General features: G+C 37.2%; 2 protein-coding genes across 4 annotated transcripts; both read right to left on the reverse strand.

Annotated features, from left to right (window-relative positions):
- Window positions 1-7434: 7434 nt before the first annotated feature.
- Window positions 7435-69441, reverse strand: mindy3 (MINDY lysine 48 deubiquitinase 3). 3 transcript variants are annotated; one of them, XM_053488272.1, is made up of 16 exons: window positions 69297-69441; window positions 68717-69188; window positions 66886-66965; window positions 64742-64802; window positions 63812-64018; window positions 61301-61352; window positions 60698-60812; window positions 58314-58387; window positions 57083-57162; window positions 56846-56916; window positions 51716-51796; window positions 30904-30976; window positions 25253-25325; window positions 21870-21957; window positions 19498-19569; window positions 7435-8278 (listed from the first exon to the last, which is right to left on the reverse strand). In XM_053488272.1, exons 2-16 carry the CDS (start codon window positions 68811-68813, stop codon window positions 8129-8131), a joined length of 1374 nt encoding a protein of 457 aa, XP_053344247.1. In that variant the 5' UTR covers window positions 68814-69188; window positions 69297-69441; the 3' UTR covers window positions 7435-8128. The 3 variants fall into 3 exon arrangements, with proteins under 3 accessions (XP_053344247.1, XP_053344249.1, XP_053344250.1); XM_053488274.1 differs by having other exon boundaries at window positions 68717-68872; window positions 69142-69441; XM_053488275.1 differs by lacking the exon at window positions 69297-69441 and having other exon boundaries at window positions 66918-66965; window positions 68717-68752.
- A 45532-nt stretch (window positions 69442-114973) lies between these two features.
- LOC128513848 (uncharacterized) lies at window positions 114974-126045 on the reverse strand. The gene is made up of 10 exons (XM_053487393.1): window positions 126006-126045; window positions 124931-125049; window positions 124402-124821; window positions 124096-124312; window positions 123765-123920; window positions 122846-123060; window positions 122602-122755; window positions 122411-122520; window positions 121601-121893; window positions 114974-115205 (listed from the first exon to the last, which is right to left on the reverse strand). The coding sequence occupies exons 1-10, from the start codon at window positions 126043-126045 to the stop codon at window positions 114974-114976; spliced, it is 1956 nt and encodes a 651-aa protein (XP_053343368.1).
- Window positions 126046-144179: the final 18134 nt, after the last annotated feature.

Genomic DNA, 144179 nt, shown 5'->3' on the forward strand with positions numbered 1-144179 from the left:
CACTATTACTCCTGGGGCTAATTGTTTAAGTCTCCACATCCAAAGCGTTTCCAGAAAAATGGAACAATTAGTTGGCCGTAAAGTGCATACACAACATTCCTTGATTTAAGAAGGAAAATGCTGCTTTGAAATAAAGTTTCTTATTTACTAGCAAAGCCGACAAAAGGTTCCACAGGATGTCTGATTGAGACTATGAACTTATACAGTAAGGACTTATCATAAGTACAGTGCTGTAAAGGATCAGGAGTTAAATGAAGTAAACACACACACACACACACACACACACACACACACACACACACACACACACACACACACACAAATAAACAGGAGACTAAAGTTTCTCAGTGATTAAATTTATGGAGTTAATAAAATTTTGTCCAATACGCCAAATAAGTTTTTTTTTTACGAAATGCCAAAACTGTGAAAATCCAACCCTCTTTAAAGGATTTGAACATTATCCCATCTGTTAATAGTTTCCCATCCCTGGATGGCACAAAACCTGAGATGTTTTGTTGAGTCTTTTTGGTTTGTTGCCACTGAAGGATTCAGATTTCTTTGCACTGCCAAAACACACACACATACATATTCTTTTAGAAAGGCTTTATGGTTTAGGTATGTTTTGTGTATGAAAGGAATCTGAGGAAAGAGTGAGTACCAGGAGCTGGAGAATGCTCTTAAAATCCTCCTCACAGATCAAAACCCAAAGACAAGAGCATGTGAGCACATCTGTACTCAACCCAACATCAAGGGAGCCATTCATATGTAACTACATTGTAATAAACCCATTATTAATTCTAACTCTGTTATGCAGTTAGAAACAGCGCTCTGTTCTTCTTGCCCAAATATGTACGCTAATAAAATTATGATCTCAGTCATTAGCACATAAACATAAAACGAGACCCAAATATTTTCTCGTTTTAAAAATAGCTCTTACTTCTTCTCCAACTGGAACAGGTTGACTCTGGTCCAAATTTAATTTCTCTCTTCATTTATAACTAGAACGCTAAATAGAGCTTGTGACGAGGTTTAAACACCACTCTTTCCTGGAAAGACATTATTATTGTGGTCATTCCTAACCTGAGTCCATATGTCAAACATTAGTCCTCTTTAGTGAGTCATTACAGTGTTTACACTCGTCAGAGCCTGGCTGGAACGAAACCTCTTCGAAAATGATACGAGGAGGGCAAACTGTTTACTGGACGTAGAAACCTTGTTTTGACTGGGTGCACAGACAATTTGGATATAATTTAGTTTCAGTTTGAGAGTGTAAACTGAATAGCTAAAGTAGAATTTAAGTCATAATTGAGTTTGAAACTTTGTTCTAAAACCTAAAAATAAACGGAAGCTTTCAGTTAAATACCCTAAAATGTTGTTGTTAGTCTTTCGGCTGCTCCCGGCACGGCAGAATATCCAGTCCGCACAACAACTTGGCCCAGGTTTTACGCCGGATGGCCTTCCTGACACAACCCTCCCATTTAATACAGGCTTGGGACCGGCACTGCATCCAGTGGCTGGGGGGTTTGGGCACTGGCTGGGGATCGAACCCAGGCCTTCTACATGGCAGGCAAAACACCTACCAATATCGCAATAGCAGTCAGGAATCTCGTGCCCGTCTTCTATACATGATCTTCACGAAGCAATTGACAAGGCATGGATTAAGCAAGACACACCAGAGTACTGCAAACGTTTTTGCGATTCTATGCCCACAGCTGGATCCAGCAGTTTTTTTTTTAAAAATAAAAAACTTCATAACTAATATTGTTGTTGTTTTTTTTAATCGGACACAAAGGTCAGCTGTTCTGGAATAGTTCATGTCATTCAATAGTTTGTGCATTTGCAAAACCCATCAAGCACAGATAAAACAGGCTCTTATAAAGATCATCCCAGGAAAGCAAGACCAAGACTTACCTCTGCTGCAAAGGAAAAGTTCATTTAAAGTAAATTACATCACCTCCGTTATGAAGGCCGATTGGCAGACACCTCTCATTATAAACTGTTCAAAGGAGATTATTGTTTATTTTGGATGCCTTCAGCATTGCTTTACAGCGTAGAAAGAATTAAAAATGAGAAAATTTAAAGACATTTCCAAACTTTTGGGATATACAGTACACTGATGTGTGTACTGTGTCGATCCTAAACATGACATCCACTAGATGGCACATAAGAGCAAAAACATCTGTTTGTCTGATTTTCAAGTTAAAGTGTAATGTCTAGCTATTAAAAGCATAGCGACATAAAACACAAGCTCTGTTTCTTAAAATGTTCTGCCGTCATTGTGATTACAGTTATGAGCTGTGTTTCAAATAATAATAATAATAAAAAAGAATGACTTAAATTTAACAGTTTTTAGTAAGCTGGCAAGTCTATTAGACAAATACTCAAAACAGAGATTTTGGTAGGTTTAAAGATTACATGAGAGATTTTGGTAGAAAAGTTACATTAAGGTCAATACAATAATGGATTAAAGTAGAACATAAGTTGTAGTTAGGGTTGCCCCAGTGGTTTATGCCAGATACCCTTCCTGACAGCTGGTATTCCTGGACAGCTGGACAGATACCCTTCCTGACAGCTGGACTGCATCCAGTGGGTTCGATTCCCACCTTGGGTCTTTGTGCACATAGTTTACATGTTCTCCCCATGCTTGGTGGGTTTCCTTCCACAGTCCAAAGACATGCAGATTAGATTAATTAGCATTCCCAAAATGCCCGTAGTGTATGAGTGAGCGTGTGTATGTGTGTGCCCTGCAATGGATTAGCAGGTATTAGAAGGTGCTTCTACTACTTGAGCTGTAGTAGACTCAGAGGTGGGGCCTTCATTGATTGAACTGGCTTGACCAGCGCATTTCATGGATAATTGATCGGATTTAATTCAATTTTATTTGTATAGTGCTTTTAACAATTAACATTGTTGCAAAGCAGCTATACACAATCAAAATAATTTTGTATGAAATGTGAATGTGTAAAAATCAAAATGATAAGATTGTCCCTGATGAGCAAGCCCTGAGATGGCAGTAGGATAAAACCTTGAGAGGAACCAGACTCAAAAGAGAACCCATCCTCATTTGGGTGAAAACGGATGGCAGGGATTGATCTGCATCATACTGTGTGTTAGCAGACTGGAAGACCAGTATAACAAGAGATGTGTTTAAGTTAATATGGATTCCAGTCTGTTATTAGAAGCTTAGGTAGACTGCAGGAAATTCCAGTCCTGAACTATTGAGCAACTGTAGTCACAAGTTCTCAGAGAATAGCTGTCTGCATCAACCAGGAGGACAGGACCGTCTTTGTGGAAAAGTGGAACAGTCCCAAGTCACCAAACTCATTCCAAGCAGACCACATGGGTCATCTATGTGACGAGATCTCCAACCAGAAGTGGGGCACCAGGAATCAGACAGGTCCAGAGGGGTCTGAATCACTGGCAGCTCAGGAGCAACATGCCAGAAAGACAGGTAGAGGGAAGGAGAGAGAGAAGAGGAGAGAACAGAAAAGTAGGAAAGATTACAGTTAGGTATGGTCACAGTATAAAGTGAATGTACAGTATATTTAGCGCAGAGTGCAAGCAGGGACTCCGGCAGGACTAACTATGACAGCATAACTAAAAGGGAGAGCCAGAAGGAAACACAAACATGAGCGCTTCCTGAAATGTAAAGCAACCAATCATCTCACCGTCAGCAAACCTGAGTGATCAATGAGAGTGAGGAAGACAGCATCCAAACATACCAGTTCACCATAATACTCTACGTCCATGAGTCCCCCAGATCTGCTCCTTTACCTAAGGCAAAACTATTTACAAAAATGCTTGGCTAAATAAATAAGTTTTTAGCCTTGACTTAAACACTAAAACGGTGTCTGAGACCCAAACATTAATTGGAAGGCTATTACATAACTTTGGGGCTTTGTAAGAAAAAGCTCCATTCCCTGCTGTAATTTTCATAACACGTGGTACTGACAAGCAGCCTGCATCCTTTGATCCGAAATAGGCGTGGAGGATCGTAAGACACTAGCAGTTCACTCAGATACCATTTAATGCTTTATACATCAAAAGTAGTATTTTAAAATCGATGTGGAACTTAACAGGGAGCCAATGCAGTGTGGGTAAGATAGGGGTGATGTGCTCGTATCTTCTGGTTCTAATCAGGACTCTTGCTGGTGCATTCTGGAATAACTTAAGCCTGTTTATGCACATAGTTGAACAACCTAGAGATGATAAAAGCATAAACAAGCTTTTCAGTATACTTGTGACAGTATATTTCTCATCTTGGCAATATTTCTGCAGTGAAAGAAGCTATCTTGGTAATATAACAGTATCTACATGAGCTTCAAATTAAAGACTGGAATCTACACTACTCTCAATAAGTTAGGGATATTGTTATTTACATGAGTGCTTATCCTATTTGGTCTAAATTTGAATGAAATAAGTAAACGTTCCTTTTGATATAACTAATAATGTATGAGAAGAAACACCATTTTCATTAGTTTAAAATTTATTACCCCAAAAATTTAGACAATAACAGGGATAGCTCCAAATAACAAAAATTGACAATGTCAGTAGCGGGTGTTTCCACCATTTGCCGCAATGACAGCTTGACAGCGACGTCTCATGCTCCTCACTAGCCTCATGATGTTGTTCTGAGGCAATGCGTTCCACTCTTCCACAAGTGCTACATGCAGTTCTGCCAGGTCACGTGGGGGTGAGGTACGATCATCTAGTCTCTGCTTCAACTGGTCCCAAACGTGCTCTATGGGGTTCAGGTCAGGGTACATTGATGGCCATACCATATGAGACACTCCAACTTCCTGAGGTCGAGCTGTGACAATTCTTCCACGATGTTGTGAAGCATTATCATCCATAAACAGAAAGTTGGGGGTGTGCTGGCGGAATTGGGGGATGATGATGGGTTCTATGACGTCTCTGAGGTAAGAACGTGCAGTGACCAAATCTGTTTTGCGCTGACTGATGATGCCTGCCCAGACTGCTGCACTTCCTCCACCAAAGCAAACCCTGGGGACCATGTTGACCTCAGCGTATTGCTCACCTTGCCTTCTCCAGCAAGGTGACCCGACACTCATCAGTAAACAGGATGGTAGACCACTGCTGCATTGTCCAGGTCACATGGTCTTGTGCCCACTGCAAACGTTCACAAGAGGGCTTAGTGTCAGTGGAGTCACCTGTAATGGTCGTCTGGGATTCAAACCAAAGCAGTATAGTCGGTTGCGAATGGTTTATCTGGAAACCCTAGTACCGCTCGCATCTCGTAAACAGGCCTGCAGCTGTATGGCAGTTGCTTAACGATGTCTAAGTGCATACTGTAGGTCCTTAGTTACTGGTCATCGTTGCGGTCTGTCACTCATGGGGCTCCACTCCTGGGTCTGTCATGAACTCTGCCAGTAGTTCTGTATCTGCTGATAACACCTTGAGACACACCAGGTTCACGAGCAACATCTGACTGCCTGCCACCGACCCGAAGGCTCGCCATGGCCAGGTGGCTCTGCTCGCCCGTTAAGTGACATCGTGTGTTCATGGCTGTTTGAATTATGAACTTGGAATGATTTACTGACAATACCAGCTTTTTATACCCACAGAATGTTGAAATTGATGCCACATTATAAAAGGTTGTCTTTTGGGATCGGCCCCAATATAAGGCACACCTGTACACAACGAGACATTACATGGAAAACACAAAATGAGGTGTCTATCACCCCAATACAATTGCCTCCCTATTCTATGACATTTACCAAGTCTCTCACAATATCCCTAACTTATTGTGAGTAGTGTATAATCACACTGAGGTTTTTTACTGGATTGAGATCTGTGTAGTTCGGAAGCTGGATCAACAACTTTGAACTCTTTGCTAAGCCTTATAATCAGCAGGTAGTGATGCACTGAGTGTTCTGATACCTTTCTACCGTACTGTACATTGACTTTTTTTTCTTTGGCCTTTCTGTAGGATCAGGCCTTTGGTTCCTAAATTAATAGATGAGCCTTGGGTGCCTATGATGTAGTATATAATTGATAATCAATGTTATTTAATTTGTGTGGCTGATAAGGGTAAATGGTTTTAGAAACATTACATTAAACAAAAAAAAATTTAAGCTTACCTGAAATCTCCACAGATTCCGACACTTACTGTACAGCTTACACCAACCGCACAAGTGCAACAGAGACATTATGCCTTTTATAATCTGGCCTATAAATTCATTTTACACTAAACATGAGTCAAATCTTGTGTTTGATGCGATGCCAGAATGTCCTTTATATGAGAGCTTGATGAAAACTCTGCGTTTTATATCTTTGACATAATTACCCTGTCTTTTTAGTTCTTTGGGGGGGTGGGGGGATGGGGGTGGCTCTGGTGCATAAGGGATCTGTTCCATATGTCACACATGTAGCTCATGGGAGAAAACACTTTAATGATCAGAGTGAACCTTATGGAACAGGCTAAGGCTTGTGCAGCTGATATAATGATCTAGAGAAATTGAAATCCTAGCAGTGACTTCTTGTGTCTTCAGAAGGAAACGATTTAAGAACGAACTACTTTGCTCAAAATATCATGATCTATAAAATATATAGGTTTAGCATTAAATTAGCATAAGTAATGCCCATAAACACCATACAGTATAAGGGCAGATGAGCCATCAGGTGCTAGAAATGGAGAGGTGACAGATAAGTATCGTTATTACAGGTAAACTAAAAAAGCAGCAATGGCGAATGATTTGTGATTCTGTGAATCACATGGTGGATAGTGGTTTTCATAATTATGCGTTTCGGAGGCTTATGGAAATTTGAAACAGCTCAGCATCCATTCATCCATTCTAACAAACACTACTCTCTCAATGGCCAAAGCATCTACCAGCAGTCTGTAAGCCATTCAAGAAACAGAAAGCAAGCAAGCATTCAAGGGGTTAGTTTTAATTGGGATCAATTGATAAATAGTATCCCTTTACAAATTAAATGACTCAATCATAGTAATTCTTATAAAACAATAAAAAAAATCTAAATTCGATCATCTGACACTTTGGTTTTCAGTTTTAAAACTATGCATCGGACAATTTTTTTTCTAATCTTGGTAAGAGTGATTTTAACCATTTCTTTTAGCAAAGAAAAGAAAAAATGAGAATGGGTACAAACAAAATAATAAAAATTATGCATATGACCAAAAATAAACTAAATTTGCTAGTATATCGGTTCTTACATGAGACACATTTTCTGGTTCATGATAACTACGAATAAGAAATCAGGAAGTTTTAAAAGACGTGCTGCTAATAAAAAATCATATGTAAAATGTCACATTTTATTCTTAATCAATAATTACAATAATTGTATGCTAATTACTTATCTATAATTATTACATACAGATACTGGTGCTTTTCCAGGAATTTCAAATAAAATTAGAAAAAGAAACACAACAAAGAGACACTACTCCAGGCAAGAAGACATAAAAAGTTTATTTTGGTGAATCATCGAGATCAGAGTAAATAATATATGCACATGGATGTTTGTCCCTTCACTTCAGGGACAATGAACAATAAATAGGTGTTACTGCTGTGGTGGAAAAAAATAAAAAACTACCAAATCCAAGTTCAAAATCCCAATACTGTCTCGCCGTCCCCCTTCTAATCAGTCTCCTTATCCTCCTCCTCCTCTGTCTTCCTGTGCCCCGTTTTAGGTTGTAGTGCATTTCTTTATAGACCAGTTGAAACTGAGCTTTCGTTTATCCAAGTTACGTAAACGCTGCAGAATGTAGCCTGAAGCACCAGGAGGCTTTGGTCAGATTAATACTTGGACCCAGTTACCACCATCAAATCTACATTTGTACAGAAATCTAGCCACAGACCCATTAATGATTATTTGGTCAGCTCAGTTGGTCTGCTTCACTCACTTGTCATCTGTTAGCCTTGTAAACAAATTAACCTGTAAAAAATCTGCAAACTAAAAAAAAATAACACCACCTTTTTGGAAAAAAAACCCTACAAGCTGGATGAATTATTAAAGATTAGAGCAAGCGTGCCGATGCGAATCAGGCAGCATCGTTTGTCTTGGGGATTAAGTCCAGGCACTATGCCAGTCTTGTTAAATTCCTGGTTTGGAGAACGTGCAATTGAGAGGTAAGGTGTTGGCGAAAGGGTTAATTGAGGGACGGAGGTCTCTCTATGTTCCACAGAAGTTCTATATATGGCCACTTCGTCTGGAGGCAGCGCTTGATCGGCGTGTCATCTGTACGCACCATGGGATTCTCGTAGCCAAGAACTAAAGCGGTGCCCTCAACATAGCTTACCTATAACCAAGGAGACATAGAAGAACAGAAGATTAATATTAATGATAATAATAATAATGCAGTCGAATTGTAAAAAGTTTGGCAATTTAATTCTATATGTAGTTCATTTTGTTATTCTTTGTTGCAGAATATTTTGTGTTTCTATAACATCAGCTCTAACAAAGGCCAAACTGAAGACAAATCACAGGCTTGTATTTATCTGCTTATTCTAAAGCGTTACCTATAAAATGTATACCATATACATTGTATAGATAGTATTTATGCTATATAAAGTATAGTTTGTATGTCTGTCCAAGCAGATTTTGTAACAGCATCACGCAAAACTGGTGGAACAGAAATCAATTAAACTTTGCCAGCCCCGTCACGCGGTTCGGAGGAAACACTTGATAGTCCTCGGCCCTCCCGGCTGAATGATAGTAGTAGCCCTAATGTGGAAGCCCCTTAGTGACGGGGAGGAATTGGCCACGACTAAATTAGGGAGAAAAATCGGGAAAAAATACCCAAAAAATAAAATAAAAATTGCTAGCCCTTCGGTATCTGCTTAAAGTTAAACCTGCGATATACTGTAAATGAAATTTAAATGTTGAGTAAAAGGAAAGCGCTTCTAACACTTGAATGTGGGAATTAACATTAGTTAATTAGTTAGAGTTAATTTAGTTAGGCTGTTAGTTAGGCTGAATTAGTGCTTTAACCTTTAATACACAGACATGACAGCGCGTCTCTTCATGGCTTACTATATAAAAAAAAAACAAAAAAAAAAACTGAACGTAGCGCCATAAATTAAATAAAAATATTGAGTAAAATGAAAGTTATCAGCAGTTGGTACCAGATGCTGAATAGCTCATTTTTTAGCTTTAACCTTTTCACTATTTCTATAAACTCTTTACCCGGGTACGCTGTTTTACTCGCATTGTTTTTATATTACTTACACAGTGACTTGTATGACAGACAGTCCACAAAGTACCAGGCAGATAATGGTCTGATAAAAAAAAAAAAAACTTTATCTCAGTAAATATATAAAATGATGAAGCTGGGAAGTATGCAGTTATGTATTTAACATTTATAAAAGGAGTCTCTAGTGAACATTACAAACATTGACAGTAACTTTAGAACAGTCAATGCACTGTGGTTTTCCAGTTAAATGTTAAACTGATTTGTTAACATTCCATAAAATTTAATAAAATTATCTAGGGAAGAAAATTATGATGTGCCCATTTTTAATTGACCTAAAATGTCATTGTATACCAATAGCTGCAGTATATGAGAAATAGAACAATTGGGAAATGGAAAATAAATATATAAATAATTATATAAATAAATCAGGACTATGATGGACTATGATTATATCTCTATTTCTATAACAGCATGTCCTGTCATGTTTTATTCCTTATAACAATACTTTAACTAACTTTAAACAAAGCACACTGAAACAGATACAATATTCAGTCAGGATATTATTATTATTATTATTATTATTATTATTAATGTTATTTTTATTCTACCCACATAACATAGACATGACATGGCCAGGAAATACCTGGATTACTATAAGCATACTCGTACATAACATAAGCTTGGGCAATACAAAGCCAAATGTCTAGCCAGTGAAGCATGACAAGACATAGATTTAGACCAATTAAAAGAAAGTGACTGCTTTGATTAAACAGACCTTAAAATGCCAGTAAAGCTTGCTCAAATAATTGAGAGTTGACTGACGATGAATGAATAAGAGATCACCAGAGAGTTAAATATCTCAAGGATTAATGGCAAAAATATTTTTTTAGTATCAAGTTGATTTTCTCCTTCAATGCAATGATTGTTCTGGGCTGATTCTGATAGACTACCAATGCGCTACCTGCATACCTACAGTACAGTACTTCCGCGTTCTTTTCAATAGGGCTTAGTAAGTTCTGGTTTAGCAATGGCTACGTTCTATACCCGCTGTCTCCAGGATCTCCCACGGATTAACGTCACTGACGTGCATCGTATTTGCAAAACAACCATATTATATAAGATATACATATAATATACATTATATACTATATAAGAACTTATTAAAGTCAAAGTCAACTTTATTGTCAATTCTGCCACATGTACAGGACATATAGAGAATTGAAATTGCGTTACTCTCAGACCCTTGGTGGATAACAGATAACATTAAATACAATAAGTGGAATTTAAAAAATACAAGGAAAAATATAAATTAATACAATTATACATGGGTCAATGACGTGTGGCCCCCTTCTTCTGTCCGGGTTAACTTTATTTTGCAGAAAATACTAAAAAATACATTTAATAAATTTCTTATCTACTTGTTATACCTTCTTTACCTACTAAACTAAATAAGTTTTTCATCATTTTTCTGCTATCCGAAGTGCCAAAACATTATATGGGGCGACCGTCCGGCCTTGACTTTAGTTAGGACAACTGGTTTAAAAACACTTTAAATCAACTTAAATATATCCCTTTTCCTAGTTGGCATAATTTTAAACATGTTTTACATCCATTGACAAAACTATAAAGCATTTGCTCATATATTTCTATTATGATATACAAACGAATGTTGTCCGAATTATGTTGATTCTATCCATTTCATCCGGGGCGACCATCAACAAACCACAATTTTGGGACTTTATTTTAAAAAACATCTCAAGGATGGGATACTTCATCCGCCAGACACAAGTGAACAGACACCCTCTGGAAACAACTGTATAGTAAATCAGTCTCTCTCATATAGTAAGAAAAAGCTGTTTTTTAATGGCTGTGATGTCGTAGTCACTTTTGGTCATCATGTGGGGCGACCACCCCAAAACTGTGAATTAATTTTTTTCCACAAATCTATATTTTGATGATAAATTTGATAGTGCTTTGTCACTAGAAGAAGCTAGTTTGGTTTCTGAGGCTAACTGTTAGCCTGTTATACTTGAGTAAACTTGAAAACATCATATGGGGCGACCGAGTATCATGTGGGGCGACCACTGCTAAATGTTTTAAATGATAGATATATGTCCTATATTTGTAGTTTTCATATTCTATACATCAATTATATACATAGAGTTAATTGTTTAAGTATAATTATTTGTATATTTTATCTTTTTTTTTCTAAATTCAGCCATTTTCCATTCCTTTTATAGGGATAAACATTTATTTTAACTGGATAATGAAGGAGACCATGATATTATAGAATAAACTTGTGAAATAATGGTTTTCATAAAATGAAAGGGCACTAAAGTTTATCTTTCTTTATCAGTTTATCTACTACTAGATAAACTGACTATCAACTTGTCTTAATGATACATAAAAATGTGAATTCTGAGATATATTACGGTCGCCCCAGATGACTTTTTTAAGGCTATGTTTTATTAACTTAAGTGTAAAAACACTAAAATGACAATTTTTTTTTACTTTTCTTTATAAAGGCATGTGTACACTACATTCCAAATGTTTGGAAAATGGCCAAACATATCCATATTTTTGGTATTTTAAAATTGGCCTATTAAAAAGTCTTATCCGTCAATGACCCACATATAATATAAAAAAAACAAATACAATATACAGATAAGGGCACATGGCATAGAGTGCAAACCAGACAGTAGTGCAAATGCAGACATACAAATAGTGCAAATAGAGCTTGTAATTATGATAAAGTGATAGAGAGCAGCCCTCTCTATCTTATGAGGTAGACTAAGATTAGCATATATAGTTAACACATTGTAAATACTACCCTGTACTGTGTTCTGTAAATGTACAGTCACGCTGAACATGTAGCTCTTGTAGCTGTTTTTTTTTTTAGCTCCTCCACTTCATTAGAAAGTTCTTCTATTTTAGCACATGCCAGGTCTAATAATAAAGGCTCAGGAATGCTACAGTAATCATGATCCATTGTTACATCCATGGGTATAAGTCCGATGGATACCACTCACTGGACCGCGATGCTTTAATGACGTAATCATTCCTGTCAAAAAGCACTGGTACAGCGCCAGTTACCAACTTTTTTCGTGCCTTGGGTGTTTGCGGTTCAATAATCTAATCATTGCTAAAATGTTTAAAGTTAAAGTTCCGTTGAACTTCGCAGAAGATGTACACAGCGGAACAGAACGGTGTACGTTATATACCTTCTGCTGTCTCTGAAATCTATAAACACACTTTTTTCTTAACATTTTCTCCAAACTCCAAAACAATGGCCGACAAACCGGAACTCAGCGAGCCCTATTACTTCAAAGCGGAAGTACGTAACGAGTCTACGTGCAAGTAGCGCATTTCAGACAAAAAATGAAAGTGGTGTTAAGTCTGGTTCAATGTGATCTATTATTAGTTGTGAAGCTATTTTAAATAAATAAATAAATTTCATATAAAGAAAAATGCCTATGAAAGCGGACTTTTGGGCCAGCCTGTATACGAACCCAATAATCACTTGTGTTTAGCAGATTACACGACCAGCAGATTGCTGTAAGGAAGATATGGAAGGCCATGGTTAGAAGACTGACTAGTCTGTAAGTCTGCCTTTCATTAGAGACCTGGCCTCCTGTAATGACATCATGAGACCTAAGGTGCTCGATGGCTTCCATATGGAGATGAGAGCCTCTCATTGCCAGTGTAGATTCCAACCTACACTATATACCATGGTGACCGTGTGTGCAATGCTGCCTGTGATAACTGAAAACCATTACTAAGGTGTGTAATTTACAATGATTGTATTACAAACATATGAGGATATTTTGTGTGCATTAGTAAGTGCACATGCTTAAAATGCCTTACATACAACACCACAAGGAGCACATGTGTGAATAACAAGTGCTGAGCCATGGCGAGTGAATTGCTTCATGTCACGGCCAGCGCGTGAACATCGGTGAAATAATTGATTCTGTGACCAGATAAGACCAAAATCTGAGATACGGCTGCAATCTTGAATTGTGCTATTTACACAAGTCCTTCCACTAATCTGTCAAGGACCCGTCTGGACCATACTCAACTGGGAACAATTTCAGTTCTGTTGCATTTTGACCTGCGTAATTTCTCAGTACATCTATATACTAAAAATATAATTGTGAACACACTGAGGGGAAAAACATGTTGCGTTTGGTGCTTTGTAGGTAAAACATGCACACACTACAGTACATCAGTGGATTGAACTACCACTCATGGAGCATCTATGTTTGTTTTTTTTCCTTCTCTTCATTTCTGCAGCTTTGGGCTGAACAGTGAGGGGCAAAGAAATAACTTAAAACTTATAACTTAAAAGCCACAGATTAATACAACTGACGTGCAAGTTCAATTCCCTTGACTGAAGATGGGGATGAAAATCATACCTTTCAAGTGACAAAATGTATATAAAACTGAATGCTAAACACACCTGCACACACATCTGAAATTAGGAGCTTTCAACTGTTTTTGTAACCAGGGACAGTTTAATTGTGAAATAAACTCTCTTTGAAATCTATTTAAACAGTTTTTTTTTTTTACTTCATTTATTACAGCCACAGAGGTTTCTATTGCAAAACTGAATATATTAGCTCCAAGCTGACATAATTTGCAACCTACTTGATTTTGAACTATTTAGCTTTGGATAAAACCCATTTAATTCACCTGACCAAGAAGGAGAATAACTATAAGAACTGTGATAAATGTCCCCTTTTAAAAGTCTTCATAGGAAAACATGTATGGCCTGCCCACTAAACGCTACAATTTTTAAAGCTGTACAGGAAAAAAATTATGTTATTAGAAAATTAAATAGCTAATGCACATCTATGCTTTCTAATAAAGAGTGTTATATAGATTATACAAGGTTTGGGCGAATTCCCATGAATGCTTTCAGAGGAGATAGGAAAAAAAAGTTTGAGAACGATGGCTAGTAATCTCTATGTGTTGTGTATGTTTTTCAGGCAGGCGACACAATATTGGACTGTGATTTCACACTGTAACTAAATTAAAATATGAATTGTCCGTCTCTAAGTAAGTAAATGCAATAACTCCCAGACAAGTTCCTGTATTGTGCAAGTGGTGTCCATGACTGATTGTGTGTACAGTTCTGACAGACAGATGTGGCTCTTATGACAAGTTATTCAATGATTTTAAAGACATTACACTTGCTGAGTGCTCACGAGAATAACTCAACCTTGCTCATGATAGTCCGGCACAGATATGCAAACTTCTTTAATACGTGAACACCCGTTATATTTATACAAATCAGTAAAAGTGAGTCAATAAATTCAGTGCAAGTCAGTCATTTAATCGATATTTCAAGTGCAAGTATGATAGAAATTATGTAACTCAAACATGCAGTCAGTTCGTCAATCAGTCTATTATGTAATCCTTGTAGACATGAATAATAAAAAAAGTATTGCTGTTCAGGAAAATGCAACTGCTATTCAGAAAAATTTCATGTTTTTTCATTTACATACAAATTTAGCTGTTGAGGGTTTTCGCTTTCAAAAAAGAAAACACAACTGGGTCAGTTATCTAATATTCTAAATATTCTCCATGCCCCCATAACCTTTACTAGACCCATCCTTCCAAGAACAACAACAAGAAAAAAAGAAATCGATTGAATTGGCCATTGGTTCAAAGCATCTTCATTTGCTTCCTTTGCATTCGAAGTGTGCTTATTAACTCCACATGGAAAACTACGAGTTGGAGAATCTCCCTCCTGGACAGAACGTGTAAACACCTGCTATAAGGACTAAAGAATGTCAGAATTGGGTTGCAGACGAATGGAAAAACAGGGAGGTGTAAGAATGACATCATAATATTCCCTGCTTTATTTGGGAAAGTGTCTAAAGCTCTCCAGATTATTCTTACAAGCCATAACAAATTAAAGCTCATGATTCCTGAAAGATAAAGCTGGCTTGTTTTCTTTCTCTCCGGTCCAAAAATTTAGTCAGCTTTGACCTCAATTTATATGTATCGTTATACAAAAAGGTTGTATGTAGTTGCCACTAGCAACAGTCCCTTTCTTGTAGCCAGGTAAAAAAGTTTGTAAGGAAAATGACTGGTTTTCAGATAGCTGAGGATATACAGTACATGAACGTAGTGCTACAGAGGATCAGTATAAAATTAGCAACTAAATAATAAATAAGTCATGATGATAAAAAAAATGGATGAATTACAATTTTTGCAGAAAGTGTATATAAATACATTTTTATCTATATAAATACACTGGCCTTGAAGTAGTTATGACTGCAGTCCTCATGACTTATTATTGTGTGGATTATAAAACTATTTCACTGGGGCTTAAGCACCACTCATGAGTAATATGATGAAGTTGTGACTAACAATAATGAATCTTTCCTCATTGAGTCTGCACAAATATGTGATTGGAGATTAGAAAATCTAGCATTTTTTTTTCAGTTACCCATGAGAAAATAGGAATGCGAAAAAAAAAACCCTTATGAAAAAAAGTTGTACCGCTTAAAAATAATAAAATAAATAATGCAATAATGGATAATAAAAATTATGAAAAAAAATATAGAAAAGCATGCTCTTATTTGGAGCAGTCATGGTTTGGAATCTTCATGGTATGATAATCTCTTCTAAAAATATCAGGGTTTCATTGTATCACAGTAATAAATGATTTTAGAAACAGTCAATCCAGCCAATACGTATATCCAGTGAGCCTTGTTCATGCCAGAGGTTATAGAAGACTGGTCAGAGCTGATAGAAAGGCAAAAAACAAACAAAAAAAAAAACAATCTCATAACAACTAAGGTATGCTAAAGAGCATATTCGAACACACAACATGCCGAAGCTTGAAGCAGATGGGTACAGCAGCAGACTACCACACTGGATGCCACTTCCGTCAGCTAAGAACAGAAAACTAAGTCAAGAAATTCTTGGTATTACCAAAATTTAACAATAGAAGATTAGGAAATGTTGCCTGTTCTGATTAATCTAGATTTATGCTGCAACACTCTGATGATAATGTTGGAATTTGGCATAAACAACATAAAGGCATGAATCCATCCTGCCTTGTATCAACGGTTCAGGCAGGTGTAATGGTGTGGGGGATATTTTCTCACACATTGCTCACCAAATTAGCATCTTTTAAATACCACAGTTTTGTTACTATGTTCATCCATTTACATATCTTAATCCAATAGAGCACATTTGCGATAGGATGAGTTGGAGATTCACATCATAAATGTGCACATGACAAATCTGCAGCGATGGCATAATGCCATCATGTCAATATGGAATTTTTCCAGTACCTTGTTGAATCTTTGTGGTTCTACATAAACAATTGTATTTCATAATCGATTGAATACCCTGATTGCATTTCCATTCATATTTTTGAAAATCTCTAATGTTGTCAGTAAAACTAGTAAAAGTTAAAAGCATATACTTGTTTTAATTATTCCAATGACAAATTCTGTTCATGTTGTGTATAATATAAAGAAAAGGCTAAAAAATTAATAATAAATCAATATTTTTGGGGGGAATTACACCCTAAAACAAAAGTAATGAGAACCATTAGCACAGATATGCTGATCATGCTGCATTACATGGAAGGAAAGCACACTTCAAGGAAAGCTTAATTATTCATGAGTTTATAAAATACAAGATTGATGGAAGAGAAAGAGGACGCAACTTCTAACCATTCTTTCATGTTTGCCCCATGTGGGAGTAACATTAGGTGATGTATCGAATTTTGTTATAACGTATTTGATCAGTTTTGCTATTGAAGAATGATTTGAAAGCACAAAATAATCTGTATATACAGTATATATACATTTTCCCCCTCTTTAATTTATAATGTGCTATAGATGTAGATGGAAATCCAAGCTAATAAGAAGGCTTATTTTAACATGTGTAGCACAAACTCAAGAAGCCAAAAAAACAGGATACATTAACAGACCATGGACACAATGAGGCCCCACTCTCTTTGTCCTAAATGGCTTCTCCAGAAAAGTGATCCATGTTCTGTGGGTTCGTTTATAGTGTGGTCCCCTTGGAAACCAGTAAAACAGCAAATGCCTTTATAAGATCATCAACTTCACAGTAAAAATCTATCCTGAAAATAGACCGTCCACCTCTTCTAATGCACTTGCCACAGAAACTAAGGTCCCTGTGTACACGCGTGTACACACATTTCCTTACACACGATTGACGACCCTTCATCTAGAATAAGAACGGGCAGCCTTCAATCTCTCATACTTCCTCTGGGGGTCAAAGGTTGCTTCTTTATGCACGCACACACAAACGCGCGCGCACACACACACAAAAGAGAGAGATAACTTGATATACGAGGAAAGCGGTGCATGTGTGTGCGCTTCTCCCACTCTTGGGATGGTGTGTTAATGCCATCAAGCTCTTTATAGGTAAGTGTGTGGAAAATGGGAAATGGCCTTCTGTGCATGGATGGAGGGAAACACTTAGCTACTGGTCACAGTAAAAGAGATGAGGATCCCAGCCCATGGAATCTTTTTCATGTTCTCTCTCTATCTCACACACACACAAATGACTATGAAGACAACTCCCACATTTTAGTTAATCTACACATTACAGGCCAACGTGATTTTACAGTGGTTTGAAGTTGGTTGTTCTCCCACTCATAATTAAAGACTTAAATATATTAAATGTTCTGCAAGCAGTGTGAAGGAGTTGCTTACTAACAAGGCTATGCGTTTCCTCTGAGACACGTGGCGTGAGCTGTCTGCACTAGCGTCACCATGATTGATGTTAAAATGCTAGAATGCCACCCATCTCTCCACTCTGAGAGAGCTTGTCCAATCAGCTTCCTCTAGGCCTTCCAGGTGCAAGAAGCTACAGGATCACCTGCGATTCAAACTTGCCTCTCTGGATAATGGAGAGCTTGTTGCTGCCGTGCCGAAATATAGAGTGTCTTACATTGAAACTACATAAACATGATTGAGCAAAAATAAATAAATAATAAAAAAAAGAAAGAAAGAAAAATCACAGAGACAAAAAAATACCACACACATGATCCTCTTTTATGGTTGTTTTAGGTGATTTCTATGAAAAGACCAGCAGGACTTAAATATAAGAAGTGTTCAATACCTTTTTAAATAAATTTTTTTAATATCAATGCTTTGTTTCCGCATGGATCCGTTCAGCTGGAGCGTTTAAGGTTAAAATAGAATGGTAGTTGTGTGCACACGAATGTATTTAATAGCATTGAGAAGTCAAGTGAGCATGTGAAATCATCAGTTCAGCGACCATTGAACCTTTCTCAACTAGATTTTACTTTATTTTCTACTTTTTGCATGCTCACAATTCATGGCACCTTGGACTCAGCATTAATGAGCTCCCTTGCTGATCGGTTAATCTGTCTTGTTCAGACTGACACCACACCTCAAACTAAAGACCCTTTTTTTTTTTTTTTTTTTTTTTTTTTTAAATGCAACGCATTGACTTGTACCTTGACGCGAAGCTTAAATAGTAGAAAAAAAGATGTAGTTTGTGTAAAAGCCACCTTCTTTTCACAATCTCATCCTTAATCCGTGCAATTCATTGCACAACGTGAGCTATCCCTTCCAGCATACAGCACAGAATCCTTCCGTGTCTCTGGTTGTAATTATAGTCATGTCTCCACCTTGTCACTGGTTTATTGCTCTAGTCTGTCACTATTGTACTCGACTCATTTCTGTAAACGTTTGATTAGTTTATCTATTTAAACCAGTTTGTTTCTATATTCCATTGTAAAGACCTTCTGTGATTTCCTGTCCCTTTAAGTTACAAGTGTTTTTAGTTTGCAGTTCTGTGTTTGTGATTCTGGTCTTTTCCTGGATTTTGATCTGTGCCTGTGCCTCATCTATAAATAAAGATATGCCTTTGTTAACGCTGTCTGCCCGTTTTCTGACCTCACCTATATATGTTTCGACAATGATGTTTGGAGTGCCCTCAGTACAAGCCAAGCATGATCTCATGAAAGCCAAATTAGGGCTAAAAATCCTCTAGTATTCATGTGGCATAACCATCATAACTTATTTAAACATAATGAATGTGTCTGTTGCCAGTGTCTTCAAAGGCAGTCAACTTTTCAAGCCAGAAACAGCAAACTAACCATAAGGAGATCAGTAGTGTGGCGAGTGGGCTGCTGAAACGGGTTCGAGGGTAGAAGCCTAAACATCGTCTCAATAATTACATTTAGACTTCACTCAGAGCATTAGACAGGATCAAAAGCTCCAAATAGTGATAATGTCCATTGGTGTGTCTATATTGTGCATGGCCTTGATATGGGTGAGGTTGTGAGTGCGTGTTACCTTCTCATTGTGGTTGGACTGCTTGAGGCCGTTGTAGTGGTACACAGGAAATGAGTCTGGAATTCCTGAGCCCTGCAACAGCAAGAGGATACGTTCACAAGTGTGCACAATCGAGTGGAAGACCACCTTTATGATAACCACATGCAGTCGTTTGTAGAAGATTAACAGATATGATTGTTCAAGTCTTTCATAATTCAATCAGGTAGGTAGAACAAGTACATGTAATGAAATGTGCAGTAGACTCCTAATTTTAAGACTCCAAGCCATTAAATAAAAGCATCAATCAAACTGACAGACTTAATCTCGCTTTACAGTGTTTCTGCCAAAGAAATTCTAAATGATCTCTGTCCAGCACAAACTAATCAAAATGAACAAAATCATGCTACACGTGCAACATGAAAAGTTATAAATTAAAGCATTTTTTTTTCTGGACATACAACAAAATGGCCAGATCAAACACTCAGAACCTGATAAAATAAAATAACAGCGAATGCCCAGCAAGCCAAAAAAGTCCCGGAGCCCAGCTCTTTGCCTCACTGAGACCCGAACACACAACTGTATAAGGAGCCAAATAACACAGTCTAGCCGTGTACCGCTGGCACAACTACAGCAGCATGTGCGCATGTGTTTGTGTCTGAAATGGGGTTTGAATGTTTGATTGGTCATTCTGAGGCTTTTTGCCAGTACTAGATGTATCCCTAACCCCCTAATTTATTTAACACACAGCCAACAGTAAGAGCAGGCCAACAGTATGCCAAGTCTAAAAGACATTCTCTCTTTCACACTAAATGCAGAAGACAAGAGAACAAGAGAAGTACTAAGAAGTCATATTACAGCACCATAGTTGCCAATTTTTGCTAACATGAAAACCTTAGCAGGGAGAGGAAAACCAGAATTTCACCACAAAAACCTTACTGCATGTTAGTGGTCATGAGGGCTATGTTTTGTACATGTACATTATTTAACACAATACAGTAAAACCTTGGATTACGATTAATGCAGTTTGCGAGTGTTCCGCAAGACGAGCAAAGTTTTTCAATAAATTTTGACTTGGAAAACGAACAAGTCTTGGTTTACGAGTAACGAGTATCATGGATCACGTACACACGTCTTGTTTTGACGCTGAGCGTCACATGATCACAACTGAGCCAGTGGTTTTTCTCTCTCTTGCCCTGCGGAATCATGGGTAATCGTCTCCCTTGCTGGGTTTTAGTGTGCATCTCTCACTGGTATAATCAACATTCGTGCACGCGTGTACTGTTTACCATGACACTGTGACCACGTGTGTGTGCCTAAAACATATTTTATTTTGTGTCTGTATGCGTGTGTGTACAGCGCATGTTCTGTAAAGCAAAAGCAAGTCTCATTAGAGAGGCTCTGCTCGAGCCTGCTCACGTGTCATTGGACACTGTGCCACACACACAGACCCCTCCTACTTTCCTGCTCTACACAGAAACACTGCTCTGTTGTGATTCTTTTCAAAGGTAAAGTGCAGGGTAATTTGTTTTACTTTTACTTTACAGCAGTGATAACGTTAGTGTGTCGCTCAATCAAGTGTCATTATAAAAAAAATAAACAAGAGAGATTTCTTGTTTATTTTTTAGATAAAAGTGTTTCCGTTGTGTGCGTGCATGTGTAAGGCCAAAAGAGTGGTGAAAGGGTAACTGCTTACTTTAAATTCTCTCACACACACACACACACACACACACACACACACACACACACACACACACACACACTTATCTGTCGGGATTTACTTGTACTTTTTTTTTTTAAGGTAAATGCAGGTTAATTTGCTTTATTTTTACTTAATATTTTGTGTTTAATTATTTTCATGTATTTATTTTTTGGGCTGTGGAACAAATAATTTGAGTCATCCATTATTTCTTATGGGGAAATTAGCTTTGGTTTACGAGTGTTTTGAAATATGAGCCCACTTCTGGAATAAATTATGCTCATTATCCAAGGTTCCACTGTATATTAATACACTTGATTACTTCAGTCATAAAAATATGCTCAAATATTGCTAGTGTTGTCAACAATCAATAAGATTGCCAAAAGGAATACATGATGTACCCGTACAATTGCTCTTTATAAGGGTGACATGTTGGATGAACATGATCACAATATCAACAATATGAATAGAATACAAAAACATAAGGAATAAGTCAGAGCACATCCAAGTGGCTGTAAACAGACAGAAGAATGCTGGCCTTAAAAATAATCACCAAACAAATGAGGTACAACAGAGCCGAGCAGCGTAAACGCCAAATGGTGCCTGTCGGGCAGTATTGGAATTTTAACTCACAATCTTCACTGACCAATAAGAACAACAGGAGTGACTTGGCACAAGAGAGAATGTGGTGCGCTACCTGATCAGGGAAGAACTCGAGCAGGAACGGAGCCAACAGAATGATTCCTAAGCCCTCTGGATCCAACTTGGTCTTCATGAGATTGACACTGTTTTAAAAAAAGACAAGACATTGTACAGTATGTGTAAGCAAGAGAAAAAGAGAGAGAAAAAAAAAACTTGAGAACTTGTAGAGTTGCCACTATGCATGATTGCTTCATGTGCATCGCTTTATTTGCTTCGCTTCTTACCCTGATGCTGCCATCGCTCAAGAGTAGTGTCCATCTAGATTCATTAGACCACATGACTTTTTTTATTGTTTGTTTGTATTAGGGTTTATTGCCATATCAGCTACACAGGCTATTTCATGGCGGATGTATACTGTATTAAACATTTACCTAATTTATACAAACCAATATAATATCAAGTTATAGCTATAATGTAAGGGATTTAAAAAGTAGTTAAAAAAATAATGTGTTGGACAGTTCTAAACCCAGATCCAGTAATTTAAAATGTCCTTAATTGTTTTCGGTACTTGATGCAGGCAAATAATTTGACCCTTCTGGAGGTGATGACTTTTTTTTGGCCGGATAGTGTACATCAGTGTTGAAATACCGGTCTGCAATGAGCTATGATGCCCAGGAATAGAAGGTTTAGAAGTTATATATAGCCATGAGTAATGTCTGGCATCTGGGCTGTAACACAAGTATGCCAATTTTTTAAAATGAACAGACTTTTCCTTTTTAAGGAAGCTTGTTCTGCAAAACGTCTGTGATCTGCTCACCCACCATCAAACGCTTACACTCAAGAAATAAGGATACATACAGAGGTCATGCTCATTGGAATTATTTGTACAGTGTAATTCTCAATTATGATTGGTCTAAGGGTGGTGTTTCATTTTCTACTACAGCAGCTCGAACAGCTCCCAATCCCTAGTTCACATTAATGCACTTGTTGTAATACTCTACTGCTTTTTTTTACTATAAACACATTCTGTCGAAATGTAAATAAATTTGTAAAAAAAAAAAAAAAAAAAAAGTTCTCGCCTTTACACCCCACCTCGGCTTTACACACACACACACACACACGCACAGAGAGCTCTATCGCGATTCTTTTTAAAAGGTAAAGTGCAGGTTTATTTGTTTTTGTTTTACTTTACAGCAGTGATTCTGTTAGTATGTTCTTACGCGAATGTCATTAGCAATGATCCTTGCAAATTTTTCAGACAAAATGGTCTTTTCGTTAATGTGTGTTTGTGTGAATTTCAAATAAAGAGAGGAGAAAGGTTTACTGTGTAAGATGAGAAGGGAGAGACTGAGTCCTCCTCTTACTTGTAATCCAAGGTTCCCCTGTATAGCGCTGTGGTTACCATTAACAATTAACATTATAGTGAGATAAATTGTTTTTATGTTTATAGCTATTCAAAATTACTTTTTAAACCACTCTACAGAAGGTTTTAGCTAGGTTTAAATTTATCTTTACTTTTAAACACAAATTTATCAGGCCATTGTGTCTTAGAATTCCCAAACACAGATTTCAGCTTAATCTTTCTAAAGAACTGAAATAAACCTCTGTACACTGTACATGTGGGTACAAAGCTTAAATTCTTCGATAAAGCTGAGAGTTGTATAGTCTACAGTATCTATTGAATCAAAGTTTATGTTGGAAAAACTACTCATCCTTAAACAGAATTGATAGCAAGTTGAAAGGATGTAAATTGTCCTATGGCGGGTCATTTTAAAAACTGTTTACATTCTCTTTCATCGCTTAGATTTCAAGTTATAGAACAGGTTACTCTTCACAGATGGGTTGATGTGGACAAAAAACTGCGTCAGGGACAGCTCCTTACTTCACGAACAATGACACCATTGGGTTTAAAGAAGGAAATTATGAGTGTTTAGCTATAAAATCTTTATTTTTACACTGCATAGTCTTTTTTCGTTAACTTTGGATAATTTCTTCCGTTATTCCTGTTGTTTTTATTGTACTTCTTTACTGTTGTGTCTATAGACACCGTATCTTTAATTTGTATAAACTACTACTAAACTATATTGAACCCGAAAACTACATCTCCCTGCAAATATCAGGCTGCATGTGTTTAACTGATTGACACACGTGTTTCACATTGAGGAAAATAATTGTGTTTGTTTATGCCTTAAAGGTGGTCTCTGACCGAATGCTTGCATGTTATAAAGATATTTGCATGGACTGAATGTTTTCAGTTCTGTATTTGTTTTTTGGGGGTTTCCCATCATAAATAAACTAATGAATTTTGTAATGCTTACATTTTTTGCTCATCTTGAAGGAGAGTTATTAACAAAAGTTAATAAGGTAAAGATTTTTAATGAGTTTTTTTGTAATTAAACATTTATGGAAGGAATCTCCAGTCTGAGGTCTTTGTAATTGTCAGTAGGTTTTCTTCCACAGGAGTATCGTCAAAACAGAGGACTCTGCTATCTAGGTTCTTAGTAAGTGTGGACAATATGACTAAAATCAATCAGTCAATTCAGTAATCAATCATATCATGCATCATAAGGTACAGGTATACAAAACTGCCAGCTCTACAGTAGTACTGGATAAAAAAAAAGGCCTGTTTAATGATGAAAATTTAGGAAGAAATAAGGTCTGCCTCACGTACCCTCAACGAGTGTTATTTAGAGGGTGGTACGGAGACAGATTTCCCTTGCCAATACGTTCAGGAACATAGAGCACTGTTTCGATGTGTCTGGCATAAAACAAGGATAAATTCCAGCATTGCATTTAAATGCAATCGATTACACATACATCAAGGTATGTAGCGTATGTTTTGGGGTCAGATTGCTTCATCATAGAGAAAGTTATTACAGAATATTCAGGGCCTCTTTCCAGTGAATAACTAAGCCATTGCTGACCTGAAAGGGACTGCTACTGAATTTATATGTTCAATCTAATTCACTCACATATATTATTTATGTTATGACGTATGTGATGACTGACATGGCACAGATCTTTCACATCTAGTAATTATGTACAACAATATACCAATATGTGCAGTTTCATAATGAGATCTCTTGCTTAGAAACGACTCCACGGTATCTTGCCTATTAAAGATAGGGCTGGAAATGAGATGTTCATGAGGTAAGAGTTTCAAAAGGTTTTCAAAAAGAGCTCAGATAAAAGAGCGAGATTGTTTTCCTCCATTTCTGTCTTTCCTTTGCTTTTCATCCTGTAGGCTGACCCAAGAATATGTGAACCAAGTGAAGAAAAGTAAAGTCAGCTGGTAACCTGAGGAGGGAATGCAGGTGCTTCTTTGTACGCACAAACGGATACATGCATACACCCTTTCTCTCAGGATACCAATATACACAAAAACATCCGACTACTGTTATCACTGAAAACATTACATTCACTCATGCACAAACTTACTACTCAGGCTCCGAGACCAGATCCAAAGCCTTCATAACGTCCTCGAGCAATGTGTCAGGAATGAACCCGTTATCTAAAGGAAAAAGTAGATAAGAGAAAACATATGGTTAGACCTACTGCTAGGGTAAAAAAAAAAAGAATGAGGTATAAAGGAACTTAAGTCTTAATATTTTTCTAAAGCCAAGTAAAATGAGATGACACAAACAAAACCAGTCAACCATAGAACAGGATTTATGCTTAATAGCAGCTCATCTTAGTGTTTGTCGTATAGCTATTACTTTTAACCCCCTCTCTTTTCCATTGTGCATCTGAGTTTTTTAACATGTATTTCAGTGCATGCGCTGGCTTTCTTAGCACAATTTCCTTTCCTTACACTCTCTATACATAATAATTATTGGTTAAACAGTAAACTGTGAGTTTTATTACTGGGAGAAACAGCGCTGAAAAAATATTTGTATAAGTATGAAAAACTTAAACACAATGTTGGCAAACCTCTATTAAAAAATAAAGAAATAAATAAAATGAGGAAACTGTTTTAATTACATAATTAAGCTCACAGTGAAACATTCATTAACTCACTTTGTAACATCAGTAAAGTTTCTGCAAATAAAACTGGAACCATTTTCAAGGGCTAACTTTGTAGGCAAGAACAAATCATAAACTGATCAGCTAGCAGAAAAAATCTGCAATTTGCTGCTTATTCCTATGCTCTGGTCATATGAAGGCTGACGAGGCTAAAAGGTGCTAGTTAAGTGAATCAAGACTAGAGCTGTGAATCATAAAATGTAAGTAAGAAAAAAGAAGAAGAAGTGGAAGGCCCAGCTTTCATCACGGATTCTCACTATTTTCTACAGAGGGAGTATCGAGAGCGTACTGAGCAGCTGCATCACCGTCTGGTTTAGGAATTGTGCCATCTCGGACCGCAAGACTCTAAAGTGGATAGTGATGACAGCCGAGAAGATCACTGGGGTCTCTCTTCCCTTTATCGAAGACATCTACACCACACGCTGCATCCGCAAAGAAACCAGCAATGTGGATGATCATACACACCCCTCACACACACACACACTTCACCCTCCTGCCATCTGGAATAATGTACCGAAGAATTCGGGCCCCTCACATCCACACTGTATAACAGTTTCTTCTCACAAGCCACCCGACTGCTTGATACTGTGGAACTGGACTGATGCACACAGACACACACAGACGAACGCGATCACTTGGGACTAGACTGACAAATGCACACACAATTTTTCCCTAAAAAAAATAAATAAATGTTTTTTTCTCTAAAACATAGAGAGTCTATGGCCACTTCCTGTGGTACTGATTCTGAAAAGATTCTTTATCACCTGTGAACTTTACACCAAAGTCACACCTCAGCTAATGTGAATAGTGCAACATGTGATGGGTCAGAATAAGTACCTGCAGTTACAGGATTGTAAAGCTTCAAACCAATTCTGAGTGCCTAAACAAACGCCAGAGGAACATTTTTGTCTTGAAAAAGTCAATAAGCTCTTTGAGGTTATTTAGGGTATATTTATTTCACTATTATGGCTGTTGGCCATTACAATTTTACATCAGTCCCTAATGTAAATTATAAACTATGAACGAGAAGGTAAGATTGAGGACAAAAAATGTATACACAAAAGTTTTCCATACAATATATGCATTCATGAGCTCTGGCATGTGTGGCAGTGTGTTTGACTTGTACAAAGAGTGGAACTTGTGCTACGTGGGTCCATGTAAAAAAAAAAAAAGGGAGGGGGGGGGGGGGGGGGGGGAAGAAAATAATTTTTTTTCCTGCGGCTGAATTCTGAGTTTACCTACACAAATATGAAAAATGACTGTTCCGTTCTAAAGAAAAGTATTGTTCTTGTTGCTATCCAAGCATCTCATTTAACCTGCATGAAACTTCAGGGCAAGTTCAAAATGGACAATTAGGAAATGTGTGGAAGTGTTTCATGTTCTGTGAGGCAACAGAGCAAAAAATTACGTGATGCAAAAATGAAGAAACAAAGAATATGCCTTTCTATTTTATGATGCATGCATGATGATACACAATCATTTCCTTTTGCCATCATCTAGTCATTGTGATTAAATTATTTATTTTTATTGCTGGGGAAATATATTGTGTATTCAGTGTTACATTATACAGCTAAAGTACTGTGTCATGACCTGACTAATTTCCTTATTTATTCAATGGTGTAAAGACTGCTTTGGTGTTCGTAAATAGAGAGAGAAATGAATAGCCTGGTTAAAAAGAGATGTAATTAGCCCAGGAAATGAGCCTGCCTAGTTAAAATCTGAACAAAGTCTCTATCAAAAAGTTTATTTACAAATAAAACTAACATTAGGAGAAAATAGTTTCCTACAGTACTTATTATTTTGGAGTAGGATCAAAAGATAAACCACCCACTTTTAAATGGTGTGACCCAAGAAAGTGCAATTTTGAAAACTTTAAAGTCATGTGTCTTACTCTGAGATCAGGATTGGTCAATAATACAGAAGGGATATTCAATACTTGCATTACTTATTCCACTATGGCTATTTGTAGTTTTTTAGGTGAAAACAGCAAAAAAAATAACAAATATAATTCCCCTAAAATGTGGACAGTAACCCAACACTACATACCACAACAAATCAATCTATTCGTTTCTAATTTTAAATCTGGTCAGGAACAGCACAGAGACCATTTCTCTCCACCTTACAAAAACACACTGTAAAGAATTCAATCAGACTTTAGATAACATTTAAGCTCAGGAGTTTACTTACACAAAGGAAAGGAAAAATGTTCAGTTCTGAAAGACAAGTATGCCATTTGGTTTAGAGCAGAAGCTTAGGAACAGGCCAAAATTAAATGGGGCTGTGTACTGTGAAAGCTATGTACTGCGAAAGAAAATACATTTTTTTTCCATTTTATTATACAAACTGGTTCAACAGCCAGTTCAAAACATCTATCCAGATTTTGTCTTCTTTTTTGACAGTAGTTACAGCCAGAAGGTCTTCCTGATGCAATCTTCCCTAATTTATCACCTTGGAACATATGCACTAGGAACGTCCCGTCTAATGCAACAGCTTAATGCGCGATAACTGAACCTGGGCTGCTGCCGCATACCAACAGTGCAGCAAGAAAACTCTACTGTAAATATTAGTGTTTGCATCCCTATGCAATGGTAATAATGTGTATTCAGTTCTCTATTGCTGTGCTGGTTTACATACACTGGTTAAAAAAATAAAAATAAAAAAGGAGGCAAACATGATATTTGTGAGATGTAATGCATTGAATTACATCCAGTCATGGGGAAAAACATGAATGAATTACCATTTCATTTTTATGTCTAATCCAAATGCACACACAACGTTTGGGTAAATTCATTGTGTTGCCTTTGCATTATGTTGTCTTAACATCCTTAAAAAGAATGATTGTCCTGGCTTATGCATGCTTAAAAAGCCAGATGAATTACTTTTTAGTTAAGCCTAAGGTCTCTTAACATTTTTCCCCCCTCTATCCACCTCCTCTGTATACCTGCCGATCCCTCAGGAAGCTTTGGCACCATAGCTTCCATACTGTGAGCAATAAATAATAGAGAACTACAGAAAATGCTTTATCTTACACAAACGACAAAAACAGATATCTACAATACACAAACACACATGACAAGTATACAGCAGCAAGATAATAATCTACACTAAACTGCACACCAGCTGAGATTACTATTAACTGACCACAGTTAAGTGCACATTAGTTTGACTTTTGCTTTTTACAAGCATATCTCCAAGACAGAAACACACGAAATGACACGAAAATAACCAGACTGGACAAATTATAAATTCATTAAGCTAGACCTCCAGGCAAGTGGAAGCTCTAACGTCTTCCCCAGTCCTATGTTTTGGTTGCTTGAAGCATTAAATGTCTAGAATAGTGGGGATCATACTCATACTATTTTGTGAGCTATCAGTATACTACGCTTTAAAAGAAGAATATTAGAATAAATTGCATTTAATTGCAAGCATTACTATTTCACAATTGTGTGTTAGACTATGTGATAAGCAAATCAAAATCAAAATCTGCTGTTAATAAATGGTGTTCGTAGAAATTTTATTGTGCCGAATAGGCTAGCAGTGATAGGCACCAGGGTGTAGCCAGAGTGCTAAAGTCACAATAGTACAACCTTGGGTGTGATATTGCTTTTTATAACAGTTCCATGAACATTCAACATCAACAAATTATGATTTGTTTGTTTATTTTATTTAGCATTTTGCTCTGTCAACTCATATCCTACTACGACTGGCAGAGCTGGTGACTGGCAGTGCATTTAACAGGGGTGAAAGCATTTTTTCTATTCCTATTGGTACTATGTACGTAGCCAAAAGACTTGGAAAATAAACCCCTAAATCCCTTGTTCCACATTAATTCCAGCTGTACAGGGGTAAATTTTTTGCAACTTGTCTGTTAACATTATACCAAGCCAAAAGTTATGGATAATTGGGTGAATGAGCAAGCTCAGTTTAGCTCAGTTGAGGGGTCAAACAGCTAGCTGTCAGATATGCATCACTTTAGATAACTAGCTAACAGGAATTTTTGCAGTTTAACTTGACACAAGTAACAGTGACACTGGATGATGTTTTGGGTACAGGCAAAGTTCAATCAAACACAGAGGACAGTTTGCATATAGATTAACGTGAGCTTAACTAAACCTAAGGTAGATGAGTTGTGATAACTGAAGTATGTAGGCATGTTCTCATTAACACACAGGCTCCATTAGTGCCATCCATTTACATTTAGGATTCAAAACCACTTTACAGAAAACCTATGGGTGACGCCATTGAGGGCTTGTCCAATTATTTGACTATGAGTATATATCAATGACTATTATAGACTATGAATGCATCTTCTACACTAGGAACATTTAGGATAATTAATCTGAATTGTGAAGACTTTTAGATTGTATTGTACCATATTATATTTCCAATGCAGTAGCAGCAGCAGTAATAATTATAATAATAATGTTTAAGAAGTCTATAAGCTTCTATAAAAACACCAGGATTTAGACGGAAATTAAGCATTGAGGACATCACCGCAAAAGGCTACACTGTGGAAAGAAAATAATGAAAGAACATAATGGCTGTGGGGCAGAAAATGGGAATGGTGGATTTATTATTATTGTTAATGTACTTTTTCCCCCCACTGACTCTTTAAGAATTTATTCGATGAATATTACTCCATGTAAACATACTTCTGGTTTATCATGGTTGGGATACTCAGTGGCTGTGAGGTCTTTAATTCTTTCCGGACATAAACTTTATAAAAAAAAAAACCAACAACACTCAGGCTCTCTTTTGTCAGCTGGCTGTCCATCCATTCTCCTTGGAACAAGAAAATAAACACTGATGTTGGTTTTTCCTTACTCTGACAGACAGTGAGACACATCAACCCCAAGAGGTGCTTTTTTTTTTTTCTATTTAGATCCATCTTTATGCTGTTAAAGCATCCCACTCTGTATATCTATCTTTACCTGTCTCTCTTATTATAATTAAATTTTCTCCAACTGCTCTCTAGAGACTGTGTGTTTAAAAACTGTGTTCATCCTTCTTCGTGAATGCAAATGATGAGTTGTTATATTATGCATCCTCTGTTGGGATTGTTTTACCTTCCGGATCGAAGGTCTGAAAGACTCTTCTGGCCTGTTCTGATGGTGACTCGGGGGCCACCAGAGACATCTCCTGCAGGGAGAGAAAGGGAAAAAAAGAGAGGTAGGAGGTGGCTTGTTAACAGTTCTCAAATAAGCACTATTGATATAATTAGTGACAAAAAAATTTAATGGCAGTTTTAAATAAAAATAAGTTGGGTTTGTTTTGACCATTTTTGGAATGAACCCTGAAAAGTCTAATTCTGCAGTATGACATAACGCACACGCAGACCGTGAACAGCTGTAGTGTTTTACAGTGGAGTGGAAACTGACTAATCACTGATTTGGAACTGATCCCTTTTAACATCTTAACTGTAACAGCACTCTGGCTTCAGACAGCGAGGAGTGACAAATCACACAGATTGAAATAAAAAACATTCACACCATCTGCAATTTGAGGTTACAGCGTTATCAACTGCTATTTAATTGTATAAACAAAAAAATTAAATTCATAAGCTGAGCTGAACACCACAAGTCTCATACAGTAGAATCATTTATTTTTAGTGATGATGACAGACATAGGTAACATGGTAATGGCTTTAATTCAAAGTATTTTCCATTCTAGTATGCTGGCCAAAACATGTCGAGAAATTTGCTGCCTAGTAAAGGTTTAAAGTGATCTTGCTGCTTCCTTGCTGGTGCAAGTTGACAATAAAAAAAAACCATCTAAAATAATCTAGAATTAAAAGGCTGTAATAAAAGCAAACAAGCATTTCCACGATTTCAGATTTGATAAGAGTATGGTGAGGCATAATAATATTACCAACTAGTCAGGAACTGTTTTTTGTCAGTGGCAATCATAAAAGCTCAGCTGTAGTTAGGGGTACAAACCCATGATCATGTCAGTTAGCTCATATCCTATTATATTGCTGAGAAAAAAAAAAATGCTCCTTTTGCTTAATTTGAAAGTTATAACTAATCCAATGTGGAATTCTTACAGCAGCTGCATGATTTTTGACAAAAAAGAATTCATTTTCATTCATTTTTTTCATCTGATTTATAATCTGAGAAAACATCACTGGATATCTTTTACTACCATGAAGAGGATTAGATTGCCCAAGTCTAAGCATACTCAATCATCATATTCATTCCATCATAGTAAATTAGAAAACCCTGAACCACAACGTCTAAGTATATTGGAAAAATTCAGTATATTGTATTTATTCTGTATATTAGACTACGTTCACATTACCACTATAAATCGCCTTTTCCGATTTTTTTTTTTTCACCCATGTGACACAGATCTGATTTTTTTAGGGCTGTTTTTTCAGACACAAATCAAATGTTTTCAGATTTGATCTGAGTCACTTTCATATGTGGTCCTACTATGAAAACTGCTACTAGCAATAGCTCCTGAACAAAATCATAGGAATATTTTTGCAAAAATCCATCGATTCTTTGAAATGAATGAGTTTTAACCCAGATAGTGCAGGGAAAAGATGTATCGACGTGTGCGTGCATGCTGTTTTAGATGACTGACGCTTAAAATTATAGTCACTTGTATTCATGAATGTGAACTGTCATGACACGCAAATCCGTTCTGAAAAATATTGCAATTGCAAGAATGAAGCAGTTTGCATCTTTTGATTCTAAAAAAATATTTGCTGAGAGGAAAAACAGTGGTCTAATTTCTGCGATACACAAATAACCACCAAACACACCTTTCAGAAACATGCATTTCTACTTGCCTCTCAATCAGGCATGTATCTTAATTGTAAGGTAATGCACTAGCAGTTGGTTGTAGGTATAGAACAGAGTTGTTTTTACTAAACATTGTAGATTTTGAGCTGGTGATTGAACATTTATGAACCATATATTTCTTGCTTAGAATATATAATTAGCATGACTGACTGGCGACATAGTGACTTAACTAACAGTGATGAGTTTATAGCTATAAATAGGACCATATGAAGTGGTTATATATTGTTCCATCAAACAACTTCACATTGCCACTTTTGATTAGCTCCATTGATGCTGAACAGATGAGACATCAGTTCTGAATTTAATGTTGGGAGAATAAAAGCATACTTCTCTCTTCGTTCATCTTTAAACATAGTTTCCGTTGTTGAGTGTCTTTTTTTTAACAAGCCATGTCTTCACTTCACTATTCAGACCACGGAAAGTAAATAAAACAAATTAAAACACTATGAAAGTCTATAAAAAACCTTCCACTTTCTGATATCTAGACGGCAACTATTTCCTGATCCAATAAACTGCCTTTCAACTAAGCAATCTACATAAGTGCATGTGCTTGGAGGGAACCAAAAATAGAGATCTATGACGGAAGCCGAGCTTGTTCATGTGGAGAAAGCAAACGATCTGCAAGGCCTAGACAGTAGGGATGGGAATACACAATTTTCCACACAACAGAATCGCAATATTACTGAATCGATCCTACTATACAGCAGGAATGTGTTTCGCTATTATGAAGTCACCAACACCTTAGAGAAGACAATATGAACATGATAGTGACCCCCGATCCCGCGTTTAGGAAGCATGTGAGAGTTTATGCGTGCATAGCGTGTAAAATTCATGAATCACGAGATGAGCCCACTGAAACCGATGCATAGCAGGAGTGTTTCTAATCTGGCTTACATTCGACAATGTAGACAGCTCGATAGTTCTTCTTTCACATCTGACTGAACTTAAACAGACTTATGGTGAACATCCATGAGTTTCTCTGCTCAAGTGAGACATTTTTTCAATTTCATTGGTGATTTTTGGACAAGAACTGCAGCACTAATCTCAACAAATGTTATAATGTGAAGGAGATATTTTCTATAACTTCAGCTGTCCAATTCATGTCAGGACACAATGCAGCATCAGGTGTCGGCTTCTGCAGTTATATCCCATTCTTCCCAGTGTGCAATATGCTGTGTGCACCAAAATGCTTTTCTGCCCTCCACAGTTGTAAATACTAATTTTCTATGTTACCAAAAACCACACCATGGAAACATTCACTGAGATCACATCCTTTTCCACAGTATGATGTTTGATGTGTTAACTCTTGACCTCTAAATACGTGATTCTATGCACTGTGTTTCTGCCACATAATTGTCCGAGGAGGTGTACCTGCACCTAATAAAGAAGTCCATAAGTATACATAACCGTGTGTGCATGACGACCCCATGTCTGAGCATGCACGGACAGCGATACAAGTTTGGTAATTTTACATCTGCCCCTACCCAGACTTAAAAGTTACTGGACAATTGAACAATTATAAAGATAATTTTTTAATACCTGTATGCAAATCCTTTGCTGTTGGTGACTGCCTGAAGTCTGGAACCCACGGCTATCACTGAATTTTGAGATTCCTTGCTTGAGATGCTTAGCCTGACCTTTTTACTGCAGCTGCCTCCAGCTGCTGCATGCTTTCTGGCTCTTTCTGCCTTCACATGTGTCTTCAGTAAGTGAAAAGCAAGCTTAATTGAGCTGATGTCCGGTGTCTGACTTAGCCATTGAAGCACAATTTATTTCTTTGCTTTAAAGAAGCTCTTTCGTTGCTTTTGTGATACATTTTCGTTCATTATTTATCTGTACTGTGAAGTGCTCTCCTATAAGTTTCTCAGCATTTGACATATTCTCAGCAGAACGTATAGCTCTATACTGTACACTTTGGGATATATCCTGCTACTTATATCAGCAGTCACTTCATCAATAAACACCAGTGCTCCAGTTCCACAGGGAGCCATACATACACGCTCCTGCCATAACACTGTTTTAACAAGTTTGACAGATGAAGTGGTATGCTTTGGAACATGAGCCCTTCCTTCTTTTCTTCTAAGTTAATCTTGTATAAGATCAAGGTAGGATATTAAATTAGTTTTTAGGGTTTTTTCTCACCTTTCTGTTCTTTAGTGTTACCAGTGGTTTGCATATTGAGGTAAACGCTCTGTATTTACATATATGAAGACGTCTCTTGATCATAGACTTCGACAATGATGCAGTTTCATCCCAACATTCAGAATGATAGCAACTTGGTTAGATGTAGTAAAGAGGCTTTTTTTCGCCAAGGAAAGAATTCTTCGTCATTCCACTTTAGTTGCTCTCTCATGGTCTTTTGGTATTTCTGAGCTTACCAGTACATTAATTTTTTTATTAAGAATGCTTTTACAGGATGGGCTCTGTACAACATTAGCACTCAGACAATAACTGTTCATAAAGACAATATCTGACACTAAGGAGATTGAAGAGATAGGAGGAGGCAAAAAGGGTAGAGAACAGAAGAGAGAAAAAAGGAGCAGGTGAGAGTAGAAGAACAAAAGAGAAGAACAGATAGGCTGGAAGATGCTCCCTGTCCATGTACACACACATTTGGAAAATAAAGGAAATGAATGCCTGAGGCCAGCTGGAAAAATTAACCCTTAGCCTTTAAGTAATAAAAAGATTTTTACCTTCCATCCAAATGAAGTTGTGCGCGTACAGAGACAGTAGAAAGAAAACAGCAATGTGAAATGTTTAAATGTCCATCTTACTGAATATTTTTTTTTAATGCTTTCTAAGCACAGAGTCTGGTAAACTATTTAGCCATGATATGATCGTTACTAAAGATGAAACAAACAGGTATTCGACCAGGATAAAAAGAAAAAAAATAAATTATATGCTTGCAGGAGTGCACTTTTTGCAGTCGAACAGAGTGACTTCTAAAAGCAAAACATACGCATGATGTGTCTCAGTTTAGCGGTGGAAAAGTGCTTGTAACATTTTTATCTTATTTACGCTACCGCTGCGAAACAACACCATCGGGTCTGTAATCATCCCTGCAGAGTCAGCATTAGCACATGAATTACAGTCCGCTCTAGACAAGTTTAACAAACGGGCCTTAGGCAGGACATCCAAGTAGTGTAGTAATGTATAATGAACTGCAAATGCTGTGGATATTTACCTCTAAACATCACATAATAATATATTTTAGACTTTAACTATGTCTTATTTATTAAAGATTGTAGAACTGACAAATACCTGTTAAATGCCAATAAACAAGTAAAATCTATCGTGTCTATCACAGGCCTGCTAATAAAAAAAAAAAAAGTTTTACAAAAAACAAATCAATAAGCTTGGCCAAGCAGAAATAGTTTCAAGTTAAAAAAAGCAGGAAAAAAATGTTGCAAAACAAATATTTTCATTTGCTCTGTAGCTGTGTTTCAACAAAAGAAGCTTCACAACTATATGCTTTAATAACTATAATGCATGATGCAAGGAATGGAACAAGCCAATAATTTAGATTGGTGTATTAATTTAAAAAGGCAACAATTAAAATATATCGATGCTACTTTTCAAAAACTGTAATTTGGTTACAGAAAAAAACAGGATAAACAAACAAGCAAGTAAAAATAAATAAAAATTAATGCCAGATTGTGTTCATGTGGAAGCCAGAATGCTGCTTTTTCTCAATCTCACAACATCCGGCACTATACATACTGGCTTGATGGTATAATCATTTTAACTTGGATTACTCACACAGATAGGTAAAGCAGAAATCAGATTCATGTAAATCGTCATAAGCGTCCTACAGTATCTATGTATGATGCAAGAGCAGAATCACTCACCTTTTTACTGTTTATTGTACAGAAACTATGTGCTACATGATCGCATCCATGCTAATTTACCTTTATTTGCATGGTGGGTTAATCTAGTAAATTATTTGCATGGTGGCTCAGTCTAGTAAATCTATGAACCTTACTTCATGTAACAAAATTTGTGATGGCCAACAAAACGAATTAAATTAAGACTTTGAGAGGCAATCCACGTTGGTGCTTCCTTTGCTAGAGTCATTGTCTTTGTTAAAGGAATGTGAATAATGTAAAATACATACATTTATACCATTTTTACAATTAACTGACTAATCTTTTTTTGTTGTTGTAAGATTCTTGCCTATCTGTGCTACAAAATTTATCTTACTGATACGCTGAGAGAACGTTAATGCAATTGTTTGGACAACAGACGAACCAAAAAAAAAAAAAAAAAAAAAGTTATTTACTACTACTACTGCTTTTTATTGCAGAAAAATATTAACTGTCCTGGTTATACAGCTGAACACTGTAATGAACACCTTTTTGATATTTACCTTAAAATGTCTGAATACTGTATGTGGATGGATAATTAGTGCTTGGTGTGTTGGAGTTTGAGAATTGGGAAAATAGTTCTATAGTTTACACTAAACACTATTAACAATAAAAAAATTATTATAAAATATGGATTATAATCACACATTGTAGCTTTGCCTGATCACTTCAGCTCAGGAAACTTCTGAATGCAACAGAGCTGATGGTATACTGTTTCTTCCCTGTTAATAACAGTGGCAATGGCCAACCATGATTATCTGTGCGCTAATGTATGTAGAAGAGAGATGATAGCTCTTTCCTTAGGCCCTGTTCACATCTGGCAGTACTGTGTTCGGAGTAATTGGACCACAAGGGTCAGCGCTAAGTACGGGTGTAAACAGGGTCGAAAGCGTCCGTCTCAAAGACAGGATGATCATGAACCACATTTAAAGGTGGTCTGGGACACATGACATTTGTATGTCCTGATGCATCTTACACCCACAGAATGACCATCTAATCACCTGCATTATAGCTGTAGCTGGAAAACCTGATTACATGATCGTTTGGAATTCATGCTGAATGGGATGGCTTTTAACTGTTGAGCGAATAAATTAAGGTGATGTTATATAGGTTTGGGTAGCGAAACCGAGTGCTAATATGGTACCGGTACGTACTAGAACCGAATTAGAAATCATTTCAGTGCCTTAGTTTGGTGCAGCTTAAATGCTTGCATGACTGATTTTAATATTTGTCCTCTGGTTCTCTGAAACAGACGTAAGACCCCTCACCCTCTCATTGCACGCAAAATAAATTCCCGACTGAGTAAGTGCAAGTCAGACAGTTCTTATAATACAAATACAACTTATGTTAGTAGTAAAGCGAGTGTTCATATTTTCATATTTCGAAATATAAAGTCATAAAAGAGACTATCTGCATAAATGCAACATGTGAATGCAGTAATTACAGTTGCTCTGATGACAGCAGCTAGCGTTAGTAAGCCAAGCTAAACATACTTAAATTAAAATGCTTAAAGCTAAACATTCTCACAACAAAGGATTCCGACACTGTTAACATGCAGCAAATGTCTTTCAACAATTGTGTGTAAAAGGGGAATGTCAAACCTAATGAAACATTTGAGGACACACAGGATAAAGTTAAAAGCAGCAGGATGTGCCGTGTGTAACAGCTTGTGAACATTAGCTGGCAGTGTGTATGTCTCAGACCCCAGTCAGACCAACACAAAAAACAAAGTCAGGAGTGGTGTCGTCGTATTTTACCTGATGAGGTAAATATGGACATATTTGTGCAAAAGAATGCTGGTTTGTAGCATACCGAGAATACCAACTACTTTGCTGCTATTAGTTGTTAAGTTATTGTAGTTGTGTTGGGTAGTAAGTAAATTGTTTACTTGTATTTTTTAAATAAAATTTCATTCTTTAATGGTATCCAGCATTTTTCGGCTGTTTGCTGCATGTTTACAGTGTTGGAATCCTTTGTTGTGAGAATGTTTAGCTTTAAGCATTTTAATTTAAGTATGTTTAGCTTGGCTTACTAACGCTAGCTGCTGTCATCAGCGCAACTGTAATTACTGCATTCACATGTTGCATTTATGCAGATAGTCTCTTTTATGACTTCATATTTCGAAACACTGTGTGAATGAAAGATGTAAAGTGGCCCTGAAAGATACACGAGACAGAATTCTGCCTTCACATAAATGCAGCAAAAAAAACTTATCCAATTTGCAAATTAGACACTAAAATTGGTCTCCAGTTATTTAAAAACAAAACAACTTTCTTCTCCAGTTTTGTGATTTTTCGATTTTCGACAGAAGGAAGATAGCTAAAAACTAGTTTAGAGATACACTGAAAGGAATCCAAAAATATACTGGTACTGTTTAAAACCTAGACATATCAAATAGCCATTGTTTAAACACAAAACACGGTGTTGGAACAGCTAGCCTCTTATTATTTAGACATTTTATTTTGTTTTTCAAAAAAAGGCAGCCGTTAGGACACCCCATCTGCATTACTGTATTTTGTTAAAAGCTTTTTACTGTAAAAGCAACTCACATGTGCATTAGATAAAAGCAAGCTCCATCGTGTAATCCGATTTATATTAGGGAACAATAAAGAGGAGGTTAATGACCTTAGTCTGACTCGGATTACACATAATAACCAGATGATGAAGTCATGTAAAGTGCTTAATGCTTCTTTTTGGTTACAAAGTCTCGAACATTCTGGCCTGGCTGTGATGGAATTGATGTGTGGTTATGAACATGTTGCTTGTCTGCGTTTACCAAGTTTTATTTTCAGCATTGTATTGAAAAGGAATCAGAGGTTCAGGAATCACGTGGCTGGATTTTATTACTTTGCCGAGCCTTACACACATACACACTTACTTTTGAGACTGTAGTAAGAAAACCAAAAGACCATAGAAGGAGATCAGAGAGAGGCAGGTTTTGTTTTGTGCAGGAGCGTGTACGGCCAACACAAGCTGCTGACTGAGCCTCAGAAATATTCCACACACACACGCTACTAAATTCACTTCTTCTTCTTTGTCTTTCGGCTGTTCCCTTTCAGGGGTCGCCACAGCGAATCATCTGCCTCCATCTAACCCTATCCTCTGCATCCTCTTCTCTCAGACCAACTAACTTCATGTCCTCTCTCACTGCATCCATAAATCTCCTCTTTGGTCTTCCTCTAGACCTCCTGCCTGGCAGTTCCAACCTCAGCATCCTTCTACCGATATATTCACAATCTCTCCTCTGAACATGCCCAAACCACCTCAATCTGGCCTCTCTGACTTTATCTCCAAAACATCTAACGTAGGTTGTCCCTCTGATAAACTCATTCTTAATCCTATCCATCCTTGTCACTCCCAAGGAGAACCTCAACATCTTCAGCTCTGCTACCTCCAACTCTGCCTCCTGTCTTTTCTTCAGCGCCACTGTCTCTAAGCCGTAGAGCATCGCTGGTCTCACCACTGTCCTGTACACCTTTCCTTTCATTCTCGCTGATACTCTTTTATCGCACAACACACCTGACACTTTTCTCCACCCATTCCAACCTGCCTGTACCCGCCTCTTCACCTCCTTTCCACACTCACCATTGCTCTGGAACGTTGACCCCAAGTACTTAAAATCCTGCACCTTCTTTACCTCTGCTCCCTGTAGCCTCACTGATCCTCCTGGGTCCCTCTCATTTACACACATGTATTCCGTCTTGCTGCGGCTAACCTTCATTCCTCTGCTTTCCAGAGCATACCTCCACCTCTCCAAATTTTCCTCCACCTGTTCCCTGCTCTCGCTACAAAGCACAATGTCATCTGCAAACATCATAGTCCACGGGGACTCCTGTCTTACCTCATCTGTCATCCTGTCCATTACCAAAGCAAACAAAAAGGAACTTAGAGCCGATCCTTGATGCAGACCCACCTCCACCTTAAACTCTTCTGTCACACCTACAGCACATCTTACCACTGTCTTACAGCTCTCATACATGTCCTGCACCACTCTAACATACTTCTCTGCCACTCCAGACTTGCTCATACAATACCACAGCTCCTCTCTTGGCACCCTGTCATATGCTTTCTCTAAATCTAAAAAGACACGATGCAACTCCCTGTTACCTTCTCTGTACTTCTCCGCCAGCATCCTCAAAGCAAATACTGCATCTGATGTACTCTTTCTAGGCATAAAACCATATTGCTGCTCACAAATGCTTACCTCTGCCCTTAACCTAGCTTCCACTACTCTTTCCCACAGCTTCATTGTCTGGCTCATTAGCTTTATACCTCTATAATTGCCACAGCTTTGCACATCTCCCTTGTTCTTAAAAATTGGCACCAATACACTTCTCCTCCATTCCTCTGGAATCCTCTCACTCTCCAAGATCTTGTTAAACAAGTCCTCATATGCTCTTTGTTTGGCCTTTGCCACCTCTACCTTCACCTTACTCTGCATCTCCCTGTACTCCTGTCTACTCTCTTCAGTCCTCTCAGTGTCCCACTTCTTCTTAGCTAGCCTCTTTCCCTGTATACACTCCTGGACTTCCTCATTCCACCACCAAGTCTCCTTGTCCACTTTCCCCTTACCTGATGATACACCAAGTACCTTCCTACCTTCATACACTACTAAATTCACTGTTATCCCACAAATATCGGAAATAGATCTGGATGGTCTACAAGTATGGAATAACGGCATGAATGACAGACTCTTAGACTCTCATTCCTTTCTACCTGTTCTTAATTTAAACAGCAATATGTAACAAATTTAGTTTGCAATTGGGTAAAATTGGGCAATATTTTATACTGCAAAAGAGTAGGAGCAAGGTAAGCACTTCCACCACAATATACTGTACTGAACTACGTTAGCATGGACCTCCCACAGACCAAAGACATGCAAAGTAGTTTGATTGGTGTTTCCAAATCGCTTATAGTGTGTCTATACTGTATGTGCTTGTGATCTATGATGAGTTTGAGAAAATTATATAAAATGATAAGATATAAAAAAGTGCAGGTTTAGCAACACTTTCTTGATGCAGAGTATACAGTATGCATATAACCAGCTAAAGCATAAATACAAGAAACCATTTATCCATACACTAAAAATGGTCCTTAGGTGTAAACAAGTGCAAATTGTGTGTGTGCGCTTCTGTATGTATGCATGGTGCCTTGTGATTTTACACCGTTGTTTTAGGGGAGAAAGGTTAACAGAAAAATACAAAAATAAACCAATGGGGAAAGCAAAACATGTCTGGCTTTTAAGTAGTGTTCTTTACTTAAACCTTCAATCCTGGCCTCCCAACAATAAATTGAAAAAAGAAAAACCCAAAATGGATTAAAAAAAGGATCAGTTACATTTCTTCATACATTCTTTGAATATAAAGCTCTGGGGACCAAAACAGAGAAAAGCTTGCCAAGGTTTTCTACAGAAGAACAGAGCAACTCCAGGAGTTGCACTTCAACAAAAAAGCAGCATCTTGATGGAAGACTTTAGCCTTAAAAGGTAACATAAAATATTACACGAGCGAGGTTGTGTGTGACAGAATGTACATTCGACAAACTTTTGTCATCTGGACAAACTCTACATCAGCATGACATAACCCAGAACATTTTTGTTTCCACGTAAGTAAATTGTCTGAACGTCTAAGAATGTAGCCAGTACAAATTATAAGGACCTCGGTTTCATTCTGGTAATAACAGAGCTATGATCTCATTTGTAGTAGCCTTTCATTAGTGCCGTCAGTCAGAATTCTAGCTGTCGTCAAACGACCAACTACTTCCTGTTGGCATTGTGTACAGGGATGGCTGATTTTAAAATGTTGCGACAGGAACAACAGGACACTGTGAGTCACAAAACTGAACAAGACAGCCTTGCCTGCTTAAGTTATCCAGTCTTTGCTGACACATTCCTGATTTCCCCTGAGCTTTGATTTATGTTCAAAGGTTTGCTTCACACTGCATTTACAATCACAGTGTCTGGCAGATGTCCTTATGCAGAGGGACTTGCTTTATCTTGTTACACATGTGAGCAGTAAATGGAGCCTCCTGCTGGTGCTGGGATTTGGTCCCCTCAACCTCCAGTAGTCCAACGACCAAAGTCTTAACTCCTGAGCTACCCATGCTCCCACTACCCACTAATGTGTATAGCTGGCTTGATTTTCATACTGAATTGTTCACCATCGTGGCACAATGCAGTCAAATGAGTACTATTAAGTCTATTGAATTGCCAGGAAGAAGCATGATTTGTCACTCCAGAGAACACGTCTCCACTATTTTAAAGTCCAGTGGTGGCATACTTTACAGCACTGCATCCGCATCGCAATGCTTTGCATTGCATTGTTTGGTGTAGCTGCTCGGCCTTGGAAATCAATTTCACGAAGCTCACGAAGATTTGTTTTTGAGCAAATCTGAAGGCCACATGAAGTTTGGAGGACTGTAGCGATTGACTGCAGAAAGTTGCCGACATCTGTGCACTATGTATGTCAGCATTCGCTGACCCCTTTCTTTGATTTGACGTGGCCTACACTTCATGGCTGAGTTCCTGTCATTCCCAATTGCTTCCACTTTGTTATAATACCACTAACATTTGACTGTGGAATATTTAGTAGCGAGGAAACTCGACTGGACAAGTGGCATCCTACAGTATCACTGTACTACGCTGGAATTCACTAAGCGCCTAAGGGTGACCCATTCTTTCACAAATGTTTTAGGAGTGGTCTGCATGTCAAGGTGTTTGATTTTATACACCTGTAACTATGGAAGTGATTGGAAGACCTGAATTCAATGATTTAATTAATTATAAACAGGTCAGCAGGACAATTTTTTCCTGAACAAAAGTATTAACTAACCAGTTACAAGAAAAATGAAAAAAATAAAAATAAATTCTCACTCCATGTAATAACGGGTCTATTTTACTACAAATCGGTCATAAAAAAAAAAATAAAAAAAAAAATATATATATATATATATATATATACACACACACACACTAGTTAAGTGGAAACATCTTGTACTAGGTGAAAAGGCAATCATCAGTAGAAGAGATGCACTGATTACAATTTTATAATAAAAAAATCCAATAAAACTCCAATAAAACATGCAATTAAACACAATTAAATGGCTTTTTATAAAGAAATTACATTTTCCTTATAACTGCACAAAGTTACAGAACTTTTACTCACCGAAACAAACCTCTCTCGCTCAAAAAAAAAACCCCACAGTGTTCCAGATACAGTACAGTACTAGATACAGTAAAACCTATTTATTTACAAATCAAGTCTAATTTAGGCTTTTAGAGCTAAAAGGGTTACTGGGGAGTAAGATCTCACTGATTATTTTGACTCCGAAACACGTGATGCCAGTATCTTTACGAACTGCCCAAACATTGTTAGAGGGTGGGAAGAAAGCACTATCTGTGTGAAATGGTTAGTGTTGTTGTCTGCGAGGGTGCAAATATGCCCCCCTCCTCCTTGAAAGCACATCTAATCTACTTTCTGGGCTCCTGGCTTTGGATGGCTGCAGCGGGATTCTAACTTGCTGGCACTTCTTTGTGGAACCAGCTATATGTGAGGTTGATTTTCAGTCACCAGCCAATCGATCGATACATATCTTTGATAGTTTTAATAGATTCGATAGGGTAAGCACTTCTACCACAATATACTGTATTGAACTACGAATGGTGCAAGGGCAGCTTGCTGGCAAACTGGTTAACATTGTCACTTCCCACAGACCAAAGACATGCAAAGTGGGTTGATTGGTGGATTAAACTTAGATTAAAGGAAATATGAGTCTCTTTTCATGAAACTCAACGGGTAACATTCCTGCAAGTCGGTTAGCCTCTAAAAGTAAAAAGGGAGAAAGTTTTATTTAAATACTCCACTCTGGATGCAGCACAGAAGTATTACAGACATTTGAATAGCTGAAATCTGATTACAAACTGACTAGATTATGTTAATGTCGGTCACGCATGACAACTTGATCAACGTCCAACATTAAAGTTATTCATATGTAAAAAATTTTTTTTTTTTTTTTTTAAATCTACAAATATTTTTGCCAGTAGTTAGCCACATCTGCTGTTTTTTCCCAGGCCACCACAGAAATCAATTCATGGCTATTCTAAGAACCCACTTTTACTGTGTAAAAAGCAGTGGCACTGTTTCGTTAGGCATCAAAATAATCAGTGAGATCTTACTCCCCAGTAACCCTTTTAGCTCTAAAAGGAGCTTTTAGCAAGCCAACCTGTAGCAGGAAACTTAAGCACCATTAGCAAGGGAACGCTTTAAAACCTGATACAACATGGTTGACAACATGAAAAAGCCTTGCCCTTTTGCTTACTTCACCTACTTACCTCTACAGCTAGACTTACTTGTTAACATTATCTCTTTCTCCATCACATGTCACATTCTTTATTCGCTATATCTGGCTTTTTATTACATACTTTTATTAGCATTATCCAATCATACACAAAGGTGCTTTTGAGAAGCTGCTGTAGAGGCTATTATTTGCTCTTAAGAGGCAATATCCGGCTTTTACGTGTCAATAGACCCATGGGTCCGAGATAAATGCACGTTTTTTTGTGTCAATAAATATCAAATTACTACTAAGAGACTCCACTCCATGTATAAAAGAATTTGAGCAAAAGCCCACTTATGTGTATCTGATCAGCTACAAGCAGAGATATGATTAATGAAATGTCAGTCAGTGCAGTGCCTTCAGGGGCCCTAGTGCATGTGTGATGAAGAACCTGAAAAATGCCACACACACACACACACCGAGAACTGTGATAATTTTATGGTTCCTAAGTCATCCTTTCAGTTTTGGATGCGTTCCTGATCTCGACATCTCTTCTCTGTAGATTTGTAAGCAGGTGCTGACTGATTATGATGGTCATGGTAACTGAAATGAGAGCTGTGATAATTTACAGCGCAAAATTCTCACACAACGTACAAGAGGTTGCAAGATGTGCAAGCGTGTGGCCAGATGCGCCACAGGAGCTCTCAAGGCCAAATCAGCACGATCAAGACCCATCATATATCACACCATTTCACCACCAGTTTGTCTCCTTTGCTGTTCCTCCTGTTAAATACGCCACAGACACTACAGCTGATTGTAGGCATGCACATAAATTCTGGGCCTGTCAGAAAGAACAGAACTGTCCAGAACAAGATAGGATCTACATTTTTCTGAGATAACTTAATTTTATTATTTTAATGATAACATAAACCCAGACTAAAAATAGCTGATCTAATGTTTCGTACATTTTAAATAAGATAAAGACTGAATATTCTTCTTCATCATGCAATGTGTGTGTCATATAAGCAACCCCTCAGTAATCTGTATTCATTAGAGGAAAGCAAAAATCTAGGCAAAGTATGCCATTAGTACTGTATAGAAATATTAATATCTATAGTTAAGTATTATTTCATCACATCTGTGTTTGGGCAAACTCGCACAGCTTCCATCCCAAAGTGAACCTGTTTTTAACTGCTCTTTGTAATACACACACACAAAAAAAGATGAGCTTTAGATGAGCAAAAATCTGTCTTGCTTTTTCCGATGTACTGTATCAAAACCTCAGATACTGATTTAACTTTCTTAATCTCCATTTGTGGCAATATACTCCGAAAAATATGGAAACAAGTAGATTTTTTAAATGATTGGATTTATGTTAAAATCCCTCCAATACACAATAAAACCCTAGGAGTGCTGAACTGTCGACTGTAAAACGTGGTCCAAAAAAATCCAAATGGAGATGACTTTAACACTATGTGCTGACAGGAGAAATCTCACGGGATTGGGACTGGACAGGTGTGCGGCCATAAGGAAACTAGTTTTTAGTGAGACTAATCAGGCGAGAAAAAAAAGATTCTATTTGCTAGGGAGTATAATGACTGGACTTTAAAGCAAAGGAGAAAGGCCTTGTGGCCCGATGAATGCAGACTGACCCAATTACAGAGCGATGGGCAGGTCAGGGTAAGAAGGGAAGCATATGAAGCGATGAAGCCACCATGCATAGTGGCCACTGTACAAGTCTCTGGAGCAGTGTTATGATCTGGTGTTGTTTTATTTGGTCAGGTCTAGACTCAGCAATGTTATGTGGGAATAAAAGAAAGTCTTATGATCTGATTATAATGACTGACCAGGATATCACATCAAGGGATTTTTGTTCTTTCTTGGCATGGGCATATTTTAGGACCCAAATTCTGAGAGTGGTTCTAAGAGCATAAGCAAGCATTTCCACATATAAACTGACGACCACATATCTAAGAGCATTTTTTTTGCTAGGCAGTGTATGTACAGTGTACACCATTGTTGTAAAAGTGTGCTATAAAGTGACTATAAGATAGGAAGTGAGTGGATGTGAAAGACAAAGAAATGAAATTAAGCAGAAAGATTGAATTCAAACCATGAAAAACTACCATGTAAGGTAGAAGGAAAAGAAATGAAAGGGAATAGAGGGACGGGAGCGCTCTTCCGAAACGAGATAGCATAAAACCTCAGGAGGGGAGAAATGGATGCCAACTGTGGCAGAGCAAATATGAGAGAACAACGAGAGCCAGCACGAGAGAAACATGAGAGAACAACATTCTCTACATCACAGTGTCAATTTATGTGTGTGTGTGTGTGTGTGTGTGTGTGTGTGTGTGAGGTCAGATCTGGAGTTTGGTATAAACAGGCGACCTCTGGTTTGAGCTTCAAGACACACCGATCACATTACTCTTCATTATACACGGCTATTTATAACCTTGCTGGTGTGTTAAAAATACCAATTTCACTGCAAACTGTGATTTGTGTGTGTACCCAATGGGAATGGTTTCATCATTTTTCAGCGCAGATCATTCCACGTTTTTGTGTGTGTGTGTTTGTGCGTGCGTGCGTGCGTGTGTGTGTTTGTGCGTGCGTGCGTGCGTGTGTGTGTGTGTGTTTTTGCCTCCCTGTGGCCCTCGTGGGATCCTTCCGAGAGGTCAGGTGTGTATTGTGCGTTGCTTTTGTGTTCGTAAATCAGATAAGAATGGAACACAAACCCTATTAGAGGCTAAAAGCTAAGGCATAAAATCAGAAACATGAGCTCCTGTCCACAGGGAGACAGGAATAAAACCCTGCATGGCCATTAAAAGGCACCTCTCTCACCCACTCACACACACACCTTTGGCACTACAACCCCATGAGCAGTGAAACCAAACATCCATCAGCATTAGTGTACAAAGAGCATTAGGAGGCAGCTCTCTGAACCTGGCGAGGCACTCAACACAAGAAAGGCCATTAACAGCGATCTCAGAGCTACACCTTAACCCAGAATATCAGGAAATAGGAGCGAAAATATAATTCACCAAATATAACAATTACTGAAACCCCATTTAATCTCCAGCTGTGAGGACTACACATTTAATACGCACTACATACTTTTGCAGCAGTTAACGCTGATGGTATGTGTGTCTGCTTTACTTTATGTCAATTATGTCCAGCAAATAATATCCACTTTCAGTAAATTATTTGTATTCAATTACTGTAATGTTTCATGGTAATACAAATTCATACATAGACCACTAGATAAAGCATTAACAGTTCGGCTCAATGACACTTTATTACCTTGACCAAAAGGTGCCTAAACTAAAACGGTTTGAAAACTGTAAGTCTGTTTAAGTTGTAGCCTCAAATACCAGTTTTTGACTGATTGGACTTGAACCTAATTTGGTCATCTGCTGTTGTAGCTCATCTGCCTCAAGATTGTGTAATCTATGATGCTGCTCACTGATATAAAGATTATTTGTGTTCCTGTAGCCATCCTGTACATGTATGTATAGACTGTAGAGACGGCTGTGCATAAAAATCCAATCAGATTGGAAGTTTGTGAAATATTTAATCCTGTCTAGCGCCAACAATCATTCCATGTTTCAAATCTTAAGGATCATATCCTTACCCCTATTTTAGTATAATGTGAACACTGCTTAGCTAGTTAGCAATCATAAATATGCAGTTAAAATAAATAAGTAAAAAGTTGTGTTTTAGTTATATAGTTAGTATCCAAGGCCAAAAGGCAAGAGAGATCCTTTAATGTTCACATCTGGATGTAAGTAGTGTTTAAACTAATTAGCCTAATTGGGAGGGTGGGGGATGAGAGCGAGGGCTAACGGCTCTGTTTGGGGCAAGACTGAGAGCATTTCCGTGTCTCGCTAAGATCAGCCAAGTGACCCTGAAAGTGTCTCTGGGGATAAAATAGGCCAGATGGCCATGAAGTTACAAGGCACTGGGGGAAAACAGCTCAGCCTTCCTAATGCACAAACCCTAACATAGCTTGCACAAGGGGAGTTTTAGCTTAGTGTGCTCAAGTTCAGATTTCTCCCCATCAACACTTAGGGCATCATTTTATAAGGTGAACCGATACTCTCACAAGAAGTGCTGAAAAGTTTCATGGACTTTGATAGACTGGGAGGACAGAATACATCAGTCATCGCAGTTTGTAGGCCAATGATGAAAAGATAATGTTGTTAATTTAATGGGCCATACGAGTTTAATGCCAGTCCATTAAAGTGATCTGATGCTCTTTCACTAGTGTGTACAAAAGAAATAAAAACGTAAACCAAAGTCCTGTTGGGATACTTATAGCAACACCCACATTACAAAAAGATGTAAACTACCTAGGGACAAGGTGCTTGAGGTTTGTTTCTGGTGGGTGCACCACGCAGGGAAACTGTAGTCCCTTCTGTGCATACACTATTCAGCAATTTTCTGCCCTTGCTTGTGTGAACACAAGTTTACTTGCAAGACCTGATGCAAGATCCGCATACATAAAAAAACAGGAAAAACATAATTCTTCATATTGATTTTGCTGGTACTTTAGTGTTTGTTAGAAGCTGAACATAAACACATGATAGAGAAGCTTTACTCATTAATTTTTTAAGCCATCATCTAAAAAGTCTTTTTGCTGAGCAGGAGACAAACTGTTACTCCTCTCTCACACACACACACACACCGGAAGAAGTTAATGCACTGACAGTAAAAGGCTCTGAGTACTAGACATTGAGATTAATGCTGGTTTCTTGCGTTCAACCATGCTGCAGAAACCATAATAAGGATGGTGAGAGAAGCAAAAAAAAAAAAAAACAGTTAACCTTTAAATAAAAAGCACATAACTCAAAAAGTCTGTTGTGTGCTCAACCGATGATGACTCTTATTCACAGTCAGCTCACACTAAACATCCTAATTATTACTGTAGAAGAGGAAAGATTTACAACTATCTGGTATGAGTGACCGTTTCCTTTTAAGCCTAAAGGTATCTTCTGCATGTTGTCTGAGGTTTTCCTTGCCTCCCTCACCTCTGGTTCGATCATTAGGGAAGCTAAATCTATCTACATCTTATGACAACATCTATTTTTAAAAGGCTTAAAACTGAACTGAAATAAAAAGAAACAACATAGCTCTGCTATTTTCTGGGTGCTATTTTTAAGAGCAAATAAAACCTAATAAACTGCTCATTGCTTTTTCAGTACTTGGTATTTGTTTAAATTCATATAGCACTGTGCAGAACCCCTCATTTAATTTTTTTTATTAAATTAAAGATTAATTGAAATTAATGAAATGGGATCAAATGTTTTACTGTGTGTTACAGGTTACAAACAAAAACATTACTCTGAAACTGGCCAGGTACAGGGGCTGGAATAAAAACGAGAGCAAAAGACCTGCCAAAAAACGAGATTCAAAAAAGTCCTTCAGGAAGCATGGAGAGTTATTCCTCAAGACTACATTAAAAATACAAAAAGTTCTGGTTCTTTCGAAGCAAAACATGAAGGTATGAGGGCTGGCTCAATATTTTTGCATAGTACTGTAAATTGAAATATTTAGGGTGTCAAAACAAACGCAGATTGGCTACGAAAAGTACTTTCTTAAAGGGACAATCGGACATAGGTAATTTAAATCCAACAAACACTAAAACAGTGTGTTTGGAAAAGGAGTGCAACAGGAAAAATATCAGGCAGCCAGAATGCAGAATCCAAGCTCTATCTCAATTGGAAAATTTAAAAACATTCTGGATATATCTAATATTTATTTTAAAGAAATATAAATATGCAACCCTAAACCAATGCTATTTTAGAACTGTGCTTATGGATGATTTTAATTGCTGTCTACAACATTTACACTGGATGTCTTCTTATTAAAAGACTGGACTTCACTAAAAAATCTGTTTAAAAAAAAAAAAAAGCTTTGCAACAGTTGAGCCAGACACACAACCACTAACTTATCATGGAAGTAAAAAAAATCAGCACCAACCAACAAATTTGCACCAGAATTCATAAACATACACCACAAATATAAACATATTCAATGTGTTAAGTGTGGAATTTTCCATTTAGTTCCAACCCAAGTATGTGTGAGAAGCAGCTCGTATAATGGCTCACTCCGTTCTCACATTCCCTCCAGTTTATTCATTTAGATGGATCCTGTACATCCTACACGAGATGCTCATGGCACAAATCTCTCAAAAGATTGGACATGGACATGTCTTAGAGCTGAACTCCATTAAAAACCAATTAAAAAGTTTGCACACCAATAATTGTGCGTCGGTTCTGTTACAAAAACTAAACTTTGACGCTGAAGTGATAAGGATTAGTGAGACATGGCACTGTTACAGTAAACAAGACGGACATTGCTATACAAGAGACCTGCTCCCACATCCGTCAACAGGCCCTTTTCACCTAACGCACGGGTATTACTAAATTTCACACACTCTGGCTTTCTTCATTGCACACACTTAATAAATCTGTTCACTGTGTGCGCTAGGTGTGCCAAACCCTACGGCACGCTGCGAGGCCGGCAGCCAGAACACACCACACTGGATGCCTTATAAGTCCAAAAGCTTTCTCGATCTTATTTGGTCCATAATCCCACCCTTATCTTTTCCCCTTTTTTCTCTCTTAAAAAATGTCTACAGCATTAAATCAATTAGAGAGCACATTCTTGTGTTTTTGAGGTTTTATTGTGTAAAAGGAATAAAAGAGAGAGAGGACATCTGACTTAGAAAGAGAGAACATGATATAAAAACAAACAAGTAATAAAAAAGAATTACAGAATGGTTAATGCATGAGTATGTTGTCTTTTATTACATCTCATGTTTGTATGTGCACTACTCCAGTAAGCGGGTGATAATCATCTATTTTTCTGAACTTTTAAAAGACTATTAAAAATATTAAATGACATGAGAGTTCAAGTGGAAGTTTCCAGAAACTCACCTTGGTGAAAAAAACAGAGAGATGGGTCTCACTACCAAGGATCCATATAGGGAACTTTGGAGATTTAAGAAATGATCCCACCTGAAAGAAAAAGCCGAGGGGAGAAAAAAAAAGGGGAATTATATGACTGCCAAAAAAGCTTCTTTTTTTTTAATGTGTGCACTAGACTTCAATAAATCTTAGTGACATAATGGGAAAACAATCAATATCAGAAATCACACATTTTCCTGACAATGCTGGCATTCCTAATATTTTTTTATTCATCCAGGAGTTTGAAGAGCGTAGTAAGAGGGTTGAATGAAAAAAGTTTGAATAATAATAATAATAATAAAAACAGTCTAAACCCAAACCCAATGATATACAGATGTTTGCAGATACATAAAATGACGCTTTAAAACACATACGAAAACAGCTTTAAACGGAAAAATGTCCAGTTTATGCAGGTATAATTATGCATTTAGCAGCCACTTTGATCCAAATGGTGCATTTGTCATTTTAAGCCATTAACACACACACACTATGCTGAGCGACACAGAACTTTACGCGTTTAATATGTAGAAAAAGAACCTTGTAAAAAACTTTTAAACTTATTGAGCGTCTGAAGATCTAAGGATGCTACGTAGATTTAACAAAATAGAAAAAAACATCACAACACACACTACTAAACTAAATTATTTCCCCTTCCCCCAGCGGAAAGTTCATAATTGGCCTAGGCACTCATACTAAACTCGTCTAAGCTACAGTTCCCAACAAGCCCTAAAATGTAGGAAATGACTGCATTAGCGGTCTGATCGAGCAACAACAGGAAACATACCCAGCATCTGGTGATATCAATGAGTCATAATAACTGGCTTTTGTTTATAATGTGCAGATCTACTTCACACAAAATTAATTAAATCCGGTTGCAGAACAACCATACAGTATGTGTGCACACTAAACAAATATCCTGTCACACGCATGCTACAGGTAATCCAGACCAAACGTACATACAGTTAATTACACATGAGTAAACATTAAAAGTTATTGTAGAGCTTCAGTAACCATGGTTGTGCCATAAAAGCAAAAAAACAAACAAAAAGGTTTTCATTTATTTACCAAGTATTCCTAATCATTTTAGCACACGTTTGAAAGAAAAAATACCTTTATTTAAACACACATTTTTTTATTAAAAGATAGCTTCGCCTATTGTTTGGCAGAAACTTTTAATTATAATATGTAAGCAATTTCACAAGAAAGGGAGTGCTGTTGTATCGAATATCAGCAGAGCTATGATGCAGCTAAAGAAAAATTTTTCCCCACTTAAGAACATCAGTTAACCTCTGGGTTTCTGGGGTTAAATTCCAAATAGCGTAAAACGTAAAGCTACCTTGATGAGGGGTTGGAGAGGGATTTGGGATTCGGTGTTGTGTTAAGACACTAGTTAGCATTGTAGCTCATGTTAGCCACGAACAAAACAACGCAGACAGGTCTAAGGTACTAAGCGGCTTAGAAGCAATTACCAAGGAGACAAAGTGTTATTTAAGATGACATAACGCTATTATGTTTTCTTGTTCCAAACTGTGACTGGTTTGGAATCTGTTCTCCCCTCTTTCAAGTATCACAGACCATACCGACTTACTTTCACCCATGCTGGCAACTGCAAGTTAGTGTAATTAACTATTGTTAGAACTATAATGTGGTGATGCATATATATCCCGGTTCTGTTTTCAATCAATATTCACAGAATGCCTATCATCCAATCAGGACTAAGTGTTGTAGAACGTCTGTTATATACAATAAATTCGTTTAATTTTATACAGGGTGCCCATAAATTTGATTATTTAATTGATTATAGGCAGTGTGTAAATTCTGACATAGAATTGAAAGTAGAAGAACCGAGCATTGGCACACAGAAGAAATATTACATTTCATATTTAAATAAACTGCATGAAACATTTAGATTTTTTGCGAATGTAATGTTAATTAATTGAAGTATTGTCTCTGCAACAGTTAAATGTTCAAATGCACTATTTTACACACAAACAGTTTTTGTCTACATAAATCTAATCCTAGCTTTTTTCTTCTTCTTCAATGGAGTCAGCAGTTTGAGAGATGATATATGAGACATGTATGCTCTGCTGAATAATTATGTTTATGGTAGGTTTTCTGAATTTCTCAGGCTGGAATCCAGCCGTGTGTTCAAACATTACGCTGCTGATGGACTTCCTTCATCAATCCTCAGGTAGACTGTTACCCCAGGTTAGGTTATGTGTATTCTTCAGAAACACTGCATCACGGGCTAATGAATATTTTAACGATAGGCTCAGATGCTTCTAAATATGAGGCGACACATTCCTGCCGACTTCTACTCCAAACACAGCGAGAGTGTATCCTGAAGCACTGCTCAGTTAGGTGCCATTACAAATAAACCAACTCCTTAATTACCGCTTTGCTTTCAGCTTTGTACTTCTCTTCTCAGGTTAAAACAATACACTGCGCTGAATTTGAACCCTACTAAATGTTTTCCATGAGGGATTTGAGTAGGACATGTTAAAAAACACAGATGCTGCTCTAAAAGGTGTTGAGAGTGTCTGTGTGCATCTACTGCAGATTATTATATAGTTTATTAAAAGGGACGTCTTTTTTTTTTGTATGTGCGTATTTTATTTGGCTGTTGTAGTAAATCTGAGGTCTTAAGCTCTGATTGTGTGTCTCAAATTACAGTATATGGCCATCCCACCCATATGTGCATTTTGAATCTCCTATTGCATATTTAGTCCTCTACTATAGTGTTCTCAAATCTTGTATTAGATTTTAGAGCCTGGCTGTGGGGATTTATTTATTAAGCCACAAGAACATTAATCAAGTCAGGCCCTAGTGGTCTGTGGTGCAGTCGGTGTTCAAGTTAGGGTCAGGTGGGCTTTGCAGGCCACATGAGTTCTTGAGTTCAAACCATATCTTCATGGACCTTGCTCTGGGGACAGGTTCAGGCAATGTAGCTCCAACCAAGGAAAATGGTAATGCAAGAGCACAGGACATCCTATAAAACTATGTTCCTAACTTGATGAGAACTTGGTGCCCACAAACTTTCACAATATTGTGGACTGCTAGTAATATTCTAGTTGTTGGGTTAAAACTTCGAAGATGAATGGACAGATTAATATAGGTTTATTCTTCCTGCAGGAAGTTTAAAAGCAGTTTGTCTCATACTGTATGTTCCAAAACCGTGACGATATTAAAAAGCAGTAATGCGAAGCAAACATTTCTGCAGCAGTCATTTAATTTTGTATTCCTGCACTTAAGTTATTCAAGATAACACTATTATTGTCATAATACCAGTGACAATGAAAATTACAGTTTATTTCTGAGTGTCTACTGGAATGAACACTGGTAGAGCTTTTCCAAGAAATGTATTACAGATGCAGGCAATTTCATTTTTGAGCAGCCGATGGTTAAGGGCCTTGCTTAAGGGCCCAAGAGTCATGGCGGCAACATGGTGGTACTGGAACTCTAACTTTCCAACCAGAAGCACCAATCTGCCGAGCCAACATATTTTTAAACACTGGACTTTACTTGTAAGTGATTCCGATATCCTTTTTCTTCAATGAAGCAACTTTGCTTGACAGATGGACACAAGGAATGTTTATTATACTTTATGGAGTTTCTGCCAATCCCTTTCCAAAAGCTTTTCCATCAATGAAATGTTATACATGTTGACTTTTCATGCTTCTAACTGCAATTTGATCACCTTGCTAACCACTCTTATTCTCAAGAGAGTCATTTCTAACATCTAAAAGCCAACACTATAAAAGAGTTTTATAGCAGAGAGTCTACTGTGCTAGAAAAATACCATAAAAAAAGTTATACATTTTTTATTTATTTATTTTCCCATGATTTGGTATAAAACTAGTAATTTGAATACTGTGTGAAACAATTTGTTAAATTCAGTCATTTCTGCCCTCTGTCCAGTTGAATTGTTTCATTGTTTTTACCAATATTTTGAAGATATTTCTATAAATGTTTGTTAAAAGCACTGACAGATTGGTGTGTGCGAGTCTCGTACATCCAGTGTGGTCACGGAAGTGCATTACTTTGCTGTGGATGGGAGTTACTGCATTTGGCGGAGGTTTCAATGTTTCACGACTACAGCAGAGTGCTCAAGAAGCAGGGAAAAGGTGCAACCACTACAAACTGTCAACATGTTGAATGAAGATACTTTTACAAAGTACATGTTAAATGGTAGTAGTTTAAAGGTCACCAAGACTGATGGTATTTTAGGTTCAGTTCGGTTCAGGTTAACACCGTAAAAAATCATAAGCTATACTCAGATCACAGAAGATTAAATCTCCCTTTTAGCGTTGGATTTTTGTACTTTTTTTGCTCAACACTAGTGAAAGCCATTGACTTGTTTTAAAGGTACATTTATAATCAAAATGAGTTAATGTTTACATTATTAACTGATTTTCAATAGACTAAAGTCTCAATTTAAATTATGCATACTTAGTAATTGCACTATTCTCCAAAGGGCTGTGCTGGATCCAGAATCTACCCTGAGAACATTGGGCGTAAGGCAAGAATACTCCCTGAATGTGGCACCAATTTATTGCAGGCCACCATGCACACACATTCATATATATTTAATTTTTTTTTTCATTTTGGGATGTCAGCGGAATCCCTCATGGGGACATGGGGAACTTATTAACCTCCCAACAGACAGTATACAATCTCAAGATTGAACCAGGGCCTGTGGAGCTGTGAGAAATGCTACAAAATAAATCTTAAACATGTTTCTAATATGTTCATAAGTTCCCGCCAAAATAAATTATAAAAAAAAAAAAAAAAAAAAAAACACTTAAAGCCTGATATGCCTTTTTAACTCCTCTTGAAAATGTGACTATGGATTGTAACCTGCAAATAGTTCTAATAATCAAATTATTTTGCATTTTTGCTTTCCATCATGCCTGCAAAACTTTTTTTTTAAATCGTACACGTGTCCAGCATTTCATAATTTCTTTATTGGTTCCAACTATGGGCTGAATATAGATGTTGTACATTAAAATGTCAGCACATTAGACCTTATGAGCCAGGCACTAAGATACAAAACACTCACTACACCATACACTCAAATCAAGCACGTTTGTGTGTGCATACCTTGCAGTATCGCAGTGATTCCATTAGTGTAAGAAAGCCAACAGTAGTCTGATCATGGATCCCATGAAGCTCTGTAAGCAAAGAAAGAAAACAAGTCTAAAAATGCAGGAAGAAATTAAGTGATTAAAAGCGCTCGAGACTAAATCTTACATAATTCCAATGCAACACTACCACCTAGTGGAAAATTGCTAAAACATTAGCAATGAAACGGATTTGAAAAAGAAAAAGATATCTTACTCATTCCAGAGCATTCCCTATCCCCATCCCAAACGTTTGACACTGCATGTCCTGTCACCAGCAGGTTAATCAGGCTTTGACTATAGAAAAGGAGACAAAGAAAAGAGGATCAATGCTTTATTCCTAGCAGGCACCTTAAAAAAAAGGTAAAAAAAAAAAAATTCTATTTAATATTGGTTACTCTCTGATTAGTAGCAGAGAGAAAATTTATGTCTCTGCACTGCAGTATGAATGAAGAATGAGGATCATCATAAATTGGGCTTTCCATTGTTTTTTTGAACTGATTTGGGGGCGGAATGATTGTACAACAATACAAAAATTATATTAAAGCACTCCTAATATTTGTCTGAATGTCTCTCAGGTTTTATATGCATCAGTTGCTTTTGGTAGCCATCGACAATCTTCCTGTTGTGCATTTGACCACTTAGCTTATTAACAGAATTCACTCACTCACTCACTATACCGCTTAATCCTGTATTCAGGGTCACAGGGACCTGGAGCCTATCCCAGGAGGCTTAGGGCAAGAGGCAGGGTACACCCTGGACAGGGCGCACACACACACACACACACAAGGGCAATGTGGGAACGCCAATTAGCCTAACCTGCATATCCGGAAGAAACCCACCAAGCACAGGGAGAACATGCAAACTCCATGCACACAGAGAAGGGAATCGAGCCTGGCCAGAAATCGAACCCGGACCCTGGCGGTGCAAGGTGACAGTGCTAACCACTAACAGAATTCAATTAAATGTTAATAATAATACTAATCAAAATGTAGACAACAGGGTTCCAGTTTTGTTGAGTCTCTGCACTGCACTGAAGCATTAGATACATGTTCTTGGCTGACAAAAAGGAAGCCCATGAGGTATTCTGCTTCTTACTCCTCCTGAATATTAAAATGCTGTCCTTTCTTGATGCTTTACTGCTCACCACAGTTGTAAAGAATAGCTATTTGAATTGCTATAGCCTTTTCACTAAGCCAGCTATGCCCATTTGCCTTGACCTCTCTTATCATTGAGGCATTTTGTCCTAGTCTATGATTCATCTTTCCCAACGAAAAATCTGTAAAGTCTAAAAACTGTTATCTAATATCTAACCCTAGTAACACTGTATTAGTGATTTAGAAGCCGGATGTAGGTAGTAAACCATTGCTTTTTCTGCATTTTTTATACAGTCACTCGAAACCTAATTTTTCACTTTATGCTGCAAATTTTTGTGGAAATCATCATACCTGCCATGGCCATATACAGGGTCAATAAGTGGCTCTGAAGTATCCTCTATCTCATTCTTTATGTTCTCAATACCCTGTGGATTAAAAGGGAAATCTCTCATATAAGTACATACAAACACAGACATTAGTAATGGGAGAAGGTAAGCATTCCATTTGGTTCAAATAAACCAAGGGAAGAATAACCGGTTTAGCTGCACAATACAACTGCTTCTTGCCCTCCTTGTGTTGCCCAAAAAAATCAATCCCAGCAGCAGTCACCCTTACTGCACCCAGACTACATTAAACATACATATATCAACTAGGATTACTTGCATAAGCATCTGTTAACATTTTGAAGTTGCAAATACAATGCAGCTGTTGAAGCAGAAGTACATCATCATTGTAGGCCAACTACTGTAGTATTTACTAGGGATGGGAAACACCAGGGACCTATGGAGTTTTTCTGTGTAATCATTAAACATTTAAATGTAATATGAAAATTGGCAATGTAACGATTAATTTGAATTTAGCAGAGTGTCAAGGTTTAATTAGCAGAGTAAGAACAAAGTTTTGCTTAGTTATTGCAAGCACACAACATTATGGGTGACATCAGAGTTCAAAAGAGGACAAATTGTTGGTGTGCGTCTCACTGGCGCATCTGTGACCAAGACAGCAAGTCTTTGTGATGTATCAAGAGCCACAGTATCCAGGGTAATGTCACTGTACAACAAAGAAGGACGAACCACATTCAACAGGAGTAACTGTGGATGCAAGAGGAAGCTGTCTGAAAGAGATGTCCGGGAGCTAACCCAGACTGTATCCATAAAACATAAAACCACAGCTGCCCAACTCATTGCAGAATTAAATGTGCACCTCAACTCTCCTGTTTCTACCAAACCTGTTAGTCGGGAGCTCCACGGAGTCAATGTACATGGCTGGGGTGCCATAGCCAAACCTTTGGTCACTCGTGCCAATGCCAAATGTCAGTTTAATGATGCCAGCAGCAAAAATCTTGGGCTATGGACAAAGTTAAACATGTATTGTTCTCTGATGAGTCCACCTTCACCGACTTTCCCACCCCCGGGAGAGTTATGGTGTGGAGAAGCCCCAAAGAAGCGGACCACCCAGACTGTTGCATGCCCAAAGTGAAGCATGGGGGTGGATCAGTGATGGTTTAGGCTACAATATTATGGCATTCCCCAGCCACAATACTTGTGCTAGATGGGCAGGTCACTGCCATAGACTACTGAACCATTCTGGGGGACCATTTGCACCTAATGGTTCAAATATCGTATCCTGAAGGTGGTGGCGTGTATCAGGATGATAATGCACCAATACACACAGCTGGACTGGTGACAGAGTGGTTTTGCTGAACATGAAAGTGAAGTTAAACATCTCCCATGGCCTGCACAGCCACCAGATCTAAATATTATTAAGCCACCTTGGGGTGTTTTGGAGGAGCAAGTCAAGAAAAGTTTTCCTCCACCATCATCACGTAGTGACCTGACCATACTGCATGAAGAATGACTCAGAACCCCTCTGGCCGTCTGCAGGACTTGTATCTGTCATTCCCAAAATGAAAATGAGGCCCTACACCATACTGATTGTGGTCTAAAACCAGGCACTTGTTTCATTATCCAACCCCTGTTTATATAAATATTAATATATACATTAATCATTGAATCAAATTGAATAATGATGAGTAATTGAATCGTGTGAGCATTTGCTCTTATAGCATTATAAATTAAAATGTTCCTTAGACCTTATGCGTGTTTCTGCTACAAAAAAAGCAACATTATGTGTTTGAGGAATTGTTAAATGATTCAAATCATTTATGATTAAGTTCACCAAAATGGGCATTGTTTAAAATTAATCACTTGAAATGGACTGGAAATTGACTGATCATTGACTATAATTGATAATCTTCCCATCAATAACAGACACACAAACTGGTAACATATGACAATGTAAACAACAGAATCATAGTCAAGTAAAACTTCACAAGCTGTGAACCATAGGCGAAATTAATTAGATTAGAACATAATTAGATTCAATATTACTTATGTACGTCTGATTTGTCTCAAGCAGCTCCAGTTTCTTAAAGGATTTAAAGTATTAAATACTCATTTAACATATTTATGATGACATAACAGACATAATATTTAAATACTGCACAACACAAGATATGTTTCCCGTCAATATTCTGCTCGACATATCGGCTCAGTAGGTGGCGGTATTGAACCAACCGCACTTAAGCTTTATTGAAGATGCAGTACTCTTGCAAAATTACTCGAGTAATTGCAATTTGGGATTTTGATTAAAAGTTGGAATCAGTTCTGAATTGGAAACCAAGAATAACGCATAGATGTGCAGCGACATTACAAACTGAGTAAGTTTAGCCCTACCTTTGTAAGTATTACTGAATACAGGAAGAGCAAGACACCAAATTTATTCCTCCACGTGTCATACAGTGATAGTATGGTCTCCTTTAGCTCAGCAATAGTTTTAAGTGTCCTTTTGCTATAAACAAAGAAAGAAAGAATAGACAAGAATAATAAAAAATATATAAAAATAACATACACATCTAATGGTTATGATGTTCTTTAGAAAAATCTACCATTGATTAGGAAATATAAACAAACACAGAAATTCTGAAAATGAAGCATATTTTTGCTCCATGTTTGAACTACTGCTTTAAGCAGTCAGCAATAAAACATGTAGTTGTACTTTAAAGGAGCATTGCTCAACAAAGTTAATAGGTTTTGTATAACATAAATGACAGAAATTGCTATATTCCTGTTACACCATAGCAACTTACAACAATATCTAATTATTTATTAATTAAAGGTTGCATTTAAAAGTATGGAATGTCTATGAAATAAGTTGGACACTGTTTAAAGAGTGTGTGTTAATTATATTAAAAGATTATTATGCATGTGGTTCAATGGTGGATTGAAGTACACAACATTTACAGTATGTCTTTAATAGAGTTAACAGTGTGCACTTACAGTACCATGCTGTGGAACCGCTCAAAGCCAAGCTCCTCATCAGCCAAAGCAGCTACGTACATGAACACAGCAAAATCACAAACACATTCAACATATAAAGATAACACTGAACTGGCAGACAAGTGCACAGAACTTAAACCAAGATTAAAGGTGTCAGACCAAGGTTATTCTACTTGGTTTTAAATGAGACACACGAGTTTATTATTCGCATATGAAACACACAATTTATTTATTAATTTTTTATATATGCACCACGTGCACACACACACACACATATATATATATATCATATATATATATACACATATATATACACACATATACACATATATATATATATATATATATATATATATATATATATATATACACACATATACACATATACATACACATTATATATATATATATATATATATATATATACATATACACAGTGGTGTGAAAAACTATTTGCCCCCTTCCTGATTTCTTATTCTTTTGCATGTTTGTCACACTTAAATGTTTCTGATCATCAAACACATTTAACTATTAGTCAAAGATAACACAAGTAAACACAAAATGCTGTTTTTAAATGATGGTTTTTATTATTTAGGGAGAAAAAAAATCCAAACCTACATGGCCCTGTGTGAAAAAGTAATTGCCCCCTGAACCTAATAACTGGTTGGGCCACCCTTAGCAGCAATAACTGCAATCAAGCGTTTGCGATAACTTGCAACGAGTCTTTTACAGAGCTCTGGAGGAATTTTGGCCCACTCATCTTTGCAGAATTGTTGTAATTCAGCTTTATTTGAGGGTTTTCTAGCATGAACCGCCTTTTTAAGGTCATGCCACAACATCTCAATAGGATTCAGGTCAGGACTTTGACTGGGCCACTCCAAAGTCTTCATTTTGTTTTTCTTCAGCCATTCAGAGGTGGATTTGCTGGTGTGTTTTGGGTCATTGTCCTGCTGCAGCACCCAAGATCGCTTCAGCTTGAGTTGACGAACAGATGGCCGGACATTCTCCTTCAGGATTTTTTGGTAGACAGTAGAATTCATGGTTCCATCTATCACAGCAAGCCTTCCAGGTCCTGAAGCAGCAAAACAACCCCAGACCATCACACTACCACCCCCATATTTTACTGTTGGTATGGTGTTCTTTTTTTCTGAAATGCTGTGTTACTTTTACGCCAGATGTAACGGGACACGCACCTTCCAAAAAGTTCAACTTTTGTCTCGTCGGTCCACAAGGTATTTTCCCAAAAGTCTTGGCAATCATTGAGATGTTTTTTAGCAAAATTGAGACGAGCCTTAATGTTCTTTTTGCTTAAGTGGTTTGCGCCTTGGAAATCTGCCATGCAGGCCGTTTTTGCCCAGTCTCTTTCTTTTGGTGGAGTCGTGAACACTGACCTTAATTGAGGCAAGTGAGGCCTGCAGTTCTTTAGATGTTGTCCTGGGGTCTTTTGTGGCCTCTCGGATGAGTTGTCTCTGCGCTCTTGGGGTAATTTTGGTCGGCCGGCCACTCCTGGGAAGGTTCACCACTGTTCCATGTTTTTGCCATTTGTGGATAATGGCTCTCACTGTGGTTCGCTGGAGTCCCAAAGCTTTGGAAATGGCTTTATAACCTTTACCAGACTGATAGATCTCCAATTACTTTTGTTCTCATTTTTTTCTGAATTTCTTTGGATCTTGGCATAATGTCTAGCTTTTGAGGTGCTTTTGGTCTACTTCTCTGTGTCAGGTAGCTCCTATTTAAGTGATTTTTTGATTGAAACAGGTGTGGCAGTAATCAGGCCTGGGGGTGACTACAGAAATTGAACTTTTAACTGTGATAAACCACAGTTAAGTTATTTTTTAACAAGGGGGCAATTACTTTTTCACACAGGGCCATGTAGATTTGGAGTTTTTTTTCTTTCTTAATAACATAATCTTCATTTAAAAACTGCATTTTGTGTTCAATTATGTTATCTTTGACTAATAGTTAACGGTTTTTGATGAGCAGAAACATTTAAGTGTGACAAACATGCAAAAGAGTAAGAAATCAGGAAGGGGGCAAATAGTTTTTCACACCACTGTATATATATATATATATATATATATATATATAAATAAACGGAAACACTTATCTGTCAGGATTTATTTTTACTTTTTTTAAAGGTAAAGTGCAGGTAATTTGTTTTATTTTTACTTTATATTTTGTATTAATTCTTTTTACGTATTTATAATACATGAGGGGAAATTCTGCAAACAGTTCCTCTAAACTCTCAAGTAAATGATACTAAAATCCTCTGTGGCTTCCTATTTCAAAAGGAAGTTTCGCATGTTAACATTGGAAATTAAATCACAGCTCTCAGGACATGTATTTTCTTATTTTCTGCCAAGTAGTACAAAATGTAACAATGATTTTTAGTGACAAAAGAATAACATGACAGATTTCTGATGATTCTATAAACAGTTCGTACAAAAAGACTAAAAATATTTGTAATACACAACCCAATATTAAATTCATCCAAAAGACTTATTCTCTTACTGGACGGCTGCTGTTGCTGCTGCTGCTGTTGGGTGTGCATATTTTGACTGGATTCTGGTTCTGTGTGGTCTTCGGGGATGTCCCTGCTCTCTTCCGTGGATTTGGAGGGAGCCCACGTGGCAAGACAGAAGTTGTGGGTTTTGCCAGTGCAGGCTGACACCAGAATCTCAGAGAGAGTAGAGCACATGGCCAAGCGTTGCTCCTCATCTAAACGGAGAAATCATTTCGATAGACGTGCCAGTTTAACTCCAAGTAAAGCTGAGCAACACAATTATGTTATAATGTTAAGTTATTTGTATAGTGCTTATAATATTAGGCATGGTCACATAGAAGCTGTAAAACCCCAGATTTAGGACTAGATTAGGGCCAGATATCCAGTTAAATCAATCCAGTTTAAGACATGATTTCTAAAGAAGTATTTATGAAATAAATAAAAAAAACAATATAATACAGCAGTTAGACAGAAGCTTAAAAGTGCATTTATTATTTATATTAGAACGTCTACTGTTTTTTATTCCCCTCCTTTTCCGTTTTTTCAGGTTTAAAACATGTTTGCTATTTTAATGATTTACGTTCAGGCTTTATTTATCATAAATACATTACTGCACAGTGAAATTCTTTATTCTTCACATATCCCAGCTTCTTGTTAGTGGACTTTTTTCCTGTTCTGATCTGTTCTCCTAAATTTTTTTCAGGTTTTTTCAAAACTTTTCAATATGCAATGACACGCAAGGACAAGTTCTAATATTACATATATTCTTTAAAGGGTTAAGATACATTTTAAAATGCTAATAGGTTTAATACACTAGTAGATTTTGTCTTGTTTTCAGAGCCAGGATTATAAACCCACACATTACATAATTTCACCAAAATAGATGGACATCTGGAAATAATTCAGTAAACTGCTACAATCGATTCCATTGTACATACCTGAGATATTTCTCCAGTTCACGATCTCCATGTTGAACAGGATGTTCTTTAACAGGAATGCCTAAAAGTAAAGCACAAGTTCATATTTAAGTATGCTATCATAAAAGACAAAGCAATTGCTTTGAAAATATTACATAATGTTCCACAAACTAATAGTAAGCAAGCAAACATCACAGGAAAATATGACTGGTTCACCACTCAGGCATGTAAACTGATGTGAGATCAAAAGCAGGTTGCAAGGTCACATAAAGTTTATTAGACAGATGCTGTTTCAAGAACAAAATGCTTTTCTTATTACTTACAGTTGCTAAAAGTTAAATATTCTACTTTATTCTACTCTATTATGAAGCTGGGGCTGTAGAATGTTTCCCTTCCTGTACACTTATATTTATTTCTGATTAGTATAGAAATACAATATTTTGATGTTTAGCAATGGTCCTTTTGTCTTAGAAGGAGTTTTGTGTCTTAGAAGAACTGGGGCCGTGCTCACCCAAGTAGCACTATGAGACCTTTTTACAAAAATTCTTTTACACATTTTTACAGCCATAAAATTAAAGAAATTAACATTATAAACACCAAGGTTTTGGGGTCCCCTTTACCCTATACGCTCCAGGGCTGCTGTATCCTGGATGACCCTGCACTCTGACACTTTCCCTCTAACTGGAGTATGTGAAGGTTTTTTTTTTTTTTTATTGTGCTGTAAATTCCATTCGACACACAGCTGATTCTTAATCTCAATATTACTTTAATGGCTGATTGGTGTATTGGCCTTGGCATCTAATTAGATAATCTATGACAAAAATAAATGACACATTTATTGAGCCTTGTACTTCTCACCAATGAAACTGATCAAATGAAACCAGATGACTGAATTGGGTATTTGGAAAATGTCAGTCTCCTTTTTTGAAACACATGACAGTCTCTAAGCTTCTTACAAATCACATTCAGTGAGATGCAGTTGTGCAGGTGAAGGTCCCTTTTTGATGGGAGATGTCAGAGGAAAATGGACTGTGCAGGACGACTTTCACATGCACAAACACACATACAGTACTAGGAGAATCACTGCTAGGGTCTTTAACAAGGAACCCCTCTAATGACACTTGCTTTGCCTACTTTTGAGGATTTTGTGTAAATGTGATGTTGCATTGTTATTAAACAGATTAATCTCCCGCACTGCTACAGCCTTTTTAATTGTTTTAATTAAGGCATGGTGGCTTCATGGTGGCTGCTGTCACTAAAGAACAGTCACTACACATGAGCACGGGGGCGATTACCCACAATCCCACAGCGCAAGAGAGAAAAACCATAGGCTTAGTTGTAATCATGTGACGCTTGGTAGACATAGCGCATGTGTACTACTCGTATATCTAGATCTCGTTTATTTATTAAGTTAAAATTGTATTTTAAAATTTTGCTCATTCTGCAAAATGCCCGTAAACCAAGTTACTCACAATCCAGTGTTCCACTGTATGTCTCTAAAAACATATTTTGTTCATATTTTTAGGTTGTTAGTCAGAATTCAGCCATAGCAATGCCCATTAGGTTGTTGAACACTGCCATGCATTTATTGAACTATATTACTTTAAAAAATCTACCATTTTCCTCAAAGTTCTAAAGTCACCTACTGTAACACTTCCATTGATTAAGATACAGAATGAACCATTTTTTCACCCCTTAGGATATGGTTGTACCTCCATGCTCTAGCCTAGCTTCCCTTCCCACCCATTAACCATTATTCCCCAGGTCAACTTCCCATGGCCACAAAAAAAAAAAAAAAAACATCTTGACACATTTTCAGCTGGATGAGGCATCATATTTAACACTTAATTATAAGCAATTTTTTTTTTAATAATTGGAACGGTCATAAAATTGGTGCATTAAAAAGTAGTTTATTTTACATTATGTATTATTTTAATACTTTCGCCATTTTTTTGCCTTACACAACCCCCCATCGGCAGTCCGCGCAACCCAGGCGAGTGCTCAGCACACATTGGGAAGCCTGGCTCTAAAGAATACCAAATTCATTTTGTGATTTAATGTGTGATAGTCTGTGTGATCTTATTTTACACATATATACAAACACTTTACAGAATGAGAAAAAAATTCCACTCTTAAATATGGTTAAACCATCTATTAATTATAACCTGCACTGGTACAATCACAGCGCATGGTCCACCTTCAAACTGCTCCAGTGCACTGTGCTCTGTCTCGCTGAAGACAAAACCTGTGGAAAATATAGAAAAAATTTATTATAAATACAACTCACACAGAAATCTTGCCGTTCAATCCAACACACAGGCTTAACCATTAGGTCAGCAATTTACACTGCCGTTCCATTTCCAGATCATAAAACCGTAACCAGGCTTGCATGCAACAGCATGCAAAAGAAAAAGACTTTATGAGTACTGTGGCATGGAGGAAGAAACTGTTTACATGATTAAGATGATTTATAATCATTAAACTAGTGATACATTTTACCATGTTGTCACAAACATGTTGGGCATTTTATTAGGAACACATCACTAATATGGGGTTAAAACATATTTATATAATACATGGTGCACTGGAAAATGTTTTTTCCACTTTTGTGAGCGTGCTCAAAAAGAATCTTAGTCCAAACAGGTGTTCCATATATGCACCCGCTTATTATTCATCCCCAACTACAGGATTTATTTTAATGATTTTTTTTTCGGTTTGTGTTTTATCGCACATTTTATTTCATTTCCATGGTTAATTTCGACTAGAGGTTTGATGGTTTTCAGTCGACTAGTGGCTTGATGGATAACGTTAAATCAGCATATCAAAAATTTCTAAAAGTGATAAAGATTTATATTCTGATAATGCTGAAAGTATCACAAAGTGCTATCAGTATGTCAGGAAATGTTATCTCTGATATTTCTGCATTTAAAACTACTACTAGGTACGATATACTGTAGTAAGAAAGTAGCATAGTAGACGTTGCTATAAATTTCTGCTACTGGTAGGACCTTCTGAAAAAAAATTGATTCAGTTATACACTTACAAACTTCTGTTTGTTTATAATTATACAGGTGGTACACTCTAAACTATTCACACATTTTTATAGCGTGTGGTTGGAGTAAATTATTTGCTAAGTTTGTTTATAAATAATAAATTTGACGGACAGACATTTCTCAGTTAAATTAAACAGTGCATTAAACCTACACAGTAAACTCTTGTATTTAAAGTTGGGTTGTATTGTTTAAATTCTTTCCTTGTTTTTTAAGTAAGAAAACTAATGTCATAAGAAATGGGCTACATTTATCATTTCAAAAGGTTTAAAATTGTAAGAATAAATAAATGGGGGGGGGGGGATATAATAAGGAACCAGAATATTTTTTAAATCATGAAACTTATTGAAACGCAATTTAATTGAAAAAGTGATAATCGTATCATGATAATATCATATCGGGAGGTGACTGGTGATTTCAGTAGGGTCATTCATACATACATATGTTCTGATACACAGCCTAGTTTAAATATTTACCTACAAAAAGAAATGTAAATTAATAAGTTGTCATTGGTAAAATAATATCTCAGTAAAACCTTTCAGTGTATATGTATTCTTCTCCAACATTTGCTGCGATTTATAGAAAAAACTATGTATGGAACTAAGTATGGATTCCTACTGATCAGAGAGTTTACAGTTTAAGCCCCAGTTTATGGTTTGGCCCTTGAGCAAGGCCCTGAACCCTATCTGATCAATAAAGGCTACAATTGCCTGTCCCTGCACTCTGACCCCACTGCTGCCACATGATTTTCTGACTAGATAAATAGATAAATGAGAAGATTAATAGATGTTCCTCATTCCTTATTCCTATTCCTTATAAACCGACCAGTAGTACGTTTGTCCAGTGGGGCACGTGATTACCTCCTGCACGTGACCTGAAATATATACACAACGCGTGTTGCATGGATACAATGACAAGACACTTGTTACAGAGCGAAAGTGATTACCTTGAGTCCACCTGCGGAACAGAGACGCTGAGACACCGCTGCTGCTCGCCTGTTTCCCCCAAACAAGCTCCACAACTTCTCTGTTTAAATCCGACATGCTGACGATCCTTTCCTTTCTTTTCGCAGCTTAGAAACCGCGCGTGAGCTCTGCTCGCGCTTTGAGCTAGTTCGGTTAGTTTACAGTTGACACAATGCATTCATTTAATTATTAAATATTAGCTGTTCCTAGCTAACGGCTAGCTCTCGCCTTAGGTACAGATAGGTAGATAATAATTCAATATTATTACGAGTATTTGTACCATTAATGTCACAACACAAAGACTATGTTTGTTACTCAACAATCCGTCTTGCTAAACAGAATACCTATAACTGTAAGACGCTGTGATGTTACCTCGTGTTATTGTGGAAAGCAGGCTAACGCTTACCGAGACGAGGATTACGTTCAGAATAGTAGTAAGGTATGAAGTATTCCCTGCAAAGTTATTAAAGGAATAAATGAAACATCAAGCAGACAGCTAGCTTCATGCTAACCTAGTCATTCATAGTTAAAGTCACTAAAACATACAGCACAAGTACATACAAACGAATATACGGTTGCTGGAGACAAAGAAATCGTTTTAAGAAAAAAAAAATCTGACGTAAATATAAGCGATATAGTCAAAGGTTTTGGTCATAAATACTGCAAGTGGTTGTGTCAGTCATTCTCAGCTGCTACGTCCATTCTGGTTTATTTACTACATGACTTGATGACGTCACTATTTGAATGATTGGTTTAAATCCAGAAGGTTCCAACGACGTGGCGTGCACGCGCGTTCATTGGTCTATTCAAATACGCGTTCAGAGTTGGGAGCTCAGAGTTGCCATGTTGAGAGAAACACCTTAGTAAAAAAATTGCTTTTATGCAGTCTCTCTCTCTCTCCCTCCCTCTCCTACTACTACATATCCTGTACAGCAGGGGTAGTGTATTAAAATTCAAGAATTCTGGTCAATAAAATTTGTTTCGAGCAGTGGTCCGAATTTCATATTTGTCTTAGGATTCAGGTCTCTTTATGTAGAGTCATTGTAAGGTCATAAAAAAAATCAATTTAAAATTTCCATAGCCTTTTACTCACTCTTACTCAGGCTATACAGGCCTGGAGCCTATCACAGGAGGACACAAGTCAGGTAACACCCTGGAATTAACTGGAAAAACCCACTTAGCATGTAAAGAACATGCCATCTCTATGCACACAGACCCAGAGGCGGGAATTGAACCTGGAACCTGGAGGTGCAAGGCGACAGTGCTAGCCACTTAGTCCACCATGCTTGCTCATAGCACTTTAACAATATTTATTGTGAATTCTCAGTAACTATGTTAAACATGGGAACTATGATAACATATATATTTCCCTCTATTTGTATTGAATACAAACAATAATCTTTAATCACTCTTTGATCTTAATTAGCATGATGCTCTGCTGTAAAATAATCCGAAAGGACTCTGTTACACTGGGCCTTCAGTACAGGTTATTTTATAAATTTTATGTGCCATCACCTTATACCACTGCAGATATGCTTGCTTAAACGACCTGTGTTTTTGTGTCTCATAGTGGTGCTTTACATTACTGCTTTTTATTATCACCACTGTTTTGGAATGTACAAGATAAACATATATTTATCTGTTCATTCTTTTTTGAAGATTCAGTTTTTATAGTGTACTTTTTTTTTTCTTGGAGTAAGAAAAAAAGCATCAGGGTCCGGATAGAACTGTCATTCGATCCAACACCATTTAGTGATGCCTTTTGTAAAGGGTCGCTGGGGTCTGGAGCCTATCCCAGGGGACTCAGGAAACTTAGGGTGCCATTCTATCACTTGGCACACTTACACACTATGATAATTTAGCCAGTGGGATTAACCTGTGCTGAGTGGAAACCAACTAAATACAGCAAGAACATGCAAACTCCACTCACATAGACCTGAGGCGGGAATTGACCCCTCAACCCTGGATGTGGGACTCAAGGCTGCTGTGATAGGAAAAAGTGCATTCAAGAATGAAAAAAGAAACAACATATTAGAAATTAATAGCTAAACTGTATCTTTGTTAGGTGCTGGGGGAAATTGTGGCTGTGCGGTTAAAATCTGAGGCTACTGATTACAAGTATTTGTGTTTATGCCCTAGGACCACCAAGTCATTGGCAAGCGTATATCCAAGCTTTCTTGCAAGCTGAGAACTTACTCTAGTGCTTATGTACACAATAAAGCAAAAAAGTATGTGGGCACCTGATCATCAAACCTATATATGGATTTTACCCAAACTATTTCACAAAAAAGTTGTGAAAAGTTTGAACAGTTGGATTTATTTTTTATATTCTAGTACAGTACCAAATTTATTTAAACTATGAAATAAAACATACGGCAATAGGTAATTAAGTAACAACAAGCAGAACAACAACAGTCATTGTTGTTTTTTTAAGACAGGAAGGCCAGCTGTTCTGGAATAGTTCTTGCAACAGCAGTATTGTCAAATGCATTTGCAAAACCCATTAAGCACCATGATAAAACTGTCTCTCATGAAGACCATCCTGGGAAATCAAGACTAAAACATACCTCTGTTAATTTAGAGTTACCAGCCTCAACAATCACCAATTAACAGCACCTTAGATGAGAGCCGTTATAAAGGCTTTACAGAGCATAAGTACCACACAGGTTCTGTTTGTCATATTCCAGTGAACTTGTGTATATGTGTGTGTATGTGTATGTATATATGTATGTATGTATGTATGTATACATAAGTGAGTGCGAGTGTGTTTGTATTAATGCGTATTGTCACATACAGTACAGTGCATTAAACCTACACATGATTTTACATTAGGTTTTTTCGCAATGTAGATGTACATAAGATGTTCTAGTGCATTTCTTTAAAACAACGATTTTAGTGTCTGAAGCTTTCTTAGAGCGATACCTTTAAGTAAGGTTTTTAATTGTGGTCCTGGATGAAGCTACGTGCTTTCTGCAGGCACTGTCTGTGATATATATCCTGACGGTCGCTGAGAAAACTGCATCCAGGATATATGTGTGTGTCAAGGAACATTCAAGAAACAGGCAATGCACACTTGTCTGACTGTCAATACAAAGAGACGTTTTCTAAAAGATTGCCCTACTATACCTTCCTCCTAGGGGGTCTTCCCCTACATTCCATTTGAGCCCTGTCACTAAACCAGAAAGAAGCTACATCGCCTTATTCCCTCCACTGTCTTGTCTCGTCTTGTACCTCCCCACATCAGATTAACTTACTTACACACCCACATTCAAAGCGAAAAACATAAAAATGCCCACCTACCTGAAGGCACTTATCAAACCTTGCTCTACAAGCAGTTCCTTTTCAAGCTACTAGCACAGCTCAACCTGTCCACTATCTCTTGAGATGTACCAGGAAGGCATACAGTGAGGCCTACCTCTTCAACTTGCATTTAAATCTCCATTAATTGAACTTGTGACAACATGATTTTAACTTAATAGTATTCCTAAGGCCAGTTTTATTCCTTAGACTTCATTAGTTTCTTTCTTTAGACCCTGATCTATCTGTGCCATAATACACATCTGCGTTTGAGCATATGTAAATATTATGGGGACCTCACCAACTTAGTGAAATTACTAAGAGAAAGTCTATTTTCGAAATTCACCACACAGGAACACACTTGAAAAACTCCGGGGTGTGAAGTACACAAAAATACACAAAATGTACAATAGTACTTAAGTTGGAAAAACAGTGTTGGCCAAATTGATAGAAATGTGTGAAAATTAAAAATTTTTATTCCTGAATCCAAGGGAAAAATCTAAGGATTAACAAAAAAAAAACCCTTTTTGTTTAAACATGTTTGTTATATGAAATGAAATGTTGTGATAAGCTACATAGTGAAACAAAAATAAAAAGTGTTCATTTTCACAAATTTCTATTCATTTTGTCATCACTGTCCATTTCTTTCCAAAGAAAACCATAGGCACTCAAAAAGATTTTTTTTATTGTTTTGTCGAAAACAAAATAGTAGCAGTCTGATCGCTGTAAGAAATGTAATGACTGGTATACAGGTGAACTCGAAAAATTTGAATATCGTGCAAAAGTTCATTTATTTCAGTAATGCAACTTAAAAGGTAAAACTAATATATAAGATAGACCCATTACATGCAAAGCAAGATACTTCAAGTTGTGACATGTCATAATTGAGATGATTATGGCATACAGCTCATAAAAAAACTCAAATCCACAAACTCAGAAAATTAGAATATTACATGCAATCAATAATGAAGTCAGCATCCCCATAAAGCTTGTCTGCGAAAAGAAGCATAAAGTGCTCCTGGTAGACAACTGCATTGGCCCTGGACTTAATGAAGCACAGTGGACCAACACCAGCAGATGACATGGCTCCTCAAATCAAGACAGACTGTGGAAACTGTGGAGACAGTGTGTGCCTCTCCATTCTTCCTCTAATCTCTGGGTCCTTTGTTTCCAAATGAGATGCAAAAGTTGCTCTCATCAGAAAAGAGGACTTTGGACCACTGAGCAACAGACTAGGGCCCGGTTTCTCTAAAGCTTCTTATCGCTAAGTAGTTCTTAAGTTGTACCTTAACCTCTCTCTTAACGTTATGGCGCCATAACTCATTCTTAGCGTAGTTTCAGCTCAAGACGCTAGTCGCCGCTACTGAGCAGCAGTTTTTATAAATCAGCGGCATATAGAAGCACATTATGGCACGTTATTCAAATTCAAATTCAAATTTTATTTGTCACATACACAGTCATACACAGTACGAAATGTAGTGAAATGCTTATACGACTGCCATTGACCCTAACAGAGAATTAAAGTTTACAAATAAGAAATAAATATGAATAAAAGAAATACGATAGAAAATTAAATAGAAAAATTTAATTAAACTAGGAAAAATAGAACTAAAAATAAAAATAGAAATGTGCTAGGAAAAAGCAGTCGTGGCTGTACAGAAAGTACAGCAGGGGGCTCAGAACACAACCCTGGGGGGCTCCAGTGCTGAGAGTGAGGAAGGCTGAGACATGTCCGCCCATCCTTACTGCCTGTGGTCTGCCAGTCAGAAAATTGGAGATCCACTAACACATTGATGAGCTGAGTCCCAGGTGCTCCAGCTTGGTGGTAAGTGTGGAGGGAATTATGGTATTAAATGCAGATTATCAAAGTCGTATTAATGATGGAATATACTGTAAGCCTGTTTAAGAATTTTATTTCATTTGATATCAGAACTTACAGAGTGACTTTTAATTAGCCCATTTCATAATGTGAATTATGCATTTAAATTGGCGATCACTTTTAATATTAAACAGGTGGCAAACAATTTGGCAGTGATACAGCGTGTTGTGCTAAACTAACGACAGCGCCGTCCACGGAGCCGTGTGGTTCATGTAAATTTTGCCTTTAGACAAAACTTCAGCCCTTTTCATTTTTTCCCTGAGGTCGATATAAAAAAAAAAAAAAGGTTTCGCCTTCCAAGACATGCGCTTGCCAGGCCAACGCATCGGACTTACTTGCTCGCTGCTTTTTGTTTAAAATATGTTTCATTGATCATTAGCAATTACCCATAACTGGATGGGCTTTTCTTTTGACACGTTTTATTTTATAAAATTTTATTTAGTTAAATGAGAAAATAAACTTGGGAGTTTCAAACCCCGCATCCATTCATTTTTCTGAGTGATTGTAATGTGTAATACACCTATCTCACCTATGCGGTTTGACTCACTGTGAGATGCGGTGTTATACCCCTATATCACCTATGCGGTTTCCCGCAGTGGCTGTAAGTAGGGTTCATCATGATTCACCGCAAGTTTTTGCTGTAATTACGTTTCCATCTTTCTGCGTGAAAAATTAAACGTTAAATTTTTTGGCGGTCCTTGCGGAAGCTTGCAGGCCTTGCAAAACTTCGCGGAACGTCAGCGTGCAATCGCGGCAGCTCACGGGGCCTAACATCACATCTCACCGTGAGTCAAGCCGCACAGGTGAGATAGTGGTATTAGGACTATTAGGACCCAACGTTCTGCGAAGATCTGCAAGATCCACGAGTTTCCGCATGTTAAACATGTTTAATTTTTTTGCGTAGTAAAATGGAAACGTAACCACAGCACCAAAACTCACGCTGAATCTGAAGGAACCGGACTAATGGCCACCGCGTGAAATGCGCCGTCTTTTTCAACGCTGTCATGCAAAAGGAGTCAAAAATCGATTTCTGAGCAATCGATGTCAGCTAATTCAGTACCTTCACTGTAGACTTAAGAAGACTCCTAAGGGACAGTTCGAGAAATACACTTAGAAAAGTTGTCACTTTACGTAAAATATATCTTAAGAGTCTTCTTAGCTCGCAAATAGTGTGCGTTATCAAGAAACCGGGCCCAGTTCTTTTTTTTCTTTAGCCCAGGTAAGATGCTTCTGACGTTGTTTGTTGTTCGGGAGCGGCTTGACACGAGGAATATGACATTCAAGGGCCTATGTCCACGATCCGTCTATGTCTGTGTGGCTCTTGATCCACTGACTCCAGCCTCATTCCACTCCTTATGAAAGTCCCCAACACTTTTGAATGGCCTTTTCCTGACAATCCTTTCCAGGCTTCTTTTCGAGGTTTCATCTGTATTTTAGTACTGCAGTAGCACTTTGTCTATAGTGGTGGGCATTTACCAAATGTTAGGTTTCAAAAAGTCAGACCTCAATACAAAAATGTGTTGAAATAGTAATAACCTTTACTGAGTGACCAACAATTAATGTTTTTGTTATTTAACAGATAGAAACCAGTGTTCCATTGATTTCTAGCTCACTTGTGGTAACAGAGATGCGTTGGTGTGTGACTTATGCTGCCTCATGGTTGCTCTGTAAACATTTGAAAAGAAGCAGTTAATGAGAAATAAATGTGTAGTTATACACTAATAAACTATTTTCAGATTTTAGTTTTGTCTATAGCAGACTTTTTTAGACCATAGCCACAGAAAAAAAAAGAACAACTATTAATCATTTATTAAACAGTTCAGTGATAGTGCAGTGGGTTAAGGCTCATACAGTATGGGTTACTGTTCAGAATATTAGCGGATTGCTTAAGGGGCGTGTATCATGGCTGACCCTGTGCTCTGACACCAGCTTCTTAACAAACAAGGATATTTAAAGAAAGAGTTTAATTGTGCTGTAATGAAAAATGTGACAAATAAAGGCCTCTTCCTCTTCTTAAAAGGCAACTTTTGACACCGCTTCTCCGGAGATCCATTGATCCTCATGCCAGGTGCAATGACCCCATGTCCTTTTGGGAGGTTTTATAATAAATTTGCCTGGAGCACTTGGAAAAATCAGCCACATCAATAATAATCATATCTATTATTATGAGTAATACTCCATTCATCCATGGACCTCTGTAGTCCAACTAGGGACCGTGGAGGCCAGTGGTGATCACCGTTGCATTTTTCCAATTTTAGACCTTTGTAGGACATCTGGCTCCAGTTAGCCGAATCTGCATGTCTTTGGACTGTGGGAGGAAACTGGAGTACTCAGAGGAAACCCACCAATCACGGGGAGAACATGCAAGGCGACATTGCTAACCACTAAGCCTGGACTATACTGCTTGACTGTAATGTGAATGCATTCTCTTCAGAACATTCAGTTTATTTGCGCTTAAATTTGTGGACACAATAATTCTGGACAAATAATGCTAGAAAGGAGTTTATAGCAAATAATCATAATTAAATCTAAATAATTTAGACTAAGAATAGTAAAGTTTAAATGTAGACAATTCTTTTGTAATGATGTACATTGTTTGGGTGCATGGATATCATTAGTTTTTTCTGGTGTAAAATTTGGTGCAAGGTTGCAGATGTACACATAGTAGGTATACTTTACTATACTATACTATACTATACTATACTATACTATACTATACTATACTATATATATATATATATATATATATGTGTGTGTGTGTGTGTGTGTGCGTATACAGAGGAGTTGGTGAGATTTATTTTGCTTTTTGAGAGGCTCCTTGTATAAAATACGCCGCCATGTGTATTTACCAGTGCTTCAAGAACACCAAGAGATGGCGACATTCTCTAAGAAAACAATGGAAGCATTACTGGGGTGTTACTCTATTACAGTTATTTACACACTGAATTTGAAACTTAGAACTCAATCACTATACTGCAACCTGAAATTTATGCCATAACTCTAAACCAATACTGCAAATGTCCATGCACAAACCACTACACACCATCCTTACACTGAATCTTTTGCATTCTTTATATACCGACTGGCAATACCCTCTCCTCACAGGTGTAATCAACAGTTGCTTAATTGTTCACTTAGAAATAAGAGGTTTACAATTATAAAAAAGCCAAAAATGAGCTCTCCTGTTTTGGAGGACACTTGAGGTCATGGGCGAAGTACAGTAAGAAGTACCTTTTCAAGTGAACAGCAATTAAGGTTTTTGCTATTTTGTGGATATAAACATGTTTTCTAGCTCATTTGGTACCTGGAATAATAAAAAACAGAAGCCGGTTGGGTTTAAATCATGCTGCGCCATTTTTGCTCTGTAAATAAGAAGAGGATGAAAATGAGAATGAGGAAGGGGAATTGTCTTGGATGAGATCAGGGATTCATTGGTTGACCATAGGCTTAACATGGATTGGGTAGGACGAATGCTGGGAGAGACTTTAGCTCAATTGGGGGTGCTGCACGGGTGCATCTATCATCTGCAAATTCAGAAATGAGAACCAGCAAGTTATCTATTATCCACACTATGCTACTGCACATTTTGTATGTGCACTTTAGAACACTGCAGGCTGACATATGAGTAGGCCTATATTATACACTGGGTTGTTAGCCAATATTAAAATCATTTTGTATTGAATTCTTTTTTAATTACTTTAACTAATCATGTCATATTTTTAGATCTTCTGTGGAATTGAGAGATGACAAGGCCATGCTAAAAGACACCAGCTGTTCAGATGAGGAAATCAGGCCACCATGTGAACATGGTGGTGGTCAATAATGATAATAATAATATTCAATTACATTTAGTGGGGGGGGCTTGCCTACATTGGACAGTGCATTACAGTGCAACCGTATATTCCAGCGCCAGATAAACAGGTCTACAGTACATGGTGCCATTTGAGCTGAACTTACAGAGGGTTAAAGATGGGGGCTATAAATATCTGCGAGTAAGTAATGTATTGTGAATTTATTATCCTATCAGCATTGTCTAGACAATTTGGTGTATTGTGCTTCACCATATTGCCTGCTCTAGGTCTATTTCTCATTGTCTTGTCTGTTTTAGAGAGTCTTGGAGATGAATGCTGCAATTCTGCCTGTGTATATATTAATTGCTGGGTCTGGCTTTAACCTAGCCAAGAGAAGGGGACATGAATTGGCTACTGTGAAATTGTGACTGTCCCTGAGTCTATGGTAGGAATATCACCATTACTCACTAAGGTGTCCTCCATGGCCATGGTCAGTACAACACTGCTCACCTCATCATATACCAGGATGCAGTACATGGCATCCTCATTCCAGCCCAGCAGGTGGACCAGAACAGCCCAGGTATGTTATCATCAGGGACAGTCTGACCTTCCATTCTGGCTGCCCTGGTCTGTAAGTGGTTCATAAACCACACAAAATTTATTGGGGTGCATGTTGTAAAGTTGACATGGAGGCATTCAGCAGCTGATCCATTATTCCAGAGGAATCTCTTGCCACTGTTTAGCCAAGTAGAACACAACTTGTGATGTAGATGAGATGCTGTGATGATGCACCTCATGCATGCTTAATTGTTCTTTTCAGGAAAGAAAAAAGTAGTGAGTAATTTTGTAGGGATATTTATTTTCGGAGAAAAGCTTTTATTTTATTTTTTTCTCCCTTGGATTTCTCTAAAGCGTTGTGGACCGAGGGCGGGGGATGTGTGTGGTGGGGTGTTACCTTAATAAAACATCAGTTTTAAACTCGCTACAGTGTAACAATAAACCCTGTTGATGAGGTTTTTTCGTGGAGTTTTGTGTTGAGCACATTAGTGTGTTGGTTGCTGTAAAGTCCTATTCATATGATGATGTGTGTCATTCTGATGCAAAAAAAAAAAAATATTTTGAAAAGAAAAACTGTTTTAAATGCCGAGTTGCTGTTGCATTTTGCACTTAGACATTGAAAATGAAAAAAATTGCAAAAGCTTAAAAAAATTGTGTAAAAATGCGAAAATCTGCTTTGTCTCAGACAATACGAGATACATTTGCAGAAACCATCGAGTCAATATAATGTACCAAATGTTAAGATATAAAGCAATTCAGTAAAGGGCAGTTCAACTTAAACTCAACCATCTTTATAGTTTTAAATGTCATGAATTAACACATTCATGAGCAGGAGTTGTCAGGGAGGGGATAGGGGGATGCGTTGAATGTTGTGGAGTGACGTGAAAAAGGGATAGATGAAGAGGAAAGAAGGGGAAGAGAGGGGTTGAGAGAGAAGGAGAGGAATTGGTGCTTTTCACAGGACATTAGGTAAAAGCATAATGCTGCTGCAGCAGTGGCCTTGAGCCCTTAAAAATGAGCCTCTTAGTAACCTACACTGTATCAATCATCCCCACTGCCCTTACAACACTTGCTCTAAGAGCCAGGTGTAGGAAGGTGAGGAGATGCAATACAAGACACAATCTAAAGGCCATATATTTTACACTTTTTTTTTTTTTTACCAAGCTTGCATTTTACTCCTTTTTCAAATGTGCTGTTTGAGTGTCTGTAACTTTAATTGACTGAATGGCACTTTGAGAAAAATGCATTTTCCTAGCCTCTTATGTTAGATTTATAGGAGCACTTGTAGTAACAGTTTACATGTACTACACTATGGTACATGGTTAAATCATGAGACATACCTTTGTACAACAGTAATATACTGTGGTAAGGTACATGGTTCTACCGTAGCATGGTACTGTGGAACACATCCCTGGATATATGTTATACATGTTTACTTACCAAAATGATGATGATTCTTCTACTTATATATACCATAACATACCGATTATATGTACTATCAATTCCTATATAGCACAGTATGCACAAACATACTATATAAGATACCTAATAAACTTTGGTAGCTAATGTGGTACCCAATAAATACCATGGTATTCACGAAGGTCTGGTTGAACATACCATAATACTAACATGCTACCCACTGATGTGCCATGGTACCTACCATAGTATGTTATGAGTTGGTATAAAAAGAGTTGGTATAAAAAAGTTTCAAAATTAATGTGCAACACAGATTCAGTCGCTTTTGCTATATGTTCTCCCTCAGATGCCTCAAAACCTGGCAGTAGAATTCACTATTGACAGTCTATCCCCTGGCAACGCTTACTCAATGCAAAATGCTGGGAATGTCAAAATGACAATGAGCATGCACTTTGTCGAGTTATGGACCTTCCACACTTTTGTCGGTCTAGAAGATGATGCTCTTCCACTGTAAAGACTGTTGGTTCATCTCAGGGTCATACAAATACACTCATACAAGTTTTGTCACCAGTAATGATCCTCAAAATGAAGAATGGGTGATCCACGGCAGGCTGACGGAGTTCTTGGCAGACTTCAACGAAATGTTCCTTCTGCTCCTGCGCCTGGGGACGAACTTGGCAGCAAGACGGCGCATGTTCAAATCACACATGAAGATTGCCTGGACTGTTCTGTATGACACACCGAAAATGGCAGCAATGTTGTGGATTATTTTCTGACGATCATCATGTACTGTACAAGTTGGCGAATGATTTCACAGCACTGAAGGAGTAGTGCATTAGTTTTGATGTTGAGTTCAAATATCAGCAATTTTTTCCCAGAATTGATTAAACCTGTTTAAATAGAACACGAGACAATAAATATAAAGTCAGAGAATCTGACATTTATTTAGAAATGTTATTGGTGTGTGGGTCTTAATTTATAACCAGTAACTTAAGGAATGAAAAATGCTTGGGGAATTCTACTCACGTACTGTACTATCCGAAGGTATTATTTTTGTGTATTTATACTTTGAGTTAATTAAAATTTTGTTTGCTTAATTTTTTCCCCTAGAAAATGTACTTTTTGCACCTTACATTTCATTTTTATTTAGACCTTTAAAGAAAGTGTTAAAAATCATGTCACAAATTTAGCTGAGGCAAGATGCAAGTGCACTCTGTATTTTAATAAAGTAAAGTTATAAAAAATTATAAAAAACAAACTTGAAATCCAAACATCACATTAAAACCACGACTGTGGCTGAGCTAGAAACAGAAAAGTAAAAACAGAACACAGATACGACTGGACAACAACCAATGTTGGTGATGACAACAACAGTGGTCATGATGACAAAAACAACAATAGTGGTAATGACGATGACAAATGCAGTGGTGAAGACCAAAACCAACAGAGGTCAAAACGATTATGACGACGACAACAGCAACAAAAGTCATGATGGCAGTGGCAGTAGCAGTGGCAACAACAACAACAGCAATAGTGATGACACAAGACAAAGACCCAACTGAAACACTTACTACAATAAGAAAGACTAATCAAAGAACACATGATGCAGGTATATAAAATTAACATCATGTGACTGGGACAGAGGTGCAATAGATACTGGTGGAAAGGTGTAAAGTAAGGAAAAAACAGGAATAAAGTCAGGAAAACCATGACAATGTATGCGCCACATCAATTGATGTTATGCCACTTATTTAAAGAGTCCAGTCATTTTAGTTAAGCATCCAGTGCAATATATTGTTGAAACAAAGTTGTTTTCATGTTTTAATGCAAAACATCTTTTATTATCTATCTAAAACTTTTGTAAAAAAAAATTGGCAGTGTTGCAAACTTTTTAGTGTGCTAATTTGCAGTGTTAGACATGAGGAGAATTATGCAGTTCCTGACACTATCCATGTCCCATCACCATTCCCCCTCATAGCTAACTGAGCAGCGACGCCTTGTACCGCTGTGCTGTACCTACTGCTCAACATTCCACCTACGCTTAACTCCTCACCATGGTGCAACTGTGGCCTAGTCACCCTCAGCAACCTCTACACCATCTGGAGTTTGTCTTGTACATACACACTTTGTGCACTACCATACAGGTGCACTTTGAAAAGTGCACATCTGTTTGTCAGAGGCCAAGGAAGCCTTTCTAAGAAACTCTTACAGCTGATGTTGCTGATCTTGTGCTTCCTGAGGCAGTTTGAAACTTGTAGTGAGTAATTTTACCACAGGATACGTTTGTAGTGAGTAATTTAACACATGATAAGTTTGGAGCGAAATCGCCGATGTGCGACACCCGCCGGCACACAATTTTTTAACTTTTCGAGGACCGAGCTGCATTCCATTCTGAAGTGTACTTCACAGGGTGCTCCCTACTCCCTGCGAAGACACCAGCACTGACATCACTTCCTCCGTATTATTGATAATAATAATAATAATAATAATAATAATAATAATAATTGATTAAAGCTGTACCGAGATTTTTTTTTTTTTTACAGATTACTAACCTATTTAATATTAATGATTTCTTGACTTAATTAAAGTTAAATTATTGTGTCATAATAATATGATATTGTCGTGATCTTTTATCAAGGTCCTTTTTTTTTTGTTTATCGCTGACTGTACGCGGTAAAAGGATGACGGCACACAGAGGCAGACGGCATTTTTTGTTTGCTGCAGGTGGATCATTTAAGTTTGGCTTTTTATTTCATTAATATGGAGAGTATGGAGCCCCCAGGGGTCATGAAATAAAAAAAAAAACAGAGAGCGCAGATTAATAAACCGAGGAAGACAAATAGACATTGAGTACTTTATTTGAAAGTAAGGTTTCATTTTCTCTGAAGCAGTTCATGAATTACATAAATGCAACACACTATAGTTTTTATACATAGCATAAAGTCTCTCTTCATTTTAGATGTCAAAAAGGGATTCGTGGCTCCCAGTGTTTTTTTTTCTGTGTGAAACGGGTCCAGATGACATCCTTTGAGTGTTCAAGGTTGCCGACCCTTGCCCTAAGTGACTGGGGTAAATATAACAGGGCAGACATTTTCTTGAACTGTCTTTCTTTAAAGTCACTAAGATTTTCAGTAATCCGATCCTACTGCTTATGTTGGTTTAAGAGGATCGCTGTACTTGTTTTTAAGCACCTGTTAGCAATTCATATGAACTCAGTAACTACCAATGCTGGAGGCTAATTGGGAGGACTGGGAGAGTTCTGTTGGGCCGCAGGTTGGCGCACAATCAATTTTATTTATTTAAATGTTATAACTTAAAACTACTGAACTGTTTTTTTATACTGCAGGCAGCTGTGCTTTGAGACACATACTTGTTCCTGTCCCAAAGAAACCACATCCTGCTTCTTTCAATGACTATCGCCCTGTAGCCCTTACCTCAGTAGTGTTGAAGTGCTTTGAACGCCTGGTCAGAGACTTCATCATTTCTTCACTACCAGACACACTGGACCCACTACAGTTTCAAACCGTTCCACGGACGATGCAATCTCACATCTCCTCCATACATCTCTCACTCACCTGGACACTCGGAGGGGGAATTATGTGAAAATGCTCTTCATCGACTACAGCTCTGCATTTAATACCATAATTCCCTCCACACTCACCACCAAGCTGGAGCACCTGGGACTCAGCTCATCCATGTGTCAGTGGATCTCCAATTTTCTGACTGGCAGACCACAGGCAATATGGATGGGCGGACATGTCTCAGCCTCCATCACTCTCAGTACTGGAGCCCCCCAGGGTTATGTTCTGAGCCCCCTGCTGTACTCTCTGTACACCTATGACTGCGTGGCCACTACCAACTCCACCACCGTCATCAAGTTTGCTGACGACACTGTCGTGGTGGGCCTGATCACCAACAACGATGAGACGGCCTACCTGCAGGAGGTTGGAAATCTGGAGAACTGGTGCCAGAGGAACAATCTCCCCCTGAACGTCAGCAAGACAAAGGAGCTGATAGTGGACTTCAGTACAAAGCAGGTGAGGAACTACCAGACCCCCATCATCAACAGGAGCCCAGTGGAGAGGGTGGACAGCTTCAGATACCTCAGTGTTCACATCACGCAGGACCTGGCATGGTCCTGTCACATCAACACCATGGTAAAAAAGGCCCGGCAGCGTCTGTACCACCTCAGTCGCTTGAGAGACTTTAGACTGCCCTCCAAGGTGCTCAGGAATTTCTACTCCTGCACCATAGAGAGCATCCTAACGGGAAACATCACGACCTGGTTCGGGAACAGCACCATGCAGGACAGACGAGCTCTACAGAGGGTGGTGCGATCAGCTGAGCGCATCATCCGCACTGAGCTCCCTGACCTGCAGTCAATCTACACCAAGCGGTGCTCGACCAAGGCCAGGAAGGTCGTGAAGGACTTCAGCCACCCCAACAATAGACTGTTCACTCTGTTGCGGTCTGGGAAGCGATTCCGCTCCCTGAGGGCCAACACAGAGAGGCTGAGAAGGAGCTTCTTCCCGCAGGCGATAAGGTCCCTCAACCACACCACTATGCAGAATTAACACAATATTTTCACAATTTTCACAATCGATCAATTAATCTTTATACATCCATGGACACTATGGACAACTCCACGCACATCTGCACTACATGTTTACGTTTACACTCTGGACCATTGCACAAAGACACTTTAATAACCTTGGCACAAAGTCACTTTTTCTATGCATATTTGCAGACCATTACATTTCTATTTGTACAGTACATTTCTATTTTCAGTTTCTATTTTTAGTTCTATTTTTCCTAGTTAAATTTTATTTAATTTTTTTATTTAAATTTTTATTCATATTTATTACTTATTATAAGCTTTAATTCTCTTTTTAAGGTCACTGGCGGTCGTGTAAGCATTTCACTACATTTCGTACTGTGTATGACTGTGTATGTGACAAATAAAATTTGAATTTGAATTTGAATTTATGCACACAAACACATACACAGATTATTGATCATGCCCCTACCACCCCATACAGGAGGAAATGAGACAGGCAGAGTGGCCATCTGAGATCCTTAATTGGTCAACTCATTCCAGACAGGTTATATGACACATGTACAGGTTTACAGTTAGACCAGACAGCCCTCTAAGTTTTAATCGATATAGCCAGCCAAAGAAGGAGGCGCAAAACAGTCCAGATTTGTAAAATAGAAATGGATCAGAGAAAGTTGTAAGTAATGTAAAATGCACCAAATTTACAGACTTGTTTGTGACAGGAGCAAGTCAACATGATAGTGAGGCAGCTGTAGAAAGAGATATCAATGGCGCACACAGAGTAGCACTAAATACTGTAATACACGCTACTACAGCATTGAGTGTCGTGCCATCCTCTTAGTACAAATAATATAAATGGAAATTACGGGGTAAATGTCACAATAGATACTTTACTGTTATAAAAGATGAGAAGCTTATAGGATGAAAAGCTTCAGTTTCCTACTATCAACAATCCCATCTTTCCTTTATCTTTAAACTATATTCAGTTTAGTGTTTAGTGATTGGAGTGTCAAGGAATCCTGAAAGCACTGCAGGGATATTTATGAATGATGGGTGTGTTAGTGTCATGAATGTTCTATCATAGTAACACACTCCAATATCCTTTTAAACGCCTTTAGCTTTGATTTCAGCACATGTGGTAATCCATTATTTTATTATTCATTATTTTATTTTAATGAAAGGGAACAGCCGAAAGACAAAGAAGAAGATTTTAATTCTATATTTTATTTTATTCCTTCTTAGTTAAATTTACCTTCTGTTTTCCTTTTCATATTTATTTTTCTATTTCATAGTTTTTTATTTTAAGGTCACGGGCAGTTGTCTAAGCATTTCACTGCATATTGTACCGTGTATGACTGTGTATGTGACAAATAAAATTTGAATTAGAATTTTAATTCCTGTGTAAAAGTGACTCCTCATGCTTCCAGAACTCTTCCAGAAAATTCCCGTGCCATCAGTGAAGAACAACTCCATAGATGTGATAACCTGCTTATTAAGTACATTCCTTTCCATCAGCTGGCTTCTGTTTTTTGCCACATAATGTTGCTAAGCCTACTGTACCAAACTCAAATTTTTTTTCCTGATTAGATTCACTAACAAGTGATTTTAACAAGTGGTGTGAAAATGCTCACCCCATTCATTGATCTCCATTCATTAATTTTTTTTCCATGAAATTCACTTGCACAGTTCATAATGAAGTTCCGATAATTTTAAAGTTTTTATTTGTTTCCCTTGTTTGATCCAGGCAAATAATTTGACCTTTAAAATGGTGACTTTTTCGGCCAAGAAGTGTATGTTTAAGATTGTTATTAAATTATTATTATTATTATTATTATTATTATAAAAAAAAAGTGTTTAAACTGGCATTGTCGACAGAGTGTGTGGGCTATACTGTATATAATGATGACACACACAGTTCATTCAGATGGCATTTCCAGGCGGAAACTCCTTGCCCTGGTGTAAAGATATTTTTGACATTTTCTCGAAGATGTATCCTCTTAAATTTGATTATAAGTATCATCCAAATCAGTCTCTATCATTCTCAGCACTTGAGGTAACTGTCACTCGTGGCATTTGACACTCTTGAACCTCGTTGAACACTTGAACACTCTTCACTTGAATGATCATTGTTTGCACAGTGTAATCATCACTGCATAACATACTGTTATCTTTGCTTGGTAAAATTCCAAGGAAAATAATAGATTTTTTTCTTTTGTTAGAATTCAACCACAGGGTTATCTGATGGCTTATTAAAAACCATAACACTCATATAATGTATATGAATGGATACATTCCACAATACCTGTGTTTAATTAAAACAAGCATTTTATGATCTTAGATTTGTTTTGGGGCGGCATAGTGGTAAGCAATGTCAACGTGCACGTCCAGGGTCGGGTTCGATTACCACCTCTGTTTGCAAAGAGTTTGCATGTTCTCCCCTTGCTGAGTGGATTTCCTCCGAGTACACCGATTTCCTCCCACAGACATGCAGACTAGGCTAATTGGCGTTCCCAAATTTTCCATAGTTTGTAAATGAGTGTGTGGATGTGTAAGTGTGTGCCCAGGGATGTATTGGAACCCTGTTCAAAGTGTACCTTGCTTTCTGCCCCAAGTCTCCTGGAATAGGCTCCAGGCCCCCCACAATCCTGTATACAGGATAAAGTGGTATAGATGATAAGTGAGTGAGGGAGTGAGATTTGTTTTAGTTAATTATACAAATGAAGTAAATTTAATTGGCAAACTTTGTTGTTAAACATTTTAGAAATAACATTACAATTTTTCTCTTATCATCATAATATGAGAACAAAAATATGAGCAACATATTCCTTCTTTAACCATTTGTTAGATTCGGATAACCTGCTCGACTAGTCTGAATACAGCAGTGACATTATTGTTTTTAAAAAGCCAACAACAATCCTGTATTCAAGTTTTTTTTCTTTTCTCTTTAAAATGTGTATAGCCCTCACTGCAAAGAACCCTGAGCCTTTCTCCATTCAGATTCAAACATTGATCAAGTTTCATAATGAAAATGGTCTGCGAGACCATATCGACTTTCTGTCTCGTTGTCAATTCACATTTTATTCGTTCTGCGATGTGGGCTTCTAAGAGTCCTCTGGATTCACAGGTCTAATAGAATCAATATAGAACAGTGGTTATAAGAAAGGCAGAAGGCTGGCTTAAGGATATTGCGTCTGGTTTATTATAGCATTATCTGTATTGATGGTGTAATTTTGACCAGGACTGGGATGAATCTGGTTCCATGCCTTAACATTGTATTAGTGGGAACACCAGGTTTAAATATCACCTCTAGCTGATTTCATTTTAACTCTGCGGCATATGTTGAATGTATTATCAAACATTTATGTGAGAGGATGAGGTCTGTAAATCTTTTCAGTGATAACACCGTACCTGTCTTACAAAGTGCTTTTTGGTAAGATGTTGTAATTTTTTTTTTTCTCCATGGGTTTGGATAATGATTTTAAATTCTCTGAATCAATCAGTCATGACTATGGGCCATATTCACAGAGAAAAGTTAACATGTGGGAAGTTCAGGGCTGGTAATGCAGTTGATTTTCTCATTGTGCTTGATATAGTTCGCACTCCCAAGATGACTTAATTTCCTTGAGTGGAAGCAACTGTGAGTGTTTTAATAGCATCTAAACTCCTCTCCTTGACACACAAGCACTCGCCTTTGATAAAAAAAAAAACAGAGTCGGGGATAGAAAATGCTGACTGGAAAAGTAAATAGCTTCTTTTCTTTGATGCCAAATACAATGTAGTGTAAACCTGGTGCCCAAGGGTCAAAGACAGAATAATGCATAACTGAGACAAGTCTCTTTTATTATTTAATCTTCACGCTGCCTGTGTGACTCTTACTGTACTTCTAACATACATCTTTAGTTACTTCTGAGGTCTGATTGATTGAACCTTCATATGTTCAATTTCTATTAAATCATAGCTAAATACAATCAACTCAACTCTGAATATGGCGCTATTCTAACGTACTGCTGTTATTGGTCCTTTTCAGTCTGAGTTGGTTTATTTTTTCATTTTTGTTCTCATAAACAGACAAGACACAAATAAGGATTTTCCCCCCACTACATTCCCACATTCATTTTTCCCACTAATTTACAGAAACCTCATGTTGCTTTATAATTTCATTAAAAGAGATTAAAGAGCTAACAACTAGTTGTGACCTTCTAAAACTTTCTCAAAGTGGTTTCAGAGTCATTAGGGGGAAAATTGCATATAATATAATAGTTACAATAATAAAACACAGCAATGTACATACTTGACTTGCTATTTAAAGGGGAATGATATGTTTGGGCTATTTTCTGGGGTGTTTAACTCATTTGTTATTTGGGCTTTGGCTTTTTTGATTTATCGCTGTAATATATTCCTGTGTGTGTGTGTGTGTGTGAGAGAGAGAGAGAAAGAACAATCTTTATTAATCTTAGAGTTTTGTGTGTTGCTACTCTTTGTCTGCTATGAGAGTTAAATTACTAGATTTAATTCTTCGACTTTCCACAATGCAGACCACTGGGAGACCGATGAGATTCTGGGTGCAGTTGTGCTAGAAGCAGTTCAAAAGCTTTCATGAAACTAATATCTGTATCGTCACAGTCCAGTAAACATCTCAGTTCCATGGAGGGATCTCATGGAAAATATGTATGACAGCTAAACAATCCATTTCGACTGACAAAAAAAAAGAAAAAGAAAAGAAAAAATATACGCTATGGGATAACAAGGTTCAGACTAACAGAGACTAAATGATGTGACATTGCAAAGATTGGTGTTTGTGAATAGACTGAATGAAAATGGGTTAAATGGAGTGCATGCAATTACTGTTGAAGCATGAGTAGGTTTAAAGGCAAGGAAACAAACACGGATGAGAAAGGTTCTAGTTATTTCATTACAATACTACCAATACTACACTTTTCGCAGCTCATTATCTGGAAACCTTCATCTTGCACACCAATGCTGTAGAATAATCAGCCGAAGAAAAAAAAAATCTAATCTACAGTATTCTGGCTAGTTAGCCCATACTAAGTAGATCCGGGCAGTGTTGTTATGGTTACTGTGTGCCATATGAGCTGTAAAAAAAGTGGTGCTATTTCAGCAACGGAAATGAAACAAAGCCGTCTTACTGTTCATGAACAAATCTGACAGGTTTATGACATCAATGCTGATTCATGAACTCGGGGCGAAAAAACGAACAAACTGTGGGTTATTACCCAGGAAACCAGGCTCATATGACTTTAGGCTTCGCCACATGTCTGAAGGCAGTGTAAGGTAATATGCGGTGCCGATTTCATTTATGAAATTGCACACTTCATACAATGAGCAGGCATTCACTAGTAGATGGCTAAGGAAAGAAAAAAAAACATTTTCCCCCTTTATAATAATCAAACTTGGACTTGACCATGTCTGAGAGGAGACCTGGAAGTAGCCAGCACATGAAAAATACTTGAACGAAAAGGTTTTATCTCAGCTGCCATGACTTCGGTGAGATGTGGAGTTCAAGAAGGACACTTTCAGAAACAAAAATGTCCTAAAAGGGAAATGTCAAGCTTCCTTTTTTAAAACACTGACACCAGGGTGGCACCTTGTGCATTTCCGTTTGCTTGAATGATGAATAAGGTAGTCATTTATTTCTCATGGCTGTTGACCAGATTATTACTTTTTGAGCTGAAAAATTTGTATTCAGTAATGTGCTTATGTTAATTTTGATGTTCTATTATTATACCCTTGTGCAGTAGCTCTAAAATAATACACAGTACTGCATTTGAATCCACTCTACTGCAAGCCAAGATTATGGATTAAAATGTAATCTTAAGCAGTATTTCCACATTCATGCCTGGTGTTTATCATCTTTTTTTTTTTTTTTAGTTTTTAGAACCTTTGGTCATGTTTTTTTATATTTCCTTTTTTCTATGCCCTTAACATGGAGACATTTGGCATAAAAGATTCTGGCTGGCATACTGTTGTGAACTGTTTCCAGTTTTGTGTGGATGGAGATACTTTCATATATATACACAGTACTGTACTTGTACTGTATATGTATAGTATGTGTAGACAGAGGCTAAGAAGTGCTTACAAAGAGGAAGTCCTGAACATTTAAAAATAGATAAAACAGACTAGGAAACTAAAGGTTATACGCTAACATACAAGGTTGCAATACTCACTGTCGGTCTAGGAAAAAAATACAAGAAGAGAGGAAAAAAATGCTCAATAAATATTTAACAGGAGAAAATATTTGGAAGATAAATAGAAAAATTGAGTAAAACAAACCAAAAAACAACAACAGTGATATGAGGTAAAAAAGGATTGACATATCGATACCCGGGCTCTCGGATCAGGACTATTTCTGTTTTTGTGTTTTTTTTCCCCCTAGTTGTCTCGTGGACAAGTATTTTCAGTAAACTTGCTGTCACTAGAGTTGTTTTCTCAATCTACTACGAAAAAAAACTACTAGCTTTTACTAAATCAAACATTTGACAGACAATCTTTTCCGAATCTTGAGCATGCGGATCAAAATTGAGCAAGTGTAAAGCTGTCAGAGATTTCTTCTGAAAACACATCATGTAGTCACCTCATACTGAAATGTGTCAATAAAAAAATACGGGAAAAAAATACTTGCTGACATTTTCGTTCCAATTTTTGTTCCAATTCCATTTTTGTAAAATTTTTGTTCCAATGCACTGTCTCACGTACTTCCTAGGATGATGGCAGAGTCACAGCCGTTATAAAATGAATGTATTCCTATTCACTTGTGTTTACTTGTGCAACAAACCTTCTTTTCTTTTTTTTGCCAACCAAAACATGGACTGTTGCCATGGGAACACACTAGCCCAACCAGATTTATTCAGAACTCGTCAGAACAACACCATTAGCAGGGTTATTTAAGGATCCTGGTTTTAAGTTGCCTGGTTTAAGAAATTTTGTTCTTGTGTTGTGTTTCACTTCAATTTCACTTCATGATCTTTAAACTTCACAATATTAAATTATCGTCTGCATTTGCATCTTGCCCCAGCTCTGTTTATGACAGAATGCACGACCAACTTAATAATCCACTGCGAAGACGGCTGCTCGGCTGGACTGGCCATGCTGGCGTTACGTTCAATCTCCTTCCCTCAGACAGAACTTTTGAGACTTAAGGACATGTGATTTGCCTATAGCATGGTAGAGTTTGACATCATGGGGTTTTAACTACAATATTGGCTGCTTGGCAGATCCTAAGCCAGGGGTGCAGCAGTGGACTCTCTTTATGCTCTCCAGGCTCACTGGACTGGCCCTTTTATAAGCACACCTCCTTGTCTCCTAGTAGCATTCCAGCCAGGGCAACTTACTGGAATTTATACAGCTGATAACTCATGCGAAGGTTGATATGTCAGCAGGAGCAAGAAAGTGCCAGAGAGCTCAGCGTGAGGCCTAAAGTGCAGCCTCCAGCACCAGGCTCCATCGAAAAGCTGACTACACAGTAGCACCAGGATGCTTAAAATGGGAGGCTTTGAGCTTGGCATTGCAACAAAGTAAAGTTGACAGCATGGCTGAATGCAGCAAAAAGTCCATATCATTCTGTATGCATCTGGGCGCATGCGAGAATATGGCTGCATTACATGTCACAAATACAATACCATATAATGTACTGTACACATATAAGGTTTCCTTCCAAATGTTTACATTCTACAGGGTGTCCCAAAAAATTTGACATTTTAAAATATGAATATCCGAGGTACTACTGTACATCTCCTAGGCAAATGAAACTAAATAGGCTTTGTGTTGAAAAAGAAATTATTTCAACAACATATTGAATCGATATAGATTTTATAAACGATTTCACAGCGCTTTACAAATGTTCAATATGTGCACTGTCTTTAACATGACACATGTCAATTTGGTGGTCCAGCGCCTGCCAGTGTGAGTTCCTCATGTGCTCAGCTGTAGCTTGGGGATATTCTTCCCCCTAAATGTGAACATTATGCTTGTTGACTTTGCCCTTCGTATGAAATGTGGCCTCATCGCCGAAAACAAGATGCTTTTCAAACTCCTCATTTTTAAGTTTCTGTTGCATAGCACTTTAGAATTAAGTGAGAAACATTAAACTTAGTTTTTACACGTCTTGTTAAAATTTTAGATAATTTTAGATAAAATGGCTATTAGTTGGCAATGGTTGTTAGTACGAAATTATGTCAAATTATTTGTCTCACCCTATGTTATTATTTACATAAAACACCACATTGCTGGTGTAAGGACCACATTAGACGTATCCCAAGAACAAGCGGTACATATTAGGACATTTTGTATCACAATATAATCAATTTTTTTTAAATAAATTTTTCCTTTTTTATAACATAGTTAGCTATAGGGCATTAGTGGTAAACTTCTCCTCTGCCATACGGAAGGACGTGGTTCGAGACCCACTGGGGTTGCAAGGCACCCTTAATGCCAGTCCTAAGCCTGATGGGTTCAGCCAAAAGAATAACAACCCACCAAGCACAGGGAGAACATACAAACTCCATGCACACAGAGACGGGAATCGAGTCGGGCCAGGAATCGAACCCGGACCCTGGAGGTGAAAGGCAACAGAGCTAACTACTACACTACCATGCTTGCTACACAATTGTTGTCATTGTTGGACTATATTTTAGTATGAATTACCACAGTGAATTCATTCAGCAATTCTGTGAAAGCATCATTTTATCACACTAGCTGGGAGCTGAAAGAGAAAGAAGTTACATTGCTAAGCATTCGGATTTTACTGTTAAGAAACTATTAAGAATACTTTTATACTAATTGATGAATACAAACCTAAATCAAATGATCAAAACCCATCAAAATTTATTCAAGGCTTGGACATCAGCATGGTCCCATGTATTTCTTTAAACAAAGACAGCAAAACAATATGTAAATTTTTTTATTCAAATGTCAGGGTGGACACTTTTAAGTGTTTTGGGTCTAAGCATATAATTTTATAAAAAAAGCTTTTATTACAAATTTACACAGAAAAATGATTTAATCACACACATGTTAAAATTGTTTATGTCCTCTGTCCTGCATTGTGGTTTTTAACCCACACTGCACTGGGGTGTCAATTATGTTTATGTATTTTGTAATAGGTTTGGCACATGGGGGCAACAACAAACCCGGACATGTGGCGAGGTCTTACGGAAAAGGGATGATTTAACTTAGGGAAGGAAAGGGTTAATGGAGGGAGGAGGGGGAAAAGGGAAGGAAAGGTGTGCACGTGCTGTTCTGGTGGGCAGTGCCCTGCTGGCATGCGGGCACAGGCTGGTGAGTTGTGGCGGCGGGCAAAGTGGGCGGTGCTAGCGGTTGTCCTTGTCACAGTGATCAAAGGGCCGAATACCATTCGGCCCTTTTGATATAAAGTCTTATAGTTAAAGGCTATAAACTGTAGAAAAAAACTATTAAAATCTTTAAAATATACAGTAAAACAAGTGCAATCCTGTACAACCAATGACGTTGCTACCGTATTTTTTATGGTAAATTTCTGGCAAAATTAAATTTTTACAGAGCAGATATTTTTCAAATTTTTAAACTCTATTAACAAAGATTTGGTAAAATATAAACTGATGCTTCAGTATATTAGTAACAAATACCTTCTCTGAGAGTTTGTATGTTACATCCATAACCTTTTAAAACTTTACTGCAATAAACCATATTTTTATATATTTTTAACTGTTAAATTTAAGGTCTTACTTTGTAAATCTAATTACAGTTTTTCACTGTAAATTCTATGGTTATCCCAAGTCTTGTGAAATACGATTTTATTCTGTAGCATTTATACGGTATTTTACTGTTAAAATTACGGATTTTTTTTTACAGTGTATATATTTCTGACAAAATGTACTGAAATTAAAAAAAAGGAACATTTTATATATAAATCTATTTGTCTATCAGTACCAGGCATTGAAATTTCAGACAAGGTTAACAATGACAGAGTCAACACTGGGCCACGGTGCAGCCTCCTTGCATATCCAGCAAGTCCAGCAGCCAAACGTCATTGAGAAGCCTGATGACTTTATCGTGTTACCCTACCAGCAGCAGGTGTGGCAAAAAATGTTTTGTACAATTTCTAATGACATCATCAAATTAATCTGTCTTGTCTTAATTAGTGCATCTTGTCTTGCTGTTATCAAGACCTATAGGGCGATCAGCAGTGGAACCAATCTGTTCCCCTCTCTGCAAATGGACTGCAAATGGCCTGCAAATGGTATTCCTGGCAACTTGAAGCATTCCGATGGTCTTCTCTCTCTGCTAGGATAGTCGAAATGGGGCACGATAGTGTGAAGACAAAATGCACAATTAGAACATTATACTCATTTTTGAAACTAAGACAAGTCAGCTAGACATAATCACAGGGCAAATGTACTGTAAAGTGCATGTGGCCATAAAGAAGATCTGACTTAGGTTATCCACCACAAAGTATCCCTCTGTTGAGAAAGATGGGGATTTTTACCATATCTGTGTTCTTAAAATTACAACAAACAAAATGATAAATTATATTTTAGATTTTTGTAACTGTAAAAATTTGCTGCATATTTTTTTTTTATATAATGCAAATGTTCTTTTGTCGATAAGTATATCAAACACAATGTGCCGTTTATCTATCTAACATCTAAAACACATCTTGAGTTTAATACAAAGCTTAACTGCAAAACCTTAAAAGATCTGTCTAGACCAGCTCACTCATGTAATGTTGATAAAAATAATTTTACACAGGTTTAATATTGTATTATTTAAGGAAAGTATAAAAAGTATGTGATTTGATTATGCTTAAAAAAGAACTGTTATACTGTAGTAAACCATGTACTTAGGAATTTTAACTAGAGTAAAGTCTCATCGGTTGAATCTGAGTAAAGCTCAAGTATACTGTATGTGATATATGATCAGTGTAAGATCAGCTCTTATGTATTAGGTGTTCTTGGGGTGGAAGATGAAAATTGATTATTCCGTGAGACTCATGATATCACACCATCTGCTATCTGAGTTTGTTGAATTATTTTTTTTACCTCCAGAACAGAACTGCATTCTATTTCATTTCTACAGGCTGAGTCCCTGAATTTGTATGAAAACACTTCTGACATTTTGTACTATATATAGTTTTGAAAAGTAAAGGTTAACTGACACTACCGCTTTTGCTGCACATAACAAATCAACATGGAAGGGAGCTCTATGTGTTCTTCCCAGTTCCAGGATAATGTCAGCATTAAACCAGATTAATGACCTGTATAGAGAAGATGAATTACTGGCTAATAGAACTGCTTTGGGAATTGGCAAACACTCTAAAGGGCTACTTGCATTTAGCAAGCTTGCCTTGCAGAATAGAGTAGTATTAGGTTTCCTTATAGCAGCTGCCTTAGAAAGTGGAACCTGTCCAGTTATTGAGCGCTTTTCCTAAATTTAAATTTAAATGCAAGGAAATTGAAACATGCTAAATACCTCACATGAGGCACACAGCATTCATGCTTCACAAAACAAGATGGTTTAATTAGATGGCTGAACCATTAGGAGATTTGAAGGGAGGTAAATTGGTTGTTCAAAGCCCCCTTGGGTTTGATCATTCTTGAACTTCTGATGCAATGCTTTTCTCCTCCCGTCTTCAGAAACCTGTTATACACTTCTTGCCACAGAAAGGAAAAACGAGTCTGCTATCTTAAAACTGTTAGACAAATTGTATGATTTTCTTTCATAAATTCTTTTTTTTTTTTAACAAATCTACTAATTCTACAGTTTGTCAATCTAGGAAAATGTTTAAGATTTTATAAAGAATGCGGCAGCATTTCACAATCAGTGTGGTCTCCAAGTAAAGAACGATTTCAAAGTAAGAACCTTTTTTCAAGAAATAATTTTTTTTTCAACAAAGGTATAGTTATTTATATGTATTATACCCATACCCTGTCCAGAATTTTAATTGTTTAATAATGTAAATGCTAGTAATTAAATTACCATATTTAGTAAATTAATAATTTTTTTTTTTGTCACTAAGCCAGTCATTTAGTCCTTTATTTAGCTTAATATTATGCACCATTAGTGTTAGTGATCCGTGATTAGTCACACATAATTAAAGCTATGGTTGATAGAAAATGTTGGTTTGTTACAAATTTTAATTCATAATGTGAAAATGTAAATTATAGGTCCAGTCCAGCCTCAATATAAATTATATATATATATATATATATATATATATATATATATATATATATATATATATATATAAATTCATTTATTTCATATTTTATTTATATTCAGGCTGGATATATACATACATACATATGTGTGTGTGTGTGTGTGTGTGTGTGTGTGTGTGTGTGTTTTTGTCACACAATAATGTCCATATATAAAATTCAAACAAATTACATGTACTTTATTCTAGTACATAGGAAAATGAAAGAAAATGTTTATATTTCAAAATCGGCACCAATAAGCACAAATTCTGTATGTTTAAAACCATTAATGTGCAGTGTTTACCATCCAATTATTATTAAGTAAAGAGAAAATGTGATGACAACATGTACACAACAGTAGACTCTGATCCTTTTCGACCAATCAGAAAAGGAAATTTAAACTGTTGTGATAAATCATATTCACCCATCACACCACTTTTACACTTTTTGTGTGCACTGATGGTCATAAAAATACCAAGAACTTACAACACTGCAATTTAAGCCTTATTTCTGAGATTGTGTTATTACTACTAGCACAAAAGCCTATGCCACATCTTCTAAAATAAGTACCAGTTACTGGCTTTAATGGTGCTGTTTTTCTTCTGATCCATTAAACGATAACTGCAAAAATAGCTTATTTTTTCACTAAATTACACAAAATGCTACTACCTATCATTAACTCTGCATTAATATTATGAAGGATTAAGCCATATAACACAGTCTTTTGTCATAAAAAAATATTCTACATAAAGATAAGAACACAATTATTCAAAGACAAAGGCACCTTTGTGTAAGGGCACTATTTTAAGTGTGTAGTAATGCTGTGACTTTAACAAATATTGAGCATGGTAAACAAAAAGCTGAGTTTGCTGTCAATCAGTCCTTACAGTTCTATTGTCTCTTCATATAATATTCTATGTACTTTGATGGTGCAAAATTTGCTTATTTTATCTACTTCGTGCTTCTTCATCAGAGGCGTTTAAAGAAAAAACAGATAATAGAGAAAGTAAACTTCAACACACACTTTTGTATGTCATGTGCATCTGCTTAATAACTATAAGGATGTATTATCAATGTGTTAGTGTAGTGGGATTTTAAAATATACTCATCTAACATGGTTCTTGAATCTTGTACAGTTTGGGCATTTTCATGTATGGCCCTTGGGGTGGCTCGGTGGTTAATGTGTTGGGTTACGGACCAGGAGGTCCCTGGTGTAAGCTCTGACGCTGCCGGGTTGCTACTGTTATAACCTTGAGCAAGGTCCTTCAACCCCAGTTGCTTAGATACAATCGGCGTCAAGCTAGCAAACCTGTAAATAACTGCCCGGAAACGGCAGATGTATATCCGTGGCTCCATGTTCCGTGGCATTTTCTTAAAAAGCTGGGGATGGAGTACACAGTCTTCTTAAGGAAGTTGTTCTGGATATCGCTGAGAATCTCCTTATGCATGTGTGTATTCTGCAAAGAAAGATGATTATAGGTTCAATAAGTTGCTGTAACATTTCTGATCAACTGGATTTATTTATTAACTTAATAAAATGTTACATTTTAGCTGGTACACGGCATATAATGAACACTTTTAACTTACACAGCAAATATTTTTATAAACCAAAAATACGATGTATACGATGTGTGTGTGTGTGTGTGTGTGTGTGTGTACTGAATTGGGGTGGAAAAAACATTGAGAAATTACAGGCTATAAGCCATAGACTAAAATACAGGCATTATGCTCTGTGACCTTTTTACAGATATGGGCATGATGCATATTGATTACTTTGGAAAAAACAATATTAAATACAATGTGATTAAATACAGCGTTCTATATTATTATTATTATTATTATTATTATTTTTATTATTTACAATTAACCGTTCTAACTATCTAGTCTGTTACAAGTAAGCTTTTTTTGCTATAGAAACATACAGACACATGGATTATCTATAAGCAGAACATTGACTTAAATGTAAAAGATTTGTAAAAATATCACACATCAACAGTGCTGTTAAACTGAATATCAGCATAGCTGTGTTTTAGATCAAGGCCATAATTCATCATAGCTATGCTGATATTCACTAAAAGAGTGTTATTGCTAGTGTGATATTACTTTTATACAACAGTCCTGTAGAACAAGAATTTAATATCAAGTACCTGGAATTTTAAATACAACATAAGCAAATATCAAAGGTGCCAAGTCAAACTAGGATGATTTTTTCATGAATAAAGCTATAAAACTGATGACATTTGCAGAAGAATTTAAGCACAGTATGGTGATGAGACTCATAGCTGCAATAAAACGTTTGAATGTTTTAAAAAATGCTGTACATCCCTGAATGATGATCCTAGCCACTGCAGTCATTCCATGAACATTCAGTTAGTGGAACTCCTAATCCATAAAAAATGACAGATAACTCATTGCCAACTTGCGAAAAAGATACACCTGTCTGGGTGAACTGTACACACAATAATTCATAAACAACTGAATTGGAGATAATTTGGAATGATATAAACAGTAAACAGTACCACGGCTGTTACACTAAACTAAAAAGGACTAAACATGATTCTGGAGTTGTTCCCTGTGTCCCTGTGTTCTCTGGCTTTTTTCGAGTTAGAAGAAAAAGTTGATGTGCAAATTACCAGATAACCCAACAGTTAATAACCATGTGTAACGATTTATAACAACATGTAGCAAGAGATTAACAGTTAAGTAAAGTCCAGTTAAGTTAAGAGGATACTATCCAAGCAAATGGAAGAGGAAACTTCAGTAAAAACAGTTGATCAACTGAAAAAAGAGAGGACTTCTGCAAAAAGTAGAGAAGCACATAGGTTGTCGGAATCAGAACCTAGAGAAGAATTCAAAAAGCTCTCCTCTGAAGCAAGAAAAGTTTTTGAAACCAATGATGATTACAAGGCTGGGTTCCTGGCGGCCTTCAAAGCTTAACAAGAAGACAGTACAGGGTGTATTAATTTTAACACAGCAAAAAGCTGACCTTAAAAGAACCAAGGAAGGTTGTAAGGCGAGGTTTGTGGGAATTAATAAACTAGTGTAAACTAATCCCGGGAAATGCTAAGGTGTCAGCCACTGTCTCTGCAGCAGAGACAACCTGTGAATGAGCTGTCACCATGCCAGTCGATGCCTTGGTTATGGTATGCAACTGGAACTCTTGATGAGACTGGTGAAAGAGGCAACCAAGGCTCTGGTAAACTGGGAAAGTTGATCTCCAACGATTGAAAAAGCGGAGTTAGAGGGTTGTGTACGCAAACTGACTGAGTTGAGCAATGAGTTCGAAGCAAGAAAAGTTGAATTTGCATGGGCTCAAAAGATTGCTGAGAATGCACGAGCATCAGAAACTGTTATGAAAGATAAGTTGAATGTGATGGTATCTGTAGCAGAGATTTTGCCAGTAGTAAGAATCAAACCTACAATCTTACTCAAGTTTAGTGGTAATAAGAGGGACTTCTACTGCTGGAAAAAGAATGAGAAAACTTCCAGTGACAAGGGGAACCTCCAGGGTCAGCTGAGGTTAAAAAGATTCAGCTGCTGAACAGGATTGATGACAAGATGGTCAAAGAGTTCAGGCTAACTCTTACTGCTGCTGACATCTTCAGAGTGTTGAAAAACTGTTATGGGAACAAAATTCCAATCGCCATGGAAATTGTCAAGAAGCTAGAGTGGATTCCTGCTGTGAGAGGGAATCAGCCAAGGAGGGCTATAGAATTAATCCAAATGGTAGAAGTTCAAATGGTAGACTGGCAGTTTTTATGTACCTTGGAAATATCAACACAAAAAGAACCCACTGCACAGATCCTGCAAATGGCGTCACACCAAAAGACTACTTCAATGCCAGGAAAGGAAGCAGATTGACAGCTGAGCAGGAGGAGCTTCTGGCTGATCTCTCACCAGAACTAGCTGAAAGGTTCAAGAGAGCATTTACTAACTAAGCTATGATGGTAGACTGTTCTGACAGAGACAAGATGGGATCTTTAGTCATGAGCGGATTAAAAGAACTTACTGTTATGATAATGTTAATGGAGTTAACTGCTAATGCAGGGCAAAAAAATGGCACTCTGATAGATCTAGCTTCGGACACAAATTATATCACACATGAAGCTGCTGATAGACTCAAGTTTACAAAAAGGTACATCCTCAGGAATAGAGTCAAAACTTACAAGGGGACGGAGGCATATCAGTTGATCTGTTATGGGTTAGAGGAGATCGCCAAAGTCCACAGAAGCGTTAACTCCAGAGCAACTTAAAAAATTATTTCCAGAGGCAGACCTCAAAGAATTAAAAGACCAGAGAAGATCGAAGTCTTTATCAGCCACAGAGAGGGGAGACTCGCACCACAAAGAGTAAAATTGTGGGAAATCTTGTCCTGTGGGACATTCCTTGGGAAAAACTGTTGCTGGAGCACACCCAGATCTGTTTGAGATGGTGGATGTAACCACATATGAGTATAAGACTAATTTTGCTTGGTCAGTGTAGGCAGCTGTAGCCAATATCTCCAAGATGATCCAAGGCGGGAAAAGTCATGAGGCTAAAACAAAAAGCTCACTGGCTAGTAACAAGAATTTCCTTGAGTGGTGGCAGTGGGATAGTATTGGAGCAGCCTGCGAACCAAAGTGTGAAGGGTGAAAGAAAAGGAACAGAAGATTCCCACAGTAAGGCCTTGTTCACACAGGCGTTAAAATTGAGCGTTTTTCTTGCGCGGATCAAGCGGTGAGTGTTTTCTACACAGTATACTGCAAGCTCTCCTCATAGGAGTGGGCCAGCAGTGGACACTGTTCACAGTGTAAAGTGAGCCCTTCATAATTTGGAGGCAATAGTGTCTTTACATGGGGAGAGTTCCAAGCCTTCCTCTACATGGCAGCCAAAGAGAGACCTATAGAAGCAAGCGTCACAGTCAAAACAGGGAAGGTCATCAAATGTCCTTCACAGATGATTAGTTGTCTTGGTTCCTACAGATGAACAGGCTGAACCAGCAGTTTAAGTGGGAGATATGAGGGTAAAATAAGTGAAATGACAGAGCTGAAGTCATTTGACGAGGGAAGACTGACATAGTTAGAGTATGACATCACTGTATGCATCACCTCATAGTCACTAGTGCGGCAAAAGTACAGGCTCAACCTACGAGCACCTGCTATGACAGAATCGCCACCTCCCCTATAAGGTAGCAGTACAGGTTCAGTAAATAAAATATGTTGTGTAAAAGTGTCAAGAGAGTGCAGGTAGTAACATGTGAGACAAGGAAGTGCATCGGCTGCTGGTCATCTCAGGGACAGTGATGGTATGATAATACCGCTCTTAAATTATATGAAGGACTGATTATCATTTGGATCTGTGTTATTTAATGTTTAATTACTATAGTACACAATACAAGAGAACCAGTAACTTGTGTTATGTCATAATTGTTGTGTAAGTGCAATTTCCAGGTATCCACAAAAAAATTTACATAATGGCATGTATTACATGTTTGCTTAGTACATGAAAGAGTATCTATTAAACTTATTTAAACTGTATTTGTTGTTGCATTAGTTCACATTTGTTTGCATTTCCTCAGATGTAGTGATGTACCCCTTTCTTTGTGGTTTTCATTTCAGGCTATCGACCACACTAGTTAAATTCACTTCAAACGATTGTTGCCTGCCAAGATGCCAAATACATGAATTAAAAAGTGATTCCGTTGTTCCCCGTGTTCCCTGTACTTGGATAATAGCTTTTTTTTTTTTTTTTTATTAGAGCTAAAACTGATGTACAAATTCCCAGATAACTCAACACTCAGAGGGCTGAGAATATGAAACGAATACTACCAAAAGCAGAAAGGCACAAATGGAAGTTATTTTGAATCCCTTGTATGCCGGTAGACATACTGTATTTAGCAGCAGAACAGGATAACAGCACCTCAAAATTACAGAAGTGCTGAATTAGGGGTGAATTAATTTAGGTGACATTATGGTTTGACAGGAAAATGGAGGTGAACAAAAAACTATGCTTTACCAGGGTGATCATGTACACCAAGAAACCCACACATGAAACCTGTCAGCTATTTCAAACTTGTTTTAAGTATCTTGGCAACAGTGCTGAAAGTGTTGCACAGCTTGAATAGAGATGCCATAGGAAATGAAATCAATTCATAAGCCAGGCTTCATTCTCCAAAAAAACAAGTCTTTAATCATCTTTTCCCCATTTAAGCACTAAATCTTCTGTCGCCTAAGGATATGCAAATAAAATTAATCTGTTCTCTGTCACTATAAAGAATATATAAATATTAATATATATATATATATATATATATATATATATATATATATATACAGTATATACACACACACATATATATATATATATATACAGTAGTGGGGGAAATAAGTATTTGATCCCCTACAGATTTATGTTTGCCCACTTACAAAGAAGTGAAGGGTCTATAATTTTTATTATAGGTTTATGGTAAAGGATTGAGACAGAATATCAACCACAAATACAGAAAAAGCACATAATACAAATTTTATGAATTAAGTTGCATTTCAATGAGGGAAATAAGTAAAACATGACTTAGTACTTGGTAGAGAAACCCTTGCTGGAAAGTACAGTGGGAAGACGGTTCTTGTAGTTGTTTACCAGATTTCACAATAGGTTAATTAACTGTGCTTTTTTAATTCATGCATTTGCATTGGTTTGCTTTTTTATTTTTCATAATCTCAAATTAATACCAACCTTGTTGCACCAAATTCTCAATTGCATTCTTGGTCTGCGAGTCCATTTTAAGACGCCCAAGATAATCTGTAAATGTCTACATAAAATTGTAAAAAGTTTTACCCATGGAAACAAAGGTAAATAATAGTATTTAATTTTAGGTAAATGCTGTTAAAGAATGACAGACTCCACAGACAGAGATGTAGAATTTATTAACAATATGAATAAATTAAATGGCGTTTTCATGAAAAATGCTTGTTAAAAAAACAGACCCCCTTAAATTTTTCACTCTTTGGTATATTGCAGCCATTTGCTAAAATCATTTGAGTTAATTTTTTTCTCATTAATGTACTCACAGCACCCCATATTGACAGAAAAACACAGAATTGTTGACACTTTTGCAGATTTGTTAAAAAAGAAACACTTATATATAACATAAGCCTAAGTATTTAGACCCTTTGTTCAGTATTTAGTGAAAGCACCCTTTTGATCTAATACAGCCATGAGTCTTTTTGGGAAAGATGCAACAAGTTTTTCACACCTGGATTTGGGTAAACCTTCAGCCCAGTCTAAGGTCCTGAGCATCCTGGAGAAGGTTTTCGTCCAGGATATTCCTGTACTTGGCCGCATTCATCTTTCCCTCGATTGCAACCAGACGTTCTGCCCCTGCAGCCGAAAAAAAAAAAAAAATCACAGCACTGAACACATGGTTCACTGTTGGGACTGTATTGGACAGGTGATGAGCAGTGCCTGGTCCGCTTAGAATTAAGGCCAAAAAGTTCTATCTTGGTCTCATCAGACCAGAGAATATTATTTCTCACCATCTTGGAGTCCTTCAGGTGTTTTTTTTAATGTGTCTTGCACTGAGGAGATGCTTTTGTACTCTGCCATAAAGCCCTGACTGGTGAAGGGCTCCAGTGATTGTTGACTTTCTACAACTTTCTCCTATCTCCCAACTACCTCTCTGGAGCTCAGCCACAGTGATCTTTGGGTTCTTCTTTACCTCTCCCACCAAGGCTCTTCTCCCCCGATAGGTCAATTTGGCTGGACGGGTAGCTCTAGGAAAGGTTCTGGTCCTCCCAGACGTCTTCCATTTAAGGATTATGGAGGCCACTGTGCTCTTAGCACCTTAAGTGCCTTAAGTGCAGCAGATTTTTTTTTGTAACCTTGGCCAGATCTGTGCCTTGCCACAATTCTGTCACTAAGCTCTTGAGGCAGTTTCTTTGACCTCATGATTCTCATTTGCTCTGACATGCATTGTGAGCTGTAAGGTCTTATATAGACAGGTTTGTGGCTTTCCTAATCAAGTCCAATAAGTATAATTAAACACAGCTGGACTCAAATGAAGGTGTAGAACCATCTCAAGGATGATCAGAAGAAATGGACAGCACCTGAGTTAAATATATGAGTGTCACAGCAAAGGGTCTAAATACTTAGGTCCATGTGATATTTCAGTTTTTCTTTTTTAATAAATCTGCAAAAATGTCAAAAATTCTGTGCTTTTCTGTTAACTTAAAGGATTTTAGCAAATGGCTGCAATATAACAAAGAGTAAAAAATGTAAGGGGGTCCAAATACTTTCCGTACCCACTGTGTGTGTATATATATATATATATATACACACACACAGTTGCAAGTAAAAGTATGTGAACCCTTTGAGATTATGTGGAGTTTTCATGGATTGATCATAAAATGTGCTCTGACCTTTATTTAAGTCACAACAATAGAAAAACACAGTCTGTTTAAAATAATACTTAACAAACATTGTATGTTTTCACGTTTTTATTGAACATAACATGTAAACATTTAAGTTCAGGGTGGAAAAAGTATGTGAACCTTTAGAATTAATAGCTGGTTGACCCTCCTTTGGCAGCAATAACCTCAACCAAATGTTTCCTGTAGTTGCAGACAGTGGCGGACTGGGACAATAATTCAGGCCGGGAATTTGACTCCACTCCCAGGCCACCTCTGCTGCTGCAGTCACCACCACCCTATTCATGTAATCTACTGGACTGATAAACTTGTAGGCTAACCCTATTATTGTAACAGGTAGACTACCAGATGCAATATAAATGAATAAAAAATAGCCCTTAACAACTCACTAGGAATACACCATTTATACTACCAAACCAATGACAAATAGAAAATCGGCTTTTTAAAAGAGATAATAAGAGACACATGTTTGAAATATTTACATTTTATGTATTTTCAGTGCTCAAAACTCTAGTATATCAAATGCATCAGAAACACAAACACAAATAAACTTAACAAAACCTATGACAGCGTAAGTAACAGATAACAATGTTTACTCAATTATGGCATTATGTGGAACAGACCAGTAAGAGTAAACAGTAAGTAATTAGCACTACTAGTACACCAGTAGGCGTTTGAATTGGGTGATACTTAATAAAACTTGATACTTAAAAAAAAAAATCTAAATCCTTAGACTGTGGACAGGCAAAATAATCAAAAGAGATATAAAGGCTTTCACTGTCTCCTTAATCTTTCCCTGAATCCTTCTCTCTCTCACTCTGCACATCTAGTTGCTCTGCAATATGAAATAAGCGTGTTCAATAATCTGTACTTATAATTGTGCAGCCATCAGTTGTATGTCCCCAAAATCACAGTCCTACTACTGATCTTATAAATCATAAAAAGCACATGTTGTTTAAAAAGTATAGCCTGCTGCACTCTAAAAACTAACTCAGAGGACCTTTTACCACTACTTGATTTAATACATGGATGCAAGTTAAACATTCTAATTAATTGATTTAGATGAACTTTCTAAGTTGCAAACTTTATTTTTATAAGTTGTGATCAAATAATAATGCTGGTAATTATATTAACTTAATTTTGCATGTAATTTAAACTCAAATTTAATTGTTAATGGGTTGAAAACAAAATTTAAGTTGTCTTAACTTTAAAAAGTTGGCATAATAAGTTAATTTTTTAAAGTTATATCCTACCCCCTATGCCTGGACGTGTTCCAGTGGTAAGATTGTGTGTTAGCAGACTTATAGGCTAACCAAACTCAATATAAACAAAATTTCATGGTGAGTAACACTTAAATTTACATCTAATAGTTCTACTAAAGTAATGAATTTGCACTTGTTTCATTAAGATATCTGCTCAGCAAGAGAGCTGTTTGGAAAAACATTACTTTATTATATATAAGTTTTGCTAATTTGACCATTTGACTGTAAGCTACATAATGTTAACTAATTTCAGTCACAGCCACAGTTTTTAAAAGTCTTTTGGTCATTCACATAGATGGCTGTGTGCCTCCACTGTAGGCAAATTGTAGTAGCAAAGAAGTAAAGCAGAGTGTTTCTTTTATTTTAGTTTGCTTGTATTTTAGTTACTTTTGTAATACAATTCAAAGTTAATATTTGTCTGGGTTTTGTGGTATTTTTCATAACATTAAAGGGTATGTAAAATGTTGGCATTGTGATTCTGACAGTGTCACTGAGGTGTATGTGTCCACCTGAAATTAATATTTTGCATCAATAGTTATTCAATAGACATCATCAATCTAATTAGATTATTGTGTTGTTAAGTTTGTCAATATTGTTTTAAAAAATGGGCTGTGAGTGCAAACTGTAAATTTATCTCTCTCATTGGAAATGACTGGTGTCATTCAGAGCTTATTTAGTCTCTTGGAATGTTCTATGACATGCTTTTGACTGTTATATTTATAGAGATTTGCCTAACTTTTTTTTGTGATAGCATAATTTATTATGCTTAGTTATTCTTAATGAGGACCAGTTGAATTTTTTGTTTTTTATTTGCATTTTGTGCAAGATTTATATATAATTTGTTCACACACTCAACTGCAGTTGAAAATAAAAGCTAATTGCACAAAAATAATGGTTGAACTAATGTCTTTTTTTTTTTTACATTAACAAAAACCAAAAAACCCTACATAAAAAGAAACCTGAAAAAAAAAATCTATTTGGAGTCACTTAATTTTTTAAATGGTTGCTATTTGAAATTTTGTATAAATTATTATAGTAATTAAACAACATATAAAATTGCTTTAAAACAATATGGTAAAGCCATTTGGAGCAACATAATTTATACGAGTTATCAACTTAAAAACTTGCCTTTTGTCTAACAGTTAATAAGTAAGGGGTAATTAAAATAATCTTTGACTGAAGAGGAAAAGCTAATTCCCCCAACGCAAAGAAGCTTGTTGGTTCAAAATAATTTCAAATGAAGTTGTCATAACTCAAAAAGACTAATGCAAAACGTTGTGTTAATTTTTTTTGTTAAGTCTAAACATTTCTTTTTAAAGTGTGCCTGCATGTTTAGTTTTGCTTATCTTTAACTTTACCTGAAGGTCCCTGCTCTGACTCAAACGCTGAACTGTCCACCACCGCTAGCTCAACAGCAGGAGCATTTGCAGTACTAGTGCTACTGCTGCTGCTTCCTTCGTCACCTTTTCAGACGAAACGAGACTTGACACAGCACAGCAGCACTTACATATCGTTGCTCGTTTGTTGGTTTAGTTTTATCGATTGTGATGATCTAAGTGATTTGGATGAAAGTGTTCGTCTGCCAAATTATTATAAATATAATGTAAATGTAATCTTGACCGACCTGTTCCCTTACTGGCGAACATGGCTGGGATTTTGCAGCAGCTTGCTGCGTCTGCGGCCAGGGCTTTTTTCCTTTTTTTTTTTTACGCTGACTCTCTGCTCCTCCTTTGCGTTTACGCTCCATTTTTTGAACGATTTAGTCAGATATACCCTGTCTCTGGATATAGCCAGATATTAGGCAGTGCGTCGCTGACGTTGGGTCATGTGATGTGGGAGTGTAATTTTCCCTCCTGATCTTCTAATCTTCCCCTCCCTTTCCATTGCCTGATTAGTAGATTGAGAGATCCGTCAATTGATTTGTAGTTATACACCAGCCTATCACATGCCAGGCTGATCGTCTGCACAGCAGCAGCCGGCAGGCCAGAACGACCGTCAGGCCACCGGGAAATGTCCAGGTGCTCCCGATGGCCAGTCCGCCCCTGGTTGCAGATCAGACCTGCACACCAATCTGGGGTAATTTTAGACCACTCCTTTACACAAAACTGTTTCAGCAATATTCTTGAGAGTCAGGACTCTGACTGCGCCACTCCAGAAGGCGTATTTTGTTCTGTTGAAGCCATTCTTTTGTTGAATTTGTATGCTTTGGGTCATTGTCCTGTTGCATCACCTATCCTCTGCGGAGCTTCAGTTGGCAGACCGATGGTCTTACGCTTTCCTGCAGAATGTCTTGATAAACTCTGGAATTTATTTTTTCATCAATGACAACAATCCGTCCAGGCCCTGAGGCAGCAAAGCACCCCAAACCAGCCCCAAACCATCATGCTCCCTCCGCCATGTTTTACAGTGGGGATGAGGTTTTGATGTTGGTGCCTTTTTTTCTCCACACATAGGACACATACACTCTAGGATTTCTCTTTACCACGCCTAGGGAGAGTAGCAACAGTGCTGAACTTTCTCCATTTGTAGACAGTCTGTCTTACCATGGACACATGAACATCAAGGCTTTGGGGGATACTTTTGTGACCCTTTCCAGCTTCATGCAAGTCAATAATTCTTGATCATAGGTCTTCTGAGAGCTCTTTTCTGCGAGGCATGGTTCACATCAGGCACTGTGAATGTTTACATGTTATGTTCAATAAAAACATTATTATTTTAAGCAGACTGTTTTTCTACTGTTGTGTCTTAGATGAAGATCAGAGCACATTTTATGACCAATTCATGTAATGAATTACAGTTATGTATGTATTTTTCATTGCTTTGTAGTAAAGTGTTGAAAAGCAGAGTGAAAATGAAAGAAATACTGTATAAGAGAGAACAAGCGGTATTAGTCACTTATTTAATATGATTTATGCCTCATTGTCTCAGCACTTGTCTGAATAACTTCATAACGTTCATTAATTACTTAAAGTTTAGATTTATTTTGATACCTTTCATAATTAAACCACGCATGATTTGCCTAGGCTGGCCATCCTCCCAGAGTCTGGTTGATGTGATTGAATATTTTAAGCTCCTCTATTCTTTTCTTCCCCTCACCATGTTCAGAGAAGCATATTTCATACTTCCAATGTAAAAGGGATTTCCAGACCTTTTAATACACAGTTACATTTAATCTTGACTGCTTTTCCTTGAGCACATCCTTAGATTGGTCATTAAGTGTTAGAATGAAGCGACGCCTAAAAAAAGAGGTTAAGAGGAGTTAAGTACCTGCCAGTCACACTTATGATGATTCAACAGTGATGGACTCAAACTGACTTCCTCCTTGAAATGTAGCAGGAGTCCTGGAAGCCTGGTCATCCTGTTAGATTTTTTTATTATGACTGTCCAAATTGCCAGAGGAGTTAGTTAAGGCTCTGAGAATTTATTTGTGTCAAGGGACAGCTGAGGATTCTGGATACAGGATGTTCGAACTGAGGGGTTAAATCAGTAAATCAGTAAGAGCATAATTAGCCTGCAGGCATCAATGAAACTCCAAATAACTTGAATTGAACTGCACCCAAGCAAAGGGAAGATAATGTGCTTAATGGAAACCTTCCTGATTTCTACATTTTCTGGCTTCAATTCAATTAGCCCATGTGTAATTATTTGTAATGCACAATACAACAATTTGCCATAACATTAAAACCATTAACATTTAAATAACTTAGGTTTTAGGTTTCCCTTGTGTCACCACAGTGGTTCTGGCCCTCTGGCATAGTTCCACAGAAACTCTGGGGGTGTGCTGCGGTGTCTGGCACCATAACATTAGAAGCAGGTCATGATGGGGCTCTGATTAAGCCCTCTCATATATATTGTATATATAATTTTCTTATAATACTGCACAGATTGTACTTGAGATTTGAGACTAAAAGGTCCTGAAAGCATTGTCACACCAAAGACTTCGACACCAAAGACTTTGTTACATTAATTTCTGGTTACTGGGCTTTGTAGCAAGTCAAGAAGTTCAGTTCTCCTCAACGTTAACATCAAACATCACAATGTCACAATGGTTGCTGGTGCCAGATGGGCTGGATTAAATATTTTATGAAATTCAGGTAAATTTTCCTAGGATTTTTACACATTACAGTCTTTAGTGTTAACATCAAATGGTCTGAAATACAAAATAAAAAAAAAATAAAAAAAAAACTTTTAATAAACATAAGTTCTGCTGATGAAAGCACCTTGGTAATGAAGGTGTTCAGTGGAGAACTGTTAATTTTTCAACTGTGAGCTTTTTCAAAAGGCGAAATCCCTTGTGTCCCTATTGTACAATTTTTTTTGCCATAAATGTAAGCCTGAGAGTGAATAAAGATAAGAATGCATCTTATCTCCCTAAAGCAGTAGTAAAGATAAATAATATTAAATAAAGTATGATCCAAATTAAACAGACATCAATAATTGGTTGTTAAAAGACAAAAAACATGATTTTATTATCATAAAAAAAAAAAAAAAAAAAAAAATATATATATATATATATATATATATATATACAGTTTATACTGTACTGTATATACATGTGTATTTATATAGCAGCACGATTAAAAAGAAAAGGAAAATAATAATAATATTAATAATAATAATAATAATAATAATAATAATAATGATAATATTAATAATAAATTGATCCTCATATCCATGGATTGCAGGTATTTAGCAAGTAAAACATGTTCGGTCTTGGAGACTTTTGAATTCTACCGCATTCATATTCTACTTTGACAGTTGTGTGTTTTGGTAGCCTTATTACAATATCACCTACAGGCACATGAATGTGCTTTAGTAGCATTTCTGTTGAATTCACACTGAGGTTTATGGGGATCCTGTGCTGGTATTGTGCATGTACTATGTGTTGGTTTATTACATTGTGCTCTCGGTTGCATTGGCGCAATATACTCTCACACTCTTAGATTGCTTTTGCCGGGTAATGTTTGTACAATGCATACATCTCCAACAGAGCGAATCTTGCTCTGCTCCCCAGTCCTTCTATTCAGCTTCTATTACCCATCTTCTACTTTTTTTCTTCCTTTGCCCATAAGGTATCTCTGAGTCCAACTAGAAATGTGCTGAGCCCCCCCGACACACACACACCTACCCATTTTTTCAAACATTCTCTAGAAAGTTCCATTATTCTCTGAAAATAAAAGAGAAATGCCATTTCAAATGGGTTTGGACTATAGCTCTGGGCTTTTAAGAACTCCGGCAAATCCACATGTACATACCTAGTTTTGTTTGTCTATTTTAAAATAATAAAGATTGGCAAAATTATAATACTGAAACTGCATTTGTTTAATTGGCAGATACTGTTATCCATCAAGTGAGTGGATGCAGGCATTTACAAATGTTCATACATTTTTATATGGAAAAAGTAATGAGTGTTAAGATTGGGAGTTTCTGACTGCACCAAAAATCTCAACAAAAGCAAAAAGTTTTAAAAATTCTTCTTCTTCTAAAAAAAAAAAAAGTTGCAGTAAACTGCTTCTAATTAAATTCTTATCCTTAGGCGACTTGCTGTGAAAAAATAGTCCTTGCGGCTATGCTGTTTTAAAGAAACCCAATTAAATTGACTTTATTTTAAGCTATATTTAAAATGTACTCACCCAATCGCCATGGATGTAATGAGATTTCTCCATGGACCAATATAAAGCATGTTCAATCTTACAGAGGAGATGGCAATATGGGGTTCCCAGATTGAACTGACACTTCAAGCCAATCAGGTCTTAAAATCTGCTGAATTGCCTACAGACCATTTCAAACCTAAGCTACATAATATATCAGCACAATGAAATTAGTTTCCAGGTGAAGAATAGTCTGTTTATACTTGTGAGAAATTAGACTGAAGCATCCTTTTTAATCAGAAGTTGCTTCCTGATTAAAGCGCAAAAATCATGAAGCTGTTTTAAGAGCTGTTTTAACTTGACTTACTGTAAATCATGATATGAATATTTTTACTAAAAGCAGTGTAGCTATCTTTAAAAACACAATTTCAGCATATATTACCATAGTCAATGCATTAATAAGCCATACCACTCAAACTGTGAGTGCAGAGAAATTCTGAGACTATTTAGCTTGATTAATGGTAAGCACTATATATTGTACTTACTGAACAGGACACAAGTCGGAGTTTAAGAGCAAATGTAGTGCAAGGTTAAAATGGGTACTGGAAAAGTATGGAAAAATTACAAGTAAGCGGACAAATCTTTTGCAGTCTTAACGAAACACAGTCTCTCTTGGAAATGGAAAAAATAAATATGAAAAAAAAGGAAAAAAAACCCACAATATTTTCAGCATAGTTACTTTTTATGTCATAAAAAAACAAAGATAAAAAATAAAAACATTATTGTGGCACTGTGCAAAAGTTTGGGCACCCTACATAATCAGTACCTAGTAACACCCCCCCCCCCCCATCCTTCCTTGCAAAAGGCTTCTAGTACTGTAAGATTCTTTGGTCGTTTTGCATGCACAGCTTTTTTAAGATCTACCTACAAATTTTCAATGATTTTTAAAATAGGGGACTGTGATGGCCATTCCAAAGCCTTCAGCTTGCATCTCTTGATATATTCCATAGTGGATTTCGAGGTACGTTTAGGATCATCGTCCTGTTGTAGAAGCCACCCTCTTTTCAGCTTTTTTACAGATGGTGTAATGTTTGCTTCCAGAATTTGCTGGTATTTAGTGGAATCCATTCTTTCTTCCACCTGTGTGATGTTTTCTGTGTCACTGGCTGCAACACAACCCCAAAAGCATGATGGATTCACCAACATGCTTAATAGTTGGCTAAGTGTTCTTTTTATGAAATGCTTCTCCTTTTTTTCTCCTTACATGCCTTTTCTGATTGTGGCCAAATACTTCTATTTTGACTGACTTATCCATGAAGGTCTTGTCTGTGCAAGCATTGCTGCACAGTGGAACGGTTCGCCACCACTCCTAAACCTACTAAATCTTTTTGCAGGTTTTTTCAGTCAAATGGCGGTTTTGGTTTGTCTTTCTGACTGCTCAGCATATGAGCAGTTCTCTCCGAGAGTTTTCTTGGTCTACCAGATCTCATCTTAACTTCCACAGTTCCCCTGAACTGACATCTTTTAATTACATTTCTCACTGTGGAAATTGCAAGCTGACAACGCTTTGCTATCTTCTTCTAGCCTTCTCCTGCATTGTGGGCATCGATAACTTTCATTTTCAGAGTCCTACAGCTGCTTAGAGGAACCCATGGTTGTTGAGTGTCCACGAGTGTGTGCACAAGTTTTTTTGTAAAAAAAAAAAGTATTTGTAAAGCTTTGAAATTGGCATTTCATTAGACAGCTGTTGCCATGCATCAGATATAACGAGCTGATTGAGGTCTGAAACCTTGTAAAAAGAATCTGAGACTCTGGAACTCTTAGGGTGCCCAAACTTTTTCACAGTGCCATCATAATGTTTTTATTATTTTTATTTTTGTTCATTTTATGGCATAAGAAATAACTATCTTTTTTATTTTTTTCCATTTCCAAGAGAGACTTTGTTAACATCTTTTTGATAAAAAAAAAAAATCACCAAAATCTGTTATTTATCAAGGGGTTATATTGTAGCATTTTACCGCCGGGAAGGATGTTGGAGAGACGAACTTACTTGTTCCACACGTCACATACACCACACACGAACAGGGCTGAAGCCACTAACCCAAACACCCTTCCCCAACATGGCAAACACACGGACATCCCCGCAAGGCATGCTAGTCGTCAGCCACCGCCCCGCCCACGGCACACTGCCCCCACCCGAGCTGTGACCGTCCCGGCGGGTGAGGGATGAGCGCGAACATTGTCCTAAGGCGGTCCGGCCTTCACAGACTTCCAGGTGGAGACCAACTCGTGCCTGCTCTCCAGCAGCAAAATCTCGCCCCCGGCTTTGAGTGTCCACGCCCATCCACCCCATAGGTGCCCCCACCTGAAAGTCTTGCAGCAGTGCCCGCGAGCGCTGGGTGGGGCCCTTCTGCTTGGCAGTGAGTGGATCACGGTCCAGCTGTGACACCGGCGAAGCGACCGCGGGTGATGCTCCGGGCGACGCAGCAACTCGACTGAGGAGGACTGCACAGAATGTTCGGCGTCCAGGGTTCTACGTCGCCACGGCACTCCACTCGCCCGCAGTACCGACCACGTGCTTTGCTGCCCGGCCGTCGGGACAACGCGCCGGCGCTAGCGTGTAGGTTTCCCGCTCTGTCTGCTACCGGAAGTTCTGCCCCCCGGATGTGTGCTACCAACCTGTCTGGCTGTGGCTTGGGTCCCAGCAACCTGGCTACCCCGAAGTTACCACGCAGAGTTCCGCTAGCCAAATTCAGCACTGCACCCCATCTCTCCAGAATGTCCAACCCCAAGATGCAGTCCTCCTCGACATTCCCCACAAAGAACCTGTGTGAATAAGATCGACCACCCACCTGGTCTCGCACCGTGCGACACGCCCATACCTTCACGTAGCCCCCAGTAACGGTGCGGACGTTTAGGCAGGATCATGCAGTCTGCAGACGCGCTTACTTTGCCCCAGTAATCCACAGCGCAGCAGCGAAAAAGTGGAGCTGGTGTCCACGAGCGCGCATAGTAAGACGCCGTCCAGCACACAGTCAACGTAAATCCCAGGGCCGCTTCCCAACCATCCCCCCCGGCGCTAGTTTAGCGGCTGCTGGTGTACGCTGTCCCTTAGGCCTGCTGCTCGTTGCCTAGTCGCGACGGGTAGCCCTGTCCCCGGCTAGGTTCACCTACCGAGCGCCACCGAGCTGCGGGCGGTCGCTCGGCTCTTTCACAGTGATGTACCGCTCAGCCTCGCACAGCGCCTCGGAAAGGGAAGCTGGTGCCGCTAACCTGATGTGCTCGCGGAGCCACGGCGGTCAGAGTCCCCAAACAAATGAGCGCCGGGCTAGCTCTTCCCGCTTGTTGTGCTCGAATTCCAGGTAGCCCCGGCAGACCGCCAGCTTCTCGCACGCTGCCTCCTTATGGTCACCCGCGCTGAACCGGAAGTGAAGCGACTCCCGCAGCTTTGCCCAGTTCTTCCGCTCATCGGTCCGGAGGTCTTCCAGTACCCGGAGCGCGCCGCTCTCTTGTGAGAGAGCTACCGGACAGCTGTTTCCGCCAGGGACCAGCCCACAAAGTCAGCGGCTAGCTCTACTTGGGCGAGGAATGCGTGGGGTTCAACGGCGCCGCTGTAGGAAGGAAGGAAGGCGCAGCTGCAGGTTGCTTCGCCGGCTACGCCCCGAGATCCAGTGCCAGGATTTTCATCTCGCCGCTCCGCTTTGGCTGCTGTGGTGTGCTCGCGCTAGCTTCGTCGGGAAAGAGCTTTTTCTTCCCGAGTAGTCGCTCCGCTACTCGGCGGCCCGCTTGGATATTTAGAAGGTCCTCCGTAGCGCGCTCCAACCCGTTACTCTCCATCCCACTTCTGACACCAACGTAGCGTTTTACCGGCAGGAAGGACTTAAATAATTCTTTTGACTATGTAAAGCTGCTTTGCGGCAATGAAAATTGCTAAAAGCGCTATACAAATAAAATTGAATTGAATTGAATTGAATTGGAGAGATGAGTGAACTTACTTGCTGCCCAATGCAATGGCTGGGAGTACTTTATTTTATACACACAGTTATACAAAAGCATAAGCAGCACATTCACACGAAGCCTACAATATGTTTATTTATCTAAACATTTATATTTCATACACGCACACACACACACACACACACACACACACTGATCAGCCATAACATACAAAATACAAAACATTATGCACAGTATTGTATAGCTCTGTGGCCCCTCATGGCATCAATCAAAAACCTCTCTGCGGTCTGACAACTGGACATTGACAGTGAATCCTGTGGGTGCTGTGTATTGTGGGGTGGGGCCTATATACATCGAGCTTGTTCGCCTGTCACTTCCTGCACATGGGTGCTCAATCTGATTGGGAAGTGGTGAGTTTGGAGGCCAGGTCAGAAAAAGTCTACAGGATGACCGTAAGATTATCTGTTGAAGAAAGGACTGAGATCAAGCTGTTATTGGAAGGCACATTTTTTGGGGTAACCACAGTAGTGGAAATTCCTGGCCTAGATTCAGCACAGTTTGGAAGGATCCCTGTTTTAAGATGGTAATAAACAGATGAGTTGAATCAAGTGTCTTTGAGCAGGAATTTAGACTGAGCACTGTGCATGATCTTCAGAAACCGATTCCCCTCACAGAACAGAAAAGTAAGAAAAGAGAAGAGAGTAACAATGAACAAGAAAAAGAACAAAAACAGCTGTTTGCTGGAAGAAAAGTTAACATTTTATATTTGAAAATTTTCTTTGTAATCCATCATAACTTTAGTTTAGATAGGATGCTTATCTCCAGGTAAAACTATGTCTTGTTTTTCATAAACAGCATTTGACTTGGAAATCAGCCTTTCACAGTGGGATTTACATGCATAGAAAATCATCAAGCAACCGTCGTCTCAGTGCAACCCAGGAGATCATAGCTAAGGGAATCTGTTGTCGTCTGTAAAAGAATAAAACAGAAACCTTCGAAACATTAAAAAACTTCTTTACTCATCTCCTTTGTAATAAACAAGCTTAGTCTTCTTTGGGCTGTCATTAGTACACACAAATATTATTTGCAATGATGCTTGAATCAAAAAATGCTTTAAAGATGAATGTTTATGCTCAGAATAAGCATGTCAAATGTCATCTTTTCACAACACGGACTAAAAGTGCTAGAGAATCTGTATCTAGGCTTAGAAGTTATCTAACAACTGGAACTATTTCTAATAAAGCACTCTAGCAAAGTTCACAGCTGCCCTTACTAACAAGATGACAGAATGAGAGCAAAAACTACACAACAGCTGACTTCTAACCAACAAAGCTAGTGTGTAAACTGTGTGACACTGCAGTTCACTTACTAATGGCAAGTCACTACAGAAGGAGATGAGATGAGATGAGACATGTAGTGTCTTGCCATTAGTGAGTGAACTGCAGTGTCTTGAATATATATATGATAAATATATGCTTGTAGTTGTAATAAAGGCTACACGGTCTAGCCAATTGGCATGACCACAACATAATAAGCTTGTGTCTTTACATACCATTATGTAATTTTCCTCTACCAACCTTACAAAACCAGACTACGTAGAATAAAAAACAAAACACAGTTTTTTTTTTGTAAATTAAAGAAATGTTTATCCCTATCCTCTATTAATTAAGTGTTGATTACAAAGGGATTTCCCAAAATATTGTTTTGTTTGGTATTTAAATATCTTTTTATAACTTAATCTATACTTAATTAAACGATAAAATAATGTTTTTTTTCTGTAAAGTGTTGTTGTTTTACAACATAAATTAACAGAAAAACTAAACTAGCTAACTAAGAGAGGAAGACTATCTATATACAATGAGGTCAATAATTATTTGATCACCCTGTGATTTTGCAAGTTTTCTTACTTAGAAATCATGGAGGGGTCTACAATTTTCCGCATAGGTGCATTTCCACTGTAAGAGACAGAATCTAAAAAAAAAAATCACATTGTATGATTTTTTTTAACAATTTATTTGTGAATTACTGTGTCAAATTGGTATTTGATCACTTGCACATTTTGCTTTTAAATAGTCCATTTAGCTTTTTACGGAGCCACTCCTTGGTTTTCCTGGCTGTGTGCTTTGGGTCATTGTCCTCTTAGAAGACCCAGCCACGACCCATCTTTAATGCTCTGACTGAGGGAAGGAGGTTTTTGCCCAATATGTCACAATACATAGCCCCGTTCATCCTCCCCTTAATACAGTGCAGTCATCCTGTCACCTGTGCAGGAAAAATTCCCCAGAACATGATGCTTCCAGCCCCATGCTTCACTGTAGGTATGGTATTATTGGGATGATACTCATCATTCTTCTTCCTCCAAACACGGCGAATGGAGTTAAGACCAAAAAGTTCTACTTTGGTCTCATCTGACCACAGGACTTTCTCCTATGACTTGCCTGGATCATCCAGATGGTCCCAGCTCGCTTCACGGCATTGACCAGCTCCTCCCGTGTAGTTCTGGGCTGATTCTTCACTATTCTTAGCTTCATTGATACCCCATGTATCTACTCTGCTCATAATTCTAAATTAGTAGCACCTGTTTGAGGTCCTTAGCTGTCCTCAAACAGGTGCTACTAATTTAGAATTATGAGCAGAGTGTAGCTGGACTATTTAAAAGCAAAGTAACAGGTCTTTGAGGGTCAGAAATCTGGCTGATAAGCAAGTGAGCAAATACTTATTTGACACATTAATTCACAAATAAATTGTTAAAATTATATAATACATACAATTTGATTTCCAGACTTTTTAGATTCTACCTCTCACAGTGGAAAATGATGCACCTATTTCACCTATGCTGAAAATTGTAGACCCCTCCATGATTTCTGAGTAAGAGAACTTGCAAAATCACAGGGTGATCAAATACTTATTGACCTCACTGTATATATAATATATATATATAAATATATATATATATATATATATATATATATATATATATATTTTTTTTTTTACAGACAACATAAAGTGCACGTGCAAATGTGCAAACAAGAGCAACAAAGTGACAGTGCGACAAACACGACATAATATAACATAATACTTTGTGGTATTGAGGTGATGAGTTGAGGTAGTGGAGAACCAGTACTATTAGCCTAATTGTACTGTAGCTTTGTTTAACTGTGTTTGATATAGTCTGTGTTTTCACATGTAGAAAAGCTAATATTTATAATAAAGTTGTTGTTGCATAAACCCTGGCCATTGGAAATGGGAAATACATTTTTCTTATTTTTTCTCAGCTTTTGCATGGCACACAATAGGTCACTATAGTGCACATGCATTTCGAATGTAAGAACGTTAGCTACACATTTCCCTTTACCACTCTGCCACAAGATATCTTACAATGTGAAAGATTACGTTCAAAATATTCAACTAACCCAGGTTAAGATAAAAATCTGCCATCACTGCCAGCATTCCTCCTGCTCTGTAAATATTTATAAAGAGCAAGCATGGGGCAGAGCGATTCCTGCCCCTACCTGATATTAGGTGCATAAGATCTATGAAATCAGTCAGTAAATAAAATGTGCTGTGATTGCACTAGAAAGGCAAGCAAATGAAAGGAACATTGGGGTAGTAAATGAGGACTTTATTAAGATTAACATTTGCTAAATGCTGATGTATGTGGTGGCACTTGGCCCCACCTAGATGAGTCACCACTAATGTAAAAGGCAATGCAGTTCTATTTGGGCTAATTAGGCTAATTAGGCTAATGGATAAACAAAGAGCAGAGACTGCAGTAACTTTAAATTTGCTGTCCTTGATGTACTGTGATTTGAAACTTTTAGACAAAAATTTTGTATAATCCAAACTTATATATTTTATATTTATATACCTAAATAATATAAAAAAAACAATTGTCTCCATCTTATTAGAATAGAATAGAATAGAATAGAATAGAATATAAATTAATATTTCAAGTTTAAGGCTGGTACTTAAGCAAAGAAGAGCCAGCCTTGCACAGAATGAAAACACATTCTCCATCTTCCTTAACACACATATTGGCAATTACACACTGGACTGACTCCCAATTTAGACCCACAAGGGGACCTCACCAACTCACATCCCATATGTCTTATCACAAGCTACAGTGTTTGGAAGGTTATACCTCAGTGGAGGCTATAACTCAGGGGATCACAACCTTCAACCAACCCCCCAATGTCCCTGACCTCCCATCCCCAACCTTAATTCCATGTGGGAGATTACATTAGTAGAAATTGTAGATGTACTAGTGTAAAACATTAGAGAACAATGAATGAAACAAGTTCAATAAAAGTGCATCTTTAATATAAAACATATAGGCCTACAAATACAAACTATAGAACACCTTTTTTACTGCTGTAAAAAAAATTGCACATTGCAATTGCAATTGTATGTTACCATATTTAATGTTAGAGCTGGTCGTGGAAGATTAATTTCTGTCATTGAGATTTTTACCATTTTTGTCAGTTTTTTAAATATTTTTTTTTCAGAGAGAACTGTGAATTAATCAGTAAAATACAACTCTGCATCGATCAGCCATAACATCAACACCACTGCATTAACAACACTGCATACCAACTATACAACAGTAAACTGGTGACAGGATCATTGGCACTCAATCACCCATGGCTATGGAGACCATATGTCTGATCCCACAGAAAAGCCAATGCGGCAAAAAACGCTAAAAAAACATCATATATGCCACAACAGAAAGACACCAGAGCACACCACAACCACATAAAAATGATTTTAATGTCTATGGTTTTAATGTTTGTTGTGTATGTGTCTGTTTATTGGGACTTTAATGAAAATCCAATCACAATTTATAGTAAATGATTTTAAAAAATCCAGTTTTATATATACAGTATATATATATATATCCATATATATATATATATATATATATATATATATATATATATATATATATATATATATATTAAAAAAAACAACCCAACTGGATTTTTAAATAATCACTTATTATAAATATGGCAAAATATATCAATGGTATGCCATCTATGGTTATTTACAATGATGAAAAAAATTTTTTTTTGGGGTGTGAAAGGTCTGGCAAGGTATTCATCTATCAGTCTAAAAGATGAAAAAATTGGAAAAAATGGCTGGTTAACAGATGTACACTGCAAAAATTGCTAGTCTAAAAATAAGAAACAGTTACTACATTTGATAAAAAATTTACCTAAAACTAGTAAAATTATCTGTCCATGCAGCAAGTAAATTTTACTTGATAAGAAATCTTGAAATAAGATTTTTAAATCAAGAAATAAGTCATCTTAATTGAGTATTTAAAAGAGGCAAAAATAAGCTGAAAAATGCTGATTTTTAGATAAAAATACTTGCAATCAAGCTTAATACATCCAAATAGTAAGTGAAATATACTAAATGTAAGTGTTTTTTTAATGTTCATAAAGTAATGCATTAGAACAAGACAATATTTTAAGTAAAATTACTCAGTATTAGTGCAATATATAAAGTTACATTTTGAAACAAGTTGATTCATCTTGAAATAAACCAAAATCCATATTAAGACTAAGCCCAAAAAACTTTAAACCAGTTCTTATTCTTAGAATATACTGTATTCTACAGAAATCACAACCTGGACAGCAGTACGATAATAGTCAACATTTATTAAGCTCACTAAACGATATATTGTTGACAATACTACAAAATTAAGCTACTACAAAATACTACTAAAGGCCCAAATGCAAATTACATGGCAATCACACATTGCAATAATAACAGCACAATCAACAAAAGTGCTTAGTTAAACCTTAACATGCTTCAGGTGAAGTGCTGTTTAAGAGCTCTTCTAGCAAATAAACACAGAACATTGCTAGCCAAGTCATGAAGAAAAGCTACACAGAGGTACTATAAAACAAACAACCCCATCTGACCTGATAAAACGCTGCACATTCACCTATTTTCCAAAGAAAGACTTCCATTCAGCTATTGCTCTTTTATATGTGCTAGTGGCATCTTGATTATGGATGGTATCACAGATAACCTCAGTTTGTATGACAGAGAGGAGCGTTGCAACACATTTTGGGTATGTTAAGTGCAAAGTGTAGTAATATGCCATTAACACCAACATTCCTTCCCAAAATTCCTCCAATGGAAGAGTGCTCACTGGTACGTTTCCCACAGCAACAATGGTGGATGTTCCATCAAAAAGCAGCACCGGGGAGGAGAGGGGCCGCTTCTGCAGGTATAACATAGCATCTTCACCGGGCTAGAATAGAACAAAAAAAAGGATAAAATGTTGAAGGATTTAAAAAAAGGAAGCAGCACTGTGCAACCATACTGCTTAAGCAACTAACAACTGAATTGCACTATCAGTTTACAATGCTCTGACTTACTATTGGAACAGAATGAAAATACAATTATTAAAATAACAGTGAAATTTGTTTAAAATTTCTGAACTGTGAGCATGAAATGTATCGTTATTTTATAGTTTGCAAAGACTTTATAAATCATCTTTATTTTTATTTATTTAACAACCTTCTTTTATCTCTGTTAGAGAGACGTTAAAGAAATGTTTGCTGAAGGTGTTACTTAAAAAAAAAAAAAAATCTCTACTTGTGTCCTGATTGCAATGTAATTTTGTTCTGTAATGACAAAAGAATCTTGAATGAAATCTCTGCTGAACTAAACTTTTAAGCTGCTCCTCTTATGTATGAATATGCACAAAAATAAAAGTAAATGGAATAAATGTTAGTGGCTGTTAAAGTATTAACAACCGCTCTCACCTTAAGGATATGAAGGAGAGCCTCACTGGCATTTCCCAGCCGCTTTGGTGGTGTAGTTGGGGAAGGAAAAAGTGATGGAAGAGCATCGAAGAGGGCAATAGTGAATTCCACTATGGACAGATAAATGGCACTTAATGAAATAGGTTGAACATGCTTGATGTATGGATTTAATGCATGGAAAGGCAATTTACCTCCATGCACATCCAAGGGAAGAGGAGGTTTCAAGATTTTCTTCCACACACCATAGAACTGCACCTTAGAACAAAACTCTGCCCATCTACCCTTCATTTCCTCTATAAATTTGCGGTTGGAGCCACCAACAATGCGACACAGTTCACCCATAACCTAAGATAAAAAATTTAGCTCAGTTAGTCAACCATTAACTAAACCTATCCTAGGAAAAAAAGGTATTCAAGTTAAGGTAGTTAAACTTACATTTTGAATGTCTTTGAAGCATGGGTATGCCTCAAAGACTTTTGTGGGTCGGTCTTCTTCCCTTGTAACATCTGAATTAATGAAAGCTCGCCTGGCCTCAAATTCAAGGTCCAAAATCTGAGCAACATCGCTTTGGTTGGGTTTTGCATTGGACTTCTTGTACATGTTGCTCAAGGTTTTGTAGTGCCTTGCCTGCATCTTCAGACTGTCATGATCTCATATGGGAAAAAGCAGAAAGTAATTGTAACTGTCAATATAAATATAATAAGGCATGGTATTACTAGACTGACAAAAAAATCTAAGTCTTAAAGACAATGAAATTCTTCAAATTACTGTTTTTATAATTGATAATTATTATCATTAGTGCTTAGGTTAAATGCATGTTCAACAAGGCTGTACTAAACTGACTCTTTTCTGTGTGTACTTCTTGTTATGTCATGGTCCTGAATGCTCTATGTTAAGTCTTTATTGAAAATAATTTAGTTATTACTTTACAAAGGCAGGTTTAAGATACCCACCTGTAAAATTATGGGGAAAATAAAATGTCTGAATTTGTTGTATTGTCTGTTTATAGCTAACATCTACTCACGATGGCTGTGACCTAATGGATAAAAATCTTTTAGGTAATTTGATCTACAATACTCATGAGGCATGATGGATGCAACTAGCATGACACAGGATTTAAAAGTCGCAATCTGCAATGAATTATAGCTACTACAAGATGTTTAAATATTTTACTATTGTGTGGTCATCAAGTGTAATACTGTTACTGATGGCCAGCTGACAAGATGGTATGAGGGCTTTATATAAAACAAGGTAAGGGGGTTATTATTGTGGATATATGGTGGAACTGATCTGTAAAAGGAGATACAGATACTGTAGCATTTTGAGAAGCAGCTAAGGGTGATGGCAGACTTACCAACAACATCCTCTGGGGGTGCAGTTGGAGGAGGTGGAGCTGTAACAGTCCTGGGTGTGGAGCATCGAGCTGACTTGGATGATGTCAGTGAAGCCAGGGTGGTACTGCTTGGCTTTGTTGACACACTGGGGGGTAACTGCAATAGGGGTGATTTCTCTGGGGAAAATAATTGAAAATTAAATTAAGAATAGGAAAATAACTAGAAAGTACAGACAAATATCCAATATTGTGCCTAACTTGCAATGTTTCCAAATTTAAAGGCAACTGTGGTCTCTTTTTGTTTTTAGATGTCTAAAAATTAGTACAACAACAGCACATTTTCAGCACACACCTGCACTCGAATTGTCCTCACTGATGTCATCATTGCTCTCAAGAATTATGGTACCATCACTTGTTTCACCGCTTAGGTCACCGTCTGTCCCAATGTCTGTGTCATCTGAGCTGAAAAGAGTCTTCTTGGCTTTGCCTCGTTGTGGCATGGAACCCTGCCTCTTCCTTGGAGACCTCATGTTTTGCAGTCGCTTGTACAGTTTGGTGTAGATGGTCAGCTGTGATACACCATTTATTTAAAAAATAATTTTATCTTATTGTTGTCTCACTCAGTTTTGGTTTTTTAAATGTGAAAAGGATGACTTACGTATGGCATGTATGCATCAGCATCACGTAACATAGGGTAATACTCAACAATCTTCTGTGACATTGCTCTCATTTCAAGTTTGGAGGGGTAATTTACTTCTTTCCCCATGGGACTAGCTCGGAGGATTGCAACCATGCTGGTAACGGTGTTCCTTATAAGTCTGCAACAGAGCTCCTTTGACATCTTACAGTCCTTTTCCTTTCCATTGCGGAGCAATGCAAAGTACTGACTGCGCACCATATCCAGCTCTGAATCTGTGTACACCACATACTCTGGTGGGTCTGGCATTTTCATCATTTTATCAGCAGTGTAGGAAATGGGAGTGGAGGTTTGAGGCTGACATTGTGGCACATCACTAGGAAAGGCTTTTCTCCCACTTCGATGACAAGTGTTGGCATCTTGATCAGTAACACTTTCACACTATAACAGTTGCAGTGGATAAAAACAAATAAAATACAGATTAGGAGAAATAATAATGTCAGACAATTTGTACAGTAATCATTGCATTTGTTGTATATTGTGTATTTACCTTTTGACTGATGAAATCCCAAAGCTTCTTTCTTTTGAGGAAATTTTCAGGGCCAGGAAAAAGATCCTTCAGGTCATCCCGGCTAAAGCTTTTCAAAGCTTCCTCATCAATATTGGCAGCTGTAGATTGGTAAATAGATTGGTAATTTAAAATTAGTTTTTTTTTTTTAACTCTCGAAGAGTTACCATTTATTTGGCTATATGTTCAAAGCACAAATACATGTTAGTCTGTTTTTTTTTTATTTCTCTTAAATGTCTGAAAGTTCTCAGTTATCCAGATCATAGTAGACATTATCTGCATTAAAATAAAAAAATAAATAAAAACAAAGTCAGCTGGAATTCAAAGAAAGTGTTAGGCCTGCAACCAATGACTATTTTGAAAGTTGAGAGGTCATGGATTGATGAAAGAATCATGATAAATCATATAATACACTACACCATTCCTAAAAACTCTTGCATATTGTTCATATTTATTAATTCAACCACATCAAGTCAGTAATATAATGCAACTTAACCCATTTGCTCAATTGATGTGCTTAAGTACAGATTTAGACACTTTATTTACATTTTCTTCTACTATACTCAACTACATCGTTGAGGCCAATTTGGTCATTCTAATTCACTACATTTTATATGACAGCTTAGTTTTTGTTGCTGCACTGATTATAGGTTGTAAATATCAAAACCAATTTCTGACTATATGTTTCCATAGTAAGTAATAATTACAGAATACTTTGTGTTAAAAATTAAATGAATAAAAGACTAATTAAAACATTGTTGGAAATTAAATCTGAAAATTACCTGATTTAGAGTCAACTTATTAAATATAATCCAAAAGTGCAGCGACACAAGTAAACGTAAGTAAGTATGTAAGTAATACTTTAATACTGTGGACTACTCTGTCCACAACAAGGTTCCAGGTATATTTTGTAAAAAAAAAAAAAAAAAAAAAAAAGGCTGGGACGCAGACTGATTATACTCTAACGAACACTTCAGTATATATACAATCCCGCATTCGAAGTTTCAGAAATAGATGCTTAGGCAATCTTCTTACAAAACTAAAAAACGTGACTTACCCTGCAATACCGACAATATGGTGTTGTCATACGTATCCATGCCAAGATTATTGTTCTGGCTCGCTTCCCAAGCCTGGACACACAGTACCTGGTAAAAAAAAAACGGAGCTGGAGTAAGCTAGCAAGCGTTGACCTGCCAGTTGACCATGCTAGTTGCTAATACCCCTATCTCATCTCACCTCACCTCACCTCACCTCCGCGCAGTGGCCATAAGTACAGTAAATAGATTCACCGCGAGTTTTTGGCGCTGCGAGTACGTTTCAATCTTTCCGCATGAAAAATTAAACATTTTTGGCGGCCCTATCGGAAGCTTGCGGACCATGCAGAACTTCGCGGAACGTCGGCGGGAAACCGCGGCAGCTCACGGTGCCCAACATCGCATCTCACCGTGAGTCAAACCGCATAGGTGAGATAGGGGTATAACAAGGTAGCACGTTAGCTAGCCATCACAAAATGCAACTTTCTTAATAGTATCGTGGTCCTAAAATAGTTGTTTTCAAAAACGTAAATTATAAATAAACTTAAAGTTACTAACCTTCAACTGTTTGCTATGTTCTCATAAAATCTCTTCGGTACCAGAGCAGGAAATAACTTTTTCTTGTCGCCGGCAAATGAGGTCATCAAGGTCGACATAAATGACACTGCGCAGACGCAGAAAATATATATTAAAAATATATTCTTGTTTTGAAAAAGCTATAATAAAATAAAAAGTGATTGCCTAAAAACTAATTAAATAGCCTCATTTTAAATTAGAATAACTTAATATAAATATAGTATTTAAAAAACACTCACCTACCTTTCCCATGATCCCTCACGGTCATGCAATGTAGACGACAAGAAGAAGAAGAAGAAGAAGAAGGCGATTCACAATGGCGGTTTGGAGATGTATGATATGTTTCGTCTTTGTTGCTTTAACTCTGAAGGTCCTCCTTAGCCACATAAATGCAGTTCATGGTCGAAGTCAGGATTTTTGGGTTTATTGTGGAATAGATGGATGTGAACAGGATTTCAGAGTTTTTAACTCGTTCTTTCGCCACATTAAACGGACGCACCCTCTGTATTTGACAAATGGATGCCCATCAAGAGGATGGAGGACGACATCTACATCACGCTCTTTAGGCTCGGAAGTTTTTGGTGTTTCGGTCTTTGCCAACTGTAGCACTCCTGCAACAACCAGCACTGTGGAAATATTGACTGGTGCATCTTTGCCTGAAACGCAGCAGCCTCAGCTTACTGGCAGTCCTGTCACCGTAAGTGTTAAACTAATTAAATAAAACAATTTTAATTTTATTTGAGGTTGTATGACTTTTACTTATTCTACTGTGTTTTCTACTGCTCAGACTTTTACATTAAGCTACTTCTGTCTCTCACACACACCTGCACCTGTTCCCCTCTCCCACTGTGTGTGCGACCCCAGCCAATTCGTTTACTGTTCTTCCTGTAGCAGGCACTTTATTTTTTTTAGTTTACATCATAGATAAAATAAATAGATTAATTTTACCTCAGTCATTGTTTGAAAACATGAAAAACTTATAAATTTTTCAGTCTCAGTTATAAATTCAGATGACCGCCTGTAATGTCGTCAACCAGATATGCCTTTCACTTTGAATTGAACCTGAAGCATTTTGTACAAGAAAATACAGAAATATATACCTTTTATCATTAAATAAAAATATACCAGGATATGGATTTTTGTTCATATTGGCCGACCCTAATTACACCAGCTTAAGTAACTTGCTTATTTACTTAGTGAAAACATATCGTTTTTGCCAGGTGCTTGGAGTTAGGTTTATGCTTAAACTTGAATTTAATTTGTCTTGCAAAAACTATTTTTGTCTTTTTAAATACTAAACAGGGCCCGGTTTCTCGAAAGCTTCTTATCACTAAGTAGTTCTTAAGTTGTACCTTAACCTCTCTCTTAACGTTATGACGCATTTCCCGAAACGTTCTTACGCTAAGTATCTCTTAGCTAAGTCACACGTTCGTAAGGTTGGTCTGGACCAACCTTAACTCACTCTTAGCGTAGTTTCAGCTTAAGACGCTAGTGAGCAGCAGTCTTTATAAATCAGCGGTGTATGGAAGCACATTATGGCACGTTATCAAAGTCATATTAATGATTGAATATACTTTAGACCTGTTTATGAATTTTATTTTATTTAATATCAGAACTAGTAGAGTGACTTTTAATTAGCCTATTTCATAATGTGACTAATGCATTAAAATTGCCAATCACTTTTAATATTGAACAGGTGGCAAACTATTTGGCAGCGATACAGCATGTTGTTGTGCTAAACTGAAGACGACACCGTGCGCGGAGCCGTGTGGTTCATGTCTATTTTTCCTTTAGGGAAAACTTCAGCCCTTTTCATATTTTGCCTGAGGTGGATATTTAAAAAAAAGTTTCGCCTTTCAAAGCAACAGATTATGGAGCTTCTTGACCTGCTCAGACCTGCACTTGCCAGGCCAACGTGTCGTACTTACGCTCTACGTCCTGATGTCCAGCTGCTCACTGCTTTTTGTTTAAAATATGTTTCATTGATCATTAACCATCATTCATGACTGGATGGACTTTTCTTTTGACACGTTTTATTTTATGATGAAATTTGATTTAGTTAAATGAGAAAATAAACATAGGAGTTTCAAACCCCGCATCTTTTCATTTTTCTGAGTGATTATAATGCTGTATACCCCTATATCACCTATGCGGTTTGACTCGCTGTGAGATGCGGTGTTATACCCCTATCTCACCTGCGCGGTCTCGCACTGTGGCCGTAAGTAGGGTTCATCATGATTCAGAGCGAGTTTTTGCGCTGTGATTACGTTTCCATCTTTTCGTGTGAAAAATTAAGCATGTTTAATTAAACGCGGAACGTTAAAGGAACGTCTCGGACAATCGCGGCAGCTCACGGTGCCTAACATCGCCTCCCACCGTAAGTCAAGCCGCATACTGTACGTGAGATAGGGGTATTAGGCACTGTGAGCCGCCTCGAGAGCACTAAGTACCTTTTATCCCTCCCCCCTGAGAGAGCTTGGCCAATCAGCTAGGCCTCCGGCTGTGAGAGGTTACAGCATCACCCGGGGATCGAACCAGTGATCTCCGGATGATGGGGCGAGCGTTTTACCACTGCGCCACTCGGAGGCAGAACGTTTTTAATTTTGTGAGTCAATAAAAGTGAGTCCAAATAGGTATAATTGCCAATAGGAATATAATTTTTTTTATTATGCGCTAAAGGAAGAAGCTGTTGCTGTAACATCCACAACCAGACCTGATATTGCCAGATCTGCGGCGGCTTTTGCCATCAGTGTCAAGGAACAGTGCCACTTGTCACAGGTATATTTGTTTTAATTGGAAAATACACTACATTTACATTTGGCAGACGCTCTTGTCCAGAGCGACTTACATTTTATCTCATTACACATCTGAGCAGTTGAGGGTTAAGGGCCTTGCTCAAGGGCCCAACAGTGGCAACTTTGTGGTTGTGGGGTTTGAACCTGGGATCTTCCGAACCGTAGTCCAAGGCCTTAACCACTGAGCTACCCCTGGCCCCACACTACAGACACAGATATCTTGTTCATGGTAGAAGAATTTACTTTAGTTTTAACTATTTTTACAGAGAATGGTCAACCATATAATCTCAGGAGTGCAACAATATCAAGTTGTTCTTCTGGATACGGTGAAGGAGAGAATGAGAAAGGTGTTTGAAGAGCATCCTGACCTCACCACTCACTTTCAAGATGATGTTTTGGCTACATTTGATACGTTCGTGGATCCTTTCTCCACCATTGCATATGGACAACATACGGCCACTCGGGAAGTAGTCAACCCAGAGGAAGTAGTAGTATCCCAGAAGATTTGCTGGGTAAAGCAAGGTCTTTCAAGGGTCATGTCCATAAGGAATAAAAGTTTTTACTATGTACCTCTAATTGAAAGTCTAAAGCAATTATTGACTAATGTGAGAATCTTCACCATGTTGAATACTGCACCACAGAGAAGCAGAGAGGGATACTTTTACAATTTTACTGATGGGTCCCTCTTTACATCTCACCCATTATTTTCTCAAAGGCCTAATGCATTGCAAATAATACTGTACACGGATGAAATTGAAATTTGTAACCCCTTAGGGTCCCATGCTTCTGCAAATAAATTGGTCATGTTTTATTATACTTTGGGTAATATTGATCCTAAATTTAGATCAAAGTTGGCTGCAGTACGACTTCTTGCTATTGCTAAAGCAAATGACATTTCTCAGTGGGGTGTTGATGTTGTACTGAAAAGAATTCTTCAAGATTTAACATTGCTTTACAATGGTGTAAGGATTGAAACATCAGCTGGTGAAACTGAGTTGTTTGGTGCTGTGATAGCTGTATGTGGAGACACACTTGCCCAACATGAGGTTGCTGGCTTTAAAGTAGGAGTTGGTTTTGCTCATAGCAAATGTAGACACTGTGAATGCACATTTGAAGATATGCAATGTATTTTTGAGGAGGGGAGTTTTGTGGAAAAAACTTTGGCAAAACACATTAGGCAGTGTCTTGAAATAGATAAAGCAAGCACAGAATATTTGAAAGCAGCACTCAAAACTACTTATGGAATTAATAGAAGAAGCAGACTAGTTGATTTTCCTGCATTTGACCTGATCAAACAAACTCCACAGGACATAATGCATGTTATTTTTGAAGGTGTTGCACCAATGGAAGTTAAGTTTGTATTAAAACACCTTATTCTATTAGGACAGATAGAATTAGATGAGTTTAATTCAGCCATTCAAAATTTTCCTTACTCACCTCTCGAAATACGGGATAAACCATGTCCTATTAGTGTCGCCACCCTAGCAGCTAACGACAACAAATTAAAACAGTCTTGTGGGCAGATGTTAATTCTTTTAAAAATACTACCATTTCTTTTAAATGCAGTGGACAATGAGTATGTTAAATTTATTCTTAAGTTAATTGAGATAGTTCAGATAGTTCTTGCTCCCATTATTTCTTTTGAAACTGTATTGAAACTCCGACGTATGGTTGAACAACATCTGCATCAGTTCAAACAACTTTTCCCTGAAGCCAATGTAATACCCAAGCAACATTATATGTTACATCTTCCTAGTCAAATTATATCCCTTGGTCCTTTAATAAGGAGTATGTGCATTCGCTTTGAGGCAAAGCACCGCTATTTTAAGCAGTGGGCTTCCAAGTTAAATTTTAAAAATGTTTGTAAATCACTAGCAAACCACAATCAGTTACTTGAATGGTGTCAGAATGAAATAGCTACTGAACATCCAATTTTTGCAAATGAAACTGAATCAGGGCCTGTATCAGCTGTTACAAATACTGAATATGTTAAGAAAAAAGTCAAAGAATTTTTGGGAATAGAGTTCACGCAATCCATTGTGTCAGTGAAATGGTATGTTCTTAATGGCAATAAGTACATTAGTGGGAAGTCCTTGATTATTATAGATGTGGATGGCACTTTCCCAGTGTTTGGACTGATAAAGGATATCTTTTTGATAAATTCCTCTTTCATTGCTTTTGAGTTCCAGCGCTATGAAACTTTACATTTAAATCAAGACTTTTTGGCATATGAAGTAGCTGTGCCCATTCTTGCCCAAGCTACAGAATTAGTACATGAGCTCATTGATTATACTTCATACTTTTCTATTAGTTTCAAGGAAAGTGTGTTTGTGCCCATAAAATACAGTCTTTGTGATATTATTGCCCAGAGAAATCATATTAGGGATGCACCCTAATCTAGCTTACATCAGCTCTGGTGACAAACATTAGCCATCAAATTTTCCATAAACAAATATTCTGTTTCTGTTGTGCCACAATAATGCTGGCATGCTACATTTAACAACTGTCAAATGATATGAGTTGTGGTTCACAAATGTTTTATCTTTCATATTGTGTGGACAAATTTGAAATCTGTACATACGTTGAATAAAATATGTTTTCAACAGATGCCTTATGTGCAGTTCTTAAATCAAGCAAACTGAGTTTGACACAGAATCTTAAAAAAAGTTTTATTTTGTAAGACGTCTGGTGAAATAACTAATTTAGCTTATTTTAAGAGCTATTCTATCCAATTTAGGATTCTGGACTAATAGAGACAAAATGATATACTCATGCTCAGTTTAAGATTATGATATAAAATCAAGTATTAAGAGCAAGTAAGTAATTTTTAAAACAAGGCAAATTATCTATCATGTCTGAAAGTCAGATTTTAAATCATGGCAAGTGCCAGATCATTTGCAGTGTACACAGCAAAATCCACAAACAAATTTAAAACAAGTGTTGTATTAGCACCATACACTGTTTATTTACATTATGTTAAATTGCACATGAATAATTTCTGAAATGTGTGTTAATTTAGACCTCCAGCTCCCATTCATGATACAAAAGGTGAGACAACGGTGTGAGAATAGAAGGAAGGGCAACAGAAAATAGAAAAAAAAGATTCCTGAGTTACTACACTGTAAAAAGGCAACAACTAATTCACAAGTTTTAAAGTTTCACAAGGTTTTTTTAAGTTACAGCAACTGAAAAGCATGTATTGGAAGAACCTACCATGTAATAAAGAATGCATTTCACAAAATAAACCATGCACTTAGATCCACTCACATTTTATGGCTGCCAAGACAAGCCTTGTTGCAAATACCAGTAAAGCAGCGAACTACATTGTGGATGCTTAGTGCTTTTAAAGAAAGCAAAACTGCCTTCCAAATTTAAATGGAAGATGATTTAAGTTTAAATATTGTGATAGGAAAAAAATGTGTATTAATATTAAAACTATTACATAGTGGCCTATTTATTTATTTATTTATTTATTATGATAAGGAAATTTGTCTTGCCTTAAGGGTGTTGTGGACAAGTGAAGTTATAAGTGTATATTTTGCATGAGGAGTTTGCATTCAGCGGCACAGCGTGGTAGTAGTTAGCACTGTCACGTTGCACCTCCAGGGTCCGGGTTCGTCTTCGCGTGCATGGAGTTTGCATGTTCTCCCTGTGCTTGGTGGATTTTCTCCGGGTACTCCAGTTTCCTCCCACGGTCCAAAGACCTCCAGCTTTTGGCTGATTGGGGTTTCCAAATTGCCCGTGTGCCTGTATTGTGTGAATGAGTGTGTGAGTGTATGTGTGTGTGCCCTGCGATGGATTGCCATCCTGTCCAGGGTGTACCCCGCTTCATGCCCTAAGCCTTCTGGCGTAGGCTCCAGCCCCCCCACGACCCCGAATACAGGATAAAGTGGTATAGACAATGAGTGAGTGAATGAGTTTGCATACAAGGTATTTGTTTAATATGATATGCACAGAGCTGTTGGCATGCTTCTTTAACACTAAAACACTCAAAACAGCACATATAAGGACAAACTAAATAAAAAAGGTGTTCTATAATCATTTTATGCTTGTTTCAACGCTATTGTGGTGTTTGGGAAACCGTAAAGACTTTTAACTTAGAACATTCACATAATTTGCCGGTCATCAAGTTCATGCATTAAATCCTCTAGAGGGAAGTCATGTCACCTCCTAAGGGTGTGTAAGGAGCATTTTATGCAATAGTTGTGGTTGGTTGGCGTCACATGTCTCAGAGGAAACGGTTTGCCTTTCCTGGTAAATATATGTTATACTTTTGATATTTAAAAAAAATTGTTTTGTTACTTTAACAAAAGATAAATAAATGGTACACCTGTAGGTGGTTTTCTTCAAAACTTAGGAGTTTGAGTTTACTGGATTCTTTTTTTATTCATCCTTTTCAATTTCTTGCGTATTTTATATAGCTACATGTTATATATACTGTACAGTATATAAGAATCCAGTAATAAATGAAAAAATAACTTAAAAAAACTAAACTATATTCTATAATAATATTTAATAATAATAAAAAACATGCCAAAAGAATCATAATAGTAAAAGATTATAAAATATGGTTTATAAATGTATGTACAAGAATGGGAATAAAAACATGACAAAAATAGATGTTTGTAAAAAATAATCAATAGGTATTTTATTCCATTTAATGTTTTAGGTTCACAAACCTACACAAACAGACAACTGTCTCAAGAAATTCAATTTAATTTATTTTGGGAAAAGTGTACAAATTATAGTGAGGAAAATGTAAGATTTGGTAACAAATAATCAATTAAATGCTTAATATACAGTAGTATCAGTATACATGTTCTGAACAAGCTGCAGCCCATCATTGGCCTTTTTTTCCTCCAAACCATGAAATGGGGAAACAGAAAATTCAGGCATCAGTATTGTGTAAGATGTAAGATCAAACAACAAAAGGAAAAGTTGGAACTAAAAAGCTGACACAAGAATTATCTAAAGTTTTTTTTTTTTTTGCTACTGTACAAGTTCAACCTTTGTAGCAACATTGTTCTTGGCACCTACAAAAATAATTTCTTTAATTTTATTTTGCTGATAATAATACTTAATACGGACATGTATGATATATGCAGTCAAAAACAGTAAAAGCAACTGTCTTAGAACTAGACCTATATTTAAAATTCCTGAGGACAAACACATTAACATTAACCTATCTGTGTTGTCCCCCATACAGTCCTGACCTTGCTTCAAGCAGTTTTAACCTGTTTGGGCCATTAAAGGAGTTCCTGGAAGGCCAGAGTACCACACACACACACACACACACACACACACACACACACACACATAAACACACCAGTTTGTGGACAGAAACTCTTACTCACACAAGCGTGCATGCATACACACACACACACACACACACACACACACACACACACACACACACACACACACTTGTGTCTATATACTGTATAGATGATCCACGGAGGCCCCACCCCGCAACCCACAGCACCCAAAGGATACCAATATACTGGTGTCAGACACCACAGTACACAGTGCTCATATATAATCCAAACTAAATCCCATGGCTAAACTCTAAAGAGTGGATTAAATGAATAAACCTTTTTTTTCCACCGTTAAGCCACAAACTGCTGTAGCAATTTCAAGTAAACCTCTTTGCCAAATAATTCCTAAATTATTTTATGACTTCATGACCTTTTAATCTAGCCTCAGCAGCCGTATGCATGTGACAAGATCTGAATCTTATCTGAAATCATGTCATCACTATAAATAAACCCATTTAGCTTCTTAAGTTTTGTTAAGAAATATATTTTTCTCCATAATCTTATCATGGATTAGAAATGATGGATTTACCTAAAATGGATTATGGTTAAGAATAGGAGTCTAAAATACCACTAAAGCTTTTTCTATTATATCAATTCACTTATTTGTAACCAAAGACATGAAAAATAACACTGAATGAGGTTTCATGTTATGAAAGTGATGAAATAATATAAGGTTTCCCACCAAAACCTATACTTTGTAATTAAGTACTAATTAACTGGCTGCTTTTAGTTCCTAATGGGACTCTAAATAAATAAGTAACTCTAAATGCATTCTTGCATGGAGGATAAACCATTTAAGCCTATACATAAAAAACAATGCTTGCACTGAACGTACTGTAAAAATAGACCATGTTTTTCACAAATGCCTAATTGCCATTATTGAAATCCAGACTTTTTTCCTAATTAAATTAATCACAAGGCCACAAGCTTTTATTAATTTACCTAAACATTTAATAAGTTTATATATATATATATTTTTTTTTAATATATATATATATATATATATTAAAATTGACCCACTACTGCAAAATTTTTACCTATACCACTTTTGTAGACTGTACAGATTGTACCACATTGCTTGTATTTTAATTCGCTAAAACACTTTCTTTCATGTCATGCTGATGTCACATATCTGGCCTCATCCAGGACTTTTACAGGGTTGTTTTAAAGCCACTCCTGTGTTTTCTGAAGGTATGCTTTTGGGTTGTTATCCTGTTGAAATAAAAACCACCGCTTTAGCCAGAGATCCTGAGCACGCACTTGCCCCATCCACCCCACCCACTGCATTTAGTGCCTGCCCCAAGTTTGGTTAGAAAATGAAAGGGTTGTGACAGGAAGGGCGTCTGTTAAAAAGACCTGTGCCAGATCTGATTCCTAAGATTAAAGCACAAAGCCCACAATACACACACACACACACACACACACACACACACACACACACACACACACACACACACACACACTCACACACACATACATACATACAATACATACATGCTCTATACTGTATACCTAGGGTGTGTTTATTAGACAAATTAAGCAAGACGTATAAAACTCCATATTAAAAATGAGAGTAATCTAAATGATTCGCACCAACAGCGGTGCAGACAAACAAAAAAAGAGGAAGAAATAAAGCAGGGAATTTTTCATATTGTTTCACCTCCAAGAAGAAAAGCTTTGAGACAGTAATGGGAAAACAGGAGAAAAACACTTTCAATTTCATGCTCAAGGCTGTTGTGTTATCACAGGGCAGCTGTCAGTGCATTTTGACAACATCAGGTAAACTAGGAGAGTGACAGTGCTATTTTAAAGTCAACAGAAAAACAATTAAAAAAATACTTTTTAATATGAATATCTTTTAAAAACCTGAAATAATACATATAATTCAACACTTCTAACTAGTTTATTTTAATAATTTTGCCCTGTTACAAAGCACAAATGCCAAAATATTATGCCAAAACTATTTTGGTCCTATTAGAGCGATTTTGTTTTATTATTATTATTATTATTATTATTATTATTATTACAAAATGCTATAAATCCATTTCCCACAGTTTTGTCACAATTCATAAAGCAGCCTGTAGTTGTGTTTGCGGCAATGTAAGTATACAATTAAATTAATTAAAATAAAAAAGGAAGTTTTTTTATTATTATTAAGTCGTATTGGCAGCCAATTGGAACAAGATTAAGGGTTTTGAATGCTGTTGCAGATAAAGTTTACAATTCATTATCAGCATTGTCATCATTAGCAATGCATTATCAGCACCTCTCCCAGTTGTGTAGTTGATGATAGCACCTTATCGTCCATGGCCACTGGTGTAACTACACTGGGAGTCAACAAACTGAAAACATCCTTTTTCTTGGGTTCAACACTTCCCCAAAAGTCCACATGCTGTTGTACAGTTGGTAGTTCTACAATTCTGATCATGTGACAGAAGAAGTGTTGTAATGGGCTCTTTTTTGGATGTAGCATTTTGCTATGAAATGCAGCTTTTCAAAAGGACAAACTACATGATGGATATATCATAATAATAAAAAAATAATGAAGTTTGGTTAAAGATAACCTTGAGGAAAATAATAGAAAATTACACACATACACACTCATTGGCCACTTTACTAGGTCAAATTCAAATTCAAATTCAAATTTTATTTGTCACATACACAAACATACACAGTACGAAATGTAGTGAAATGCTTATAAGACTGCCATTGACCCTAAAAGAGAATTAAATTTTACAAATAAGAAATAAATATGAATAAAAGAAATACGATAGAAATTAAATAAAAAAATTAAATTAAACTAGGAAAAATAGAACTAAAAATAAAAATAAAAATATGATGTACAAAATAGAAATATACTGTGCAAATTGAAATATACTGTACGGTGTGTGCAAAAACACAGGTACACCTGTTCAACCTGTTAATACAATGATCTAATCAGCCAGTCACTTAAAGAGAAATTTGTATGGGCTGACAAAAATCAGACAATAAAAAAACTGACAAAACATTACCTGGTCTGTTGAGACTCGATTTCAGCTTTAAAATTCAGATGGTAGTTTCTTAATATGGCATAAACCACATAAACCCATGGCTGATAACGTGCCATATCACAGAGCTAAAATCATGTCAGACTGGTTTGTTGAACATAATGAGTTCAGTTCACTCAAATGGCCTCCACGGTAAACAAAATAGAAAACCTTTGGGATGAGATCAAATTGGAGATTCGCATTATGGATGTGCAGCCGATAAATCTGCAGCAACTGGATAATGCTATCATGTCATGGAGCAAAACCTTTAAGCACCTTGTTAAATCTATGAAACAAAACAATTAAGGCAGTTGAGAAGGTTGAGCAGTTGAGTTCTAAACAAATTATAAAACAGATTTTTTTTAACTTACAATTCACTATATCACAGTTCCTGTAAGTCTAAAGTCGAGAATTCCATGGTTGTATAAGCTTCTGATAGGCTAATTAACATATTTTAGTCAACTGAGGATGTACTGTATCTCAGGATGTATTTTAAGGCCTTTTTTGACATTATGGGAAAATCTAAAGAACTGAACTAAAAGCTCCACAAATAAAAACAATTGTGGACCTCCTTGTGAAACAATTTCAAAATGTCTGAAGGTAATATCTATGCATCTATACAAAGCTTGGCATCCATTGTACCACACAGGAAGGACATGTACTTTGGTACGAAAAATACAAATCAGTCTCAAGATAAAAGCAAAGGACTTTGTGAAGACCCTGGAAGAAAAAAGGTTCTAACGTATCTACATAATAAAACAAGAGCAGAATTGATGAAACCTGAAAGGCTGTTATGCAAGGATAAAACCAGAGCTCCAAAGCACACTATAGTAAAGATGGTAAAAAATATATACTTTTCAAAGAAAAAAAGTCCTCTAGTCTGATGAAATGAAAATTTACTTGTTTGGCTCAATGACTATTGTTGTCTGGTGTAAAAAAGAGGAGGCTTGTAACCATTCCAACATAGGGGTGGGATCATCATGTTGTGAGATGCTTTGTTCCAGGAGGGACTGATGCATTTCACAAAATGAATGGCATAATGAGAAAGGATATTATGTGCATATATTGAAGAAACATCTCAAGATATTAGCCAGAATTGTTAAAGCTAAGTTGCAAACAATGATCCCAATCAAACTTCCAAAGTTGTGGCAAAATTGCTTAAAGAAAAATAACATTGAAATATTTGACTGGGCCTGACCTCAAACCAATTGAAATTTTGTGGACAGTAAAACTGTGGGCAAACAAGTAAGTCTACAAACCTGACCTAGTTACACCAGTTCTGTCAGAAAGAATGGACAATTCATTGAAGGAAGCCTATGGAAGACTACCCAGAAGGTTTGACCCAAGTTAAACAATTTAAAGGCAATATTATTGAATACAAACTACTGTAAGCACCTTCCATACATAAACTTCTAACCCACTATGTGATGAAAGAAATAAAAGCTGGAAAGCAAAATATTTCTCTAATATTACTTTGATATTTCACATTCTTAAAATAAAGTAGTGACCCGAACTGACTTAAGACATGGAATGCTTACTAGGATTAAATGTCAGGAATTGTGAAAAACTGAGTTTAAATGGATTTGGCTAAATTGTATGTAAACGTCTGGTTATTTATAGCCTTTTCCAGAAATGAAAAAGTAGATGACAAAACGAAAGGGTTATAGCCTTAGAGAAGTTAAATAAAAGTAGTGAAACAGAATGTGAAAGGTTTGCTGGGCAGCAGATGATGACCTTCCCTTGAGAAAATTAGATGAACACGGATTTTCTTTTTCCAGAATAGAAGAAAGCTATGAACAGTCGACAAAGCAAAAGTGACTGCAGTGCTCATTTTGTCTTAGTTCTTTTCAAGCAAGATGAAATAAGGAAATTATAGAGGTGTTCAGGGAAAAAAAAAAGGTTTTAATCAGTTTGAAATTCTTGAATTTAATAGTATGTATATACAGTCATCTCCAAGGGCTAGATTATGAAACCTTCAAATATCACATTATTTATGAAAATATTTGTATTAAATACACAGTACTTATAAAAATTTTGTATGACCATGAGATTAATTGCAAGTACTGTTTTATACCACCACAGGTACTATAGTGAGGACTTAATAGAAAAGGAATTGAGCACATCTGTATTCAGACCTCAACTACTACAGGCTTAAGTGCTATTCAGAGAGTTATGCACACAGGGAGCAGTTTGCCTAGAAATGAAATTCAGTTACATGCATTTCTGATCTCAGTTGTAAGCCCATTTTACTTCTGCAGGATTCCTATTTCAAGTTATTTCAATTGAGAAACAACATTAAGTTTTGAAATGGGAAAACACTTAATAACTATGGGATGCCATTTGGGGTAAATATTTTATTTGATAATTTTTTTCACACATAGGACCTCATTGAAAAGACAGTATTGTTGCTATACAGACAAGACAGCATTGTTGTCAAAAACCAAATGATTTATAAATTTATACAGAACACTTAAAATGTAAACAGGGGAATGCTTGGGCAACTAATTCATTACGACACAAGCATGAATTCTTTCCAGGAGAGTAAATTAAGTTAACCTTATATAAAATGCATACATTTTATTTAATTTGACCTTGTTTTAGTATTTTGTGGCTTCATAAAATTGTACACACAATTACAAGTGTTGCTGGATGTGGCCACGGGCACATGGTTGCTGTAATGATTATAGCTGAAGGACACAACCGCAGGTAAGCCTCATTTTTTACAAAAGCTCATGTTTAATGGAGACTTAGGCTGGACACTTTAGATGGGGCCTTGAGAATTCAAGGTAAACAGTGTCCAAAGGATAAGGTCAGATATTCATAATGATCTAAAAAAGTCCAGATACCAGCTATGAGTACAGATGCACAAATGATGTGATGCTCAAGAGGCAGGCAGGTTAGCGAAATCACAGACAAGAAGCCAGTTGGAAATTTGTTAAGAAACAAACTGAACTGCAATGGCTAGTAGCCATACACAGTCAGGGTCTTTAACCCTGAAGATGGCTTCTTGTTACCACAGATGTCTGATTCTTGGGTTACAGAAACACCAAGACATTTAGGCTTGGGCAAAGATGTAACTCTGTTTCGGAAGGGTCAAATATTGACCTTCATCAAGGAACAAAAAACAACAACTAAGGAGATTGTTGAAACTACTAACGTTGGGTTATAAACTGTAAAGCGTATTACTAAAACAAGGAGGGATAGTGGAGAAACAAGGGTTTCCAAACTTAGAGCAGATATTCAGATTTTTACAGTAAGTTCAGAGGTGAAACAGTACTTCGGGACAGTACTGGGATTGCTGAGGCAAGCAGGACTGACAGCAAACCCAAAGAAATGTGCAGCTGGATGTGTGGGGGTACAATACCTGGGTTTTCACTTGGGTCATGGGCAGGTGCATCCCCAAATTAATATGACTGCAGTGATTGTGCAGCCTCTCCTCCACCATTTTACTTATCAAGTTCTATGACTGGATTTATTGTCTGGGAGTTTCCTGACAACAACTGAATGTACCAAAATGGGTTAACGGGACTCCATCTGTTGTGTTGACCGCCCATAAGGAGCTGTTCGATGTCCTACAATGTTTGATGTCTACCCTGGCCATTTAAAAGTAAGATGGCCTTTGACACCATTTCAGCTGCCACCATAAGGTTCTGTCCTGAGATCCCTGGTTCAGCAGCAGACCTAGCTTGAAGGAGCCACTTTAAGCAGTGATGCCACTGGATGAGCCTATACCCACAGTGCCAGACTAGCTGCAATTTAAATGCTCCTGTCCATCTCCACAGGCAAGGTCACCATGGACTAGGTTGCAGTCACAGATTTTCTGGGTCATCTATCAGTTTTGCCTTGGCCTGTCAGGTTTCCGAAGAAGCTGCCTGCTCAGAGGGGAAGAAAGAAAGTAAAGAAGAACTTATTCCATTGTGTTTTGCCTGCCTGGCCCAAGAGGTGTAGGGCAGTATCGATGAGGAAGCAGAAGCTGAGGCACTTCATCACACTGACCATCTCTCCTCTGAGACAGTGGTGGACTTAAGCACTGTTCGGGCCAGGTACATATGGTTCAACAAGGGTACGACTGGCCACCTGCTTTCTCATCTAGCATGGGCTCCTCTTCTAATGCAACTAGCACCAGGGATAAAAGATTAGCACTATTATGTCTAGCCCATACCAGATCATACTAGATCATTTTGTAGGAAAGCACGGGCATGTATATGCACGTACAATTGAAGGTATCCAAATAATTCTCACCACACCTGACAATAGGAGTAAATTTGAAGATTTTTTTTTTTTTTTTTTTTTTTTTTTAATAAAGATACAGCCGGCATCATTCTGTGTAAAACAAGACCAGACTCAATCCTTTTAACACACATCTTATTCACATCTTATACACTTATAGACTTTGCTCGTGCATGGCACTTAGTTGATCTCTATCTGACCACAAACCTCCAAATGGACACAACTTTCATCAAGACAGCATAAACATTTGAAATACTGTACATGGCTTAATATTCATAGTTGTCTAGACAAATAATAATAAACACCTTTTAAGCCATGCATCCACAATGAGCAGCCAAGATAGTACCATCCCCCTATATAGCAACCCATATCTGATACAGTACGTCTTTTTTTATCAACGCCAAATGCTAACGTTTTGTGATGTTGTTACCTGTGCCAATATGGGGGGAAAAAACACTCCAACCAGGTAGCAATAGATATTTGGGAATGACCATTAGGACCAGTGAGTGGGATCATTCATCCAGCCTTTTTTAATGCATGGGCAACAAAATAATCTTATTCTATTTAGTTAAGTAATGTATTGTTTCTGATCAATTGACAATAATAACTCAACAAAGGACATTACAGCTTTTAAGCATTAGCATTGGAGTTTAAAATCTGCACATTCACACCACTGCAGGCTGAAGGAAAGAATCGACTGTGTCCAAGGATGGTGAACTTACTGCAGATGAATATGCCAGACTTAAATGCATGATTGATGGCAAAGTGAGGCATCCATTAATGGTGCTTTTTCACCTAGAAATATACCGCCATGTGCTATTGGTTCCAGCACTTCTTGCATGAAAGTTTAAAGTTAAATTTTTTACCTTTGCTCATTGCTTTCTACATCTTTTCAGCGATTAGATATATCAGGTGCAAACCTGTGTCATATTATATGAGTAATGAGTATGTATAAATTCTCTCTCTCTCTCTCTCTCTCTCTCTCTCTCTCTCTCTCGCTCTCTGTGTGGGGGGATGTTCCAGGGACACGAGAAGACATGATCACAGGGAAAAAGAAATATTAATTTCCTCTAATTTGCATGAAGCTGTACTGTTTAGGCGGCCACATCAGAGAAGACAGCAGCTTTGATTTGCTATGTCATTTGCACGTGTGTACGTGTGCACATGTGCACGGGTGTATGTGTTCGTTCATACACCGTGTGTTTATATGTAGGTTCGCTCCAAACACAGCATGTGTTTGAAGCTCTGATAAGTACAAAAGCAATTTGTCTGCATGGGAGTATATTGTCTGGTTGAAAAAAAAAAGGCACCTATGTGTGCTATCAAACCCTTTCATGTCAGGATAGGAAGCAGGGTTTTGCATTCAACTCTAATGACTTCTAGATTGGCCCTTCAATATAAGTACAAAAGGGTTGTACTCTTTTCATTTCATTTGTATCCTAATAGTGCAAATTATGGGTCATGTTTATTTAAATGGAAAGTTGAATTACTGATATATATATATATATATATATAAAATTTGCATTTACCCATGCACTTGGCATGTCACCTTTTTGCTTTACGGACACTGTGCTTACATAGACTCCACAAGTCTCTGCAATACTGTATATTCTGATCCATTTTATATCACATTCATCAGAGTGTCTCCCTAACACATGCTTCAATAGAGAAGATTAGTCATGAAAATCTCACAGTTGTACATGTCAGTTAACATGGTCAACGTCAAAAGTTTATTTATGTTTATACAGGAAGCGATTAATAGATATTATATAAGTTATTGTACCTATGCTAAGTTTAAAATTTTTAAAACCTTCATTTATTTTTTATCGCAAATTAATAGAAAACATTACTTTTTGTATGGAAATGTATGGAAAAAACACAAGTCCATGCTGAAAATCTGGGATTTTTAAAATGTCTAATTTACAGGAAGAACACCAAAACCTTTGACAAATTGTAAAACCAAGAAATTATTTACTAAAAAGGATTCCACCATATTTTGGTTATTATCTATTAAATAATAATAATAATAATAATAATAATAATAATAATAATAAAGATTTGCTTATAATAACCACATTAATTTCTTTCTTTTGTAGCTTTCCATAAGACACCAGGAATTTCTTGACAGGTTTCTTTCTTCTGAAAACTTATAAGATGAGACTTCAGTGCATGCCTGCTTACACCCAACCACACATACCAACCTCAATTCAGTTATTGCTGATGTAATTAAGCAATATCAGAATGAGAGGAAATGC

The sequence above is a fragment of the Clarias gariepinus genome, chromosome 26 (genome assembly GCF_024256425.1).
Source record: "Clarias gariepinus isolate MV-2021 ecotype Netherlands chromosome 26, CGAR_prim_01v2, whole genome shotgun sequence".
In the NCBI taxonomy this organism is placed as follows: Eukaryota; Metazoa; Chordata; class Actinopteri; order Siluriformes; family Clariidae; genus Clarias; species Clarias gariepinus.

Bases quoted from the DNA above. Each gene is read 5' to 3' on its own strand.
- LOC128513848 (XM_053487393.1), bottom strand. From the start codon at position 126,045: ATGGATACGTATGACAACACCATATTGTCGGTATTGCAGG. The intron at 122,521-122,601 runs GTAAATTGCCTT...ATCTGTCCATAG, and splicing joins TCCCTTGGATGTGCATGGAG to TGGAATTCACTATTGCCCTC. The intron at 121,894-122,410 runs GTGAGAGCGGTT...GTTCTATTCTAG, and splicing joins CTCTCCTTCATATCCTTAAG to CCCGGTGAAGATGCTATGTT.
- mindy3 (XM_053488272.1), bottom strand. From the start codon at position 68,813: ATGTCGGATTTAAACAGAGAAGTTGTGGAGCTTGTTTGGGGGAAACAG. The intron at 60,813-61,300 runs GTAAGTGCACAC...CTTTGTTTATAG, and splicing joins CGGTTCCACAGCATGGTACT to CAAAAGGACACTTAAAACTA. The intron at 21,958-25,252 runs GTAAGTTTGTGC...TTTTTAAAACAG, and splicing joins CTGGTCTCGGAGCCTGAGTA to TGTCAATCTCATGAAGACCA.